The 144,179-nt window shown below is 44.8% G+C and overlaps 4 protein-coding genes, 1 long non-coding RNA gene and 1 other non-coding gene across 7 annotated transcripts; 4 read left to right on the forward strand and 2 right to left on the reverse strand.

Annotated features, from left to right (window-relative positions):
• Positions 1-19,061: 19,061 nt before the first annotated feature.
• LOC108928026 (uncharacterized) lies at positions 19,062-27,885 on the reverse strand. Of its 2 annotated transcripts, none has more exons than XR_003797824.1 (3): positions 26,011-27,885; positions 25,554-25,610; positions 19,062-19,324 (listed from the first exon to the last, which is right to left on the reverse strand). It is a non-coding gene; the product is annotated as an uncharacterized LOC108928026 (long non-coding RNA). The 2 variants fall into 2 exon arrangements; XR_001965647.1 differs by lacking the exon at positions 19,062-19,324 and adding an exon at positions 24,147-24,176.
• A 357-nt stretch (positions 27,886-28,242) lies between these two features.
• gars1 (glycyl-tRNA synthetase 1) lies at positions 28,243-40,567 on the forward strand. Its single transcript, XM_018741767.2, has 17 exons — positions 28,243-28,616; positions 30,210-30,311; positions 30,948-31,050; positions 31,252-31,393; positions 31,943-32,031; positions 32,963-33,039; positions 36,116-36,261; positions 36,551-36,700; positions 37,183-37,345; positions 37,658-37,822; positions 37,919-38,026; positions 38,237-38,382; positions 38,493-38,578; positions 38,810-38,919; positions 39,130-39,223; positions 39,891-40,081; positions 40,226-40,567. The coding sequence occupies exons 1-17, from the start codon at positions 28,323-28,325 to the stop codon at positions 40,349-40,351; spliced, it is 2,292 nt and encodes a 763-aa protein (XP_018597283.1). The 5' UTR covers positions 28,243-28,322; the 3' UTR covers positions 40,352-40,567.
• LOC114910995 (small nucleolar RNA SNORA84) lies at positions 31,591-31,725 on the forward strand. Its single transcript, XR_003797842.1, has one exon. It is a non-coding gene; the product is annotated as a small nucleolar RNA SNORA84 (small nucleolar RNA).
• Positions 40,568-43,268: 2,701 nt separating the features above from the next.
• Positions 43,269-59,676, forward strand: LOC108927979 (protein-cysteine N-palmitoyltransferase HHAT-like protein). The gene is made up of 12 exons (XM_018741696.2): positions 43,269-43,448; positions 48,265-48,402; positions 53,038-53,105; positions 53,682-53,795; positions 54,959-55,153; positions 55,527-55,736; positions 55,897-56,068; positions 56,268-56,412; positions 56,957-56,992; positions 57,248-57,449; positions 57,656-57,797; positions 58,830-59,676. The coding sequence occupies exons 2-12, from the start codon at positions 48,297-48,299 to the stop codon at positions 58,964-58,966; spliced, it is 1,527 nt and encodes a 508-aa protein (XP_018597212.2). The 5' UTR covers positions 43,269-43,448; positions 48,265-48,296; the 3' UTR covers positions 58,967-59,676.
• Positions 59,677-61,034: 1,358 nt separating this feature from the next.
• Positions 61,035-67,510, forward strand: klhl40a (kelch-like family member 40a). Its single transcript, XM_018741721.2, has 6 exons — positions 61,035-62,345; positions 62,703-62,863; positions 63,407-63,514; positions 63,679-63,864; positions 64,080-64,229; positions 65,542-67,510. Exons 1-6 carry the CDS (start codon positions 61,248-61,250, stop codon positions 65,651-65,653), a joined length of 1,815 nt encoding a protein of 604 aa, XP_018597237.2. The 5' UTR covers positions 61,035-61,247; the 3' UTR covers positions 65,654-67,510.
• A 7,878-nt stretch (positions 67,511-75,388) lies between these two features.
• Positions 75,389-116,620, reverse strand: zbtb47a (zinc finger and BTB domain containing 47a). The gene is made up of 6 exons (XM_029253328.1): positions 116,331-116,620; positions 82,648-84,006; positions 81,859-82,006; positions 78,573-78,688; positions 75,961-76,105; positions 75,389-75,822 (listed from the first exon to the last, which is right to left on the reverse strand). The coding sequence occupies exons 1-6, from the start codon at positions 116,331-116,333 to the stop codon at positions 75,389-75,391; spliced, it is 2,205 nt and encodes a 734-aa protein (XP_029109161.1). The 5' UTR covers positions 116,334-116,620.
• Positions 116,621-144,179: the final 27,559 nt, after the last annotated feature.

Here is a 144,179-nt window from a genome sequence, read left to right on the forward strand (position 1 = left end):
ATGGCATACGTTCTGAGAAATACCTCGTTAGGCGATTTCGCCGTTCTGCGAACATCATACAGTGTACTTATACACACTTAGATGGTATAGCTTCAGTGCAGTCAAGAGACACAGTAAACAAGAGATTTATGATGCCGCTGCTGGTGTAACACAGCATACTGTTTTGCAGTAAACTTTCTTTATAAGTAGAAAGAGTACACTCTAAAATAAGGATGGAAAGTACATTATAGTAAATACACAAACCAGTAACATAGGTGTCTATTAATATGATCAAGCATTATGTACTGTACATAACTGTATGTGCTGTACTTTTACGCGCAGAAGGTTTGTTTACAGCAGCACCACCATGAACACGTAACACGTTGCGCTTCGACATCACTTGTCGATCAGAATTTTTCAGATCCATTGTAATCTAATGGGACCACCGTCGTATCTGCGCTCGGTCGTTAAGCGAAACATCGTTAAGCGGCGCATGACTGTATGCCAACAACTCATGTATACAAGCGACTGAAAAGGTGAAAAGTTGACCCAGACTGAACGGATCCACGTCAGAGAGCTGTCCTCAGTTGTCCTTTGCCTGTACCTCTACACTAGAAAAGCAATGATGAGGTAACAGTGCCATGTGGTTTGGTGTAAAGGAACATTAAATGAACCAAAAAACACTCCGAATTGAAATCTAGGAATACCCTTCGGTCGGCTCGTGCCCCTGCCGACCCCCCGATCACATAAACCGAGCTGACGGAGTCAACGTGTTGTATAAGGAGCGCAGGGCCTGCCTTCTCCGAGAACCCCCCCCAGGCCTTTTCTCGCCATGTTCTTCTAAATGTGGCCTGGCTCCGTGCTGCGGCGGACGTCTTTCAACTCCAGCTATATTTACGGAAACAAACGTAACAGCAAATTTACTGTAGGTTGTTGGCCCTGGGTTTGTCATGTCAGATATGCCTGCTTAAGACCCGACCGCTACATCGACACTCACATCACGTATCCATCGTTCTCGATCCCATAATATTCATGAGTATGTCTCATTTCCCTCTTAAACCTGGGACTGTTTGAACCTGGTGTGTATAATGCTCTATCCTTTGGGCTATAAAAAGCTATTTAGTTCAATAATGCATTTGAATCTTCTGTGTCCCATCCTCTCTGATACTCTCTCTTGAAAAATCTATTACCGCACGGGCCCATATAACAAAAAAAAATCCATGTTCAGCCCACAGATGCATTGTAATGCGTTTCAAAGCGTAAGCCGGTGCAGTGATGACATCTGTGATGCACCACAGACAAAAAAGTGAGGGTAAGTCATAAAATCTCTGCAGTAACGTTTACAAAGAAGTTTCAACGTTATGTTGCAGACACTTTTTGACTTACCTTCATATGTATTTTCATTGTCGGGCTGCTATCCTCAATTTTTTTTATAATAGAGCAACGTAATCATGGAGTATATAATAATACTGTGAAGTTCATACTGAGTTTTTCAGACTGCTGCTATTAGTTCCATTCCCACTATACTTAGATAATCAACATTGACGTGACAGCTAATCAATACTGCAGAGAAACAATATCATATAACGGCATATAGAGTCACAATATGTACTAGAAATTCAACATCGGCTTCCTTGGACCCCAGTACCATTCAGCGATAAAAGTCGAATCCTTTTGAAATAGAGATGCCCTGGAGAATTCCAGAAGTGTTCAAACGAACATCAGTCAATATTATCAGTTGTGAGTATCATGTCTTACCATGCCAGGCACCTGAGAGTCGCCCTACAAAGAGTCCTGATGGCTCTTAGAGTGGATGATGTGACCTATGGTTTCTCTACTTGACATAGGGGTACCTTCACTCCCGAAGTGTTCCTTTTTCTCAGGGGCACCTCGTTCTTCCATCCATCCATCCATCCATCCATCCATCCTCCATCCGTCCATCAAAACTTTTCACGTGTCCCAAGTGAGGACATTGGCATGAAGTCAGAATGGACCACATTTTAGACCTCAGTCTGTTGCTGCTGAAACTGGTGGTTGGAGGGCAGGTAGTACCTCCCTCAGTGGCAATGCTAAGAGATGCTGGCAGACACCAGTGGTGAGAAAAGTTGTTAAGCTGAAGAAAGAGGCCTTCCAAACAGGGTAGACCCTAGACAGGACACCAGTCCACCACAAAGCATTCACACACTCATTCATTCAGTCATACAGAGACTACGGCAATTTAGAGTAACCGGCTTAACTGAAACATAGATCTTTGGATTGTGGGCGGTAACCCGAGCGCCCTGAGGAAATCCACACAGACATGGAAAGAACATGCAAGCTTCACACAATCTGAGCTTTATTCAGACTCACAGTCCAGCAGCTCTGAGGTGACCGCATTACCCCCTTGCAGCAGTGCACCACCCTCTAATCCTCTCGTTGCCAGCAAACGCACTAACCTCCATCCTGGATTTTCCTCTCTTTTAGCAAGTACCGCTGGTGCATGAACTGCCATAGCCTGTAGAGTTCCCTCTCATTTCCCCTCAGTGCTCTGAGTCCGTTTTGTAGTGTGGAGGTAGCGTCAGAAGGTTTTTGGCAACGCAGGAGCATCTAATGAGAGCACCTTGAGACGGTAATCACGTTTCTGAGCAATCTGCCAGTGGCTCGCGCTGAAATCATGACAAAATGCTATTGCTATTCAGTTGAATGCTATTGCTCATATCTGCCAATATTTATGAGTTACAATGAGAGATTAGAAGTTATTTTATCCTTTTGAAATAATTCCTCTTTGAGTTATTGTGCAGTGGTTTAATTAAAGTCCTGCCATGTAGGGGAAGTCATGGAAAAGAGCGTGGTATTTCATCACTCTGTGTTCCTGTTGGGGAGAGCAGGGGTGGATGAGCCCTCATTATGGCATAAGAACAGAGAAAAAGAGCTTGGAGTGATAACAGCTTGTGCATTTTAATTAGTCGTGTCTTTGTCCTGTTGCAGTCACCCGGTCCACTGCAAGGCGGGATGAAGTAGACATCTTCTCGGCCACCTCAGGAGCAGCTCAGAAAGTGACTCCGGGCATCTTGGAGAGACTGGGAGGAAGCTCTCTCAACCTCAGTGACGTAGGGATATTCACAAGGAGACCAAGACTGCTTACCTGATAGACTGGACTGCTGGATGATACCTGGTTTCTATGGTTTGTTGAAGCTCAGCAACAGTAACATGCTGCTCATGACTTCAGGTTGTGTACTTCTGCACACTCTGTGTTACCCCTTTGCAGCAGTCTCCAGGTTCTTCACTTCTTCACATTCACGTCTCCAGGTTCTTCACTTCTTCACATTCATGTCTCCAGGTTCTTCACTTCTTCACACTCGTGTCTCCAGGTTCTCCACTTCTTCACACTCGTGTCTCCAGGTTCTTCACTTCATCACATTCATGTCTCCAAGTTCTTCACTTCTTCACATTCATGTCTCCAGGTTCTCCACTTCTTCACACTCGTGTCTCCAGGTCCTTCACTTCTTCACATTCGTGTCTCCAGGTTCTCCACTTCTTCACATTCATGTCTCCAGGTTCTCCACTTCTTCACATTCATGTCTCCAGGTTCTTCACTTCTTCACACTCGTGTCTCCAGGTTCTCCACTTCTTCACACTCGTGTCTCCAGGTTCTTCACTTCATCACATTCATGTCTCCAAGTTCTTCACTTCTTCACATTCATGTCTCCAGGTTCTCCACTTCTTCACACTCGTGTCTCCAGGTCCTTCACTTCTTCACATTCGTGTCTCCAGGTTCTCCACTTCTTCACACTCGTGTCTCCAGGTTCTCCACTTCATCACATTCATGTCTCCAAGTTCTCCACTTCTTTATACTCATGTCTCCAGGTTCTTCACTTCTTCACATTCATGTCTCCAGGTCCTTCACTTCTTCACATTCATGTCTCCAAGTTCTCCACTTCTTCACACTCGTGTCTCCAGGTTCTCCACTTCTTCACATTCATGTCTCCAGGTTCTCCACTTCTTCACACTCGTGTCTCCAGGTTCTTCACTTCTTCATATTCATGTCTCCAGGTTCTCCACTTCTTCACACTCATGTCTCCAGGTTCTCCACTTCTTCACATTCATGTCTCCAGGTTCTCCACTTCTTCACATTCATGTCTCCAGGTTCTCCACTTCTGCACACTCATGTCTCCAGGTTCCCGACTCATTCATGTTTCCAAGTTCTCCAAGTCTGCTTGTTCTTATTTACACTTTCTGTAGCTCCATTTACATGGCTTTTTTACTTCTGAACTCCTATGTTCACAGGTTCTCAGTGGGGTTTCTGCAATACAAAACAGACTGCAATTATACAGGAACAATAGTAGGAATGTGTTCCTGTGACATTACATGTGTCATGCTTTACAGGAGGCTGAAAGTAATTTATGACATGTTTTCCTCTGATGTGTGTATACAATCCTAATAGCTATTAAAAAACAGAAGTACATGAAATATGTAAATCTGTTACTGTTATAATTAATTAGAATGTAGAGTAACCATCACTGCTATCTATCTATCTATCTATCTATCTATCTATCTATCTATCTATCCTGGTGCAAATAATCTGCTAAATAAATCTGGACAAATTTCTTTAAATTTGGTTATGTACATATCTTCACGGCTAGATTAAAGTGCACGTCAAATTTATGGATCGTTGACTGGTAAAATTGCCATTTCAAAGCAATTTCTTATGTAAAATATTATTTTTAGTTCTGAATCTTAATGCTATTTTAGGTACCGATGAAAACAAAAAGCAAACAAGAATATATTTCAGAGTTCAAAGGCAGAACGTGTCCATGCCTCATGACTGAAATATTTGAGCAGCTGACAGCACTAAAATCTCAGCAGCAAAGCGCTGGTTCTTTTAAGGTACAGTACGTGCCACGAACGCCGAGGAGCAAATGCTTTACAGCTTTACGTTTCCAGGATGCTTTTTCTGCATACCCCCCGCCAGCCTTTTCATCAGCCCTGCATGCCTCCATATGCAGACAAACAGTTTCATCACAATTTAAAAAAATCTTTTCAGGAAAATCAATCAATGAAACAAATGTGCTCAGCAGTTCTGCAGATGGATGCAGTGTGGATTGATAGTGGACCCTTCTGTTTTTACTGCACACTGGGACTCTTGGCTCCAGCTGAGCTTGCCCTATTAAGACACTCAGTGTGGTCAAGCACATGGTCTCTCCATAGCTTTGGACAACCCAATAAGCTGTTTTACTCATCCATACATCAGTAGAACACACACTATCTCGCTCTCTCTGTTACACACTATGGTTGAACCTGAACAGTATGTCTTTGGAGTGTGGGAGGAAACCAGAGCACCTGGAGGAAGCCCACACAGACACGGGGAGAACATGTAAACTCCACACAGACTGAGTGGGGATCAAACCCATGTTCTCTCACACCACCTGTGAGACAGCAGCACTACTCACTGTGTCACCATGCCACCCATACATGCCCCCCCTGGTTTTATGTTTGGCCCTAAACTGCTGTGGAACCATTGACAACCCAACTACTGTACTATGCAATACCACTTTTCACACGAAGTCCCAAGAACGGCTATTTAAATCTTCTAACAAGGTATTTTATTTATTATATATTTATCATTGGGGGGGCGTGGTGGTGGTAGCGGCGGCAGCGGTGCAGCGGGTTTGGCTGGGTTCTGTTTTCTGGTGGGGCTGGGGTTCGAGTACTGCGGGGGGTGCTTTGTGATGGACTGGTGCCCTGTCCTGGTGTGTCCCCTCCCCTCCCATTGTTTATTTAGCTGCCCTGCAATGGACTGGAGTCCTGCCCAGGGTGTTCCATACTTGGCCCGGTGCCCTGTGCTTCTGGAAGCTTTTATTCAATGTCACTTACAGTGTGAGTTTGACTAAGCTACATAGTATTATGAGAATAACTATTTGCCCATTAAAACAGCTTGACTGCATGAATTCATGGTGAGAACCTTACTCAAGAGAAGGGATCAAACCTGGGCGTGTTAATTGCAAGGGAATCTCTCACCTGTTGCCTTCACTGAACTGAAAGGATACTTGGTTGTATAAATGGGTCAAATTTATTTTGAGATTTTGTGGATGAAATAGTTTGGTAAACATTACCGGCAGTAATAACGGAAGACTCCAGTGCTTGAGGTCATTTTCATACAAAATACTTAAGCTCACGTAACGTAACATAAAAATGTGCACATGCCCATGTATATTTACATATGAAATTATATCTCCTAACTTTGTCCCTGCATCCATGCACGACTGCAGTTAAGAACCTCCCCTGAAATTCCTGAATTTCAAGTACTGCTAGAACTTTCTGAAAATGATATAATGAAATATAATTAAGGTGCAGCAGGTAGTGTAGTGGTAAAGACCTGTAACCTGATGGTTGCTGCTCAAGACCCGCTTCGTGCTACTGCTGTCGTACCCTTGAGCATGGTACTTAACTTGAATTAGTCCAATAAAACTCCCAGCTGTACAAATGTGTCAAATACTTTTGTCGTTTTGCGTAAGCAATGGATTATTACTATTACTACTATGAGACATATGAAATGATATGTATATTATTTTGTATGAAACAATATCTGAGTTTTCTTAAAATTTTAGGTAATGATTACAAGGTGGGGGGGGGGGGGGGGGGCGCGGTGGTGCAGCGGGGTTGGCTGGTGCCTTCTCTGTGTTGGGTCTGGGGTTCGAGTCCTGCTTGGGGTGCCTTGCAGTGGACTGGCATCCCGTCCAGAGCGTGTCCCCTCCCCCTCCAGCCCTGCGCCCTGCGATGCCAGGCTAGGCTCCGGCTCGCCGCGACCCTGCTTGGGGCAAGTGGTTGTAGACATTGTGTGTGTGATTACAAGGCGAGAAGACGGTGCTGTTTTCTTATGTTGGGCTCAATAAATAATCCGAATGGATACCAATATGTTCAAGTGTCACTCATAAATACAGGCAGTCCCCGAGTTACGAACGTCCGACTTACATACAACCCCTAGTTACAAACCACCACCCCCTAAAGCCCATTATATTAAAAATTTAAAGTTACACGCAATGGTTCGTAATAACAAATGGCGCTACTTTATGACGCTCATCAAAACATTGTTCGTCTACAGCGGTTCGTCGGCTCGTGATCCCGAGGTAGGACAAAGACTTGGTTCTTTTCAGTCGGACCACGTTGCTCTTAACAGTGTCTCGTGCGTTACTGTATTTGGCTTTAATTTTTTTTGTTTTTACCCTCCTAAGCATGGCACCAAAGCATAAATGTGATGCAAGTGATGGTGATGCATGAAAGAAAAGGAAAACGATCACGACTGAAACTAAAGTGTAAATAATAAAGCTTATCGGAAAAAGGCGAAACGCCAAAGAACACTGGAAAAGTGTTTGGCTACAGTCGGTCAACGATCGGAACAATTTTAAAGGACAAAGTGAAAATAATGGAGCACGTAGAAGGTTCTGTCCCGATGTCTCTCTCTCTCTCTCTCTCTCTCTATTATAAATACTGTAGTTGCATTTATATTATTATTATTATTATTATTATTATTATTATTACTATTATGTTAAAGATGTTTTCGTGTATCTGGAAGTGTTTGTTTAATGTTTTTTATGCATAGAAAGGTACACTATATACTATATACTAAGACAAACATTTGACTGACGTTAGATACAAACCATATTAAACCGCTCCGACTTACGTACAAATCCGACTTAAATTCAGTTCAATTTCAATTCAGTTTGTTTTTATAGAGCTCTTGTCACGAAGTGACACAGAACGCTTTAACACAGGCATAAGGGAAGAAAAACAAATATATCAGATAAAGAAATAAGGAAGATAGCTGACTATTGACTATCATAATATAATGGTTTTATATCAGTATGTCTACTGGTTAAGGAGGAAAGGAACAAAAACTCCCAACTGAAAATCAAGGGAGAAAAAACCTCTGGGGGTCCAAGGGCCAGTGGCTGCTACCCCCCACCCCCACCCCTGCTGAGACAGACTGAGGAACGGCACTCGTTCGTAATCCAGGGACTGCCTATATCTACTGTTGTATCGACAGTGACTGCACTACAGTTCCAAAAAATGCCAAAAAATTAAAAAAAAAAAGCTTCCTTTTATATTGATATAATTAACAAAGAACGATGTTTTTTTCAGAATACAGCCGACTGTGTACTACAGGGTTAGATAAGGAATAATATTTGTTAACACGCTTTAATTAGCGGAAGGACAGCTTTAGGCCTCTATTACGGGGATTTGCTATGAGAGGAAAAAGTGTTTGAGCAGTTATTACAGGGAACAACTATTTATGGAATATTAGCCTTCTCTAAGCTTTTATCCTTTCATTATTTCGCACTTTGTTTTGCTTGCCATGCAAAAAATTGAAATCTCTGCACCAGATCAAATAAAATTTGCGCGCATGATATTATATAATTATGCGGGTTACAGCAATTTAAATATAAGTCATTACAAAGAAAAGGGGAGTGTGGTGGCGCAGCGGGGTTGACCGGGTCCTGCCCTCCAGTGGGTCTGGGGTTCGAGTCCCGCTTGGGGTGCCTTGTGGTGGCCTGGTGTCCCATCCTGGGTGTGTCCCCTCCCCCTCGCGCCCTGTGTTGCCGGGTTAGGCTCCAGCTTACCGTGACCCTGCTTGGATCAATCAGTTTCGGACTGTGCGTGTCTTATTACAAAGAGTAATAATATTGCTTCATTCTGCAGATTTTTTAAAACAGTGGCTTCAGCAGTTAGAGTTATAGGAGTAATAGGAGTTTTATTACGCTGTTTGGTGACGTTTGTCGAGGAAGTAAAGCACATCTACTGCAAGCCTCTATGGAAGACAAACCACACACTTCACAAAAAGCCAGCAATGCAGGCGATTTGACTCAGGTAAATGAGTGGCAACGATTCCAACGCGACTGACACCGCAGAGGGAACAACAGTTTAAAAAATCAATTTGGTTTTTAATTTACACTTGGAAAGAAGGCAAATATTTGATCTTTGCAAAAAAAAAAAAAAAACATTCCCACGTTACTGTTTTGAGCGTGAAATGCGTTTATTGTAATTCGTTTGATCTGGGTGACGTACAGGGAATATAAGAGGGTGTTTGCGTCTGCCGAGGAGAGAGCCTGGGGGCACTAAGCAGGCTGGCTAGACGCACAGGTCTTGGAGGAAACAGGGTCCTTGGACCAAGAGCGCTATTTCCCTGTGCGCTGGTGTTCCAATGGAATGGACGAAACCAACGCTGTCCCTGCATCCTTCATCACCCCATCCAAACCCACAGCACTGCACCTTACAATTATATAGTTTTTTTCCTAATTGAGAGTAAGTACCTTGATTAAGAATACTACAGCTGGAGGTGGGAATTGAACCAACAACCTTTGGGCTAAAGGCTGCCGCAGTAACCAGTCCACTACCAGGTCTCCCTACTTCAGTTGCTGTTTTCTTGCATCAGTAATAAAAAGACCTCTTACAGCATCGCCACAAAGTTTCTGTGGAGCCGGGAATCCCAAAAGAACGGCTTGTTTCACACTCGTTGCTCCTCTCACATTTCTTTTCTCGAAAGGGCCGAGTTCTATTAGAATTGAATATAATCTGCAGCACATTTGAAGATGCGCACGTTGCTCGGAGGCATTTGCAAGAGGTTTGAATACCCTGCTGATGGGAGAGAAAAAAAAAAAAAAAAAAAACACTGATTTTTGGAGTGAGATTTAAAAGGAACGATCATAAGTTATGAATGAAGGCATGGGTTGCGTACAAAACCCTGAGATAACGGAGCTCGAGAGCACCTGCTCGCACGCGACAAACCGAAGCGGCGTCCTCAAGCGCGGAGGGTCAACATTTTTCACGGTCACCCGACACTGTTCTCCAAAGCAACTCGCAGTTGGGAGACTCCGCTGGAGCAATTGAGGGTAAGTACCATGCTCAGGGGTGTCATAGCTAGAGGTGGGATTTGAACCTCCGTCCTCTGGATTTAATGGCAGTAGCTCAAAATGTCACGCTTCCCGCTGCACCGCCGTACCTGATGTTAGCTAAGGAACGTACCACGAGGGGATGTTGGCTTGGCAAGGTGCAGCAGGTCAACCGCTGAGGACCAAGGAGACCCCATTGGCCAGAAACGGGGCGGTGGGGGGGGATAAGTAGGAAGGAGGCAGACTGCTACCCCGCTGCGTTAATCCCAACATCCTGCACGGGACAGCAGCCCTCTCTGTGGGAACAGACCGGCTGGCTGCGTGCAGGACCACTACAGATTTAAATTAACTAGAGCCTGCAGTTCAGAAGACCCACAATATGAGGTTTTCACAAGAACCGCATTTTGAAAATACTCGCTTTGACACTGTGACAAATAATACCTTGGGGTGATTACAGGGCCGAGCTTAAATTAAGCAGAACTGGACATTTACGGCACCTGCGGGAAGGGTTTTTAAAAGGCAGAATAAATTGCAGTTCTTTACTCGCTTTTTCATCCGGATACGTTGATTATGATTGCAAAAATTAATTGCATAACCAGCTTAATGGTTAATGAACCTGTTAACAGCAGTCCGGTGTTTTCAGTTTTTTAATTAACGCTCATACCGGTTGGACAAATTGCTGTCGCTGTTAGATTGTGATCGACATATGATTATTCATATTTGGATATGGTACCACAGCTGGCTCCCCTTTCTTTGTTTTGTGGAAAGCACAGTATAGTAAAGTGCAGTATGGTAAATACGTAAATACATAAACCAGTAACATAGGTGGGGGGTGCGGCCGAGTCCTGCTCTCCGGTGGGTCTGGGGTTCGAGTCCCGCTTGGGGTGCCTTGCGACGGACTGGTGTCCCGTCCTGCTTTCGTTATCATTATCAAGCATTATGTGCTGTACTTTTATACGACTGGCAGCGCAGCAGGTTTGTTGACAGCAGCACAACCACGGACACGCGAGTAACACGTTGCGCTATGATGTCACTAGTCGATCAGAATTTTTCAGCTCCATTATAACGTTATGGGTCCACCGTCATATATGCGCTCAGTCGTTAAGCGAAATGTCATTAAGGGGCACGTGACTGTATTGGCATCGCCAAGAAGCTTTGGTCGAGAGGTCATTGAAGGACAGGTCAACAGTACGGCTGAAAAGAAGATACGGTCAAGGAGACCACTTTGGAGCAGATCAAAGTCACTGTTAACAAGGAGAAGCAGTCAAGGTCATTGATCTAGAAAAGACCAGCAGCATCGTGAAGAAGAAGAGATAAGCTCTGGTGACCAGGCAGGTTCAGGTGAATGGAACTGCGAATAAGAGGCGTTCAAGACGACCTCTGTGGAACGGGTCAATACCGTGGTCAGTGTGAAGTTCCCACGTGCCTTGGAGAACTTTGCTTCGGTCTAAACACTCACGACATCTGCTTCAGCCCTACACCGATCCAATCCAGAGCTCCTACTTTAACCGAGCGAAATTATGTTCACAGACCCAGCAAACCATGACCATGGATTCCTGGGTCTGTGAACCTAATTTCAGTGAATTCATACACCTGCTGTATAATGGAGGAGATAAAACAGAAATTTATTTTTTCCAAATACAATTCCTATGCATCGTGCTGTATGATAGGCAGTGATTTTAGACAGGTTAGCGGACGTCCCTTTGTTAAAACATGACCGCTATTGTCTCATCCTCAGCTCCATGGGATACTGCTCTGCTTTCTTTCTTTCTCAGGGCCTTACAGGTCACCTTTATGAATTCACTCATTTAGCTGATTTACAGTGTTAAGCTACTTTACCATTATTTACCCATTTATACAGCTGGGTAATTTTATTGGAGCAACTGAGGGTAAGTACCTTACTCAAGGGTACTACAACTGGAGGTGGGATTCGAACCTGCAACCTTTGGGTCCAAAAACTGCAATCACTACGCTACCAGCTCTCCCAAAAAGGTCCAAAAACTGATTAAAATCCTAATACTTTCACGAGTGTGCCTCGGATTTCACCAACAATTAGTTATGAGAACACAGCAATGTTTCCACTTTAGTTCCTTTTCAGGCTGTGTTAATATGGTAAACCAGCTGTAAAAGGGGTAAATCGGCTGTCTATATTGACATAATAAAAGAAATATTTACATTTTGTTTTTAGAAGTACCAGAGACATTTCTGGCAGATTTTTGTCAAATCTCTGATTCCTGTTACCAGTTGTTGTATAAAGCAAAATGTTCGTATTAAGAATATTATGTCTTAACTTGACAAAGCAGAGTGCGCTTAAAGGAAGTGTTTCTAAACAGAACTCATTTTCTCGGCTGTGTTTTCAGCAAAATGACACAATCAAGCAGCTTTTCATTTTCCTCCGACACGCAAACCCTGGATTCATTCATACCGCAGCACGAGCTGACAGATTGTAAGAAACACTGATTACGTGTTCAGTTCTGCTCAAAAGGAAACGCGCTGATATTTAGACATCTGCATCCCTTCTATTTCCCATGTTGAGAGAATCAGCGGCGATGAAATAGCTTCTGCATTATTAAATTCATTTAGCAGATACTTTTCTCCAAAGTGAGTTTCAGTTATTTACCCATTTACATTTGTTAACTTAGCAGACACTTCTCTCCAAAGCAACTTCCACTGAACTCTATGCAGTGTTATCAACCCACACACCTTATTCACCACAGTGACTTACACTGCTAGATACACTACTTACACTGGGTCACTCATCCATACATCAGCGGAACACACACACACTCTCTGGGTGAATCTGAACAGCATGTGTTTGGAGTGTGGGAGGAAACCAGAGCACCCAGAGGAAAACCACACAGACACGGGGAGAACATGCAAACTCCACACAGACTGAGAGAGGATTGAACCCATGTCCTCTTGCACTACCCAAGAGCTGTGAGACAGCAGCGCTACTCGCTGTGCCACCATGGCACCCCTATTAAATCAATCAGTCATGATTCCAGGTTCATTTCAAATAGCACATTTGTACAAGGGGCGGACAGCATTGGTGCCCTGCAGCTCCAGAGGACTCAGGTGAGTGTAAACTGAGCGTTAGGCTTAGGGTTACCAGGGTCATACCCTGCCTCACACCCTTCCGGAATAGGCTCCTGACCACAGCGACCCAGGAGGACTGGACCAGCAGTAGCAGGTAATCTTCTGCAAACAGGCAGTCGCAAAGTGACGTAAAGACAATGTTTCAGGGAAGATGGAAAACAGAAATGAGAAAAAACTTAATTACAGTGGTCCCCCCTTATCCGTGGTTTTGCTTTCCGCGGTTTCAGTGACCCGCGGTCAGCCGCGGTCCAAAAATATGAAATGGAAAATTCCAGAAATTAACAATTCATAAGTATTAAATTGTACGCTTTTCTGAGTAGCATGATGAAATCAGTACAATGATAGTTTTAGAGAGAGAGAGAGAAAGCACATTCACATAACTTATTACAGTGTATTCTTATAATTGTTCTATTCTGTTATTAGTTATTGTTGTTAATCTCAGTTGCGCATAATTTATAAATTAAACTTTATCATAGGTATGTATGTATAGGAGAAAACATAGTATATATAGGGTTCGGTACTATCTGCGGTTTCAGGCATCCGCTGGGGGTCTTGGAACATATCCCCCGCGAATAAGAATATATAATTATATGAATAATTAAACTCATAACTAATGAGACAGTACGGCAAATGCCAAACAGAACCGCGGTGCGTGGTTCGTTGCTTTAGCCCTCAGGTTTGCCGCTCGGCGCTCATCCGGGAACCCCGAAGGAAGTCCGAGGGTTCGATCGGCCGAGCCCGGGAGTTCACCCTTCCGCCCGACCGAGTCCGATGCGGAGCTCAGAGAGCCAAGCTATTCCCAGATACGTCCATTATCCCCCCTTTTCCCTGTCTCTGCCCGTCTCTTCCGAAGTCTTCTTGGGTGAGATTAACGGCACGTCATTCTCCCCGGGAAACCCATCACACCTTCTGAGTTTCTGCAGGAAAATGCATTTAAGGCACATCTTAGGGCCATTCGAAGCAACGATTGCTTTTTCGTAAGCCCACGGGGCCAAAATCACTCCATCGTGTCTTTATTGTGTGAGGACAATCTTGACATGTAAATTTCTGAGATTATTGATTCTTATATCCCAGGACGATATCTTCGTTCATTGGGTGCGGGTTACCTTAAAGTACCTGTGATCAATAAGACCTCAGGAGGTCGTGCCTTTAGCTATAGAGCACCTAAACTGTGGAACAGTCTACCAGTTACTGTCAGAAATGCCCCGTCTGTCTCAGCCTTTAAATCCAGACTAAAGACTTACATGTTCACTCGGGCACATCACCACGAAATTTAATTCCACTTAGCTATGTTTCTGTTTTCCCACCTCTGTATCAAAACATCTTAAAATTATTTCTGTAAGTTATGAATTATTAACGATTGTCACGCCCACATCCTCGTGCCAAAGGCCCACATCTACCCCCGATCAGAGCTGTGGGGTACAAAGAAGCCACTCCTGCACACCTGGTTGCGGAACCTCATTGGGAAACCCTGCTTCTCCTGTGCTTTGGAAAGAACCTACGCCTACCGCCTCATCCTTTCCAGACCCTCTTCGTCCTCTTCATCAGGGTGGCATGGTGGCACGGTGGCACAGCAAGTAGCAGTGCTGTCTCACAGCGCCTGGGTGGTGTGAGAGGATGTGGGTTTGATCCCCACTCAGTCTGTGTAGTGTTTGTATGTTCTCCCCATGTCTGCTTGGGTTTCCTCCAGGTGCTCTGGTTTCCTCCCACCCTCCAAACACATGCTGTTCAGGTTTCCCCATTGTGTGTGTGTTCCACTGATATATAGATGGGTGACCCAGTGTAAGCAGTGTATCTAGCAGTGGAAGTCACTGCGGTGAATAAGGTGTGTGGGCTCATAACACTATGTAGAGTTCATTGGAAGTTGCTTTGGAGAGAAGTGTCTGTTAAATAAATCTTCCCTCTTCACCACAACTCCAGACCCTGGCTTCATTTAATCGACCTTGTCCCTCGAACAACGTTTGCTCCCTGATCGACCCGCGCCTCTCCCCGACAACGACTCCTGCCTGTTCCTCGTTATTTTTTTCAATAAACGGAAAAATAAACGGAACCTGCAAATGGGTCCACACCGATTCCTCGGTCTCACGTCCTCATCATTGACAACAGTTCTGGGAAATGATGCTACCATTACAGCAACAATGTCATTATTACCCGTAAAGTGATTTAGAAGCCTTATTTAACCTAGAATGTCCTGGAGGAGGGGCAGCCACTGGCACTTGGACCCAATGGATTGGATTGGATTTTTGGATTGGATTGGATTGGATTTTTTTTTCTCCCTCGACTTTCAGTCTGGAGATTTTTGTTCTTTTCCTCCGTGGCCAGTAGGCATACTTATAGCTTTATAAAAGCATTGATGATGTATTGCCCTCATCTGTAGTCAACTTTCTTCTTTGTTTCCTAGTCTGATGTATTTGTTTCTTCACTTTATCGCTGCGTTCAAGTGCCCTGTGTCGCTGCGTCAGAAGAGCGCTCTATGAAAATAAATTGAATCGAAAAGTTGAATGTAAGTGTTTCCGACACGACTCTTCTTCGTCTCGACCGGAACCAGAGACAACGTACCGGGTGCTGTTAAACGTGGGACGACGCGTCTTTAGGCCGGAGCGCACGGAGAAGCCCGGACGTCACGCCAATGACGTCACGGAAGGTTCGTGACGTGGAGCGTTGGCGGCCAAGCGCTCGTGACAGTAGACGGGAGATGACGAGCGACGCCGGTTGCAACGACACGTTTCTGAAACCGGTGCCGATGTCCCTCGTGCTGACGGAGAGCGAGCTCAACGTTCGGCTTTACACCCTCAAACATGATGTGTAGAACGGAGCACGCTGGCCTATAATTACACCCCAAATGGAAAAGGTTAATGCAGAATCGAGACTTTCAAGACTTAAACACATAAAATCCATTCACCTCTGCATGAAAATGTCAAAAGATCATTAATTAATGGTGCCATTAAAAAATCTCCTCATTATGCGATATTCCTCAGAGCTACGAGCTCTTCGTCTATGGAATGACGGAGTAGAAATGTAATTATAATCTATGGGTTTCAAATCATCTACTAACTGGTAATTTTCGACCCACAAAAGAACAGCAAAAAGTATGATTAATGATCTTGCAGACAGATATCTCTCTGTAGCTATCTATCAGAGGACACTGATACTCGTTTTATACAGGAGGTACCTTTACCTGGTAGTTTTCTCCAAAGTGACCTAGAATGTCAAACAAATTATGATTATTTACCCATTTACACAGCTGAGCAACTGAATGGGAGCAATTCGGAGTTAGTATCTTGCTCAAGTGCACTACAGCTGGGATTCGAACCTACATCCTTTGAGTCCAGAAGAAGCAGTGCTAGTAATCACATGACCAGCTTCCCACTTCAGTATTGTCCAGAGTTCGATCATGATTTTAGCACCTAAAATCTCACCCCACACACACCCACCCACCCCGACAAAGAGCCAGAAGCAGGAAATGTTTTTTCCTAACTAGTACAAGAGGACCAGTGTATGAACTCAGGCTCCTGATCAATAATCAGAGGCACAAAAACCAATAGGTAGCACATTATCTATTAGAATAAATGAGCATAGAGGTGAGTAGCGCTGCTGTCTCCGGGTGCTCTGGTTTCCTCCCACAGTCCAAAGACATGCTATTCAGGTTCCCCCATAGCGTGTGAGTGACAGAGAGAGTGTGTGTATTCCACTGATGTATAGATGAGTGACTCATTGTAAGTAGCGTAAGTCACCGCGGTGAATAAGGTGTGTGGGCTGATAACACTGCATAGAGTTCACTGGAAGTCACTTTGGAGAAAAGTGCTAAATAAATAAATGAAAATATAGAATAGTAATTGATTAGGTTGGATGGAGAACTGTCAGTCTCAATATAAATCAAAGTTCAATTTCATGAAAATTTATTGGAGGCAGGGGGCGCAGGGGTGGGTTGGCGCAGCAGACTTGGCAGGTCTGGAGTTCAAGTCCTGCTTGGGGTGCCTTGTGATGGACTGGCGTCCCGTCCTGGGTGTGTCCCCTCACCCTCCAGCCCTTTGCCCTGCGTTGCCTGATTAGGCTTCAGCTCGCCTTGGGACGAGAGGTTTTGCCCAGCGTGTGTATGTTACTGGACTCGGCGAGATTTTGGGGGCTGGTTTTAAAATGACGGAGATGTTTTGCGAAGCTGCCGCAGACGGTCGCATTACATGAATATGCACTCCTCGGGGTAACAAACCCGTTACACACCGCATATCCTGCGTAATTAGGTTACGTAAGAGAATTGTAACTGTAGACTCAGGGCTACCGTTTTGTTTTATAGTCCCAATTCTGCTCAGGATTGTGGGACATCCGTCAGTTTGATAAGCACTTCGTGAGCCACGCGCCGCCGGTCGCGGAAAGTTCCGGGCGAAAGCGGAACAGCTGCACCGCAGGTGCCCAGCTGTCCTGCTACCCAGGAGAGACATACCTTGAGCTGATGCGGAACGTCTCCTTGCGGCCCAGAGAGATCAATCCCCACCCCACCCCACCCCACCCCACCCCACCCCCTGGCAGGAGCGGACACCCTGGGAAGGCCGCCAGGAGGTGCGCGTGCGGGAGACGGCGACGCGCTTCGTATGCAGATGGGACTCTTATGTAACACGATGTGGGCAGAACCCGGGGCCTCCGCACTGCCGGCGAACGAGCGTAGCGGCAAGCTGCTGTGTCGACCTCCGGGGTTTGGTGGGGGGGGGTGAGCATCTCATTAGCGCGTGCTGCAGGAACACGGGGACGGAACCGTCCGGCGCGTCGGCGCTGCCCCCCTCCGCTGCGGGGTGGAGAGATGCGGAGCTGAATGTGGATTATTCCCCAGCCGGAAAGGACCGGAGGAGCGATACGGGCAGTGCCCGGCGCGCTCCGCGTCCACCGGCATCGACTCTTTACCCTCCCAGGAGCAGCGTCTCTGCGTGCCTGTCGGAAGGCCTGGAGATGTGCCGAGCAGAGCCGGCGGTCCTCGAGCCCGAAAGTCACGCAGTCGTAGAACAGGGTACCTCGGTCGTCCTTCGCCGCGCTCCTGTTACCGCACGGCAAACGCGCTCGTCTCTGGTCGCAGCTTTTGGCAGGAGAAGGTTCTGGCAGCTCAGCGATGGCGTGGGATGTGTTTTCCTGGAACTGCCAGGGCCCGCTCATCGCGCTCACACACACACACACACACACAGGGGCCTACGAGGGAAGTGCAAACTGTCGAGCTCCTTACAAATGCCGTGTGGCCGATTCCTGCCGACCTCCTGACCGACTGTATCCTGATGACCCATCGAGCCCCCGGTGAATTTTTCAGTGTTTCCTTTCTGCCTGGAATCAACACACACATCTGCAGCGAGACACTTCAGCTGGTGGGGGGGGGGCAGGTCGGTCAGGTCAGCAGTGATACACGGTCCAACCCCTTGTGTCCCTTGTTTTACCACAAAATGGGTATTTAATGAGAATCAGTGTTTCTTATGTGACATAATAGGTGTGTAATGACCAGTATGGTCCATATGTCACTTTAGAGGAAATCATTTGTGTGGTAGAAACACACAAGTAGTGAAAGTGTAAAAACAAGTGAAGTCCAAGTTGTGTTGGTTACACCAAGCAGGTAAGTAGTCAGGGGAATAAATCATAGTCTTTTTTAAATTATTCTTATTTTTCATCGTATTTATTCATTGTATAAGTTTAAGATTCAGATTTTTTATGACCTTATTATAATATTTTTTTACAATGACAGTGCCCATCTCTATAGGGTTCACATACTTTCAAGCAGCACTGTATAGGTTCTCGGTGTCCCAGTCTGCATGCGGACGAGTCAAGGTGAGTATTTCAGTTTAAAGAAACATTTTCGACGCCTGCAGAAGCAATAAATATTATTCGTCAGTAAGGAAACATGTAATTCAATCATCACAACTCATCTTCATTGTCATGGTCAGACCCCCTCTAGTCACTGCCCTTTAATTGCACGCACACACACACACACACACACACACGCACACACACACACGCACACACACACAATTTTACAGAATACTACAATCTACATAGAAATAGAGGCAAGCTCTAAATACAAAACGGAATTTTAATGCACATCCTTCCGATGAAAGAAATTAAATTTCCCAGCTCTTCCTTTGGGCAGGTTTGGATTTTTTTCTTATATAACAACTAATCATAAACGTCACACAGTTTAAATGTACAAATTGCCTGGATCCCTGGTTCTAAGCTGCTGTCTGGGCAGGACGATGTTCTTGCTGATGTTTGCTGTGATTCAAGTTTTATTCTTCTACAGGTCTGCTCTGTGCTGCTCTGGTTGTCACGATGAAACGGGACGAAAGGACCCAAGTGCGGGGTCGTTTGTCTGGATTCAGAGGATCAGGCAAGTTGTTCTCAGTATTGGGGACAGACTGAGGGTCGGTCGATCGGCGGTCGGAGTCAGAGTGGGAATCCGTGGGCGAGGTCAGGAGATGAAGCGAAGAGTCGGTCGAACGGCGATCGGAGTTGAAACGAAGATCCGTGGACGTGGTCGAGAAACAAAGCAAAGGGTCAACAACTGGAGAACGTGAAGTGAGAACTGGAGATGAGCAAGGAGTCATAAGGAAGGGCGGTTGTCTCTGATGAGATTCCGCAAAGGTATGGGAGCTGAGGAGGGTCTTTTAAAGGGTGAGCGGTTAATCTGGTGCTGGAGCAGAGTCAGGTGTTGTCATGTGAGATGCGGGCGTGGACGTGACACTGGTTGCATGACGTACCAGAGTAAACATCTCAGCGGGATGTTGTGTGATGTGCACAAGAAAAGGGCGGCACAGTAACATGGTGAGTAGCGCAGCTGTCTCGCAGCACCTGGGTGGTGCAAGAGGACATGGGTTTGATTCCCCACTCAGTCTGTGTAAAGTTTGCATGTTCTCCTCGTGTCTATGTGGGTTTCCTCCAGGTGCTCTGGTTTCCTCCCACACTCCAAAGACATGCTGTTCAGATTCACCCATAGTGTGAGAGTGACAGAGAGTGTGTGTGTTCCACTGATGTATGGATGAGTGACCCAGTGTAAGTAGTGTATCCAGCAGTGTAAGTCACCGCGGTGAATAAGGTGTGTGGGCTGATAACGCTACATAGAGTTCATTGGAAGTTGCTTTGGAGGAAAGTGTCTCCTGAATAAATAAATGTCAATGTGTTTCTGAACTGTCTGTCTACAAGGTCACTTGCATATTTTGTTGACAACTGGAGCATTCTGCTCCTAATATTTATTTATTCATCATCATGACAAAGGTATTTCGGTCTGGTTCCTGGTAATACATTTAGACACATTCCTCAGCGTTGCAGTTGTGGTGAAAAGATCATTTTTTATTTAAATAGTGTTATAGGCAACTTTTCAATGTGTTTATCGTGAGCTTTGCTTAACCCACTTTTCAGTGTATACATTGTTTAATAAAAACAGGTTAACAGTGGAAGGGAGTCATAAAAGCACAGTTTTTTGAAAAGGAGAGACAGCGTATAATTAAGTCAATCATTCGAGACATTATGTCACGGCAACTAACTGAAGTGTCGCTGTTATTCAACAGAGAACCTTTTCAGGAAGCTTTTTCTCAAAAACAGACAGAAAAGCGTCTGAAAGACATGAGCGCTCGAAAAAACTCGGCTCTTTCTGCCGGTTGAAAAAGTTTCCTTGCGGCGCTTTGTTTTAAAAAGGACAAAATGTGTAAAGTACTCAGTTTTCTCATGGGTTCGGGCCTTTTCTTTTTTAAATGTTTGAGACTGTTAAACGACACCTTTGTGTCATGATATTTCCGACACAGAGCATAATTAGAAGAGGTAAAGAAATTTCATTGGAGAAAGAGGTGCTGAAGTTCAAGCCATCCTGGGACGCGGTAAAAAATGTATTTCAATCCCATTGCTGGGATTTCTACACAGCTATTGCAGCCGCACCCACACGTGGTATTATTTAAAAGGATAAAAAGTCTTCCATAAAGTACATTGACACTCAGTATGTGTTTATGCAGCATCAGTGTGTAAAATGTGGTGGATATACTTACATACTTAGAAAATTCTTTTCTCCAAAGCGACTTCCAATGAACTCTATGCAGTGTTATCAACCCACACACCTTATTCACCGCGGTGACTTACACTGCTAGATACACTACTTCCACTGGGTCATTCATTCATACATCAGTGGAACATACACACACTCTGGGTGAACCTGTACAGCATGTCTTTGGAGTGTGGGAGGAAACCAGAGCATCCAGAGGAAACCCACATCCTCTTGCACCACCTAGGTGCTGTGAGACAGCAGCGCTACTTGCTGTGCCACACTGCTGCCCCATACACTTAAACACGTCTTCTACCGTGGACTAAAGGGACGGATGTGTCTTGGGAAGATGGCACAGAAACTTTATTTCGACCATGACAGAGGTGGTAAAACCCTGGAATAAACTACTATGTTATCCCTGCTTTTCCTCCCTGCTCATGTGAGAACAGTGGTAACAACTGTGTGGTGGTGATGATGATGATGATGATGGAGGTTTTTGCAGCCCGAGGCTCATGAGCACGACGCCTTTGTCTGCTTTCGAGATTGACATTGCAATTAAAGCGTAGCTCCTTAAACTCCCATCCTCAAGCTTACCAAGAGCGAACTGTCACTGCGCCTCATCACAACCGTGGAACAACTCTGATGTTTTCTTTTTTCCCCATTTAGAAGATCAAATTATAATTGACTGCACATCTCTGTGCTTTTTGACTATATTAGGCACACTGGATTCCTGTGCGGCATCTACTCAATCTGGTTTCAGATCCAATTTGGGTCTTTGAGTCAATCAGTGGAGGTTGGTGGTGGGGTGGGGTGGGGTGGGGTCAGTAAAAAGTGAGGTACAACACAGAGCAGAGTAAGCATCCGCTTTATTAGGGCCTCAAATTCCATATCCTGTGAAAGGAGAGGAAATTACAGCTGAATTTATTCTCATTAGTTTTATGACCAGTCCCATGGGAGTCATTTAATAATTATTATTTTGCATTGTTTCCTGCTCCTCTTCTTTTTTAAAAACAGATCTTTGCATTAAGAAGTGTCACCCCTATTTGTGCAGTTGCTGCAACTTACTGCTGTGACTACAGATGATTTCGTATGAAGTAAATGAACCTATTTCCACCTGAAAAGGGTATTGCAGAGGGGAAAAAATTTTTTTTTTTTCTGCGATTGTTACTTGGGAATCATATATATATATATATATATATAAAAAATCTCACACACACACACACACTTTCAGAACCGCTTGTCCCATACGGGGTCGCGGGGAACCAGAGCCTACCCGGTAACACAGGGCGTAAGGCCGGAGGGGGAGGGGACACACACAGGACGGGACGCCAGTCCGTCGCAAGGCACCCCAAGCGGGACTCGAACCCCAGACCCACCGAAGAGCAGGACTGTGGTCCAACCCACTGCGCCACAGCACCCCCCTATATATAATTAATTAGATAAAATAAATTGAATAAATAAATTTAATTACAAATAATATACATAACTTTATATGTAGTGTCGCGAATCAAGATTCTGCCGACTGCTTTGATTTTGGCAAATTTTCATTTTAATTACTACACTGCAGTTGCCGGCGTCCTATGGAAAAGGCTGCGTTTCCCTTTCGCTTTGACAATTAGACCGCAGGTGAAAGCGAACAGCCATAAATAGCGCTGTATTCGCACATTTACCCAAACATGGCAGTTTCGGCGCCAGAGCAGGCTGGCTCAAAGAGCCGGTGGGATGTCCGCCTTCGCCGGCTCCGCTGAGCTCCTGGTGGGCCGCGTCCACCGCGCTCTCCTTCTGGGTCACACGCTCCCTTATGCGAGTCTGAGGAGCTAAGCCACCAGACACAGCGGCAGATGGTTTTATCTGTCTGGCCCAGAGCTTCTGCCTTCTGCCCCCCCCCCCCTTTTTTTTTTTTCTTTTTTTAACGGGGGAAGGGTCACCAGTTATGATTCGTTATTGTTATTTACTCAATTTGTTGAAATTTATTAATTTCATTTTACCCACCCTGACCTACAATGTTAGGTTTTTAAACAATGTTTTACTGTGTCAGTTCAGGCTGTGTACCTTGATTTGGGCTACGACAGCAGCAGAAGGCACTCAGAAGCAGGTCTCTGGATTGCGGGGGCGGGGGGGCGTGGTGGCGGTGCAGCAGGGGATTTGGCCGGTGCCTACTGCGTGGCGGGTCCGGGGTTCGACTCCTGCTTGGAGGTGCCTTGCGATGGCCTGGCAGTCTGTCCAGGGTATTGGTAATTTCCCCTCCCCCTTTAGCCTTGTGCCCTGTGTTTCCAGGATGGGCTCCTGCTTGGGACAAGTGGTTGTTGATGTCGGTTGGTTGGTCGGTCTCTAGATTGCAAGGCGGCCTCTCAAACCACAGCACCCTCTGCTGCCAAATCACTGCTCACATCCACCGTTACTGCTGGGTCAGAAACACATTGTAATGACTGGGATCTCAGCAACGAAATCCATGCAGCAAGCAAATGAAAACAATAAACCGCACCCACTGCAGTGATATAAATATTATGCCTTCAAGACGTGTTTCCCTTCCTCACAAACCCACGTCCCCCTGTTTGCAGCACAAGCCAAGGACTTTAAGTCCATGTCAGCGTACAGTGTTTACACTGCCTATCGGTATGGATCCAATCAGCTCCATTCCGGTCGGAGTCGGAGGGGTCAGCGCGGTGCATCGTGTCAGAGGAGGGCGCGGGGGGGAGCGGGGGTAGTGTGAGCAGCAGGCCTGGAGCGCCAGTGCCCTCTGTAAAGCCTGCCAGACCGAATAGCTGGCACTCGCGCAGCGCCGAATTCTCAGAAACCGGGATGTTGAAAGCACGAGAGGCCAGATTAGAGGGTACACATATACTTGTGTTTGTTTTGTTGCTTGGGAATTGGCAAGGCCCACAACACCCTTTTCAGGGCAGCGTAGTGCCCCCTGCTGGTGGAAGTGTGCATGGCAACACACAATACATTCCAGCTAGTATTTACTGTGCTTAAAAATCAGTTTTTATATCTTGCTGTCTAAACATGCTGCATTGATTCTTCTATAACTGACAAGAATAATTACAAACATACAGTACAGCCTATAGGGGGGTGCAGTGGCACAGAAGGTTTGGTCAGGTCCTACTCTCTGGTGGGTCTGGGGTTCAAGTTCTGCTTACGGTGCCTTGTGGCGGACTGGAATCCCATCTTGGGTGCGTCCCCTCCCCCTCCAGCCTTGTGCCCTGTGTTGCCGCGTTAGGCTCCAGCTTGCTGTGACCCTGCTTGTGACAAGCAGTTATAAATATTGTGCGAGTACAGTGTGTATAGATATAACACACACACACACACACACACACACACACACACACACACACAGTATGTTCTCATATATGCGAGTGTGTGAAGCCTATTACAAGTATTTCTGATGGCGTAGTGGTTTGAGGTGCTGCCTTTGGACCCTAAGGGCACAGGTTTGAATCCCCCCTCCAGCTGTAATACCCTTAAGCAATGTACTAATTGCTCCAGTAAAACTATCCAGCTGTACAAATGCATAAATAATTGTAAGTTGCTTTGGAGAAAAGTGTCATAAATGAATAGATGTAAATACTTGTATGAAGCTTAATACTGTTAAGCTGTTCTGGCAAAAACTGTCAGTTAAATGTACATATTAAAACTGCATAATGTAAAAATGGCAGTTCCAAGCATTGCTCAGAAAGTTGTGAGAACATGTGCAGTCCATTGCAGATGAGAGGGAGACTGGACACAGTCACTGCTGGCAGGTAGAGAGCAAAAGGATGGGTTTTTTTTTTTTTTTTTTTTTTTATATTATAATTCATTTAGCTGATGCTTTTCTCCAAAGCAACTTACAATGTTAAGCTTACAATTATTACCCATTTATAGAGCTGGGTAATTTTTTTTTTTTTTTTCCCCCCCTCTTTTCCTTACAGGAGCAATTGAGGGTAAGTACCTTGCTCAAGGGTACTACCGCCAGAGGTGAGGCTCAAACCTTCAACCTTGGGGTCCAAAGGCAGTTGTTCTAACCACTAAGCAAATAGGGTGGTCCTGGCGGCAAAAGAGGGAATGAAACTTGGGTGGGTCTCCACCATCGTGGTGTGTGAAGGAAGGACTTGGTCAGTGGAAACACATGACTGTCTCCTTCAAGTGTGTACAACAGGCCAGAGAGGACTGGATTCCACCAAGACAGATCCTTGCGCTTTCTGCAAAGCAGCTTACAACCTTATGCTAATTAGAATAATTTATTGTACTATATAATTGGTTAATAATTACTAGAGAAATTTTAGGTAAGTACTACAGAAGGAACGTGGGACCTGGAAGTCCAAAGTCTGTGGTTTTAACCATTATGCCACCTGCTGCCTTGGTAGCTCACCGTCTTATAACTGATCTCTGTCTGTGTGGGTTTCCTCTGGGTGCTCTGGTTTCCTCCCGCAGTCCAAAGACCTGCTGTTCAGGTTCCCCCATAGTGTGTGTGTGTTCCACTGATATATGGATGAGTGACCCAGTGTAAGTAGTGTATCTAGCAGTGGAAGTCACTGTGGTGAATAAGGTGTGTGGGTTGATGACACTTCACTGAGTTCACTGGAAGTCACTTTGGAGAAAAGAATCTGCCAGCTGAACTAATGTAAAATAGTACTTACCGCTGAACTAATACACAACTTGTTTATTCTGGGATGTTTGCTTCAGTGCCTTGGCATCTGCAGAAAAGAGCTATTTACATTCTGATCGGGTATACTTAAGCAAGTTCAGATATCACAAAAAAAACAAAAGGGAACTTTAGCAATTAAATAAATCTAAAATAAAATTAAATCTGCATCCAAGTCTCTCTTGCTGTTGGTGTAATGCACTCATTGTAAGAATTGGAGAAAAGCATCTGCTAAAAGAACACACGGAAATAAAAAAAGTCAAAAAATATACACAGGAATGTGCTTATTTAAATACATCAGCCCACACTGCAGTTCCTTTTCAAATCAGTGATGCCTCTGCAGCATTTCAACAAGCCGTCATTATTGTCTCTGTTCATGACAATGCGTGTGTTTTTTTTTGGGGCAGCCTGGTGCCGCAGGCACGCCCAGGCGGTGCGGGTGGACAACATACCTGCGTGCAGCCAGGGAACGACATTCAGGTACAACAAGGTACAACCAGGTATGGCCCATCTGATGGAATTCCTGGCTCCGAAGGCGGCGAAGCAATATGACGGTGCCGATTCCTTTGCTTTAAAGGTATAACAGAGAGGGACCTTAGTTTGTTTTAATTTCACATTTCTTCTGTTGTGCTCACCTCTCTTATTTTGACAATGTGTTTGTTCTTTCTCTATAAATTGAACCGCTAACAGAAGCAGCCCTGACATTCCCCATTAATCATCACTCCCAAGCGGCACGGGCTGCCAGTCTGCTGCATAACTCTTGTAATATTAAGGAAAGATTAAATACGGTTTGCAGGGCTTTGCCAGCAATGCGCCATGAGAGGCAGGAAACAAGAGCCTGCCACGCCACCCTGGCCACCAGCGGTGACACGGGGCAGGGATCACAGAGCGGGTCCTTTTCCCTTGACTAGCAGGATGGCTGGGTTGTCTCCAAAGCGACGTACATCTCAGAGAGCAATACAATGAGTGCTTCACATCAACAGGAGGAGAGACTTGGATGAAGACACATAATTCTAAAGTTAATGACAATTTTTCAGATTCCACCATATGAACATTACATGAGTAGCTGCATATAGGCTTTGCCATCATTAAACAAACTGTGATTAAACATAAGCACAAAATTATCATGCACTTAAGAGATCAAGGTAGAAGCGAATCTGACTGAGGTGAGTTTTGAGGCCCTTCTTAATTGTAGAGAGGGATTCAGCAGTTCTGAGTGAGAGGGGGAGGTCATTCCACCACATCGGAAGCGGAACCAAAAACCTTTGAGCTTTTCATCTTGGACCGGTTGAGTGGGGGACCAAGCGGTGGACTCTTAGAGTGAAGCCTGAAGCCTGTAGGGAGAAGGGAAGCGAGCATCTCGACTCAGAGCTTCTTAACCTCTTTAGGCTACGTAGCCCTGTGAGAATCTGCCAAGAGCTGTGGGGTCGTCCCAGAAAAGTGTCTGCAGATACATTTGGAGAAAATACTGCACTCAATTTACTGCGCTGAAAACTGGTTAGCTTTACACAGAATTGTCATAGTTTGTAATATTTTTAATGTTTGTTTTTTGCCATTTTCAAAGCAGGCCTGCACTTCACAGTCCCCTCCCCCAAAAGCCAGAGGTATGTTTGTACAGAAGAGGCCTGTAATAATTACCATGTTTACTCCTTACCTGTATTCATTTAACAGATGCTTTTCTCCAAAGTGATGTAAATCTCATAGAAAATACAATGTGTTCGTTACATTAGCAGAAAGAGACACTTAGATCCAGACGTGTGATTCTTAAATGCAGTTTGTTTCTTTCCACCACATGAACCAATGCTCATCACATGAGTAGCTGTAAAAAAGACACTATTAGAATATCGACAATTCCTGATCACCTTCCTAGCAAATTTTTTTTGAGACACAAATAAACATGTATGTTACATTACAGGAGTAGATGTGTAGAGGTTTATCTGGACATCTTAAAGATCTGGTGCATGAACATTTACACCTTAGATGACCTTAAGAGATGATGAGTGCAGTGAATTTGGAAGAGGTGAGTTTAAAGACCCTTTTAAAATGTGGACAAAGATTCAGCAGTTGTGAGTGGGAGGGGGAGGTCGTTCCACCACAACGGAGCCACCAAGAACCTCCGTCCTTTACCTTTTCTGCATGGGACCACCTCCTTCCCCATAGGGCGACATGCATCAGGGTGGAAACCTAAGAATCACAATGAATTGTTTGTGATTTAATTTGGTCAAAAATGGCTCCACTGAAAAAACTGGACACAAATCATGTCACCCTGCAGGCTAACAGTCAGTGCATCTCATCCTTGTAACACTGCTACAGAAAACATGTCATCATGTTTAAATACTGTAAAAGTATCAATGTTTCACATATTTGTCCATTATAGTGTTTTAAATAGCTCGTACTATAAATTTAGATTAATAATTTATCTAGTGCTGGCTTTTTTCACTGCCACCTCTGGTTGCCTGTTCAAATCCCACTCTGCCGTCTCGCGACGCAACGGCAGAGAACCTGCGGAAAGAATTTAAACCCGAATTACTCCAGCAAGATTACTCAGGTATATAAACGTGTTGAGCGCTGTAAACCGTGTCGGAAAAACGCGAAATAAATTAGAGAGGCTCGGAGCGACCGCAGCGAAAGTGCGGAACTGAAATGGACGGTGGCGCGAAAGTGCGGGAGCGGATCATGTGATCGCTCGTTTTTTCCTCTCTGCCGGAGATTTCATCATCCGGCTCGTGTGGCTCGCCTCCGTGCGCGTGTCCGCCGTCGCTCCATGCTGCTGAGAGCCGCATCCGCCCTGCTGTCGAGACTCTCCTCCTCCTCCTCCTCCTCTTTCGCCGCCGCACTCCGCACGGCTCCAGCGCACTGTCCGCTCCCGGCCCGCCAGCTCTCCCTATCCGCTCCTCTGTGCCGCGAAAAGCTCCAGACGAAGAAGAAGAACAACAAGAAGACGAAGGAGGAGGAGGAGAAGCTCAGCCTCAGGTTGCTGCCGCCACAACAAGGAGGGAAGATGGACGGGAACGTGGAGGAGGTTCTGGCCCCTTTGAGGCTGGCCGTTAAAGAGCAGGTCGGTTACACAGTATCCACTGCGCGCTCCCGGGGCGACTTGCTTTTACATTCTAATTCCCCGGATGACTCTTTAATATATGAGGAAGTACCTCACCGGCGGTGGCTGGCAACCTGCCCGGCCGGTTTTTTTTCCACACAGCTCAGTGATTTAAATTACAGCTCAGTCCGGGGCCCTAAGGGTTAAATATAGTACATTTATCGTGTGTGCGCGGCGTGTCAACGACTTCCACGCGTCAGGTGGAGCAGGTTTGGAGATTTCTGTGCAGACCCCGAGCGCCACGACTCGGTGTCAGTCAGTGTTGGGGTGACGGAAGCCCTCGCGCTGCCTTTTCCGGGTTCACTGCCGCCTCTCTTCACTCCCGAGTCGAGTGCCACGTCCGAGCATCTCCGTGTTGCATCAGCGCCGCCCCAGATTCGGTCCGGTCCGGTGTGTGACAACGCGCTGCGCGCGAGGCGAAGCAAAAGTGCAGTAGAAATAACCAGGGGCTCAGTTCCACCCAGGACAGTCAGTCAATCAATCAATTAATTAATTAATTGGAACATCGATCTGTAAAAATGCCCCTTTTCTTGCACAGTGAGGTCGCACCGCTACGGGTCACTACATTTTTTCTTTTATCTCACACACTATGTCTATGTTACAATTATTTACCCATTTCTAGAGCAGCTGGGTAATTTTACCGGTGCACTTTAGTTTAAAAATGGTCTTAACACTCACCTCACTTCACTCACTTCAGTTCATGTCATGTGTAAATGTTCACCCTCTACTTTGAGATCATAACTGTTGAATAATGGATGAACCTTCACACAGCTGCTCCTGTCATGTAGATGTTTAAAAAGAAATTATCAGGAAGGTGACCGGGAATCGTCGATATTCGGATCAAGTTTTTTTTTTTTTTTTTTTTTACAGCTGCTCGTGTGATGAACACTGATTTATATGGTGGAAAGAAACAAACTGCGCTTAAGAATCACACGTCTGCATCTAAGTGTCTCTTCCTGCTCATGTAATGAACACTGTATTTTCTACGAGATGTTTGTCGCTTTGGAGAAAAGCGTCTGATAAATGAATCTGTGTAAATGTAAGCACTTTGCTGAAGGCTCCAGCACCTCCGACCACCTCGATACCAGCTACCCCCCCTCCCCACCACCGTGACTCCCATTTGCTGCTGTCAGAAACAGTGGTATTACCTGTCTTACTTTAAACATTTAGTGATGCTTTTCTCCAAAGTTACAATTCCTTCCAATTTTTCACCCATCTGTATAGCTGGGTAACTTTTCCTAGAGTAATTCAGGGTAAGTACCTTACTCAGGGGTACTACAGCAGGAGTTGGGATTTGAACCCAAGTCCTTCTGAGCCCAGTGGTGGCAGGTGTAATCGTTACGCCACCTGCTGCCCTACTGCTCCTTTACCCTGCTCTGCACTGGTGTCCCATCTAGGGTGTACCCTGCCTCATTGCCTGTGCTTCCAGGGTCTGGACCCCCCCCTGCACTGGAGGAATGGTTATTAGATTGATGGGAGGATGCATCTTTAGTACATTTTATTTTTTTTTTTTTTTGCATGTTTTCAGAATTTGATCGGATTCTTTCTTTTTAGGGTGACCTGGTGCGTCGACTGAAGGAGGAGAATGCCCCTGAGGTGGATGTTGGCAAAGCCGTCGCAGAACTGAAGGCTCGCAAGAGGATCCTCGAAGCCAAGGTGACACAAATGTGTATCTTTTACAGGAAACGCAGTACTAGTGAATTCGAACTGCTCACTTTTCAGGTGTCAAGCCTTTAACTCTGAATGCTGTGTACTTGGCTTTGAAATTCAGCTTGTTTTTCTGCCACACACACACACACACACACACATTTTCTGAACCTCTTGTCCCATACGGGGTCGCGGGGAACCGGAGCCTAACTCGGCAACTCAGGGGCATAAGGCTGGAGGGGGAGGGGACACACCCAGGATGGGACGCCAGTCCGTCGCAAGACACCCCAAGTGGGATTCGAATCCCAGACCCACCAGAGAGCAGGACCCGGTCCAACCCACTGCGCCACCACACCCCCCAGCTATTTTCTGCCACTCTTTAAAGATAAATAAATACACAGATTTTTTGGCTTGCAAACAACACAAATTTAAGGGAATGTGCATGAATGTGTCTTGTACATTTTTTTTTTTTCTTTTTCCTGACTCCAGGTATGATTTTAAACACTTCCGCTTTTTATTAACAGATTATATAATACCGCACCGTAATTCTGATGAACTTCGAGTGTCGCGTGAACGTAAGGAATGCAGGAGCCCTGTCAACTGGCAGGTATTGAGTGTTCATAATTCTTCCCATGTGCTCTGTAGGAACTGGCTCTGCAGCCCAAAGATGACATTATTGACAGAGCCAAGATGGAAGACACTCTAAAGAGGCGCTTTTTTTATGACCAGGCCTTTGCAATCTATGGCGGTAAGGGGGCAGCATTCAGGAAACTTCCGTCTTTTCTGTTTATGTCCACAGAATTACAATGATGGCAATAAGGGCAGGAACCACCCTGTAGGTACCACCCTGTCCCAAGTCCCAGTGCAGTTTAACATACCGGTTTGCCTTCAGTCTAAACATCCCCGTTCGGCATTTCCCGTGACTCGTGGGACTTGTGTTCTGCGCCAGGTGTCAGCGGACTCTATGATTTTGGTCCGGTCGGCTGTGCTCTGAAGAACAACATTCTCCAGGCCTGGAGGCAGCACTTCATCCAGGAGGAGCAAATTCTGGAGATCGACTGCACCATGCTGACCCCTGAACCTGTTCTGAAGTACGTTTCCGTCGGCAGCCCAACTCTGCACGTTACACCCGAATCGCCGACGCAGTTCAGAAAAGTATCGGCATGTTTGAATCCATACCCGTTGTGACTGTGTAGGACTGAAGCGTTGGATGGCAGCTAGAGGTGGGAATGCAACAGTAGGCACACTGACATTGGCAATATGGTTAATTGTTGGTTGTTTGGTGGTTGCCTGGTGGTTCCTGGACTCAGCTGCACTGTGCTGATATTTCTGGGTTTGAAAACAGGCACATATTAACTCTGATTTTTTTGCATGGGGGCTGTATTTCCAAGCAGCCACCATAGGCCCGGTTTCAGAGACAGTAGAGTCGTAGACTTGCATTTGTCTGCTACCGCAGTTATTTTGTAGTCCGGAAACGTTTACCTTGCCATTATCATTCTTTAGTTAGTCGATACTGTTGTCCATGACAACTCATAATTTCAGGATCGTTACAGTATGTTAGTGCTTCTTAGGGGTGCATGGTGGTTCTCAAATGATAATCTTAAATGAAGTACAGTGTCTGATCTGTTTGTCTCTCTTAGGACTTCGGGTCATGTGGATAAGTTTGCTGACTACATGGTGAAAGATGTCAAGAATGGAGAATGCTTCCGAGCCGACCACCTTCTGAAAGGTACGCCCAACGTGGCACTTAACAAGACTTGTTCAGACTCGCATCTTCCACCATAACTGCAGGTCAATTGGTGCTTTGTTTTAGTTGGAAAGTCAAATACCAGAAATGGGAATGTCGGTGTCGACATTTGCGTTCCGTTTCGAAGGATGGCACGAGTTGTCCAGGTCAACAGGCTGAACCCTCTCAGGCTTGCAGTGGTTCTTTCGCTCAAGAGCCTGCATGTAGGGGAGCGGAAGTGTCTGGATTTGTAGAAATCACAGCTGTGTGTGTAAAGGACTGCACCACTTGCACTGCTTTGCTTGTCAGCCCCTCATTTGGTCTGATGCCAGGTTTGAAGAATAGAGCAGTAATTTTTTTAAAATTGAAACTTAGGGCCAGTCGTATTCCAGTGCCATATTCTTCAGAGTACGTCAAGTTGCAGTACTGAATTTCTTGTACCTCTTAACTGCAGTGTACCAATTTTTTTCCTAACTTTACATTTATTTATTTAGCAGACACTTTTGTCCAAAGAGACTTCCAGTGAACTCTATGTAGTGTTATCAGCCCACACACCTTATTCACCACAGTGACTTACACTGCTAGATACACTCCTTACCCATCACTCATCCATACATCAGTGCAACACACTCTCTCTGTGTCACTCACACACTATGGGGGAACCTGAACAGCATGTCTTTGGAGTGTGGGAGGAAACCAGAGCACCTGGAGGAAACCCATGCAGACACAGGGAGAACATGCAAACTCCACACAGACTGAGCGGGGATCGAACCCACGGGCTCTCGCACCACAAAGGTGCTGTGAGACAGCAACGCCACACACTGTGCCGCTCTAGCAGGCAAGTCTACTCACAATTTAGTACAAGTGTTGAAGAAAACAATGTAGTAATATATATATATTTTTTTTTTTTTTTTTTTTTTTTTTAAAATTTAAGCTCACCTCCAGAAGTTGATGTCTGACAAGAAATGTTCTGCTGAGAAGAAAGCTGAAATGGATAATGTGATCACTCAGGTAATTTTCTTTATATCTCAACCGGGAACAAATATTTTTGACATGCAAAGGTATTGTTGCTCCAGGGAATAAAAAGGCTTAAAGCTACAATAGGTGGCCTTGAATTTTTTTTTATTTTTTTTTATTTAATTGCCTATGATGCAAAAATCAAATCAACACTGTAAAATAATTAAAAGAGAAAATGCCCTAGGAGTTAAAATACTAAGAAAGAAAACATCAGGTGGCTCAAATGGGATTGAAAAACATAACAAACATGTCAATTGTGAAATAAATATGACTGAATCTCTTTAAGCCCCTCCCAGTAAGGGTTGAATAGCTACATCTGCTCCTTGTTTCACTTTAGTGGGTCCCTCCCCAGGTGCAGCTGTCAGTCCACAAGATGGGGCTGTGGCCGAGGCCCTTTGCCTGCCGCAGAGTGTTTTAGAGCAGTCGATGCAAAGACTGTAACGCAGGTTTGCAGATGAGGCTGTTGCAGAGATTTCACTAATTGACCGTTCGTTTTTAAATACCTGTCAGTTTTCGATTAGTAAATCATTCGCTAATATTCACATTTGATGAGTTTGGAGAAACTTTTGCGAACAGTGAACGTTTTGGATGCTCTTTATTTTAATATAATTATCGTAGACACCCTGCCTTGCCTGCGCTGGTCTCCTTGAGACTTCCTTCTCACCCCCTGGGAGCTACAGTTATTCTTCAGTACCCTCACAGATGCAGAGCATGTCATTGTACATGTATAACTACGGTAATTGCATCATGGGCTGTAGGGCAGAAGACTCATGTCAGTTTCAGCAGCAAATTCAGAGAACTTGTATTTTCTGATATTAGTGAGCACTTATTTGTGGTAGGTTAAATTTCATGAAAGTTACATTACTTCATTTTGCAGATGCTTTTCTCCAAAGAAACATAGTGTTTGGATACTTACAATTATTACCCCATTTATATAGCTGGGTAGCTTTTACTGGAGCAATTTGTAGGATAAGTACCTTGCTCAAGGGTGTTACAGCTCGAGATGATACTCGAACCTGCAACCTTTGGGTCCAAAGGCCGAAGCTGTAACCGCTAAGTTTCCAGCTGCTCTGAGAATTGAAATGTAACTGTCACCACCAAATTCTTCACTGAGAAGATGGATTCAGACAGGTTTTAAAAAAGAAATTGGTTTCGTTATATTGCAGCATAGGGGCTTTATATAGTGGTTTTATATATATTGTTTCATATGAGATTTCATGTATTTTACGTGACCCCTCAAGACTAGCATTAGTGTGGAAGAAAGTGCCATCTTCACTGTGTGCTCTGGAGTCCGGCGAGAGTGTATATGCATACAAACTGGTTTGAACAAAGCAACAGTATCTGGACATCACAGCTCACCCACAGAAATAGAGACTTTCTCTCTTGTACATGTACACCAAAGAACAGGTCTTCCATTAACAGGAAAACAAAAGTACTAACAAGATAGCTGTAGGCCCTCAGAAACATTGCAGGGGATTCCAGGGAATTCCACTAGTGTTATGTGGATCCTCTTATCAACACCCCATTCTTTCTGTTAGTCCGTTATGCTTGTTGATATTAGCGTGTCCCGTTTTTGACTCTTGTCTCTCCCTATCAATAGCTTACAGTTGCACTTCTACACCAGATACAGTAAACCTCATTTTTCCCAGTTGCATGCTTGATGGGGTTCACGCTAAACCTTGCCTACCTCTCAACCTTTAGGATCATTTACATTTACATTTTTCACTTAGCGTACGCTTTTGTCCAAAGTGACTTACAACAAATACTATGTAGTGTTACTAGCCCACACACCTTATTCACCAAGGTGACTACATTGCTAGATACACTACTTACAAGGGGTTACTCATCCATGCATCAGTGAAACACACTCACTCCCTGACACTCACGCACTATAAAACTTATTTCATTTGCTTTTTCTGCAGCAGGTATACACAATGGGGAAGCACTGAAATAAATACTTCTGACTGGGGTACGTCTCCAGACAGAGTGGTCATTGCATTGCTTGCAAGTTCTATCTGTAGCCTGTATACAGTGTTCCTCTCAGTGACTCTGGGAAGCTGAATTTCCCTCTCTGAAGGAAACCAAGCCAGTGGAAGCTAGTTCTCACACACACACACACACACACACACACACACACACACACACAAAGTATTTGCTGTGATGCTGCCAGTCATGACTGCAGATGATAATGCCGTTTAGATAAGCTGCAAACTTTGTCAGTTGCTGGAATGTGGTCGGTGCCCCGTGAAGCCCAAACAGAAGTACGACAAATTGGTGTAACCCGAAAGGAGTCGAGACAGAATTTCGTTTCCTTGGACTGCTTGAACTTCCTTGGATGGATTCTTTCACTTTCGTGTAAGCAACACAGAATGAAACAGAGCCATCAGATTTACACACACACACACACACACACACCCCCTTTCTGAACCACTTGTCCCATACGAGGTCGCGGGGAGCCAGAGCCTAACCCAGCAAATTAGGGTGTAAGGTTGGAGGGGGAGGGGACGCACCCAGGATGGGACACACCAGTCCGTCACAAGGCACCCCAAGCAGGACTTGAACCCAAGACCCACCGGAGAGCAGGACCCGGTCCAACCCACTGCGCCACCTCGCCACCACGCCCCCCTCAGATTTAGAGAAAAACAAAATAGGATTATGCAGTTTTATTGTGGGTGTTTTTTTTTCTATTACTCCCATCTCCAGATTTAACAGATCGAGGTAATACAATTGTTATAACTTATCCTGGTCATATTTAGCAACCTCTCAATCTAATAGTATTGATACCAGGAATTTGCTTAAGCCAGACAGTTTCACGTCTTTGATGGTGATATCGTAGTTTATCTAATGGGTTTCGGCACCACTTGTCACACAGTTCTTGAGGGAGAATATGGGCCTGAGCACAGGTGTGTGCTGAAAAAAAAAGTTGGTTCATTCTGTAGTGGCACAGGGGCTTCTGTGGGCCACATTATATATTTCCTGTCTATAAAATGAATTACATTTTTACTGGGGAATTCTTGTAAGTGTGTTAAATAGAAAGAAGGACAAAAAGGCACCGATGTCGTTCTTTCAGATGGACAACTACAGTCAGGAGGAGTTGGCAGACCTCTTCGTGAAATACAACGTCAAGTCTCCCACCACAGGGAATGATCTCACCCCTCCCATCTCCTTTAACCTGATGTTCCAGACTTCTATTGGACCTGGGGGCAACATGCCAGGGTAGGAGGCAGCAACGGATATCTTATAAAGGGGATATTAAAAATACATTTAGGAATATCCATTGAGATTTATAAGTGATAAACAGAGAAATTAACCACCTTGTACTTATAGTCATAATGAGTGCATGTGACATTTTGCTGTGATATGAGCACAGATTATGAGTTTTATATTATTTGGATTAATTCATTATTAAATATTTATTCACTGCAGCCCATTGGCCGTAGTGCGCAGTCAGTCTTGCACTTGTCCACCTGAGTGTTTATGCTGCAGCTTGTTTGGATGTGTGCAGCTACCTGAGGCCCGAGACTGCTCAGGGAATCTTCCTCAACTTCAAGCGTCTGCTCGAGTTCAACCAGGGCAGATTGCCCTTCGCTGCCGCCCAGATTGGGAACTCATTCAGGAACGAGATCTCGCCCCGCTCCGGTCTCATCCGGGTCAGGTGAGTCCGTGGCATTCAGTTTGCGGAATGCCTTAAGGGCCCGAAATGATGTTGCCAAGGGTGTCGATTGTGTGGCCTCGAGACTAAGTGAAATGGAGAAGCTTAGTTAAAACAGAGCATGATGATATTTGTTTCTGCACATGCGTTTACAGCGCTTCTCAAAGTGAGATCGAGGCTTGTGCGACAAGCTGAACCAATGAGTCTTCATCAGTGTGGTTTCAGAACTAAGAACTCCTGTTTTTTGTTTGAAAACGTTGTATTTATTTATTTTATACATCAGAATGTCGCTGTTACATTTTTTCTTGTGTTACTGTTTAATACCTTTCTCATCTGTTTTAATAGCACTTGTATTTTATAATGAATTTTGATCTATGAGTTATGCTAAATGATAATCTAGAAACGAAAACCGTGACTGAAACAGGTAGTTCACTGCAGTGTGCTTGAAGGAAATTGCTGTAATCTCGTCCTTTTCCCACATGTAGAGAGTTCACCATGGCAGAGATTGAGCACTTTGTGGACCCCAATGAGAAGGTCCACCCCAAGTTTGAGAGTGTGGCAGACCTGGAGATCATGCTTTACTCCTCCAAAGCACAGACCAGTGGCCAGTCAGCCTGCGTGATGAAGCTGGGGGATGCGGTAGATCAGGTAGGAGAAGCAGGACCTGCAGTCCATGAAGGTCTGCACCTCAGGGAGCAGAAATTGGAGATTCACAGGAATGAAGGAGCCGTCTTCTGTCAATGTAGATGTGGATAAACAATTGTTAATGTTGTTTCTTGGTAGAGGCAAAGCAAAATGACGTAGAACTCCACTTGTTTTATTAATTTATTTGTTTCTTTTTTTGGATTCATGACTTAAAATTGTTAAACTTCCATATTGTGAAGAGACTGAGATACAGTGTGTCCCTCGAACTTTCTGGGAGTGTGACCATTGTAAGCCTTTGCCCTCTTTGTGTTTCAGGGGGTGATCAACAACTCCGTCCTGGGCTACTTTATCGGGAGAATCTACCTTTACCTGACCAAAGTGGGTGTGGCCAAGGACAAGCTGCGCTTCAGACAGCACATGGACAATGAGATGGCCCACTACGCGTGCGACTGTTGGGATGCTGAGACCAAAACTTCTTACGTAGGTCCACTTTTACGAGGTTCTTGACCACATGCTTTGTTAGGTTTTAGTTTTGGGGGTGGGTGATTTGAACATTCAGACTTTCTTCATCGGCAGGGCTGGATTGAGATTGTAGGGTGTGCTGACCGCTCCTGCTACGACTTGAAGTGTCACGCTCGTGCCACCAAGGTTCCTCTTGTTGCTGAGAAGCCTCTGAAAGAACCCATATCCTTTTGACCCTGAAACTCGCAGAGATGCACCATATGGCCACTGCGCATTTCCACAACCCTACGTAGTCTTCTTTCAGGAACAGCACTGGTGTCTGTAATCTTAACATCCCTTTTTAACTTTTTGATGTTGCGTCTCAACAGCTAACACCTTTTTGAGTATGTCCCTCTAGACACTCCTTCACCCCTGTCCTTAACTGCGCTGCACAAAACGGTAAACGTCGTCCAGTTTGAGCCAAGCAAGAGCGCTATTGGCAAGGCGTACAAGAAGGACGCCAAATTGGCGATGGAGTTCCTGGCTGTCTGCGATGAGTGCTACATCAGCGAGCAGGAGCAGCTCCTCACCGAGAACGGGTGAGGCTTGAGGCTGTCCGGTCAGTCTTTACAGCTGCGTATTGTGCTGTTCGGCCAGCAGGGTCATGCTCGTTAGGTGGCTGGTTAATATGTTTTGATCTTCTACGCAGGGAATTCACCTTCGAGACAGAAGGGAAGAGTTTCACGCTCACCAAGGACATGGTCAGCGTGAAGAGGTTCCAGAAGACCCTGCATGGTACGAACACCTTGCGTACAGTTGAACATTGAGATTACGGAACCAGGCAAGAGAATTTTGTTAGTTTTATCAGTCCCTCCTGTCCCGAATAGGAGGGAATGGAGGGAATGATGAAAGGGTGACCAGAATCCAGACCGAGACCTGCTGCTTTACATTATAACATCAGTTACTGAAGAACTAACTGGACCCCCAACCTATTTTCAACACTTTGTTTATAATGATTCTCTCCAGTGGAGGAGATTGTTCCCAACGTCATTGAGCCCTCCTTTGGCATTGGAAGAATTATGTACTCCATCTTTGAGCACACATTCCACATCAGAGAAGGTGATGAGCAAAGAACGGTAAGGAAGGGGACCGAAGGCAACGCTTTCACACTTTCTCAATGGTATTACATAGCAATAGTGGTTATTCCCTCACTAGTAAAACTTGAACTTTTTTTTGTCTGATTTTGAGAATAAAAGCAAATTTCAGCAAGTCTTGTACTGTATATTGTCACAAGAAAACATTGTCTTTCCCACGGTTTATCTCCCTCCCTCTCTCCTGTCTCGCAGTATTTCAGCTTCCCTGCCACCGTAGCGCCCTACAAGTGCTCCGTCCTCCCCCTTAGCCAGAACCAGGAGTTCATGCCTTTCGTCCGAGAGCTGTGTAGGTACACATCTGTCTTTTGACTGGGAGGGACATCTCCTGGATAGCAGTGCTGGGTGTAAGAACGTAATGTAAAGACGTACTATGTTTACCTTACACATAGAGCGGGACCCGGCCAAGCCTGCCGCGACCCCCTCGAGACAAGCGGTTGTTGGCGATGGATGGTTACTAAGCTTTGTAGGAAGTTTATTAGTTAAGAGCATTATTTTTGCAAGCATTTTCACTTTACATGTTTTTCCTCAACCAAGTGCCTAAAACTTTTGCACAGTACTATATTCATTAAGCCAACACTTTTCTCCAACGCGACTTTCAACTTTGAGCTACGTCCACATTTAACACAGAACATGTATATTGTATTTTTGCTGAGATTTACGTCGCTTTGGACAAAAGCGTCTGCTAAATGAATAAATGTAAATGTATACAGGATCATTATTTCAACTTTAAACTTAGAACTTCAAACTAGTGCATTGCTTTGTAGAACAAGTAATTTCTTAATAAAAAAAAAAAATTAATTTACCTGATTTCCTGAGAATAGCTGCTTTCACGTAGTATGTATAGTTACCGTGACGTGTGAGTGATTTGAGTGCAGTGCTACAGAAGTAGAGTAGAAAGCAGAGTGTGTAGAGAATAGTGTGTCTTACACCTTCATCATTCCCTCCTTCCACAGCTAACGCAATGACCAAAAACGGCGTGTCCCACAAGGTGGATGATTCCTCGGGGTCCATCGGCAAGCGCTACGCCCGCACCGACGAGATCGGTGTTGCGTTCGGCATCACTATCGACTTCGACACCGTGAACAAGACTCCTCATACGGCCACGCTGAGGGACCGTGACTCCATGCGCCAAATCAGGGCAGAGGTAGGACTCAAGATAAGTTTACTTAATGGTCAGGTGCCCGTAGTATTCATGGTAAACGGCTCTCTGGATTTTATGGATGATTTCATTGCTGTTCATGACATAGATGAGTGTCACCCAAGAATCCTGGTTGCCTTGTCACTGCAGATCTCTGAGCTGCCGGGCATCGTCCGAGACCTTGCCAACGGGGGCACCACATGGGCGGAGGTGGAGGGCAAGTACCCCATCTTTGAGGGCCAGGAGACGGGCAAAAAGGACACCACCGACGAGTAAATCACGAGAGCAACCAGCCCCCTTCCCAGCCACGAGCAACAGACTTTTGTACTGTCAACGGGAACAATTTCGTCCCGAATTTAACTTCCCAAACTGTGTGCACCAGTGAAAGTCCCACTGTCTTCACGGCTGCCACGACAACTGTAATAGAATAAAAATCCATCCTCGATATGTAATTATTGTGCTTTGTGTCTAATAAAGACTGCCTCCTGCCTGCTTGTGAATGTAATAGGTTCAGATTTTAAAGAGGTTTCTTCACTGTGAAACTATCACAGAAATACAGTGGATGCTAAAGATGATACTGGTAACTGGATCCACATTCTTTAAATACCATGAATGTACAGTTACTAATAAAGTCCATGTCGTTAGGAACATCTCCTCAATCCCTGTGCTCTGCTTGATGGAATTAAGATTGGTTTGACTTTGGTGCCCTGTCACCAAGCCGACTGCGTTGGAAATAGCGGAAATGGCGCATTTTCAGCAGTTTTAATCAGGAAAGTGTGCGTTAATAACATGTCCGAGCTTTTAAATTGCTTTTAATCACAGTCTCTCTCATTTTTATTGCCACTCAGACTGAAGGTGGAAATATTCTCTTGTCGGTTATGGCCTTTCCTCACATTAGTGGTAGATTGTACACCTTTTCGTGTCATCCCACTTTCAGTGGTTTAAAAAAGCCAAAGCACATGTTAATTGTGGAATACTTATTTTATCTGCACCATTATAGGGAACCAAGTGGGATAAAATTCTCTCCATCAGTTTCCTCTGTGGGTCATTTATTAATAGGGTGAACACTGCAGATCATCCATGGGAACTCTATAAATACCTACAAAAGGTTATGGACGACTTACATTTCACATTTGCTCGCTTTTACAAGAGTGCAACTATGATTGTTTCTGGGTTCTTTGGCCTTTTGCCTGGTGCATTTTCACAAACAGGAATTACATTTATAACGACTTCAGTTAATCATAAGTAACAGCTTGTATGTATTGAACATGGGTTAAAAATACTTACGATTCATCTTTCAGCAACAGAACATATAAAATGATCGTGTGCTGAATTATCATTGATGTTTTATATCTAAAGGCCGCACATTGAGACCTTAGATCTTAATTATAGGGAAATCAGTGCAAAATAACATGTTTCAATGCAGTCTTATTAGAAGTTTGCTTTCAGGTGTTTGCTGGTACAAATAGCATCGGTGCAGCACCGAGAGACAAAAAAAGCTCCATCGACCTAACTGAACTACCACATTCTTCCGACCGAGCTCTCTCGTGTTGCACAGATTGCAATTTTAAATGATTTTTTCTCTCTCACAAACACACCTACACACCAGTGTCATGGACAGCGAATATTCCTGAGGGGTAAATTACATAATGACTGAGAAGAAAATCTCATATATATGTGCAGAATGTAGCATTCATTTTTAGTCAAAATGACAATGCCTTCATATTTTTAAATGTTCGCTAATATCACTTTTTACACCATTCTCATTTGATAAATAAAGTATTATTTTACTTTCAATGGACTTACTCCTGGATCCTATAACATATTTTTCTGATGTCATGAATTCTAATAGGTTTTGATCTTTACATTTAGTCATTTATCTGCTGGTTTCCTCCTCAGCAATTTACAATGTTATTATTTCGCCATTTATGCAAATGGAAAATTTTACTGGAACAATTTAAAGCAAGTACCATGTTTAAGGGTACTATAGCCAGGATTTAAACTAGCAACCTTGGGGTCCAAAGGTGGGATTCGATCCTGTGACCTTGGGTGCAAAGGTTTTTGATAAAACTACAGATAAAGTATAAAACAGGAGTTAGAGCTGCCCCCTTTGGCTCCAAATGTTGCAGGTTTGATCCCCACCCTTGAGCAAGGTACACACACCCACACAGTCTGAAACCACTTGTCCCAAGCAGGGTCACAGCAAACCAGAGCCTAACACAGCAACACAGGGCATAAGGCCACAGGGGGAGGGGACACACAGCTGTTAATTTACCTGATGCTTTTCTCCAAAGCAACTTACAATGTTAAGCTACCTAGCATTATTCACCCCTTTATACAGCTCAGCAATTTGACTGGAACAATTTAGGGTAAGTACTTTGCTCAAGGGTGCTACAGCTAGAGGTGGGTATTGAACCTGCAACCTTCAGGTCTAAAGGCAGCAGGTCTTACCACTACAGTACTAGCTATCTCACACACCCCAGATGGGACGCCAGTCCATCATAAGGCACCCCCAGTGGGACTCGAACCCCAGACCCACCAGAGAGCAGGACCCAGCCAAACCCACTGCGCCACTGTGCCCCCTGCTTGAGCAAGGTCCTTACTCTAAATTGCTCCAGTAAAAGTTACCCAGTTGTATAAATGGGTTAGTAATTGTAAGTGGCTTAATATTGTAAGTTGCTTTAGAGAAAAAATGTCAGATAAATGTTTGATCTCTCTCTCAGGGGGTGTGGTGGTGGCACGGTGATGCAGTAGGTTGGACCTCATCTTGCTCTCCAGTGGGTCTGGGGTTCAAGTCCCGCTTGGGGTGCCTTGCGACAGACTGGCATCCTGTCCTGGGTGTGTCCCCTCCCCCTCCAGCCTTATGCCCTGTGTTGCCAGGGTAGACTCTGGCTCCCTGCAACCCCACATGGGATAAGTGGTTCAGAAAATGTGTGTGTGTGTGGAGAGATCGAGCACTGAAATAGCCTAGAGAGGAATAAAACAGCTATAGGATGTTTCATTATCGTTCGTAGGAGTGTCAGTGTTGTACAGTACAGTGTTTTTTTTTTTTTTACTCAGGACTGTCACGGTGCCCCTGTTTGACGGACAGGCTGCCCCCCCCATCACTGCGGAGCAGGTTGAATATATAAAAATACCCCCAGCAGCCCATCTCATTCCCCCCGCCATCCCGCACCGGGGCTGCGCAGCGCCGCCACCCATGAGCTAAACACACTGAGTCAGCGCAAGTCGCCCTTTTCTTTCCTCTCCTTTTCTTTTCTTTTCCTTCTTTTATCTCTTATTTATTTTTTACAAGTGGGGAAAGGGAGGGGGGGGTGCATATCTGAAACTGCTCTCCTGCAGGTCCGCCTGACATCTGCACTGCGGATTCAAGGTCAGTAAAGCCCGGCTAACTTTCACTTAAGTAATAATAATAATAATAATAATGATGATGATGATGATGGTGATGATGATGATGATGATGATGATGATGAAAGGAAAAGAGAAGACTGCGGCAATTTTTTCCTTCCATTTGCGTTCCGAACGAGCGCTGCTCTGTATGGATCCTGCATCAGCGGAGCTCCATTCATTGCTCTGTTGCTCACGGACAGCTTGCCAACACCGGGGGGGGGGGGGTCGTTCACTTGTTTTTTTTTTTTTAAAAACCCCCCTCACTCTTCTCTATTTACTGCCCAAAAGCTCGTGCATCACACGGAATGAACTGTGAAGAAATGCGCGAGTGAGCCCATTTTTAAGGTGGATTTAAGGTGGATTTAAGGTGGTTTTAAGGTGGATTTAAGGTGGATTAAGGGGGAGTGCCGTGACCCGGGATCGCACCGAGCGCCGCGCCAGCTGCACCCGAAGTCTAAAATAGGAAGCGGAGGGACTGCGCCGCTGACCTTGCTCTTTCTCGACTCCCTTTTAAGTAAACTTGCAAGTGCCTTGTCCCTCTTCTTTTTTGCTGGGATATTTTTGCGTGTTTTGACACATCCATGCAGCAAGAATTAATATGCGACCTTCTGTACTATTACTCCATCATCATGTGCACTATGTTATCATTAGACCTGAAATAACTAAGATAATAAAAAAATACTCAACAGTGTTTATAACACTGAGAACATTATCATTTTGGTTACCATTTATATAAATAATCCAATTTATTTTTACATAATACTTTTATATCTTTTCTAAAGTTTATCTCTATGCATGGTATCAGTTTCAGACAAGTCAGGTACAGGATGTACATTTATGAAGCAATAACATTTATTAATTTAGCCAGCGCTTCTCTCCAGAGTGACTTACAGTGTTAAGCTCCAGTGTTTCTCCATCTGGGTAACTTTTGCTGGAGCAGTTCAGGGTAAGTACCTTGCTCAAGGGTACCGTAGCAGTAGGTGAGATCTGAAGCGACAACCTTTGGACCTAAAGGCAGCGGCTTTGACCACTGTGTTTTCAGCTGCCCCGTTAAATCTGATTTTACATTGTCGAAAATGTATTCCGTCACTTTTGACGACTTTGTAGAGCAAAGTGTGGGTTATTCAACAGTATCCAGGCCTGGAGAGTCCATAAGAGTTCAATTAGAGGTTTAGAGGTGCAATGTGCTTGCTAAAAGTATCCAGTTGGGTCTGCTCTTTGTTAAGGTGAAATGGTGGAAAAATGATGCTTTTTTCGTTGCAGTATTGAAGTCTTCGGTATAAATTTATCTCGGCTGGCAAACGTGCAAACTTTACAGTTTGGAAGAGTAAAGCAGTACCCAAAGACAGAGCAGACCATTAGAGATATGATATATCTGTGCTGTGCAAATATTTCCATGGTGCTAGCTGGCAGTTTGCTTTCACAAGGTGGTCACACATGCATTCAGATAACATAGATATCCTTCTCTCAGGGAGGAAAAAAATCCATTAAGTTTAAAGGTTGTTAGGTTAAAAAGGCACTTACCAACCAACCTCAAAAAAAAACTACGTGCATCTTTGCTGTTGCTTTTTTGACGGAGCATTCTTCTCACACAGAATGCTGAACAAAGGATCAGAGGCATAATATAAATAAAAGGTTGGCCATACTTAAATCATTTCAATAACTATGTAATTATTAAATCTGTAGGTAAGTCCACGAGCCAGGAGGAAAGGAACAAGGAACAAAAAAATCTCCCAACCCAAAGGCAAGGGAGAGAAAAAAAAACCCACTGGGGGTCTAAGTGCCAGTGGCTGCCAAATTTCGCATTCTAGAATTAAACAAGTCAATTTACAGGTATCCATAACATAGTTGCCAAGTGGTAAAAACTTGATGTCCTAGTTCACATAGGGATGTCTTGTCCACTATAGCATGTAGTCATCAGCTTTTGTCAACATGGAGTTCTGGTATCACAGTCGGCCTCCTCAGGTCTCAACAAGAAAGGAAGAGTTTATAACTGAAGATACGGTGAGATTTATGCAGGATAAAAAACAACACAGGCAAACGGGAATTACATTGGTCATGGATACGCAACAGTGAACACATAAGTCTTAAGCCTGGATTTAAAGGCTGGGGCAAATGAGGCATTTCTGACAATAACTGGCAGACTATTCCAAAGCTTAGGTACTCTACAGCAACAGGCACGCCCTCCTACTGAGATCTTATTGATCTCAGGTACTTTAAGGTAACCCATATCCACTGAACAAAGACAATTTTGTGGAACATAAGAATCAATAATCTCACCTAGTTGTGCCGGAGCAACGCTATTCACTGCCTTATATGTCTAAAATAAGATTTTATAATTAACTCTGAACTAAACTGGAAGCCAATGCAGTGATTTACGTGCTAGTGTTACATGGTTTAACCTCCTAGTTCCTGTAACAATTGTGGGGGCAGCATTTTGTATGAACTGTAACCAGGATATAGTCTGGTATGAACAGCCTGATAACAGAGCATTACTGTAGTGTAACCTACTTAAAACGAAAGCATGTACCGATTTTTCAACATCCTGCCTACATAAAAATTGCCTTAATTCAGTTACACCAACCCTAGTGATGCCACTGATGATCGGAAATAATCTCGTTTAAAGGAATAATATTTACACTGTGAACATGTACACAATAAGTTATGACGATGGTTATAGGAATGAGCAGAATCGTTAACAAATCGAGTAAAAATTTAACAGACATAAAACTATTTGAGTATCCGACAACACAGCCATGTTAATATTAAAATGAGTCATCAAGATTACTTTGTCATGAGTGATGCTACATGAACCAAAAAGTTACCAGATTGGTCGAGAAAAGATCAGTATGGCCCAGGAGGACGGAATATAAACAATATAATTATCTTAATAAAGTTTACATTTCACGCCTAGACCTGGGACTTCAAAAGAGGGAAAGTTTTCTATTTCTGGGTGTTATTTGCAAGCCATTATCAAAAAAAGTATTATTATCAATAATAACTACTCAACAAATAAATTATAATAATTATAATGAACTATAGAATGAATAGTGAATAGTTTAAAATTGCAATTTTGGCTCTATAAAATGTCCATGGTTACAGATACATAGTGTATTATTAGATAGTTGTGTTTCTCAGAGGACCATGGTCTCATCTTACTGCTGAGACCATCATCCAAATGTATGTGGAAAACATTTGCAGTTGAGGACCATTAGGAAGGAAACGGTACTTGTGGTTTCACTCATGGCTCAGTCTTCAAAATCACAACAAGCATTTTATTGATAGGAACAATACTAAACATGCAGTATTAGCACGGTCAGCCTTCACTTCGGTTTTAGGTCATAGGTTCAGTTTCAACTTGCGCTGCCAGATTTACTTGAATGCATAAAGGTAAGAGAAAAATGCATTAAAACATAACATACTACCCATTATTACATGGCATCACACTGCATGGGGGGCGTGGCAGGTTTGGCCTGTGCCTGCTGTGTGGTGGGTCTGGGGTTCGAGCCCTGCTTGGGGTGGCTTGTGGCGGACTGGCGTCCCGTCCAGAGCGTGCTCCCTCCCCCTTCGGCCTTGTGCCCTGTGTTGCCGAGTTAGGTCCGGCTCACCGCAACCCCGCTCGGGACTAGTCGTTGTAGCATTCGTATATAAAAAAAAAATAAAAATCACAGTGCATATGAAAATCCTCAAGTAGAAAGAAAATACTGAACTAAAATACTGTGGCACGCAGCACTCTGGGTTTGAATGGAGTGAAGAAAGATGCACAGACAGCATTCATTTTGGACAATTATTAGAACACCAGCACACAGGGAAATAATGCTCTCAGTCCATTGCCTCAAGGACCTGGACCTCAAGCCAACCTTCCTGGCCTGCTTAGCACCCCTAGTATTTTATTATGAATGATGAATTATTTTATTAATAATTCTTATTATTATTATTTCTCTCACTGGCCAACACGGTCACCCCTTTATTTTGCCCGTAAGTCCCCGCAGTGGTTGCACACTTACTTTACTCATTTTTCCCACAGGGCAACTATTTACAATAAACGTCTTCCCACTTAAATTCGTGGTAACGCCGGCCATTACAATACTGACATAGTGTTGAAATACCCTGTAGTGCTTTTATGTAAAGGCAATGACTAAAGCAACATAATGAAACAATTTATTTCTTCAAATCAAATCACACAATGTCTACAACCGCTTGTCCCGAGTCGGGTCGCAGCAAACCGGAGCGAGGGTGCAAGGCTGGAGGGGAAATGGACTGGACTGGACTGGACGGGATGGGACGGGACGGGACACGTTCCAGATCCCCTGTAGAGCAGACCCTAGTCAAACCTGCTGTGCCAGCACACACCCAACCCAACCCAACCCAACCCAACCCAACCCAACCACTTTATTGTCACTTCACCAGCACCACAAGCATACAGGTGGTAAAATCTTTGGCGTGTTCTCCGCAGCTGTGCAGCATAAGTTGCAAGTATACAGACCACAAACATACACCTGTACAGTATGTACATTATTCACATAATACAAAACACATGTATGTAGGACTCAATGGACAGATAATATGCAATACACATGTAATATGTGATACACATTATACAGTACACAGCGTGCAAGGACTACAAAGTAAGAACAGAGTGACAGTAAAATACACAGTAAACATATACATTTACACATACGTAGTAGATTCTTAAGGATCTTGGTTGGATTTGTTTCTACGGTCAGGAAAAAAAGCTGGTAATAGTTTTATAACTGTTTGATATTCAAGCTTCGCATGTCTTTCTCTGAATTTCCCAGGTTCTTCTCGTGCGTGCTGCTGAAAATTCGCCATGGGGATCAAAGCTGCGCTCCCCAAGTACGAGCTGTACTTGTACACCCTGGTGTTGTCCGTGGCCGTGCTGTGGGCGGCCAGCTGGATCGTGGAGGCATCGACTGGTGAGCGAACATGGGCATCGTCTGGTGGAACTCATGGATCACAGGGATCTTTGGAGGGAGGGATTCAACTGGCAAAACACACAAAGTGGAATGAACTGTAGTTGGGGTGGGGGTGGGGGTGGGGCAGGGGACACACACATCCATGCCGGTGTTTAAGGAAGTGTGTTTTGTCCTCTGCAATATTTGCGTAGAACTCCTCAGCAAACACCCCTAATATTTTTGGCACCTCCGATACGAACCCTGGGAAGTTGTTATGCCCCTGGGAGGAATAACTCCGGCTGAATACTATATGATCAGCCTGATCATATATCATATATTCAGGGCAGAGTCCAGGAGTGTCTGACGTGCGATGTGAGGCCCGCATGTGGCCCGCTTCATTAACGCGGCCCGCGACAATGTAAGGAATTATTAGTCAAACACTACACCTATGATCAATTCCATATATTCTACTGAAGCACGTTATAACACAGTTAGGAATCATTTTTCAGTTTGAACATTTAAGCTTCGTGGCTTAAGTTTAAATTTAATCACTTAAGTTTAAATTTAAGTGCGGTGGAACGACCTCCCCCTGTCACTCAGAACTGCTGAATCTCTGTCCACATTTAAAAAGGGTCTGAAAACTCACCTCTTCCAGACTCACTTGGCCTATCATCTCTTAAATTCACGTAAGATCTAAATGTTCATGCACCATAACTTTAAGATGATGCCGGATAAACCTTTACACAGCTACTCCTTTAATGTAACGTAAATGTTTCTGTATCTCAAAAAAAATATTACTAAGAAGGTGATCAGGAATCGTGAATATTCTGATTAAGTTTGATGCAGCTTCTCGTGTGGTGAACGTTGGTTCATATGGCGGAAAGAAACAAACTGCACTTAAGAATCATACGTCTGCATCTATGTCTCTCTTTCTGCTAATGTAATGAACACATTGTATTTTCTGAGATGTTCGTTGCTTTGGAGAAAAACGTCTGATAAATGAATCCATGTAAATGTAAATGTAAGCTTCAGTATGTCACTTACTATGATTTTGACACACGTGGCCCTCAAACCATGCAGTTCATAATAATGATTGTGGCCCTTGGCCAAAAAAAGGTCGAACATCCTTGGGTGACACTGTCGCTGGAGGATGGAGAATGACCCCTCTGTATAACCGGTCAGTTTGTATTGTAAATACGCCGCAAGACGGGCTTTACTTAGCACATGACACAACCTCGTTCATTAATTCCCACCATACGCTCTTCTAACACTGGTATAAAGGCTGAACATCAAATAGAGTCCAGTTTAACTAAGAGCCTCAATAAGACGTTAAAAAAATGGGCGGTACGGGGGCACAGCAAGTAACGTTGCTGTCTCACAGCGCCTGGTTGGTACGAGAGGACATGAGTTCAATCCCCGCTCAGTCTGTGTGGAGTTCGCATGTTCTCCCGTGTCTGCTGAGGGTTTCCCCTGGGTACTCTGGTTTCCTCCCACACTCCAAAGACATGCCGTTCAGGATGACAAAGAGAGTGTGTTCCACTGATGTATGGATGAGTGACCCAGTGTAAGTAGTGTATCTAGCAGTGTAAGTCACCATGGTGAATAAGGTGTGTGCGCTGATAACACTACGTAGAATTCATTGGAAGGTGTTCTGGAGAAAAGCGTCTGATAAAGAAATGTAAAAGATGCATAAACAAAACAATCTTAAGGACTTGAGCATCAGTGTTCTGCAGAGAGCAAGAAACCAAAGCTGAACCACACCTACAGCAGCATCTTCAGGGCGTAGAGATCTTGAAAGTAATGGGACCGTTAAGGACGGACCAAGCAGTACTTGGTTTTCAAAGACCAGGATATCTTCTGGGATGAACAGAAAAACACCTGTCAAGCGTAGTTTATGGTGCCAAACGGTGTTTTGTTTCACGGTTCAGCTGCTTCTGAGACTCCTAGCTCAGCTACTCCCTGAGCGCTGAGCACCGGTGCAGAGCTGCTCTTTGTTTTTTGCTTCGTTTGAGATGTTGGGCCTTCGCGTTCGGAGATGTCAGACTGATGCCAGAACAAGAGCGTTGCCGAGATGCCCGTCAGCTGAAAAGCACTCGTCTGTCAAAATTTAGATCTCAGCACCGTGTTGAACACAGTGGTGCAATGTGGTAGAATTTACTGTGGTTCAGTGGCTAAGCCCTTGGTTGACGCCACTGCTGAGGACACAGCTTTTGGCCACGGTGCTTTTTTCCCCTGGGATCGTCCTCCGCCGGGTCCGGTGGATGTCCTGGCCGTTGGAATGGAGGCGCTCAACTCAGATTCCGCTCAATGCGCTGTGTTCCGGCACTTTGGCCCTGGCACGGTCGCAGGGCTTCAGCGGGGTCCACGGTTCGACCTTTAAAAGCCGACATGGAGGCGCGCGTCCATCCAGCAGGGCGATCGGTGAGCCCACCTCCTCCACAAAACCAAGGAAGGATCATCGCGCATGCGTTTGCAAACGAACAAGCTTCTTCTTAAATCCTCTCCGGAGTTTTCCCTCGCTCGGGGTTCGATGTCTACGGATATGGGCTGCAGCGAAAAAATTAATCCGATCCACAAAGAAGATTACGGCATTCGGGAGAGAATTATTTGGATGGAATTTAGTTGAATCGATGGCCACATGCTGCGGACCAGACAATATTGTCAGGCTTTGCAAGTTGCGTTTTCGCCGCCAACACCGAGATCCTCAGCTGTGCTCTGCTAGAGCTGCGAATGCAGCGGGACGGAAAACAGCGTTTCGTCAGATGCAAGAGGCGATCGCAACAATTGAGTGGAAAATTTATGGAAATTTCACTCGAAGCTGGGAAATCCCATTGGCTCTTTCGTACTTTGTCTTTTTTTAACTTGTAAAACTATGGTAATTTACCACAACTCTCACCAGGGACAGCTGTTTTAAGACTGAGAAACCGAACCAGGAAAAACTGGCCTACATAACAGAGAAAGAATACAGTAGAGATGTTTTTAGTTAGATATAGATGTATTATCATCTAATTTCCCAGCTGTATAAATGAGAAAATTATTGTAAGTACTTAGTGTAAGTCCCTTTGGAGAGAAGCATCAGCAAAATAAATACAAAAATTAATGTAAATGTAGGTCTAACCAGCAGTTCTGAAGTACTGCATTCATATTTTATTGGTTTGCTGAAGTCCTAGAGGAGGTTTCAGATTAATTTCTTAAGAGTTAAATGAAAGGCCACTATCAGTCTTTGGAGGACAAGTGTTGCCCATCTCTTTCTTTGAAGACAAAATGCACCGTGTTTTACGGTGTTTTACCGGCTGTCAGAGGGAGTAGCCGGTACGGTGTGTGTGCAACGGAAGAGGCATGCCGAAAATGCTGCCGAGATCAGGTGTCTGTATTAATAAACCAGTGAGCAGAGTGGGAGGGAAAAGACACACACACACACGCACACACACACACACACACACACACACACACACACACACAAAACACACATCTCTCTTATTGAAAATGTTCAGTTATACTAAATAAAGTGTTATCAGGCCAGCACTCAGTGGTAACTAATTATATATATAATTAAATATATTTATAGATGAAACTATATATAAAATGTATTTATTTGATATGAACACAAAAGTAATACATTTGCATAATAGGTGTGTGATGACCAATATGGTCCATATGTTACTTTAGAGGAAATCATGTGTGTGGTAGAAACACGCAGGTAGTGCAGGTGTAAAAATAAGTGACGGCCAAGCTGTGTTAGTTACATCAGGTAGGTAAGAAGAGTCAGATGTGTGAATCATCATAATTTATTCATGTTTTTATTTATTCATTGTATAAGTTTAAGATTCAGATTTTATGACCTTATTATAATATTTTTTTACAATGACAGTGCCCATCTCTATAGGGTTCACATACTTTCAAGCAGCACTGTATAGGTTCTCGGTGTCCCAGTCTGCATGCGGACGAGTCAAGGTGAGTATTTCAGTTTAAAGAAACATTTTCGACGCCTGCAGAAGCAATAAATATTATTCGTCAGTAAGGAAACACGTAATTCAATCATCACAACTCATCTTCATTGTCATGGTCAGACCCCCTCTAGTCACTGCCCTTTAATTGCACACACACACACACACACACAATTTTACAGAATACTACAATCTACATAGAAATAGAGGCAAGCTCTAAATACAAAACGGAATTTTAATGCACATCCTTCCGATGAAAGAAATTAAATTTCCCAGCTCTTCCTTTGGGCAGGTTTGGATTTTTTTTTTTTTAATTATATAACAAGTAATCATAAACGTCACACAGTTTAAATGTACAAATTGCCCGGATCCCTGGTTCTCTGGGCAGGACGGTGTTCTTACTGATGTTTGCTGTGATTCATGTATTTTTATGTACAAGTTTTTAAAATATTTTTTACAAGAATAATGAGCATCCCCATAGTGTTCATATACATTCTAGCAGCACTGTATGTATATTTATTATATATACAGTATTATATACATATTGTACATATATGTGTGTGTCTTGGTATGTATATGATACTTATTTTGGTTTTTTCTGCGGAATTCAGTACCGGTGTAGCAGTTTCAGTGTAACAGTTGGGCGCGTATTTAACTTTCCATTCCGTTATATTAAATAACCATGAACATTTCGTCTGTTACATTTCAGAAAATGTCAACAGAAAGTCCTTCAGGGAGAACATGAAGCCGGGATGGCACTACTTTGGCAGGAAAATGGTGAGTGGGACGAAGTGATTTTACAAAGCACTGCACTGGGGCCTCTTTACCGCGCTCCGCTGCCAAAATCCTGACCTCACACAAAACAGCGACCTCTAGTTATGGCTTTATCTAATTTTTTTTTTTTATTTTAAATGTAAATTTTCACAAGGACAAAACCAGTTTCAGATGTGATGTAGACCCTAAGTACGAAAAGTGAACGCTTAATCCCAGCACATACAGTGTACCGGTTTTAGTGGTATAACTGTCCGAGTGGGCATATAAATAACTGCACGTAGCTTGTCGAAATGCTATTTTAGGGTTAGTGTTACCTAATTGTCCCCAGGTTTGCACAGATCTCAGAAAAATATCACATTTTAAGCACTGGAAGACTTGCTGAATCCTGCATTCGGGAAAAAGGTGAATTGTGCAGAATGTGCAGTTAAGGTGTGCTACATATTAGACTTATTAGAATCTGTGTATTTGTTCTGACCTTTCCGAACCAGTGGCGGTCATTCTAAATTGAAGCTCTCGCTGAATTGAATTGTTTTTGTTCATAAATGTAATAACGTTCAATATCTATCTATCGATCTGCAGGACACAGCTGATTTCGAGTGGGTCATGTGGTTCACGAAGTTCCGCAACTACATTCTCTTTGCTTTGTCTGGTCACGTGATCTTTGCCAAGATCTGCTCCATGCTCTCCCCTAAGGTATGTTGAATCGTGGTAATGTGTGTCATGGATGGCTTTGGTGTGTTTCTTGGGCTATACCTCAGCGATTGCGTTCCCCCCCCCCGGTACTTTATAACAATACGGAGTTTGGTGGACAATCACAAAAGCAAAGTCCACCTGGCAGAATGCAAAAAAGACTGCATTTATTGAGAAATTTAATTAATTCTGAACAGTTACATGATTATTCGATTGTGTGTCACGTTTCGTAATTAAAACATATATTTCACAAAGCAGGTGCTAGAGGTTTTTGGCCGAGAAAATATTAACAAGTATTAAATAAGATAAATAATACAAAGAGCACCGCATAAAGTCTTTATTTATTTTTTTTTTATTTAAAATGTAACCTCTCGAAAATCTCCCACTGTAACACTGCAAACAAAACAACAGACTGTGGGATTAATGTTTGTTAAATATGCTCTTGTTTTTCTTGCCATCTTGCTGTCGATGGAGATTGGTATTGATGGATACAAGGTAAAGCCATTAGTCACATCTGTGTTCATCATAAGAAATAATATAATAAAAATAGTGCTCTTAACCATAATTTTAATTTTAGAGCAAGTCACAAAGTATATTTTCATATCAGCTGCAGTAATTCAGTTCTGAAGTTTCATATAAATACCTATATGTTATGTTGAGTTTATACAGAGTATCTCTGTTAATTATAGTCACACAGGAATTACAAATAAATCAAAGAAAGTTAGTTTTTTAAAGTTTTTACAGATGTGAACATAACAAAGCTGAGAGTGGCCAGAGGCTGATGAATACTGCACATTTTAAATTTGTTTTAATTTTAATGACGTTTGAAGTTAAATCATAACTGCTATAGAGTATTTCATTATTCTTATGGCTTCATCAGAGGTTTTAACCAGTGAATACATCATTTGCATCATACGCCGTTATTGATCGCGACTCAGCGGCAAAAATGACTGTTTATGAACAAATCGAAATGCAGACTTGCAGTCGCGATCCTCTTTATAGGTGAGGGGTCAGTGTGGCGACTCAAGTCATCACTTTAGAACTAAATTTCAGCCATCAGCAGAGCGCAGACAGTACGTACCACATGTAGATATCATAGTTTTAATGAAAAACACGGTGAAAGGTAGCATTACCCCCTGGACTGACTGTGTTGCCTCTACCCACAGCACAGGTCCCTAATTTACATGATCTACGGATTAAGCGCAGTGTTTGTCAGCATGGGCTGGACCTACATAACCCTGGTGTTGTCCCACTGCGTGGTGCTCTACACGGTCTCGCTGGTCAAGCGTAAGTGGCTCTGCTTTGTGGCTGGTCTCACCAGCCTGGCCACCTTCAAGATGGAGCCCATGGTCTCCTGGCAGGTAGGTCTTGGGCAGGGGGGCTGCGACCCATTGAGGGACTGAAGGTGCTTTAGTTACAGGAGGGCGAGTGGCCCTGAAAACCCCATGTTGCCTCTTGAAGTTCATGACCCATCAGAGAGTTGACTTGAAACCCGCATTATACAGAGAATACCGCAGTAATGTTCCTTTGCTAAGCGTGAAAACCAGTACTGAGTACGTACCCTTGTACTGAGATGGATTATGATCCATCATTTCATTTTTTACCCCAACAGGGACCCTCAGACGTGCACTACAGAATGCTATAAACACTATACTGATGCGTTGTATCGGATGTCATTCTGAAAGTGAAACTTTGTACCAAGCACCCTATTTTACTCTGTTTTCCACCCACCAGTCAGGGTTTGTAACTGGAACCTTTGATCTCTACGATGTCCTGTTCTACGGAGGTTGTGGGTTCAGCATCATGCGCTGTATGAGCTTCGCCCTGGAGAACTGCGAGAGGAAAGATGGGAACTACAGCTTCCTGGACCTGCTCAAATACAACTTCTACCTCCCCTTCTTCTACTTTGGACCTATTATGACTTTTGATAGATTCCATGTTCAGGTGAACGTCCATCATGAGGACTTACAGTAGATGCCTATTAATGCAATACCGTATTTATGTTTAATTATTGATCATTACTCTAGAAGTTAGCTCACCGTGGAATTGCATACATACTGCAAGCAATTTCTGCAGCGGTTCTGTTTGCATGTAAATCCTCCAGGCAAACAATCCTGACTTGACCCGTAAGCAGTGGGAGATGTGGAACATCACCGTCCACGCTTTGGTACACCTGGGAGCCATTGTGCTGGTGGACGTCTTCTTCCACTTCCTGTACATCTTGACCATACCCTCTGACATGAAGCTGGTGAGACAGTTGTCAGACTGGTCCCTAGGTCAGTAAGCATCATCTCTTAATTTCTGGCAACGTTTGCATTTTTTGACCATATTCACACAACGATGGAATTGCCTCGACTGGAAATCCAAGCACTGAACTGACAATTTTCTCACTACTGATGACAAAAATCTAATTGTCCTCAACACAGTTTCATAGAATTAACTGCTCTTCTTCTTCTCGCTTCTTTGAACATCTAGCTGGTTTGGCTTACTTTAACCTGGTGTATGACTGGGTGAAGTCTGCCGTGATGTTTGGCGTCATCAACACCGTTTCTAGACTCGATCATCTCGACCCTCCCCAGCCTCCCAAGTGTATCACGATGCTATATGTTTTTGCTGAAACGTAAGTAGGAAATTGCGTTTCTACCACAACTCTACCTGTAGATCAGGAAAACAGTGCAAAATATCAACAAATTACAACAAGATTACTTATGAATGTGAGGTACTGTATATATTAAAAATATATCGTATGTATTACGAAATACAAACGTACGCATACGTTTTACTTCATTTACTGTCATGTATCCACAGTTACCCTTGTGGCCTGAAGCATGAGAGAGTCACCTTCTTTGTTAGGGTTTAGGATTTTTTTTTTAGGTTTTTCATAAAAAACTAACAGTTAACACTCCAGACATTTGTTAGTGCACCTTGTAGTGTAGTGGTTAGAGCTGCTGCCCTTGGGGTTCAAAGGTTGTGGGTTCAAATCACACCTCCTACTCTAGTACCTTTGGGCAAGGTACCCTTAATTACTCCAGTAAAAAATTACCTAGCTCTATAAATGGGTTGTAAGGGTGTTAATGTTGGAGAAAAACATCAGTCGGATGAATTAAAGTATCCCTGGTGTAATATAACAGCCTAGAACATTTTTTTTTTTTTTGTATTTTCAGACACTTTGACAGAGGGATAAACGACTGGCTCTGCAAGTGAGTCCTTCGAATGAACGGCGCAGATATGGCTCCTTAAATCCAGAACTCAAAACATCTAAACCACTTAAAAATTTCAGACTGAAAGTAGATCCTGTGTGTGAACAGTTTTACCAGCTGTGTCACAGTAGCCACAATATACTTGTTATGATAGGCTAAATATCCACTGACCAGCGCTTAGAGGACAGAATATGCTACCTGGCTCAGCCATGAGCTACAGTGAGGAACATAATGTACCCAGCTATTCTGCTCCAGGTACGTTTATGACTATCTGGGAAAGAACCACGATGGGATCTTCAGAGAGCTGCTGGCAACCATCTGTACCTTCTCCATCACGACCATGTGGCTGGGGCCCTGTGAGATAGTCTACATCTGGGCCTTCTTCAACTGCTTTGGGCTGAACTTTGAGCTGTGGGTGGCCAAGTTCTTCTCGTTGAGACCCTTTTCCACCATAGAGGTTTGTGACTGATGTCCACAACATCACTGACAATCATTGATACTGTTGTTGAAAGTACTTTTCGATCATGACATAATATGGTTACAGGGGTAAACCCACCATTCGCTTATAATAAATAATACGTTTAACTTCTATGGAACTTTGAGATGAATATGAATCCACCATGATTCTTCTGTGGTGCTTTAACCATTTCCTTTTGCTCCCAGGGTGTCATGTCTGAATCCATGTCTCGCCGGATAAGGGGTGTCTTTAATGCAGCAAACTTCTGGGCCATCATTCTTTACAACGTCCTCGCCCTGAACAGCCTGGAATTTGCCAGGTTGGTGGCTACAAGGCTCACTGTCAGAGGTAAGATCACCGTGTGCAGTTCAGAGCTCAAGAAAACACAAACGTTGACAACACCACCGCTGAGTCTGGCAACATCTGAACCGAGTTTTAGATTCCTTACTCAATGCATGGACGTGGTTAATAAACGGACAAAGTAAAGAAGATTGGAGAAGCACACACTTAAGAGTTGCACCAAGACCCATGTGGCCATGTCTTTATGGCCTGAAATGTAGAAAAGTTTTTCAAAGTTTTTTTTGGCTCTGCAAGTGAGCGCCCAGGATAAGATCTGAATGTGTTACGCTGCACTAACAATTAGAAATGAAGATCGGTGCTAGAAGGTTAGGTTGGTTACTAGGTGCACATTGAGCTACCTTCTGCTTTCGAAGTAGTGAGGACTTCCAGAAGTTTACGTACAACTGTTTATTTGTGTACGTCGCTTAGCTCTGCTTGGACGGTAACCCCCGTTGACGCACGCATGCCGGTTGTCGATCGGACAGTACCGTCCAATCAGAGTTAAGGAATGCAAACAAGGGAATCTCCACAGGAAACGGTTTGAAGTGAAATCTACAGTGTCATTGATAACCGCCATGTGGACATCGATACAGCTTAGTATTCAAATAGAGGTTAGTAACAAAAGTAACTGCTTGGATCTGAACTTCTGGAAATCCTCATGACGTCAAAAGCAGAAAGACAAGGTCAGAGGTAAACTGATGCGTCAGTCACGACTATCTACATATCGAGGTCACCCGTAACCTTTCTAAGCACACCGGTCACACCTCATAACTTCGAAAGTGCCGAACACAGTACCTTGCGCGATTCCGAAATTTTCGCAATTAAGCCACCTTGTACCGAGATGAGGAGGGCATGCTCCACCGTTCATACTAGACACAACCAACGCACTAAAACGGGTCAGTCATCTGTCGCCTGAATATTTACTGAATTTATTGAATAATTTATAGGAATTCTTGAGTTTTTTTTTTTTTTTTTTTATACCAACACGAGCCTATCTGAGGAAGGACGACCCCTCACTCACCTCCTCCTTTCCTGTCCCAGGCTTCCCGTTGTCCACCCTTTCCGTACTGTTTGTCACATACTGCGGGATCCAGCTCATTAAAGAGCGCGAGAGGAAGTTGGCCCTGAAGGAGGAGGCGGCTGCGGCCGATGAGGCCGGAAAAGAGAAAGTGGAGTAGAAGTAACAGGGGGCCCAAGTCCTGCCCAGGCCCTTCCATGTGTGAACTTTCCTGGAAGACCATGCCTCCATCTCCATGACTTCTCCACCCATGTCTGTCTTCGCAGGAGACCTATCTTACAACACCCAACCATACTCAAGTGCACTTGCTGTACGTAAAAGCCACGGGTCCCTTCAACACACCAACATACCACTGGTGCATTTCACCGATTACTGTATTTTATTTAATTTTTTAAAAATGGATATACAAAGGAAAGATTGTGGTTGGCTTATATAACTACCAAATATATTATGTATAACATAATAAAGAGACTAATATATTAAAGACTTAAAAAGTCTGTGTGAAAATATGTATTATTTGCTTTTAAAATTGTACAGAAATCCACTAATGATGAGCTTTTTAGTCAGTCCTCCATGTAATCATAGGCTCAAATGTGTTTTTTATGTCTGCCTAAAAAAAATTACTGAAAATAAAAATTGACACAGCTGGCAAAATTCGAAATATGTTCTTATATATTTTTTAACGGTTCGGTAACTAGCAGCTGTTTTCCCACGACTTCGGAGACTGTTGACAATAGCCTGGTGGTACTGAGTGCTTAAAGGGTTTCTTACTCAACTGGTACCAGTGAGGTGTTACTCATCTCTTATTACTGTTTGGTGCAGTTCAGCCTTCAGAATAAAGACATCCATCTGAAAAAAAGGTGTGTAAGTGTGTGTGGGTGCGTCGCAAGATGATCAATGAAGACATTTACAGCGACATACTAATTCTCTCCATCATGTTCTTCTTGTACACACACGATATGTAGCCAGGCTGCTTTCATGCAGGCGTCCGCTTTAGATTTTGAAAGGTGACGGGCTTTGCCACAAATACAGTGTGAGCGAGCGCATTCGTACCCCCTGCTCTCATTGGCACTAGCGGAGCACTGAGCACATGAGGGATTTACATCGAGAACATCGAGTGCGGTCTTTCTTTTCACTAGGGTCATTCCTTTCTTGCTTGCCACCCTGTAATTTTGAGCACAGAACATTGAAAGCTGTGACAAAAATCAGCGAGTGTATTTTCAATGGCAAAGCCAATGCCGTGTTCAACTTAGTCAACAAATAGTGAGAAATGTCTGAGTTACATAATCAGAACAGCTTTCTTTTATATACACAATTCATTCATTTAGCTCAAGATTTTCTCCAAAGTAAATTGCAATACCAAGATACCGACAATTATATAGTAATTTTTACAGCTAGGTGACTTTAACAGAGTAATTTAGGGTAAGTACACTGCTCAAGGGTACTACAGTAGTAAGTGAGACTTAAACTGGCAACCTTTGGATCCAGAGGTAGGAGCTCTAACCAGTACGCCAACTACTGGAACCCTTACAAACTGCGACATTCTCAACCAACACGGCAAACAAAAAACTGAAAACTTACTCTAGGTAACCTTTTACTAACTTCTAGGTATTTCACCAAGCAGTGGGAAGCTGCGCAGAAATAAAAATCACCTAGACAGAGGAGAGTTACAGAAAAATAGACTACATACAGTATATATACAGACACTGTATACAAACACACAATAAACTCCAAAAAACTAGTAGTCCTTTTTGTTAAATAGTCCATGGAATTAATGCCATGTTCATATTTATGTTCAAAGTTGAAAATTCTGAATTTTATTAAACCTGTAATTGTCAGGGCTGTTTGTATGAAGTGTAAATTACGCTTTTGACCTTTTTTGTTATTTAAAAAGATGTTCTCCAATGTTACTTTTACACATTGTCACGTTATAAAGTATTTTTGACTTACTGGGCTTGTTGTGTAAATGGCGAAGACTCACACCCTTCATGGGAGGAAAATGATGTCATTGGAGAGATCTGGACACAGGTGGGATGGTGGGGGGGGGGAACGCCAGCATTAGACAGTGATATCAGAGAAGTGACTGTGACTTCTCAAGGGACCTCTCCCGGGTGAACGATGGTCTCTGTGGAGGTGGAACTCTGGGGTGGGGGGGCGAGGGCACAGCAGCTGGGTGGGTGTGGCGCGATGGTGTCCCATTTCACATGTGCCAGTTTGGGGGTCTTTTTCTCCCACAGCTTCTGTCTATTAATAAAAGCCCTGTGAGTATTTGAAGGGATGAAACAGCTGAGGAATCAGCATGACGGGGTTGTGGGAGCTCATTCCAGCTTGACTGAGCGTCCTTCTCCTTTCTGGACAGAGCTTTGCTCTACTCACTGCTCTGCAGTGGACAGAGCGCACGCATTCAGCACCTTTACCTTTTAACGCGGAGAAGTAAGAAGATGACACTAAACATAGATCCAATGGAAGAGCCAAGAATGTACCAGCAGAGCCTGCTGCAGGACGGACTGTGTGACCTCTTGGAGAATGAAAAGTTTGTGGACTGTGTGCTGAAGATCAAAGACAGAGAGTTCCCTTGTCACCGGCTCGTGCTGGCAGCTAGCAGCCCGTACTTCAAGGCCATGTTCTTGTCGGACCTGGAGGAGAAAAAGAAAAAGGAGATTGTCCTGGAAGAAGTGGAACCAGGCATCATGGGAACGATTCTCAGATACATTTACACGTCGGACATAAACCTCACGGAGAGCAATGTCCAGGATATCTTCACGGTGGCCAACATGTTCCAGATTCCCTCCCTCTTCACAGTTTGCATCTCCTTCCTCAAGCAGAGGCTGGGCCTTGGCAACTGCCTGGCTGTCTTCCGGCTGGGCCTCCTGCTGGACTGTCCTCAGCTTGCTATCGACGCCCGTAACTTCATCTGCGAGCGATACCAGTTGATAGTGCGCGATCAGGACTTCTACCAGCTGGGCCCAAGTGAGCTAGCTGCTATCATCACATGCGATACCCTCAACGTGGACAAGGAGGAGGTGGTCTTTGAGTCTCTTCTGAAGTGGGTTGCTCATGACAAGAAAGAGCGGCTTAAGGATCTCCCCGAGCTTATCGAGTGCGTTCGCTTCCTCTTGATGCCCGTTGACTACTTTGCGAACAAGGTGGAGAAGCACGAATGGATAAGGTCGAACCCGGAGATCGGCAAAAAGTTACTGCTGGTGAAGGACGCACAACAAGGAAAGCTTCCTGAAGTCAAGAGCTCCAGGAAGAAGACATCCAAGGGAGAGGATGAAAAGGAAGGCCTACTCCCAGGGATACTCAACAACAACCCCCGCTTTGGCATGTTCCTCAAGGATTTCATGCTGATGATCAGTGAAACAGGAGCCGTCGCCTACGAGCCGGTCGAGAACGAATGCTACGTTGCCTCTACATCTACAGAGGTACCGAAGAACCACTGCAGCCTGCTGACCAAGGAGAATCAGATCTTTGTGGTCGGTGGCCTTTTCTACAATGAAGAGAACAAGGAGGAGTCGCTCAATTCCTACTTCTTGCAGGTATAAAATCACTATTAAATTCAGCAAAATTCGACAATGGCAAGATGATCAATTTCTGCTGAATTGCTGAAGTCTTCAACTTTGAGTTAATAATAAATGTGATGATACAGAAAATACAAATGAACAATATTGAAAGAGGATAAAATGAATAAATTCTAATAACAAATGAAAATAAATTAACTATAAGAACTATGAAATCATCCAAAGATTTTGGTGCAAAGATGCCAATTGGTTTGTGTTCTTTCACACAGGAAACTGTAAAATATGGATTAGGGCAACGTACATGTCGATATCTGGCAGAAACGTCACTGTTGTTCTCTGGATGGAATGATGTGACCCATGCCTGTTTTACCACAGTTTGACCCTGTGAGTTCAGAATGGCTGGGTATGCCTCCACTCCCATCTCCGCGCTGCCTCTTCGGCCTGGCTGAGACAGAGAACTCCATCTTCGTTGTTGCCGGCAAAGAGCTGAAGGAGGGAGAGAAAGTCCTGGACTCAGTGATGATCTACGACAGGCAGTGAGTCCCAGTCTACTGCGCAGGCTGTCCATTTGGCACGTCAAAAGCTGGTGTCAAAATGATCATGTGGATCATATTAAACTTAATTCCTAAATGCTGCAACTGAGGGCATCCATTCATACACACACACACACACACACACACACACACAGTCTGAAGCTGCTTGTCCTGAGCAGGGTCGCGGTGACCCGGAGTGTAACCCAGCAACACAGGGCGCAAGGCTGGAGGAGGAGGGGACACATCCAGGATGGGACGCCAGTCCGTTGCAAGGCACCCCAAGCAGGACTCGAACCCCAGACTCCCCAGAAAACAGGACCTGGCCAAACCTGCCATGCCCCCTCCACCCATCTATATCCTAGAAAAATGGGGCACAAGTCAGGTTTCACCCGGAATGGGCGAGAGAGGTTCGAGCAAGCCTAGTAACATAGATCAATCAAGTCATCGCGAGAATAAGTTGCAGAGTATGATCCATGTTATTGCTGTCATCTCGTTGTCACACCATGATCCTTGCGGTTAACCTGCGCGTTTGTCTCGTCAACTTAGGTCTTTCAAATGGGGGGAGTCAGACCCCCTTCCCTACTCAGTGTATGGCCACGGGACAGTGTCTCACGATGGGCTCGTCTACGTCATCGGAGGGAAAGGAGAAGGCAGGTATGTCACCGCCGTTTTTATTCACACGAAAATGGGCTACCGCTCTAAGAAGGATGGGAAAATTCCGACTTTGGCCCCTGCAGAAGCAGTGACACATACTGATTGTGCTCAGATCCCCCCAGATCTCTGACTTGCTGACGACGACGTTAATGTCCGCTCTACAGGAAGTGCACAAAGAGGGTGTGTGTCTACAATCCGTTGAAGTTCGAGTGGAAGGACCTGGCCCCTCTGAAGATCGCCCGCTCCTTGTTTGGCGTGGCCGTCCACCAGGGAAAGATCTACGTGGCGGCAGGAGTGACGGACACAGGGCTCACGAGCACCGTGGAGGTCTATGACATCGCCGGCAACAAGTGAGCAGATGTCTCCAGCGATGTGGGGAGCGTCAAAAAAGTGCACGTTACTTTAGCCTGGAACAAATGAGTGTTTGTCGTAACGGGATCACAGCAACCGAACTCATGAGATTTGAGCCCAAAACCTTGGGTTTGATGTGTTGACACCGGTGGTATTGCAGGAGAGTACGAAGATCGCTGACAGAGCAAAGTGTGTGTGTGTGTGTTTGTCCCAGGTGGTCCGAGTTTACGGAGTTCCCGCAGGAGCGCAGCTCCCTGAACCTCATCTCCTTAAGCGGCTCCCTCTACGCAGTTGGGGGCTTCGCCATGATGCCGGACGAAACCAGCGAGGAGTCCAGACCTTCTGAGATGAACGACGTCTGGAAGTGAGTCACGTCACCTCTGACGCCTTGCGCTATTGCTTCGTTGCTTAGAGATCTCCCTACCTTCCAACCTCACTGTCCCGGAATCGCCGGCATCTCCACACACACCTCTGTGTAGGGCTGAACTTTGGTTAAACACTGAACGCCAACTGCGTGAACTAAAACTCAATGTGGGGGCAGCTGGTAGGGTAGCGGTTAGAGCTGCTGCCTCTAGAGCCAAAGGTCAAACATTTGAATCTCACCTCTGGCTGTAGTACCCCTGAGCAAAGTACTTACCCTAAATTGCTCCAGTAAAAAAAAAAAAAAGTTACCCAGCTGTACAAATGGGTAAATAATTGTAGGTATCTTGTACATTGTAAGGCTTTTTCAAAGAAAGCATCAGCTAAATTAATAAATGTAAATGTAATACACAACAGAGGGGTGCAGTGGTGCAGTAGGTTGGGCTGCAGTCCTGCTCTCTGGTGGGTCTGGGGTTCGAGTCCTGCTTGGGGTGCCTTGTGGCGGACTGGTGTCCTGTCCTGGGTGTGTCCCCTTCTGGCCTTACGCCCTGTGTTACCGGGTAGGCTCTGGTTCCCTGTGACCCCATATGGGACGGGTGGTTCTGGAAATGTGTGTGTGTGTGTGTGTGTGTGTAATGCACAACACAGAGCTTTAATTGAATTGCTATTAAAATTATATTGTTGCACAACATTTCCTCAAGGGCACAGTCCATCTCCTGGAAAAAAAGGGGGGAAAAAAAATCAAAAAGTGACCATTTGGCTTGCTATAAATAAATTTAAAAAAAAATCAAAATGTGTTACAATTCTATGTATTTTCCAGAAATGTGATCATATTCACACTACATTTATTCACCTACAATTATTTACCCATTTTTACAGCTGGGTTATTTTACTGGAGCAGCTCAGAGTAAGTACCTTGCTCAAGGGTACTACAGCCAGAGATCAAACCTGCCATCTTCGGGGCCAAAGGCAGTAGCTCTAACCACTATGCTACCAGCTGTCCCCCCCCCAACATTTGGTCTCATTTCATGAAATGAGAGACTCCCGGAGAAGTATTAAGACAGTTATATTAAGAATTTTGTATTCCATTTTTCAAAAGGTGTGAATTTTGATGAAAAAAAAACTGGTGTTGCAGACAATTCTGTAAAAACCATCACACTCTTGCGTAGCCAGATACCCAACAGTGTGCCTGAGGATAAATTGAGTTGTCATTCCATTTGTGGCGTAAACCCCTACTTGGACTAATCCATTCTGATTAATTTTTTTATAGTAAAGAATAGTTGGAATAGTGGTGACAGTAACCGTGTCCTCCTCAGGTACGAGGAGGATGAAAAGAGTTGGAATGGAGTCCTGAGGGAGATTCAGTACGCGTCAGGCTCAAGCATCCTGGGAGTCCGTCTCAACGCCCTGCGTCTCGTCAAGATGTAGCTCGGCGCAGCGCCTCCTGCTGGAGCCTCGAGGAAATGACAGCGGTGTTAAAATGAGGCAGTTACCGAGAGGAGGCGGCATCATTCCATCGAACACCATCCCCAGCACTCTGCCGGCAGCGGGGTCCGCCCTTAGGGTCTCTGCGGCGGGACGCCGGACTGTCTTGATGCTTCTCCAAGCCCGGCCACCTCCGATGGACTAATTTAGCGAACCGCACGGTCATTTCTCTCTTCTGGCCCTCGTCTGCAGTATGCGACGGACTTCCTGAGTTGCACGCAACAGACGAGGCTTTCTTAGCCTACGGAGACTTTGCTCTTGTGATTTTGTCTTCCTGAGCTGCACATCTACAGCATGTGTGGCGTTGGCATCAGGTGAGAAACTGTACTGAATTAACCAAGAGATTATGAGAGAAAATGTAGCGGTGACATAAGCACTGGCATTATTGGAGAAGCAGACACGTAAGTATGACGACCGCAATGAATGCTGCTGGATAAACATTATTATTATTTTACTGTGATATTTTCTCTCCAGTAGAATTTACATTTTCATCCCAGGCATATTTTCCACAAAATGAAATGAGGAGTCCCTGTAGAAACATTACAGCAATATTTTACCCCTCTTGCATTTGTGTGTCCTTTGCATCATGCAACACTATTGCACACGGAGACAGTTTTGTAATTATTACAATTACAAATGATTATTATTAGGCCGAGTGCAGAGAGGTGCAGTTCCCATAGTGCGACACTAGAGGCAGCACTGACCCGTCGCTGACGCTCCACCCTTCTGTACACGTGACGCCAACACCTCCATCTGACCTTGAATGCATCTCAACCTGAATTTCACTCTGGTTTAAAACCTCCCCCGAAACATCTCATTTTGTTCTTTGCCCACAACGTCCATATTCTATTGCATAAAATGCATTATTTTCAGAGTTAATGAGTTCAGCACCAGCAGTAAACAAGGTATTGACAAAAACAAACTATCAGGGGCATCGGAATGAAGAAATGGACGGGGACCTGGTAGGGACGATTTTGTCAAAACATTTATTTTCAGGCCAGCTGCTCAGCTTTTAGGGCTGAATTGTCATTACTACAAATTCGGTCGTTCCTTTCATCTCCGTGTCTGCGACATCATCGTCCGGACCGAAAGCTAAGGTTTCCGGAGCAGCGACGGGGCCTCCGGCCCGTTGCGGTGCTGCTGCTCTCAGCATTTACACCGTTCCCGGTACAAGTGGTCTCACCCCAGCTCTGCTTCCTTCCCCCATCGCTCCTCCAAACGTCGAAGGATACGAGACTGTTGAGGAACTCGGAATGTGATGAAGCAGCTCCTGGAGATGCAACGAGCGACCCTCGGCGGTCTCCTACGAGACGGGAGCCAATCACAGCGAGGGGTCGCTGCCCCGATATCCGGGACAATCTGATATCATGACTAAATAATGGCCGAGGGGTTCAGAGCATGTGCGAGAAGCGTGATAACAGAGGCGCTCTGTGTCGGAGGCCCACCAAGAACTGTGCGTTGATAGGTGTAGGTCCCCAGACTGGGGTGGAGCACACAGTTAAGCTCTACACACCTCTCAGGGGAGCTGCAAACAGGGCTCTGCTGACATCGGGACTCAAACCAACAACCTTCCGTGCAACGTCTCATTTCTCACCTGCTGCTTCATGGAGAGACCTGGACGCCGTGTGCGCGTGATAAGGTGACCCGGCATGGTGCCGCCGCCGTCCATTGAAAACACGGCGACCCTCTCCGTGTGACAATATTCAAACCTTTATGAACGGTACTGGAATCTGCATTAATTTCAGTTCAATAAAATGTTTTTCACAAGCTCTGCCATAAACAATATTAATAAGTTGTGTGGCGTGGATCAGCTCGATTTAGAGTCATCGCCTTGCTATAACAGGGATATAACAGGTTGTGGGTTTGAATCCCACCTCCTGCTGTAACATCCTGGATCAAGGAACTTAAACTACGGAGGTTAGTTTTTTTTTTTTTTTTTTTATAACCTAAGAGAGTAAAAACTGCCCTGCTGTGTAAATGGGAAGATCCTTAAGAAGCTCAGAACACAAAGCTGACACTATTAGTTTCTTTGGGGAGAAAATTTCCAATAAATAAATACTGTGCTGCTTGAAATTATGCACTCAGTGGTAACTACAGTATATATATATATATATATATATATATATATATAATATATAAACACACACATTCATCTTTCTTTTGGGTTCACATTAAATATAGTATACAAGTGCTGCTTTAAGTGTGTGAATCCCTTGCGTCCCTTACTTTTACCATAAAATGGTTATTTAATGAGAAGCATGTGACATAATAGGTGTGTAATGACCAATTTCATATGTTGCATGTATACGTAACTTTAAGATGTAACATTTAGATTTTATATATTTTATATACAAGTGTATATATTTTAAAGGGGGCGCGGTGGCACAGTGGGTTGGACAGGGTCCTGCTCTCCGGTGGGTCTGGGGTTCGAGTCCTGCTTGGGGTGCCTTGCGATGGACTGGCGTCCCGTCCTGGGTGTGTCCCCTCCCCCTCCGGCCTTACGCCCCGTGTTGCCGGGTAGGCTCCGTGACCCCGTATGGGACAAGCGGTTCGGAAAGTGTGTATGTGTATATATTTTAATATATTTTCTACACAATTATATATTTATTCGGATATTTTATACAGGAATAATGATCGCCCCTATAGGGTTCACATACTTTCAAACAACCCTGTAAATAGTGTTTTGCCTGTAATTAGGAGTCGCAGTTCTTTCGTGGCAAACGCACATTTTTCTGAGAGCCAGTTTCCCTTCAAACCCAAATATCATATTTAGTCACTCATTTTTACCCAGGAAGAAATGAGCACAAGACAAGTCCAGCTTGGAATAATATATATATATATACATATATATATATATATAATATATCTATATTGTTTAATATTGAAAGGATTCTCTTCTCTCTTTCCGTGTTACAGACAATATATACTAGCCAATACAAGAAATGACAAGGAATACAGACTAATATTATTAGCACCTCTAGACACAGTTGTCCTTGTATTGGTTTCAGCTTTCAGTTTACTGTATATAACCACAACAGTTACTGTCTACATGTAGACTATGTACAATAGCATTAACTAAGACATTGCGTTTACATAGTAAAATATAGAATCGGCAATACAGGAGACTCACACACATATGATTGGCTTAATAGATGCGGAGGGGAAAATAAAGAAAAAAAAAAAGAAAACATGGGAGAAGATCAGAAGTTAGTTTTGAAACCCCATTATTGCTACAAAAAGGGTTTTGCAGTTTGGAATAAAAATGAAAGGGGGAAGAAGAAGGGAGAGGGGAAAAAAAAAAAAAAAAAAATCGGAGAAAACGACAGGATTACAGGGGAACCTTTTCCTTCCCTACAGGAAGATTAAACACAGGAAATAAAGGAGGAAAAGCGTTCCAGCTCGTACAGTAGACAGTATAGCAGCCCACCAGCGGTGACCTCCTTCCAGGCCTCAGACCTCAGGGGTCAGCGATTCATTCATGACACCGAGAGACAAAAACAACACAAACACACCCTAATTTTACATTTCTTTTCACAACAAACAGTTACGTCGCTCGTACACCTACGCGACAGAGGGAGTTTGGTAACGACGACACGAATCTGTGCAAAGAAAGTCCATTTTATGGATTTTAAACTAGAAAATGTCTCAAATAAGCACATTTGGGTTTTCGGCTGGAAGCGGTAAAACACGGTAAATAACTTTGACTCGACCGGGGGTATTAGAGAGCCGACAGACTCAGCTTCTAGAGAAGAGGACGAGTTCCAAGAGCGTTGCTCATTGTTCTCACCCTGGAGAAGAACCAAGAGGACCCCCCCCCCCCCCCCCCCCCAACCCAACCCAACCCAACCCAACCCAACCCAACCCAACCCAACCCCCAGCCCTCTCTTTATTACAAAGTGTCAAAAAACAGTGTGGATATCTGCAGAGACACGTGCTTTTCGTAAAGTGCTCAGCGAATTACAATAGTGCTTTTGCTCAACGCTTTTGGTCTTGGTTTCGAACCGATGAGAACCAATCGCCAGATTGCGGAAGATCTTCTTGGACCGAAGAGGCGACGCGACGCGAAGGCCGGGCGCACGACTCGACGAAGAGGGCGCTTCCCGTACGAGCGGCGCCGCCCTTTCTCACACGGATCCCGGAACGATGGAGGCGCTTCCACGGCACAGGATCCCGCAGAGAAGGAAACAAATGAAAATTCCTCCCACAGATGAGCCACAAAGGGGGGCGGGCAAAAAAAAGAAAAAAAAAAGGGTTCAGCTGGAGCGCCGACGCACAGAAGAGCCTTCGCAGAGGCATCTAATGCAAGTCAATGAGTCACTCTAGTAACGGCTTCAACTCACATCAGCACCTGCAAGCCCCCCCCCTCCACCCCCACCCCAACCCCCCATGATATCGGCAGTCTAGTTCCGAAGATGAGCTCTATCTAAGCCCGTGGCACCAGTGACAGAACAGCCTGGAGCCACAGCAGTGAGGGAAACCCAAGTTGGACTAAAGTGCAATCTGTGCCAAGCGCGCACACACACACACACACACACACAGCGAAAGAAACCTCCAGCGCCACCCAGAGCCGGATCTCCAGCCCCGCAGCGAGATGCGACTCCCACCAAACAAACGTTCGGGGCCCCTCGTCCCACAGACGGCACCTTCCTCTCGATCGATCGACCCAGCCGAACAGAAACTTTACTTTCGCACGTGGGACGAAAACTTTGCCACCTGCTATCGTTTCTGTCCAACGGCCAGAAAACCCGGATTATGAAGTTAGCAAGCGCTCAATGTGACTGCGGTGAAATGGGCCGCTGCGGAAGAGGCAAAGAGCCCGGGATGGAAGTACGACAGCAAATCACACACTCACACTTCGAGTGGACAACATCAACCCATAACTCGGGTTACACAAAGGTGAAAGGTCGCACCCGACTCACTGAACATTCCCATTGCTCTTTGCTCGCAAAACATTCATTATCATCTTCGGACACGTTCGTCACTTGAGGCAAGCGTGTCGCCGACATTAATAGCACCACCTCGGAACAGTCTTTGTATGGAGAGAAAAAAAAAATCTCAGTTCATCCACAACCCCATTTGCACCCCGTAGCAAATTCATTTGACCATAAAACAAGCAGCACGGCAACCATAGCTGTCAAAGACATGATTGAAAACTTGGGAGAAAGGCTCACGCTCCTTATGCAGCCCGCCCCCCCTGCCCCACGTTCAAGTTGAACCCTGGACCGAACTGGGCCTTCCAACGTGACCACCTGCGCAGGTCCGCCGCACCTCATCCCGACCAATTACTTTTCCTCTCGGACTCTCGGCTTCATCCAAGGGCCTAAGAAAGGAAAAGTGCGGAAAAACTAAGAAAGACTAACTAAAGACAACGAGTACGAGTTAAAGATTCGTGTCGCGGCTGTGCGGGAAGAAGCGCGTCGGTAACGACGGACAATATTTGCAGAAGTGGGAGGGGCTACAGCGTCACCGGGGGGGAGTCTGCTGTGTTTGTCGTCCTCATCACCAGGGGGCGATGTGGCTCTATGAGTTCAAGTGCGAGGACCGGACTGCATCGTGGTGGAGCCCCCCCACTCACTCACCCACCCACCCACCCACGATCCAGGTGCGGATTACCACAGCAGTGGACTCGAACCCTGTCCGGCGCCCAGGCTGAAAAGCGTCCAAAACAGGCGGTTGAAACAAAGGTCGAGCGCGAAAAACAAACAAACAAACAAACGAAGGAATATTAAAAAGAGAAACATGAGATTTTGGTTAAAGTAAGTGCCGTCTCGCCCTTCCTTGCAACCAAAGCACAGTTCACACATGTCCTTCCCACCATCACTGAACGACTAATTTCTAGGGTATAATAATAAGGTGCTTCTGCATATTTTGTAACAGCTTATAAGGAATACGAAGCGAAGGCTTCTCCGTCTTTTCCCCCCATCATCATCATCATCATGATCTTAAACCGCTGGCGCTACGAAGCATCAGCGAAGGTAACATTCATAGTGCAGCGATTGCGAACGTAGCTGAGCGACGGCAAATAATCATTATATATAATGGTGGAGAAAAACCACAGTTTCTTCTTCACTGGCCTTCGTCACTACTGCGTCCCACGAAACGTGCGGGAATCTCGACTTGCGAGCGGCGGCCAAGTTGAACGTTTCAGCGCGACGTCCGAAATCGGATAAATCGGACAACGAAACCGACGTGTCGCGGGGATGTTGTAAAAGTGCCGAGTCCAGCGAAATAAGGAAATTGCACTTATTATTAGACTGGGAATTCCGCTCCCTTTTACACGTCGTGTACAGTAACGACTGAGTCTTTGACCTGCGAGACAGAAAACACACACACACACACACGCGCACAAAAAAATAAAAAACGCATTTCGGATATTAACCGTGTCGCGGCAGAGCTCAGAAAATTTTAGCGCAACTCCTGCGATGCTAGTGACGTGGTACGTTAGAAATAAACTGTACGGATCAGTGATATCATCTATTAGGCATAATAATGACATTTTTAGGCATGTGGTTTTGTCCCGTCCTCTTTCTTTAAAGATACCAAGTACCTCAAACACTTCGGTCAACATAAAAATCATATAAACATTAGAAAAGTGCACTTCATAATTAAGAAGATTATATATGAAATTCAGGACAAAGGAAACTGTCACATTTTATTAAAAAAAAAAAAAAAAAAAAAAAAAAAAAAAGTCTTAGTCACGTGGTAATATTTGCTTTTTGAATGCTTTAGCTAAAACACTACCTTTCGAGGCGGTACAACAGCAGGGCCCCTTCTGCTGGGAACCGAACTTCCGACGTTTTGGTCCCATGTCCTTAACCGCTCCAGTACCGGCTTCCTTTGACAGGTGCCACCATGGGACACGAACAAGAGGACGGCGATTACAGGAGGCGGAAATTATAAGAGAAAATCGCGCAAATTATGCGGCCCGCATCCACGATGAAGGATGGATGGGTACTAAGAAAACGTATGGATTTGGTCTTCGGTCATATTTCTCTTTTTTGTTCTGCCAACTATTTGAATCACAGGAGGAACAAAAAAAAAAGCAGCCATATCAATGCAGAACAAACGTATTGTATATACATATATATTATTATTAAAATTCTTGACGGATATTAGATGGGTACTTTGCGTCCTTCCCCCCGTGACCTTCAGAAATACCAGTTAGCATAAACCCGACTTCAACGAGAAACAAGGGACGCCTAAGACACCACGAGGCCTAAACTACCACTCCCGCACTGCAACTTTCAGGAAAACACCGGAAAGCACCTTGGGAATATTGCATGAGTCCAAAACAGCAGGGATGAAGAGAGTGATTAAAATAATGTCTTGCAAAAACCGCAAGATACAAAACACTAGTGAGACCTGCTAAAGAGATATAAACTTTCTTGGCATAGCAAACGAAGGATTATCAAATAAGAAGTTAATACTCATTATGCAAAAAACCTAATTGTTATTTGATCGTTTAAATGCATTTCATGTGAATTATAAAAATAGATTCAAAAGAAAGGCATGAATTTATACATTTAAAAAAAAAAAAAAAAAAATCCATAAAAAATTACTAGAAGATTTGTTCATTTGTTAACAGACTAAACTCTTCACAAGGACAAAACTCTTGAAATATGAATACCTGGTAAGAATGAGAGCCTTACATGCGGCATGTAGTTAGGACTAAGAGGTTCACACCATTCCTATTTTAGCATAAATCGTCTTATTACAAAGAAACTCGAAAATAATCTATAAACGTATAATATTTAAGAAAATAAGATTTTTCCCATTGTACCAAACACTTGTAATGTTCAGCCAAACATCAAGTTTCTCTCAGTATCAGGTGACTGAAGAATGAAACTGCATCAAAGTCCAAGTTGGAAGCTTAAACGTTGTAACAGAGGATCACGAAAATATGTTGCGTTAAAGTAAGAAGCAATAATTCCTTAGAGGCCTTAGCTTATAGTCATCTGTTGAGAATGTAACCCCCCCCCCCCGACCCCCAGCTCTCGAACCCGGTCGGAAACAGGACTCGTGTAGCTGGGTCGCATTTCACACAAATCAAGTACCACAAATCTCTAAACATACTTCCCTCCTGTAGAGGAGAGACAATAAAAGCATCCAACTCGATACATTCTAGATTTTTTTTCAAAACGACACATTTTGAAGCATCTTGGATGACTGTCCTCCATGTCCTGAATATGGAAGCGTTTGCGATTAGCGAAACTGAGAGCACTTCAGAACGAAAGCAGCTCAGCTGAGTTCAAGTGAGATTTTCAGACGCGACGTTAAATAAAATAAAATAAAATAAAAAAAAAAAAAAACGTTGAGAGTCGCAGTTTGGCCCTCACCGTTCTACTCGTGACACGGAATCCCTCACACTGAACTCACAGCTACACACAACAAGGGAGCGGGGGAAAAAAACAAAAAAATCAAAGTGCTGCATTTGTTCATTTTGAAAAATGCTTAACATAAGCAAAAAAAAAAAAAAGTATGTCTGACTGAGGAATAGAGCTCTTGACTAGTTCGAGAAACCAAAAGGTTCAGCCAACTCATATTTACGTCCTCTGTCCCGAGGACACGGTCACGAGGCTGCGTGTCCCATAGAGACCCCAGTCCCTTGTGCGACGACGGGTTGTCCTTCTCCTCATTCGCACCGCTCAGCCTTCTCAATCCTTTCATTACAAAACCTAAAACATGGCATTTTATGCCTACAAAAAAAAAAAAAAAAGAAAAAAAAACCAAAGTCATGGAATATATGAAACAAGAAGGTAGGAGGGCCTGTTCAATGGATTACAAACTTTTCCGCCCTGCCAAGCAAGCACACAAAATCTGGTTATTGCAATTCAGTATAAATACGCTCAAAGTTCTGTTTTTTTTTTTCTTTTTCATTTGTTCCATTCACTGAAGTAACAGGTCAGGAAATTTCTATGCTACATTTTCATTTAGGTAATGACACGAAAATAAATGTGCACTCGCTTGGAGAATCGACCCCTCTTTCGTGAAGGAACGACGAAAGGCCGACGAGACGCAGCTCGATCGCAGTCCGGCGAGCTTCGCTCAAGAGCGCTTCGTTGTCTTGAAGCGGGAGAGGCGTTTTCCGTACGCGCTTGAAACCGGATCTCGTATAAGAAGCGAAAAAATTAAAAATAAAAAAAAATCACATGGTGAGCAAAAGGAAAAAAAAAAAAAAGCATGAAGAAAACGGATGCTTCAAAAATTGGCAGGAAACACGTCTGTGTTTTCCCACTCAGGACCGTCTGCATTAAAATCATCGTTAGTAACTTGACCGGGTCACCCTTATATACCATGTTTGTAGTTTTTTTTTTAAAAAAAAGTTAGAATTATGAGTTGTGAACATCTTCAAGATGACCACAGTACCAGTGAGCAGCTTCCTTGTCGCTATGGAAACGGTGCGTAGGAATACGCCAAGAAAAGGTCTGATGTAAAACGCAAACAGCCGTTACGGTTGTTCGCTGCAGACGAATTCGATGGATATTTATAAAACGCGTGTCAGTTCGCACGGATGTATGATTCTTATACGTCGTACGTTCTCACAGCAGAGCTGGGCACCTGAAGGAGACAACTTCACGCGGAGATGATATGGAGTTTTGCCGGGTGACTCGTTCCGTCTTACCAGCCCCCTTTCTGATACAGGCACAGAGGAGGATGCACAAGCTGGGGGGGGAGTTGTTAATTGTCATTTGAGTTGATCCTACCGGCGGGAAACAAGGGCGGCAACGGGGGCAGGTGAGGAGGAGGGGGGTGGCCGACCACCGAGTGAAACGGCAGGGCGGAGTGCTGGGGCCCGTGGTGGGTGCGAGGAACCGCTACGTCCCCCGCCGCCATCGGCGCGATCACCGGAACCACCTGGTTGGTCGCCACGTCGGAGCCGAGGACCGGGGAGGCGGGGTCCAGGCCTAGCAGGCCACCCTCCGAGGTGGCCGGGTTGCTCACCCGGAAGCACTTCTCCTTGTGGGCCTTGAGCATGTTGGAGAAGCGGAAGCGCTGGCCGCACACGTCGCAGGGATACGGCTTCTCGCCCGTGTGCGTCCGCCGGTGCCGTTTCATGTTGGGCCGGCTGGTGAAGCTCTTCCCACAGATCTCGCAGATGTATGGCTTCTCTCCTGCAGGGGGAGCAGTAGGAAGAAAAAAAAAAAAAAAAAAAAAGACAAAACGGTCACGCAACACAAAATGCTAAGCTAATGCTAAGCTAATGCTAAGCTAATGCCAAGCTAATGCTCAGCGTGACACAGCGCTCCTACCCGTGTGGGTCTTCATGTGCTCGTCAAAGTACTGCTTCATGTTGAAGTCCTTCCCGCACCACTGGCACATGAACTGCTTGTGGCCGATGTGGATGCTCATGTGGGAGCGCAGCTGGTACTTGTACTGGAAGCGCTCGCTGCAGTTCTGCGCAATCACAAAGAGGAAAACGCAAACGTCCACATCACGAGCTGGTCCATAAAGCCTGACGGCCGCCTCACTTTTCTCCTGCTCGCTCACCCATTCTCACAGCTTTCAGCATTTGGAGTCACCGCAATACAGAGCCGCTGTTGGAAAACGGGTGGCACGGTGCAACAGCGAGCAGTGCTGCTGTCTCACGGTGCCTGGATGGTGTGAGAGGATGTGGGTTTGATCCCCGCTTGGTCTCTGGAGTTTGCATGTTCTCCCTGTGTCTATGTGGGTTTCCTGAGGGTGCTCTGGTTTCCTCCCACACTCCAAAGACATGCTGTTCAGGTTCTCCATAGTGTGTGAGTGACAGAGAGTGTGTGTTCGTTTGGTGTATGGATGAGTGACCCAGTGTAAATAGTGTATCTAGCACTGTAAGTCACTGCAGTGAGTAAGGTGTGTGGACTCATAACACTACATAGAGTTCACTGGGAGTTGCTTTTGAGAAAAGCATGTGCTAAATAAATAAATGTAGAAACAGAGGCCAGGCGATGGCGTTGCATGTGATGCTACTTTCTAAGAGGCCACAAAGACACGAGGTTCCTTGCAAAACAGCACTTTTAGAATGAAGATGATGAGCAGCATGTGTTTGGACTGTGAGGAAAATCAAGGAGAACAAGCCAACTCCCAAGTCCACAGGCTGAACTCGAACCCTCACTAACCTGCTCACCAACTGAATTACAGCAAGTTTCATGTGTTAATTTCCCGGCTCTTCACGCTTCAAACAGTTCAGCTGGGCATTTTCAGACAGACAAACTTTTAAATTTTTATTTTTTAACATTTATTCATTTAGTTAACAGTTCAATATACAATTATTTAGTCATTTGCACACCTCGATAACTTTCAGCAGGGTAATTTAGGGTAAGTACTTTGCTCCGGGAGGGGTGCAGGGGCACGGCAGGTTTGGCCAGGTCCCCTGCGGGTCTGAGGTTCGAGTCCCGCTCGGTGTGCCTTGTGACAGACTGGCGTCCCGTCCTGGGTGCGTCCCCTCCCCCTCCAGCCTTACGCCCTGTGTTGCCGAGTGACCCTGTGTCTGTGTCTGTACTTTGCTCCAGGGCACGACAGCCGGAGGTGGGATTCAAACATGCAACCTTTACATCCCAAGCTGCAGCTCTAACCACTACGCTACCAGGTGCTCTTTTTAATTTATCGTTATTTTGTTCACTGTTCATCAGTTGGGTTTGTGGGGAGGGAAGGTTAGTGGGCGTTTATATGCATTTTTCATGATTGACAGCTTGGCGTGGACAGGGATTTCGTCTAACACAGCTCTCCGAAAAACTTAAAAGGTGTGGAACGAAATCAAACTGCGTTTACCGTGTTTACACCCAGCCGAGAGATAGTAAGACACACTCAGAATAGAACTGTTGCTTCGCAACGTAACTGAAAGCGAAAAAATGAAGTCACACAAGATCTTGCAAAGCATTTTTAATTTTTTATAGCTGTAGATAAGATTTTATTAAAAAAAAAGAAAGAACAAATTGTGCAGATTTTAATATTAAGCACGAACGGACTGTGACTTTGGTAAAAGTGATTTTGTAGTTAGGAACTGTCTTCCGGTCAGAATTATGTTACATTCATAATTTGCAGAGCCAGTGTTTTATTTATTTTAGTGCATCAGCGGCTCCCAGTCGTGGTTCTCATGCATGAAGGTTACTGGATAACATCCTACGCTCTCTTACCACTGTAGAAATACCCAGGTGCACAAATCTAAGTCGCTTAAAACATAAAGTCACACAAAAGTGTCGGCTGAGCAAGAAATATTAATGAGTTCAGTCGACAATATTCACGCGAGCTCACATAAGGCTCTAAGATGAATGGCTTCCAGCACATAATCACAGGAGTTTATTCCTGGCTGATTTTTAAAAATGTGTAAAACATCTTGTTGGGCCTTTTTATTTTTAATATGGACACTGTGGAGGATGGGGAAAAAAAGAAAAAATAAATGAAAAAATATAAGGGTCCGAAAACCCACCTTTTCCGGACTCGCTCTGCCCATGATCTCTCAAGCTCATGTATGGCGTAAACGTTCATGCACCGTGACTTTACGATCATGCCCAGATAAACCTTTAGGAAGCCGCTACTCCTGTATTGTATGTGAATGTTTGTCTACCTTTTGGAAAAAAAAATTAAAAAAAAGATTTTTTAAAAATTGTAGGAAGGTGATCGGGATTAGTCTGTCCTGAGTTTTATGCACCGACTCGAGCGACGAACATCAGTGCATCAAGTGGAGGTAACAAACTAGGTTTAAGAATCACATGTCTGCAACTATGTCTCTTTCTCCTAATGTAATGAACACATTGTATTTTCGCTGAGATGTATGTCGCTTTGGAGGAAAGCGTCTGCTAAATGAATGAATAAATGTAAATGTTTTTTAAAAAAAAAACACAATATGAGAGATTGAAATCTGGGATCCGTGGGGGGTCCTCACCTCGCATTTGAAGGGCTTCTCCCCCGAGTGCTGCAGCGAGTGCACTTTCAGGGACATGCTGCGCTTGAAGGACTTCCCGCAGGTCTCGCAGGTGAATGGCATGTCCTTGGTGTGAGCTGGGGACACAGGAGGGACACAGGAGGGACACAGGAGGGACAGGTGAAACAAACCCTCAAGTTCCACGTCAGGGAAGCAGCACCATCACAGTCCTGCTTTGCTCTGCAGCACAAACTGGATCAAATCAGATCGAACGGCATTTATTTCTTACATATTTACTGTATTTCAATGTTTCATTCATAAGAGAAATTGGTATTTTCTCTATTAAAGAAAATTTTTTAAACACTTTTTTTTTTTTCCCTCCTAGTTGACTTTTAATAACGATATATCGCCAATAAATGTGATGGTGGGGGCAGGGGAGTCGGGGGTCGTCTCGACAGACGGTTTGTGCTCTGGAATCGCGCGTCTGCATCCAAATCTCTCCTTCTGTTAGCGTGATGCACTTTTTGTATCGTTCTTGAAGCTGTGCATCGCTTTGGAGAAGTTCTCAAATTAGCCACGTAGGAGATACAGTATAAGTTGGAAATTCTTTTTCAAAATATCTGTCTTTGAGAAACAAAATACAAAAGCCAGACAGAGGGAGAACCTGTAATATTTTTATTATAGTATATAAGGCTTATTTAAAATAATAAAAAAAAAAAAAGAAAAAAAAATCAGTAAAGCAGCACAAACAAACCAATTATCTCACGCTGTACCAGGAGGTTTCCTCACAAAGGCTCTTTCCAAACAAGCTGTCAGTATTTCCACTAATTAAATTTATTCATGCAAGTTGAACTAAGACACAGGAAGGTGGGGGTGGGAGGGAAAGAGTAGGAAGAAAATTCCAGTTAAACGAAGAACGTGACTGGTGCCAGTTTAATTCCCCACTAAATCTGGAATGCACATTAATATCTCTGTGTCAGAGAGCAGAAATAATAGATTATTCCTAACCAACCGAACCCATTTGTGGCTACAGGCGGCTCCTTCTGCACCGGTTGAGGATATTTAATTACCATATTAATGTCAAAGCCACTGCAGAGATCATAAGAAGAAATGGGTTATTAGGCCTGAAGGGGAACCGACTGGTAGAGAGGAACTGATGGTGAAGGTAGTTTGACGAATGTACAAACACACGAGCCGGACGGACTCGAATGATCTCAGCAAGTAGTGGTAATAAGTATAAAAGCATTCAATAATAATTTAAAAACAAAATGCATTCACATTTATTTATCTATCAGACGTTTTTCTCCTAAGCGACTTCCAATGAACTCTATGTAGTGTTATGAGCCCACACACCTTATTCACCATGGTGACTTACACTGCTAGATACACTACTTACACTGGGTCACTCATCCATACATCAGTGGAACACACACTCTCTCTCTCTGTCACTCACACACTATGGGGGAACCTGAACAGCATGTCTTTGGACTGTGGGAGGAAACCAGAGCACCCGGAGGAAACCCACACAGACACAGGGAGAACATGTAAACTCCACACAGACCGAATGGGGATTGAACCCCCGTCCTCTCGCACCACCCAGTGAGACAGCAGAGCTACTTGCTGTTCCCCCATGCCACCAAAAAAAAATTAACTATAAAATAGTTGACTATAAAAAAAATAGTTTTTATTTTATTATGAAATCATGTTAAAATAATTTAAAAATGCAATTTTTAAAAATACCTTGTTAAAAACAAGAGCATTATTTTAAAAAAAAAAAAGAATTTTAAGTCCATGGGAAATCTCTGATTTTCACTAGCCAAGTACATGGCTACAGGTGCGGAACCCTCAGCAGGGTCGTAACAGACATCTCGACCGCCACTTGAACCCGCAGCCCTGTGATCTTAGCCACGGCTTAAACCCTTTGCCCTCCGGCTGCTCAGACAGCGTTAGAGCAGGTCTTCATACCTCTAAGCTGCCGTGTGTGCGCGAGGGTCCGGTCGCCATCCCCCAGAGGACCGTGGCGACACCAGCTCTGGTAGCACACAGTCTGAGCCCAGAAGGGGACAATACAGGACAAACCCAGAGGAACGAATAATTACGGACACGATGCACAATAGTCTCGTTCCGTTTACAAGCGTTTCCCTGCCAACGGCAGAATCCCCAAACTCCTCTCACTGGCGCCAGGATGCTCTGTACAGCATGTCTCAGTCTGATTAGCTTTCCTTTAGTGCCCTTATTTCTGATTGTGCCCCTTCTGCTGCTCAACTACAAATCTGTGATTAATTAAATCATTTAAATTTATAATGAGTGCGTAAGCTTCGAACAAAGCTATGTGTCGCCCCCCCCCCCGCCCGGCAGGGAAGTGCGGGTGGGGGCAACGGCGTAAAGCTAAGAAAGCAGCGGAGAAAGTGATGAGCGAGTGACCCCCACGCACTAGGAGATCATCCAGAACCCCCCCAACCCCAACAAGGAACTCGTGCTTAGCTGTACTGTAAAAACGTTTAGTCGGAGGATGGAACGCCAGCGCCCCCACCCCCCTCCGAAGACGTTTGTTTTCTCCGGACGTTTGGAAGCTTCCGCAGCGGGAGTATTAATTTTCCGTAACCTATTTCTGTCACCGGCGTCGGTTTGCAGGCGATCCCCTCTGCACGATGAGCTGGCTTTTGGGCTCCGGTTAACAATCTACAACATTATTACTGTACATTTGCTTGCAAACATGACCTGATTTATGAAGGGGGAAAAAAAATAAGCAGACAAACAAAAATGAAGGTAAAAACCTGAAATATAACGGAGGATCTCGTTGTTAATAAAACACAGACCTTATAAAGACTGCAGTGGGTGCAGTTTATGACCGTCTTGTTTCATCAGCAACAAGGCGAAGCGCTCGAGAACTTTGAATAATCTTTATACTAAACATGAAAGCAGATTCGATTAAAAAAATAATAATAATTTAAAGCTGATGTGATGCTGTCTGAGGCACATGTGTTGCCTTTGAAATCATTTGGTTATTTATAACACCTCAAAGTGTTGGACTTATTCTACTGTGGACTTACTACTCTTAGGCAAAGGGTGCAGTCATTACCCAGGGGATTTACTGTATACGATAACATTTCACGTGGAAGCGCCTTAAAAATACGCCGATAAAAACGTTTCTTTCATTTAAAGACATTTCCAGCAAGCGCGATGCTGTAACTACTGGTTAAGCAGCTTTAACCAGTTCAAAACTCATCCTAAAAGAGTGGTTCCCAACGGGCTCCCTCCGCTTAAGAGGAAGCCCTGGGAGCACTTGTTCATTAGCCATACTCACCAACCATGTGCTTCCTGACATGGGCCATGGTGTAGAACTTCTTCTCACAGATCTCGCAGGAGAACTTCTTCTCCGCATAGCTGTGGACAATCTTGTTATGCTCGTGGAGGGACCACAGCTTCTTGAAGGCCTTGCCACAGGTGCCGCACTGAAAGAGGCGAGGAAACAACGATGAGCGCGGCGCCACCGAGACGAACGGCACACCTCAACGGCGGCAAAGCAGAGTTCCAGGGTTGCGGGATCTCATCTTTGCAAAACATCTCTTCCCTCCACATCAACAAGGGCACGTCGGCTTTGCATGCCATTACGCTTAATGCAATCAAAGCAACAACGGAAGGTGCGCGGGGAGCCGAGACCTCGAGAGCTGTCTAATTGGAGCTCTTCCACGGAGCGTGACAAATTGGCACCTTTTTCCGTTTCAACTTTCGGTAGAGCTCGGGGTGCAAGCAAAAGAAAACGAGATTCCACACGCAACGGTAACGCGTTTCAAAGCACATCCCGAACTTTGATGGTTTAAGGCAACGTTCCCTTTCATAACACCTGATTTTCACTGCAAATCCATTTCTTACCGACTCATCGCCACGACTCAGGACACTTGACACCGGCCCGCGCCGTCTCCAAACATCTCTCCCGAATGAAATGCGGCCGTTGCCTTCACTCTCGCCCGACGACACGAGGCTAAATGGGCTCAGTAGCGACGTTTGAGCCAGGCCGATCTTTGATGCGTCGAGAATCGGCGCCCCCCCCACCACGCCCCCCCACCACACCCCACCCCACGGCGAGCCATACCTGTATGCTCTTCTCGCAGTCGGTCTGATGGTGCAGCAGCAGTTCGCTCTCCAGCAGGAAGCGTTTGCCGCACTTGTCGCAGATCTGCATGCGGTTGTGGGTGACGTTCATGTGCTTCTCCAGATACCAGTGGTTGTTGAAGACGCGAGGGCACTTCATGCAGGGGAAGTGCTGCTTCTCCTCCAGCCTCACCTTCTGGCCAAGGCTCTCTTGATCCGCCTTCCTTTTGCGGCCTCGGCCCCTGTTGGCTCTCGTCGCGGCGCTCAGGCCCTGCCGCGAGGAGACCGTGCCTCCGGAAGCCCTGGTGTGGCGCCGCGGCCGCTCCGCTTTCGCTTCTGGAATGTCACGGCTGTCCTCGTCCGCCCCTCCATCATCCTCCTCCGTGGTGTTTCCCAGCTCCTCTTCCTCACTCGGATCATCCGGATCCTCTTCCTCCTCGAGGTCAGCATCTTCATCGACTTCATCGTTCTCTTCCTCCTCGTGGTCTTCCTCTTCCTCCCCTTCCTCTTCCTCCTCCACGTCCTGCTCCTTGCCGTGACCGTGCCCCAGAACAGCGGCGGTCTCTTTGGACGAGGACTTGCCCTCGGTGCCCTTGGACACGTTCAAGGTCTGGTTGTTGAGGTTCACCTCAACGATGATCTGCTCCCGGTTGAAGGAAGGGTGGCTGTCCGACTCCTCCAAACCCTGCGCAACTCCCTCGATCTTGCAAAGGTGTCCGGCGCCACCTTCTGCAGCCTCTTCCTTCTTGAAGTACGGTTTAGCCTGGACACCCGCGTGGTGCTGTTTCCCCGTACGGTCCTCCACACGGACCGAGTAGGGGCTGTCGCTCTCTCGAGCGTACAGCTTCGAGAGGGGCTGATCCACCTCCTGCTTGATCTCCCGATAGAACTGGGAACCGCCACGCCCATCCTGGTCGGTCATATCTACGCTGAGGACCAGGGAGCGACTGCTGATGAGCTCTTGGCAGGAGTTGGCAATTTCACTCATCTGGAGCACGGCGGCGGCGTTGAGCACGTCTTGCACGTTGCGGCCGTTGACTAGCAGCTTGGAGGTGTAGATGAAGTTGAGGATCTGCTGCAGGCCCTGCGAGGTGAGCGCCTCCAGCGACAGCTCCACGCGTTGGAGCTGCTTGTTCTGGGTGAAGAGCGAGTGGAAGAACTGGCTGTAGGCCGCCAGCACGCCCTTGTGGGCCGGGAAGGTGTTCTTATGGCGCACCAGCACTATGTCCACATCACACAGGTCTGGCTGAAAGAGGCGCTGCTCGTTCAGTCTGTCCATCAAACAAGTGAAGTGGAGGGCGACATCCTCCACCAGCGAGAACTCCGTGGAAGGGTAGTCAGTCGTCTTCTCCACTATCAGCTGCAAGAGGTGGGAGGAAGTCGTTAGAAAGTCATTCTGATGGTCCCTAAAACAGCAAAGCTAAATCCCATATCGCATGCGGGTTTATGACCCAACGGACTACTTTCTCCAAAATACACGACGACAGACACGGACGGCAGATGGAATCCGGAGCTGCGGCTCCAACAAAAAAAACACAAAGGTCCCAGGTTCAAATACCAGCTCTTGCTGTAGTGCCCCTGAGCGCTGTACTTACCTCAAATTGCTCCAGGAAAAGTTAGAAATAGACCAGCTGTATAAATGGCTAAATAACCAAGTTGCTAAATACTGTAATTCTTTTCGGATAAAGGTGTGAGCTAAACAAACAACTGACTCGATTGTCCATCACACCTATGACACATCCCAACAATTAAAGCTCAAGCACTAATTCTGCTGATAGTATATAGAATTATAGCATAAACATCTAATATTGCTGTAGGATAATCCATCCATCATCAATAAACAGTTGTGGATCCAGAGGAAATCCCAGCATAAGGTGTGTGACAGGGTGGACCCTGGATGGGAAGATAGTTCATCACAGGGCAGTGTCTTTCTCACACACAAAGGGCAATTCAGAGTCACCAATTCACCTCAAATGCGTGCCTTTGGACTGTGGGAGGAAACCAGAGCACCCGGAGGAAATCACTGGCACCGGGAGAACGTGGAATGTCCATATGACCGAGCTGATCATATCATAATCCTTTTTCACGAGCTCAGCCCAGAATTCTTTCTCACCGGACTGTCGAAAAATTAATATAAAGCTCTAAATATCAAAGTCCAGACTAAACAAATAACGCAGTTGAGAACAGTATTAAAAAAAAGCTTACAAAACCAAACACGCAAAGGAGAAACAATCCACAGTACACGTTGTGAATAACTGTAAGCAGCAGTACTGACGAAATCTCGTAGAGAAACAAAACAATTAGGCAAGTTAAGGAATTTTGATTGAATCTAATGACGGAACTTTAATTCAAAAACATACTTCCAGTGTCAATAACCTCCTCCTCCTCACTTTTTAATATCCTCAAATAATTCATAAGCACGAGGCCAAACCACATCACTGTCCTTCATGAATACAAAGAGTCTAAGGACTTCAGAGCCGCCTGACATCAGTCACCCCGAGAAAAACTCGCTATGTACCTTCAGGCTGCAGATTAATTATGCAATTCATTGTTGAGGTCTCTGCAGGTCTCCTGGCCAGCGTTGCAGGTTTGCCACAGCGAGAGCTTCACGCAAACGTGCCGCATTTTTCTATTATTTAAAAAGGGACGAACCCAGGAGGAAAACACTAAAATATATGAGAGAAAAGCGAAGGAAAACAGATCCGGTAACCAAGGAAACGAAACAAAGCGTGCATAACATTTGGAATCGTAATGACAAATTTGATTTTCGTGACCATTTCCCTATCTGCATGTAAATGTCAGAACTGGCGCCCGTTTGGAACGGCAAGACTGTCGAAAACCACGACGCTTTCTACTCAGTCAGGACCGCGTGCATTCATTATTTATAACAAAGGCAGTGAAAACAGGCAGTCTGGAGATGAAATGATATAGCAATAATAAATAGTGCCATTAAAACAAACCCGGGGGAAAAAGAAAAAAAAAGAAAAAAAAAAAAAAACCCCAAAATGCAATTCTCCAAAGATTTGAGGGTTGTAATCTTGTAATTTCTATAACCCTGCACAAAAATCTGTTCAAAATGTTAACGCTGCTCTTTCGGGCAATACATTTGTATAACAAAAACAAAGTGATAATATTTACTTGTACAGAAAATCGGATTAATTACATACTCAGTAGGGTACCGAGGTGGACAGAGCTGCTGCCCATGGAACGACCAGGGTAAATAAGCAAAAGGTTAGGCCAACCGACATCCATAAAGCAGTTTAGACCATTTAAATGTCAGTGGAGTGTCATTAATTCTCACTATACTCCCCTCATATGCAGACATACTAAAATAATGAATAATAAAATAAAAAAATTAAACAAAATAAAAGGTCCCACCTTGCACTCTGGGTTCGAATCCCTATCCCCTGTTGTAATACCCTCGGGCAAGGAACTTACCCTGAATTGCTCCGGCCAAAACTACCCAGCTAAATAAATGGGCAAATTGTTGTAACTAACTTAGACATTAACTAACATTGCAAGTCACCTTAGAAAAAGGTATTTTAATAATTATTATTTAATGTAATAAATACTGTCAAATATGTACTAAAAAAATTAAAATAAGAAAACAGTTTGTTTTCGTTATACAATAAAATAAATATTAAATTGGATTATTGGATAAAAAGAATGTGTTACACTTGTATATTATTCTTCTTGTCCAGCGCTACTGGTCACGGAGACCATTATACAACATAACAGCAATAACTCAAAGAAAAGAAATAAATAACCGTCGTCATCTGAACCGCTCGTCCCATACGGGGTCGCAGGGAGCCGGAGCCTAACCCAGCAAGGCAAGGCATAAGGCTGGAGGGGAAGGGGACACACCCAGGACGGGACGCCAGTCCATTGCAAGGCACCCCAAGCAGGACGCGAACCCCAGACCCACCGGAGAGCAGGACCCGGTCCAACCCACTGCACTACCACGCCCCCCATAGAAATAAATAACCTTTAAATGCAATTCATTCTATTAATCGACAAAAAATCGAAGACGCGGAGATCCTCGGAGTCACTCGGCCATGTGGGTACACCTCCAGATTAGACTTTTGGCCACAGGAATGCGAACGAAATCCTGAAATCTGCTCGAAGGGGACCAGCGGAACGGTCCGCTGCACCCAAAGACCTTCAAGGCCTCTGCCCGAGTTAGATCACGTCCGACGCACCTTCGCGCGCTCTCTCTTCGAGGCGCCGACCTCCATCGCGTCAGCCTCCACGTGACGAGCGTACCACCCGGCAAACGCAAACATCAGGGTCTCCTCAACTCTTCTGCATTCCCAGCATCTTCCGAACACAGTCCACGTGCCGATAGAATTCCACCTCGCCGAGAAAACGCACACGTATAAAACGCACGTGCATTTGCACAGAAAGTTCTGCCTCGACTCCTTTTGCGGAAGACCGAGACGATGCAAACCGTTTCGGAAGAGGCTCTAAATTAACCGGTCCTTCCTCCTTTGTTTTGCGTTTTTCTTTCTTCCATGGCAACGACTGATAAAACAGATGGCAGTATCCTTCGCATCAACACTCCGAGTCTCCGGTGACATTAAACCTTCTGCTCAGCCAGAACGACAAGCCTCACATCTGGATCATCTTAAGATGCTCTTCAAAGACAGCGAGCCAAACTCCTATCAGTGATCGCAATATATAAAAGACGAGTGACTGATTTAACATTCGCTGTCACACGCTGCACCGGGAGTTGAAAGAGTGAAAGGAAAGAGTGCGTCAGCTCAGCGAGAGGGACATAGCAGTCATGGACACGGTCATGGACTCGTAACCCGAAGGCTGTCTGTCGGTTCAATTCCGAAGTACAGCCGCAGTTCTCTTGAGCAACTTACAGTGGCGTTCGCTTTGGAACGTTTTGAATCATGCAGAAATTTTTATGTTCTTGAAAGAATTGATACTTTTTTTAATTAAGGTACCCTTATGTTGATCTACAAATACAGCCAGGACACCATAACTAACGTTGCAAATAGCTATCACTGCCTGAAATGACTGATTTATAATTTATTATTCACATATGACCGCAAAACCCCATCTTCTATGGCCATTACTCCAGTGTCCTAAAGGTAAAATCCAAATAGTAACGGTCCTAAATAGAGTAATCTCTGTAATCGTGTTAGCGCAGCTGAAACCCACGACTCTGTTCAGGAAAGTAAGTCAATTGTCTTTCCTTGGGTTGCAAAGTACAGATGCTCCTCGACTAATGATGGGGTTACGTTCCGATAAACCCATCGTAAGTGGAAAAATCGTAGGTGGAAAAAGAATACAGTAGCGCTCCTACTGAACATCATAGCCTAGACTAGCCTACCTTGACCGTGCTCAGAACACTTACCATAGTCTACAGTTGGGCAAATTTAAGCAGGAGACACACATGGGTGTTCAGTAGACATGATGGGATGCAAAAACACAAAATAAAAAAAAAAATGCTTTCAACACGGTATCGGTTGTTTACACTCGCTGTGATCACTACAGATACAGTGAGTGTGGTTGAGCGGATGCTGCGGCTCACTGCCATCGCCCAGCATCGTCCATCGGGGAGAGTATCGAACCGCATATCGCGAGCGCGGGAACGGATCGAAATTCAAAATTCGAAGTACGGATTCTACCGAATGCGTATCGCTATCTACCATCGTAACTCTGAAAAATCAAAAGTCGAACCATCGTAAGTAGAGGAGAATCTATACCGGCATTCCTAAAGCTCATTTCTGGGTTCAAAAACAGCCAGAACGAAAACACATCTATCTGTTGCCGTCTTGAAAAATTGAGGTTATCCCAACTCTCAGGAGACATGAAGGAGATGGGACACACTTGGAGACAACTCGAAAGACTGGCTCAGGACCGGGATGCCTGGAGAACTCTCGTTGGCGACCTATGCCCCAGGCAGGGCCAAAGGAGATGATGATGATGATGATGATGATGATGATGATGCCGCCAAGTCTCAGATTGGCAAGAAACTGAAGATTTCATACAAAGGTGTCCACTGCTGTCTTGAGAGACGAGGGCAAACTGGATCTAACCAGGAGGAAAAAAGAATCGAAAGGCCTAGATGCACAACCGTACAGGAGGATCAGTAAATCAGGGTCTGTAGTTTGACAAATAGATGCCTTATAGGTCCTCAGTTGGCTGCTTCCTTAAATAGCACACGCCAAATACCAGTGTCATCTGCAGCGAAAAGACGACTTCGGGATGCTAGCCTTAGAGGCAGAGTTTCAAAGAAAAAGCCATATTGGAAACTGGCAAATAAAGAGAAAAGGTTAAAATGGGCAAAAGAACACAGACGCTGGGTGGCGGATGACTGCGAAAAGTATTATTGAGAGTGGAGTCCAAGTCTTCAGTCTTGCACATGACATTGGTATTTGGCCTTTGCAGTCATTCGTGAATAATAAATAAGTTTCAAACAGTAATAGCCACCTGCAACATTAGTAATGATGTTTTGGCTATATTTTTACATCAATTTAAAAAGAAAATAAATCGAAAAAAAGGGAAATTTTTGGGTGATTCCGATCTTTTGAACGCTAGTGTAGATAACATTAAAGTGCTCCAGTAGGATGCCCAACTATATAAAAAGGCAACATTTTGATGGGTAAAGAAGTGGGTAAGGAAAACTTTCTACAACAGAAGAAATAATAATAATAATAATAGTGGTAATACCAGTGGTTAGAACTACCACCTTTGGACCCAAAGGTCACAGGTTTGATTCCCACCTCTGGCTGTAGCACCCTTTGAACAAGGTACTTACCCTGAACTGCTCCAGTAACATTACCCAGATGTATAAATAGGTAAATAATTGTAACCTTAACATTGTAAGTTACTGTGGAAAAAAGTATCAGCTAAATGAATAAATGTAAATCCCTGTTCCTTTGACAAATGTTGCATAAGCTATACAGAGACATGCATCTTTTAACTAAGGGGGTACATTCTGAAAAATGTGTCATTGGGCAACTGTTGTTCTGCAAACGTCATAGAGCGTATTTACACAAACCTAGATGGTATAGCCTCGATCATAGAGTGTACTTTTACACACCTAGATGGTATAGCCTTGATCGTAGAGCGTACTTATACACAATACACACCTAGATGGTATAGCCTCGATCATAGAGTTTACTTACACACAATAAGTGTACTTATGTACAAACAACAACAACAGCAGCAGCACATTTACTGCAATCTTTTTTTATACACAGAAGTCTGTTCAAAGGAGCTCTGAACTACCATACCTGTTTGTACAATGAGATATATGTGGTAGCACCATGTTTTTACTAAGGAACTTTTGAGGGTGTCCCCCTGTGCGAATCACTCCCAACTATTATATATGGCAGCAAACTTTACTCAGCAGCATACTTTTCAGGTGTTGGAATCTCAGAAGCACAAAACTATAAGCTAGAAGCAAGTTTCCCCTGCTTTACCCTGTTTTGTACAGCCAAGTGAGCGAGAGAGTGAGGAAAGGCTGCCGATGTGCAGGAGACAAAGAATTCTCCAGTTCCCGGCAAATAGGGGTTTGAAGAATTACCACAAGCTTCACACTCTTTCCCTGCTGCTCAAAACCACACGGAGACGCTACGATACTGCGTTATACCTTTCATTTCGTTACTTAGCTGAAATCTTTGAGTCAAAGGCGACCCAATTTCCCCATTACAGTAACACAACTATAACAGCATAGAATCTGCGAGGGAGAGGAAGTTCTTCCAACAAGAGAGCGCGCCAACTTCTTAAACATCTCTCACACTCACGCACGCACGCACAACTCAAGACACAATGCATATACATACACTTTGTGGAGGGTAGCAATGAAAGACACATTTCTTAAAACATTTGGCACAATAACCCTGAAGTCCAGCAAATCAGAAAGATGAAAGCAGTCAAGTGCTAAGAGTTGGAATCCAAAAAACTTCAATTGGGCACTTAACCAGATCTAGGCATTACTCTTGGCTTAAAGTATAATAATGAGCCTCTTTTTTTTTTTTTTTTTTTTTTTTTTTTTTTTTTTAACTCCTGTTAGAATAAAGTAGAACAAGTGTCACATTACAACCTTTTAACTGTGTAGGTTAAATTTTTTTTTTAACTGAATAGCTGTCGATTGTCTCCCATCAGTCTCCCCCAGATATCCTCCTTATTGTTTATTTATTATAACATTGCACATTAAATATAATATTTATAAGAAGTATAGAACACTCAAAAACTGTATTTCAAAAGGTAGAAACTATATTTCAGTGGTGGCGCAGTGGGTTGGACCGCAGTCCTGCTCTCCGGTGGGTCTGGGGTTCGAGTCCTGCTTGGGGTGCCTTGCGACGGACTGGCGTCCCGTCCTGGGTGTGTCCCCTCCCCCTCCGGCCTTACGCCCTGTGTTGCCGGGTAGGCTCCGGTTCCCCCGTGACCCCGTATGGGACAAGCGGTTCTGAAAGTGTGTGTGTGTGTATTTCAGTGTTGACACAAGCTACCCACGAGTTTGGTACTAGTGACCGGGGAAAGGAAACCATTACGTTCGCCACCTAAAATCAGAACTCTACCAATGTAACTATTCTGAGCAACATAAAATAAGTGTAAAAAGGGTAAGAGCAGCTAACTGAATAACAGCAGCAAGAGAGGTCTGTGTTAAAACAAACAAACAAACCTCTTACGGTCTTAAATTATGTTTATTAAGGTCTACTTCAGTCCACTAGAAAAGAACATCAGCTGGGAGCAGCAGGTAGTGCAGTGGTTAGAACTGCTGCCTTTAGACCCAAAGGTTGTAGGTTCAGATCTTGCTTACCCTTGAGCAAGGTACTTACCCTAAATGGCTCCAATAAAATAACCCTGCTGTACAAATTGCTTTAGAACCATCCATCTGGAATCAGTGGGGAGTGTGAAAGATCAAACCTGTGGGTTAATTATTGGTGGTGGTGGTGGTTCCTCTGACAGAAACATGAAGAGTGTGGTTCAGAGCTTATTTCACATGTCAGTCTGGAACCCACTCTGGGCTGGTAAGGACCACAAGCAGTACTGCCAGGACCACGTGCACAGCCTGTACAACTATATACTGTATGTAACAGCATGGCATAAATAATTACCATGGACAATATGGCTAGTGTAGTGGTAAGAGCTCATGCCTTAGAGATTGCAGGTTCAAATCCCACCCACCCCAAGCTGTACATTTAGCAGATGCTTTTTTTGTCCAAGCGACGTACATCTCAGCAAAAGTACAATTTATGCATTACAGTAAGAGGAGACATAGCTGCAGACATGAAAGTCTCAAGCAAACCTAGTTCGCGACCTGCCACTTGCTGCACCGAGGTTCATCGATCGAGTAGATGCTGTAGTACTCTTGAACAAGGTACTTACCCTAAATTGCTCCCGTAAAAAATTACCAAGCTGTACACAGACACATTGACTGAAACCGCTTGTCCCAGTGGGTAAATAATTGTAAGCTTATAATTATAACCTTAACACTGTAAGATGCTTTGGAGAAAAGCGTCAGCTAAACGAATACAGGTGGTCCCCGATTTACGACGAGGTTCCGTTCCTCGAAACCCATCACAGGTTGAACATGCATTAATACACCTAATATACACCTCTGTGTGACCGACTGGGAGATGTGGATCGCTGTTGCTGCCCAGCATCACAAGAGTGTATCACTTGCCCGGGGGGATCGAAATTCGAAGTATGGTTTCTACCGAATGTCTATCGCCAGCTCGCCAACGTAAAGTCGAAAAAAATCGTAATTCGAACCATCGTAAGTCGGGGACCACCTGTAAATGTAATGTAAATATACAGAAAAATCTAAGTCTTCAGATGCGGTTTGAACTATGTTGTTCTGCACACTAAACACGAAGCAAGCAGGTTTTTACGGGGAGGGGTTAGGGTCATCACCAGTAATGCCCCCTAAAGACTAGCGCTTGTCTTCCTGCCATCATTTCAACACTCTGCCCTGCTCTTTCTCTGCAGTTCGAACCCTTGGAAGACAACAGCAAACCTGCCGCCTTGTCGCTCGCATCGATGACCAGCTCAGGGCTGAAGGAATTTCGGCAGAAAACATTTATAACGCGTTAAACCAATCACAACTTGAGCGCGCCCAGGGTAGCGAACCCTCCCTTTCCTGCATGTCACAAGTATGAGTTATGGGTCGGGACCTTGAACGCTGACAGACCAATGTTTCTTCAGGAAGGACGCAAAGTTCTGGGAATGTCAAAGGAGGAAATTTACCACGTTAAACTGACCGTAAAGATGTACTCAGTATTTTCTTTTTCTTCTTCTGTATGCCTGTCCATGCATTTAGGAAAACATTAAAAAACACTAAATAAAAATGATCAAAAGTCATGTTTCCAAGGTATTTAAAGGGAGATATTTACTATCCTTAGTCCCAACACTGTAGCCCAAAATATTTAGAATATTAATATTTGCTAGCATAACAATAATCAACAATGGGCTGATTATGCCAGGTAAAATTATAGCCTTTATGATTTTTTTCTTTTAATAGTTCACACATGCTCATTTGTCCACGTGTTGCTGTCTCCCAGAGCCAATTTATAAATATATATATATTTATTCATTTATGTGACACACTTAAGCCACTAAGAATTATTTACCCATTTATACAGCTGGGCAATTTAGGGTAAGTACCTTACTCAAGGGTATTACAACTGGAGGAGGGATTTGAACCTACAACCTCTGAATCCAAAGGCAGTAAGTAACTGCTACACAATGAGAGCAAGAAGATCCCTTCGTCACATGAAGAAATAGTCAGCACCTGTTTAAGGATTTCCGGACCACGGTCCTTAAAGCTCACTTTAGCGACCGAACGCATGGATTCGAATTCGATAACGGTCACGTCTACGAACGAGCTCTGTGCCACCAGCATCCATTAACGGTGTTCAATTAAAGAGCGAAAAGGTACGTTATAATGCTAGAATTCATTTGAAACAAGGGAGGATCTCGGCCCGCTATGCTGCTGCCGTAGGGGTTCAAAACCTGGGACTGAATATAAACAAAATGCCGCCAGGATTTTGAGTTGCTGAGATTTTGAGTTCAACCTTCTGTGTTAACGCAGGTGTTATTTCACTTCCTGGCGCTGCGTTACACTGTATTCGTGTAAAACGTGTTATTTTCCACATTTTATTAGACATGCGTTCATTATGTATTGAAAGAATGTTGGCTGCAGCCTTCAGTTACTGTTTTCTATGCGAAAAACTGTAAAAAATGTGATTTTTAACAAGCTGCTGCCAAACGAAATTGCCCAGAAGGGATGATGCATTATTTAACCGAATTGAACAGAACTATATTGAATTTTCTATTATATGAATAGCCAAAACTGTGACTGGAAGAAGAGAAAAAAAAGGTGTTGATAGCTGCACAATCCTGCATTTCTTTAATACACCATTCAGACAATCGGCACCTTTTCTAGAGCTTCATAGCAGCGAGGGGGGCGGGCGTTGCTCAATGCACACTGTTCCGTTCATCATAGCAAAGATACAGCTTCAGATGGTTTAAAATTTAAAAAAAAAAAAAAAACCCCATGAGTCACTGACATAACTGCTGTGCCTCTGGAGGGTACCCAAAAAAAAAAAAAAAAAAAAAAAAGCAGCTGGATGATGTTAAAAATGATAAAATGAAATGCTCCGCAGACTTACTGCGCTGCAAAACAACCGCCGCTCCACACCAGGGCCTTATTTATGGGACCGTTGGGCTGCCAGAGTGAAGCAGCTAATAATTACACCCTGCAAGGGCGCTGCCACAACTTTACAGCGTGGCGTGTAAGAGCCGTATGACAGCATGTGCTCCAACCTCAAGAACGACGACCACAGGCAGCGCTGCTCTCTTCGTGCGTCGAAGACCGGGGGCGGCAAGGATGCAGGCTCGTATCACATTTATTCATTTAGCTGATGATTTTCTCCAGAGCAACTGACAATTATTGACACAGCTGGTTAATTTTACTGGAGTAGTTTAGGGTAAGTTCCTTGTTCACAGGGACTAGAGCTACAGGTGGGACTCAAAGCTGTGACCTTTGGGCTCAAAGGCAGCAGCTCTAACCGCTACGCTACCGGCCACGGGTAGTGCCCTCTGACGCTTTTCCCACCGAACTCCCTTTAAGGAGGACATTTCCGCATTAGCGTGAGCCATTTACACATATTCACACAGACGCTTCTCTCCGGTGACGGACAAGTCGAGGTCCACAGAAACCCATTGCACAAAGAATGAAGAGCATTAGGCACAGACACAGGATTACGAAAATACGGTTTGATCAATACCGCTATCGCGCATCACTCGAGTAGCTGTAAATCGTTGCAAATGGCAGCGCATCAAATCAGGGTTAAGTACCCTGAGGTCAGGAGAAAAGCGGGATGAGAAGAAATGGGTTAGGAGACCATTTTTGAACGATGGAAGGATTCAGCAGTTCTGAGGGAGAGAGGAAGTTCATCCTACCACAGCACAGCCGAAACTGAGAACATTGTGACTGTGTACACCCCCCCCCAGGAGGTCAGAGGTAGAGGAATATACCACCTGTAAGAGAGAAGACCTGTAAGCAGTGGTACTTTGACAGGATCACATTTTACACCACATATAGTTTGCTTACATGGAGAATGTCATGTGACAATGACATTATTCTCCAAGGAAACATGAGCGGCACAGTGAGTAGCGCTGCTGTCTCACAGCGCCTGGGTGGTGCAAGAGGACATGGGATTGATCCCCGCTCAGTCTGTGTGGAGTGTGCATGTTCTCCCTGTGTCTGCATGGGTTTCCTCTAGGTACTCTGGTTTCCTCCCACACTCCAAAGACATGCTATTCAGGCTCACCCATAGTGTGTGTGTGGGAGTGACAGAGGGAGTGTGTTCCGCTGCTGTATGGATGAGTGACCCAGTGTAAGTAGTGTATCTAGCAGTGTAAGTCACCGCGGTGAATAAGGTGTGTTCATTGGAAGTCACTTTGGAGAAAAGTGTTAAATATATATATATAAGACTATTTTACACAAGCAAAAACATGCCTTTGTTGGGGGGGTGGGTCCCGTGGGATGAAAAACAAAACATTCTAAACACACCCCAACAAAAATTGAAGACACACTTTTACTTTCTTTACATGAGTCAGCAAATTTTAAGAAAGTCCTGCTGGGCACATTACCAAGAGGTACATATTTCCCTGGATTTACTGTCCTTGCTAGTACATTTTTGAGGGTCAGAGCGTATAAACATACCAGCACAGTACAGCAACACAAACACAATTTTATGGTCTGTTTTTTTTTCCCGCACCATTTCTGAGAGCACAAAGACAAATTTCTCTGCTGCGAGCGGAGAACGTGAGAAACGTGCAGCGTGTAACAGGTCCGTTGAACCGCAAAGGGGGAGGTCTGACAGTTTGGGGCAGGGGGGAGAAGGTGGATGCGGACAGACAAAAGAAGGAGAGACCGGCGACAAACAGAATGAACATCATTTTCACTTTAATTGCCCTAAATTTTAGATCATATTATATGTATTTTTTTTTTTTAAAAAAAAAAAAAATTGAAAGCTGTCTACAGGGAATAAAATATTTCAAAATGGCATAAAATCCATTTTTCTTGAATCTTAAATGATTTGTGTCCTTTAGAGTCCGCTGTAGATTTCTGCAGGTTCCTGTTCGGGGGGGGGGGAATTTAAGAGCCTCACAATTTCCTTTTCCTTCAGCTGTTAAGATAGAGACAGGATGGGGAGGGGAAGGGAGGGGAGGAAAAAAAAAAAAAAAAAAAAAAACAAACCCATCAAAGAGAGAAAGGGGGGGGGGGGGGGGGATCCCAAAGGGAAACTGCCGAGAGATTCCCCAGAAATTCATTACATCAGCAACTGTATTTTTACTGTTCTCTTTACGTTTTATATTTCGGGGCCAGAGCATATTTTAAAAATGAGGAGTCAAAGTCAAAATAAAATTCAGCTTTACTGGCATCACACATGCATTTCATTTGTTTTCTCACTGCAGAGCGCTTATTATATAAGGAATAAATATATTATACATAGCACTTATCATTCAGAGGGGGGAGCGGTGGGTTGGACCGGGTCCTGCTCTCCGGTGGGTCTGGGGTTCAAGTCCCGCTTGGGGTGCCTTGTGATGGACTGGCGTCCCGTCCTGGGCGTCCCCCCTCCCCCTCCGGCCTTGCCGGGTTGGGTTAAGCTCCGGTTCGACGGGACCCCGCTCGGGACAAGCGGCTTCTGCGTGTGTCTGTATGTGTCCGCATGTCATTTCTGGGACTGCTCCCAGGTCCAGCTTTCACAATATTACTCCACTTTGTCAAAACATGGTAATATTGCATAGTAACCTGCTGTAAACAAACATTTCACATAAACGTTTTACCACCGAAAAGACGACATCCGACGCAAACGCAGTCATTTTTACAGTCGCGCGACTCCTTCTGACGCGCGGAGCCCAGCGGGAGCAGGGCGGCCCGGATCACAACTCAGAATTGTTTGCCTCCGGGGCTCACTTGACGTTATTGCCTTCGACGAAACATCGGGCCGCGATTCTGGAATCGTGATGGATTTTGAAGGGTCCGACCCAAAATAAGGCCTTGATCAAGTCAGTTCCCAATTCCCAAAAATAAAACGGAAAGAATTCTTTTGGAAACTTCATCTGTCCATAAAAATAATGGAGATAATAGACCGAGAAAGAACACAGGACCATAGAGTCCTGCGGTTCCAAACTCGAAAGCAAAGTGCTGACAATGCGCTCGTGCTTTCGACCAAGCGCTAGGAGCATTTAAGGACAGCCCCGACATCCAGCAAGAAAATGTGCACAGATTACAGCTTCTCTCGACTCGCTCTGGAAGCCAATGCAATAAATCCTCAAGAAAAAAGCAAAAATGCGCCAAGTGGATATAAAACCCTGGAGTAATTTAGTAGCCGCCCAACATTACAAAACACGTTCACTCCAATAGCACTACAAACACTCAATAATTGGAAAATTATATGTATAATAATTTACATTTATTTAATTAGTAGACATTTTTCTCCAAAGTGACTTCCAATAAACTCAATGTAGTGTTACCAGCCCACACACCTTATTCACCATGGTGACTTACACTGCTAGATACACTACTTACACTGGGTCACTCATCCATACATCAGTGGAACACATACACTATGGGCAAACCTGAACAGCATGTCTTTGGAGTGTGAGAGGAAACCAGAGCACCCCAGAGGAAATCCACGCAGTGTTTTATTTCCCCATAAGTCTTAACTGGCAGTTGCTGCAATTCGGTAGCTACACAATGAAGTCTCACCATTCGGGCTGCCTTTTTCCCCATCTATTAATGATGAGCAAAGAGGGCGGCAATCGCCAGGTGCTCGATGCAGCCGAAACCACAGTACCTGGCGCTATTCTCCATCGCAGCGGAAAAGCCTCTGACAAACACCCCTCCCCAGCCTCTGAACACACACCTAGTGTAATACATGAATACACTGTACACGTCATAAAAATTCTGCCACCTCTAAGCAGACTTCTCTCTACATGAAAATCCTTTTCAAATGTTCGCACTCTGAAAACCCTTAAAATGTATTATAGAAACGTCCCGCATAACCCAGTTTCATTTATCTCACACTTTTCCCCAAACTCGCCTACAATTATCTATTTATACAGCCGGGCAATTTTTTCTGGAGCGATTTAAGCTAAGTACCTTGCTTAAAGGTACTGCAACGACTCGCGTTACCGGTTTAGGAGGGAGAACCTGGGGGCGCTAGGCATGCTGGGAAGGCTGGCTGTAGGCGCAGGTCCTAGGGGAACCGGGGTCCTCGGACCAAGAGCATCATTTCCCTCCCTGGCGCTGGTGTTCAAATAAATCGTTCGTAATGAGCGCTGCCTCCGAGTCCTTCTTCGCCCCATCCGAACCCACGGCGCTGCGCGCCGCAGTACTACAGCCAGAGGTGGGATTTGAATCTGCAACCTTTCGGTCCAACGGCAGCAGCTGCAACCACTACACTACCGGCTGCCGAGTTAAACGGCACCAAAAGCCTGAACTACACGCTGCAAAATTCATTTATATGTAATTAACACTATCTTCTCTGCAGGGAGACGAACGGTTCGAACCCATTCATGTGGACTGAGCTATGAGATGGAAAAGACAGAGAGAATGAGGACACGTCCCGCTATCCTGAAAAGGTACGCGAGTCACATCGGGTCTAGCGATAAAGGATGGACTGGGTAACTGGACGAGGGACGAACCCTCAGCCGGGGCAGCGATTGCTTTTGTCCCCCATCCAGAGGACTGGAGATGTGTGGGAGGCGGAGGGGGGGGGGACTCTTAAAATAATCTACTGGATGGGGTTTAAATATTTTCATTTAAATGTTAATTTGGCCAGGTGACCGTCTCTTAAGGGGCACAGAGGCAGGAGTCGTTAATGAATGTAAATACATTCATTTAAGGCTTTATCTCGCGGTTTAAACTATTAAGTCTCCAAACAATGTCAAACAGTCGCAGCGACTCGCAGGAGCCGAGGAAACGCACACTCGGCAGCTTTTCGCACCGAGAATTTGCATCATTTTTTATTAAACGCAAAACTTTTAACGGCAGAATTTTGCATTTATCGCGGGAAGAATATAAAGCCCTACAGCCGCACGTATTCTCTCAACGGTCGGTCTAGAATTCAAAATAATACTTGAAAACGTGACTCGGGAGATATCTTACGTATGCACAGTTATATTCATACATCCTACATTTTATACAAAATGATGTTGTTGGGGAGTGGGCCACCAGGGGGTGGAGCATTTAAGGAGCTGGGCTGACTGGCGGGTTCAAGTTTGAGGAGCAGCTCGTATCACGCTGTGAAAGTTAAGAAATGCGTAACCTTCGGAGAAAATGCAAACAAAGTTAATGTAAAAATGTTCACTTTGTCAACAAGAAATTGGTCCCGAACAAACCTTCGCATAAAATTACTATTATTCATTTACCTAACGCTTTTCTCCAAAGCAACTTACAATGTTAAGGTTACAGTTATTACCTCCTTACCATTATTTACCCCTTTACACAGCTGGGTAATTTTACTGGAGAAATTTAGGAGAAGCATTTCACTCAAGGGTTCTACAGCCAGAGGTGAGGATCGAACCTGCAACCTTTAGCTCTAGAGGCAGTAGCTCTAACCACTACGCTACCAGCTGTCCCCTTCCCCGGCACCGTAATTTTTTTAAGTGATTTTTCAATGATTCACCCATTTATACAGCAGGGTATGATTACCATATCAACTTAGGGTGGGCTCCTTGACCAAGGGTACTACAGCAGGAGGTGGGATTTAAACCAGCAACCTTCTGAGTAAAAATGCCACATCCTTACATTGCCACCAGCCATCCAGTAAAAAAAAAAAGCACACGGAAAATGCCCAGCAGTACATGTGGCGTTACAGAGTAAAGGCCTAGAATCACAGTCACCGGTTGCGTGTTACACAATGAACGAACTCACAGTATCATATATCGTCCTGCTGAGTGGTCAGTTAAGTTACAACGTGGCTGTAAAACACATTCGGGTGAGAAAATTAACTGCTTAATGCTGAATATTGCCATACGGTGGAGACCAGGTCACCGAGCAGGCAGATTTGAGAAATGTACAAAGAAAGCAGACATGTTCAGGGCATTAAGAACCATGCGGAGTACAAGCGTTTGAGTAATTTATGGCGAGAAGTTTGGGACACCGCAGTGATTTTTCAGAAAAAGTAAGGACCTTCTCGACAAATAAGGAGCCCGATTAAAATTTGATCATCTCACACCTGCTCTGAGCTAAATAATGAACCAGGCAGGTCGAACCTTTCACACGGCGAGCGCTGCCAGGACCGCGGCGGAGCAGAACCGCCCCCGGCATTGGCACCGCGGCCCACGTCCAGATTGTATTACCGCCATTACGGCCCAACCTGGCAGCTCAGGTTTCCCCCGTCGCAAAGCCTTCCCAAGATGTCTTTTTTTTTTTTTCCCCCCCAACACAGCACACAAAAACACTGCGCTCTGGAACGGCGCCACTGTAAACGATGCAACGGGCGTTTCGTGCAAAGCGGTTGGCGGGAAGGGTCTTCGCGACCGAGACGACGCCAAAGCCGCGACCTCGCTTTCGTTTTTCGCTCCGGCGAGTCCCGTGCCATTCGGAGGGCTGATCGAAACGTGCGGCCGACGCGAGCGGGGGCACGTCTAGAACGGGTGGCGCCCAAACCCCCCCCCTGCAGCAATATGCGAAGGTGAACTCCAGATAACAGCAACAGCAGTGGACGATGTAGCCTCCCGACGGCGGAAGGCTGCCGAAGCCTCGATCGCCCTCGTAAAGTCGATCCTCGCGGGTATAACAGCTTCAAAGGCTCCCAAGAGTTATAATACTACGTGGCTACTCAGCTTAGCTAACGTAACTCCGGCAGACTTCCCGTGCCCCCGACCGGTTCTCGGCCCCCCCGCGCCACCTCATTTTGGAGAAGAAAGGGAAAAAATCCCGGAATCGGGCCCGGATGCGAGGCGGTCCGTCCGCCGGATCGAGCGGTGACACGAGGAGGTTAAGGAGAAGCGGTCGCCGCCGCTAAGGAGCGCAACGCTACGCAAACGGAGTGAAAAGCGCCTGGAATTTCTCTGACCGAAGCACAAATGCAGCCTAAACCAATAAAGGCCCCGGCGGCCTCTGGCGCGCGGTGCAGAGTCTGCGATGACTAAAAATTTCTCGGGTCCAGCTGAATCCAGGGAGTGGCTGTTCTGGAGAGCCGAAAGGAGAGCGTGGGAGGGAAGGCGACCCATAACGCAAAAAAGAAAAAACCAACAGCTTCCGCTGCACACGAAGAGCTGAAATGCTGAAGGGAAAACGATTTAGTCTGAAATACATTTCAAGTGTTTAGCATCTGCAGAAACTCCATGCAACAGTAAAAAAGGAATAAAAAAAAAAAAAAATCTCAAGTGTTAGCTTGAAAAAAAAAGGGGAAGGAAAAAAAAAAGAAAAGCCCTTCCATAAGGCCATAAAAGTACTTCATATCAAAGGAAAAGTACTCAAGTTGTTTTACCCTCATTTCACCTTTCAAATATATAGCAGTAAAATTACAGTGAACATTTTCAATCATCAACTTGCAACATTTGTTCATAACAAAGTAGTGAATTAATGATTTGGCAATAGTTACATTTTTGGAGGGAACCCAGAGTAGGTTACATCCATTTATTGACACATTAAAGAGCCAAAACGGAAGCTTTTTCCTTCTTACGAAGAAGAGGAAATCAAGGTAAACCGAACCGGAATCCGGTACAGGCACCTCCAAGCCGAGCAAAGCATCCTGTGAAGTTTGATGCCAGGAGGACATATCCGGGGTTTCGTTCGACATCTTCTCCAAACGACAACGTGCTCAAGTTATACATGATTATAGAGCGCGATACCCCAGCCCGTAACTGCGCAGGAAATACGAAAATGAAGAACTCATCAACATCTCTCGCTCTGGGGGCTACATGCGAGCTAAGCAAGCCAGAAAGGACCCTACGGATGCATCGCATTTTCACGGTAAATAAGCCCATGGAATCACGGTAAGACACAGATGACCTCCTAGACACCTCCCGGGGGTTAAAGCTGCGCCCGGCACCTGGACCCTCAGAGGTTAAAAACTTCTCTCCTTCGAGAAGCGAGCCGAATTCGGCCGGCTGCTCCTCGGCCTTGATCCTGACATCAAGTCCGCCACAAGCATGCCAGAAGATTGCGTAGGAGGCCCGGAGGAGCTCGGCGTACAGTGGGATCCTTTGTTTGGCGCCCCTCCTGTTCCACCGCTCAGCACGCGAAGCGGCTCTGCTGGGACGCATCTCCACAGCCTGCGCGTCGAACCCTCGGGAAGCACGGTTAGGTCACGAGACGCGGGGCGAGGCGGGCCGAACCGCGACGTTCGCGGCCATCGGCGCCGATCCGGACGAAAGACACCGCGAACGACCTCACGTCCGGCCGTCGCCGTTTTTCCAAGCAGACGAGCGCTACGGCGCCGTAGATTCCGGAAGAGAACTTCAACGATTCGAACCTTCGATCTCGGACAATTTTTATAAGCGTTCGCCCGACCGAAGCGTCCCACCTCGGCCGTACCAGCATCGTAAATCAAGGCGATGCGATATACGGTTGACCCTCCCGCATCGCAGCTTCGATTTTTCGCGGGTCGGCAGCGAACGATTAAACGAGAATTTTTCGGGAGCTTCGCGGCCTTGTACGGGAAACCGCGTGGCACTGCGGACGACACGCTCAGAAGACGAAAAAAAAAAAACGGGAAAAGTTTAGTAAATCATAAATGCACAAAATACATGTGTAATAATGATTTTATTGTTTAATACCATGAATACACAGCTTTTTTTAAATTTTAAAAAAATTTAGTTCAAGATTACTGTATAGGAAAGTCTTCAATAGAGTTATTTCAATCATGTCGAGTACCCATACAACAATTTTTTTATTATTATTAAGGTAGGCTAGCCAATATTAGGTACGTCTCGATTCGATGTAGACTAGCATAGCTACAGTACTATAGATTGTTAATTACAGGTATTCTGACAAACTGTACTTTTAATGTTTGTGACATTTTTTTCCCCCACCCCTTTTTAAAAAAAAAAAAAAAAAAAAAAAAACATAGCACGGCCCTTAATATATGACCAAATACTCATCCCAAATAACCTTAGAAACATCCTAGATCAAGTCAAATCTCAAAAATGTGCACCCCCAGCTACAGGTGCTCACTTTGCTCGCCTAGAGGCGCTGAGCCCCTAACTCCCACAATGTATGAGGGTGAACTGTATAATACAATTTAATATTTTTTCATAAATATCCATATCCACCCAAATAATGCACGATTTACCACCAAGCAAGGAAACTTCCATGGGAATTGCTACTTTTAGGTCCCGATGAGTTGCTTTTTTTTTTTTTTTTTTTTCTCTCAACTGGCCAAGTTTACCACGTTCTGGTGAAAATGAAACATCTCTTACATCTTATGCTTCTCCTAGACCTTCAGGATGCCACAAATTCTGCTGGAAGCCCCAGGTTCGACAGGAACGCCACACTGCAATTTCCATAAAGCTGTCATTTAAGAAACCTTGAAGGAAATGTGATGCGGCTTCGCCTCGTCACTGAAGCGTACACTCTGCCTGCACTAAACCTGACCAAACCTGAGACTGGACTTGAACCCCTCCAGCGCTCAAAATTTTTTGTCTGGTTACATCATAACAAAACATCCCCCCCTTACAGGACTGTAAATTGCAAAACAATTGAACCTGGGACTATTATTATTGGGCTATAATATTATAGGGTTTGAATTCCAAGGCTGCTGGTTTGAATCTCACCTAATGCTCTAGTACCCTTGAGAAAGATATCCCTTATTGTCCTGATGTATAAATGGTTGAATAGTTGTAGGTAGTTTAATACTGTAAGGCGCTTTTTGGGGGGTGGGGGAAATCGATGAAAATGCACATCCCAAGCATTCCATTGTTATTAACTATTATTAATATGCCAGTGGCACAGTGGCACACCGAGTAGCGCTGCCGTCTCACAGGGCCTGGGTGGTGCAAGAGGACGTGGGTCTGCATGTTCACCCTGTGTGGGTTTCCTCCAGGGTGCTCTGGTTTCCTCCCACACTCCAAACACATGCTGTTCAGGTTTGCCCATAGTGTGTGAATGACAGAGAGAGAGAGTGTGTGTGTGTGTGTGTGTGTGTGTTCCACTGATGTATGGATGAGTGACCCAGTGTAAGTAGTGTATCCAGCAGTGTAAGTCACCGCAGTGAATAAGGTGTGTGGGCTCATAACACTACACAGAGTTCATTGGAAGTCGCTTCGGAGGAAAGCATCTGCTAAATAAATAACCCTAAATGTATGCTCCAGTTCAGATGAGATTTATCCAAAACATCTCTCACATAGCTGAATATTTTAACCCAGGAGTTGAGTACCTAATGCAAAGATATTACGGCAGCGGTGCGAAGTGGGACTTGAACCAACAGTCTTCTGACGACAAGTCCGAGTCCTTAACCGATGTGCTTCCAGCTGCCCCTTCATCACCCTCTCACCCCGTAGACCACAGACAGTTCAGGCTTGGATCTATTAAGCGTTTCGGGTACAACGTTAACATGTGGCCAGATATTAGAGGGATCACGGACGAGGAAAAGGCACACGGTTCTAACGAGATGCATCACCGTTCCCCGGAGGGTCCGCGAGAGAAGATCCGCAGCAGGGATTTCCGACAACGCAATTAAGGCTGGAACACGAACAGAGCTGAACGACCGATGCCGCTCCGAGATGCTCATGAGGCTATACATTCGTTCCTTCATTCATTCATTCATTCATTCATTCACACAAAAACAGTTCTTATGATCAGTCTTGAGCCTTTTAATTAAAAATATGAAAAACTGCTAATCGTTCGCACCACAATTCTCCAAACAGTTGTACTCTGCTGTTTAATGCACAACTGAGCCAAAATATTGTCTTCTGTTATTCTGGTCAGTTTTTAGCGAAACCAGAGTTATAAACCAGAGCAGAAATATGGAGAAGAGTGGCTTCCAATGAAAGGTTGGAATTTAGCATAAATATTGCTCAGTGATCCAGTCGCGCGTCCATAGGCTTCTCCTCTAATATTCGGTTCAAACGAAATGTCCGTCACACACAAGCAAATATAGATCATTGTTCAGTTTCCCATTAACTCTCGCGTACTCCGCTTCTGTAATGACCCAAACGTTCAATTCCAAGCAAGACTTTCCCCTAAAACTGATTCCAATGCCTTAAAGGGTCTGAAGTGGCAACCACCGATTATATCAGCCGTAGAGCGTGGGTTCTTACCCCGGGGTCCATAGAACCGTACATTTTAGGGTGTCTGTGAACGTGAATGGGGGAAAAGTTTCACACATCTCCATTATTAACCACCAACTGTAATTTACCATTTCCTTCAAATATGAACGTAATTCATTTCTCTTCTTAAACATGACCATGAAAATCACCCCAGTTTAATGTTCTTATTCAACCAAAGCAACAATAGTCTTCACACGTCTTTAAAAAATTAAATTTTATTTTAACTTGCCCATCATTAAAATGCAGTTGTGTTTTCATGTGTTAAATATTACAATATCCCTAATTTGTTTTGTTTTTTTTTTTTTTTTAAATATTAACTGTAATGATAACTGCATTTCAGTGCAACTGGTTGCTCTTGTAATCCTATGCATTTTTAGATATTAAAATAAACTATTCTGAGAAGCCGTCCATAGGCTTCTCCAGACTGCAAAAAGGGTCCATGGCCAAAAGAAAACATTAATAATCCTGCTATGGACAGAGACCGGCTAATTGCTAGTTTAATGGCACAGAAATAGAGCTACGATCTACATGCACACAGATGCTTGAACATATGTGAACTTTATAGGGACAGTCATTACTCGTGTATAAAACATTAAATAAAATCTGAATGATATACATTACATTTACACCGATCAGCCGAAACATTAAAACCACCGACAGATAAAGTGAATAACACTGATTATCTCGGTACAATGGCACCTGTCAAGGGGTGGGATATATTTGGCAGCAAGCGAACGGTCAGGTCTTGAATTTTACGTGTTGAAGCAGGGAAAACGGCCAGGTGTCGGGATCCGAGCGACTTCTACGAGGTTCAAACTGCGATGACTAGACGACTGGGTCGGAGCGTCTCCAAAACGGAACGTCTTGTGGGCTGTTCTCCCAGCACCTACCGAAAGCGGTCCCAGGAAGGACAACCGGACAGGGTCACCGGTGCCCAAGGCTCACCGATTCCCGTGGGGAGCGAAGGCCAGCCCGTCTGTGCTACGGGAGCTCTTCTACGGGATCGGACCAAACTGCCGAAAACCTCAACGCCGGCCACGACAGAAAGGTGTCGGAACACAGAAATCGAATCTGTGGGACGTGCTGGAGAAACAAGTCCGATCCACGGAGGGCCCACCTCCCAATTACAGGACTTGAAGGGTCTGCTGCTAACGTCTTGGTGCCAGACACCATAGGGCATCTTCAGAGGTCTTGCGGGGTCGACGCCTCGACGGGTCAGAGCCGTTTCGGCGACAGGAGGGGGGCCTACGTGATATCAGCCGGGTGGTTTTAATGTTGCGGCTGATCGTTGCATTCGTCTGTCAGACGCTTTTCTCCAAAGCGGCGAATCTCAAATCTCAAGGAAAATACAATGTGTTCGTTACATTAGTAGAAGAGACGTGTGATTCTTAAGTGCAGTTCGTTTCTTTCCACCATACGCACCAACGTTCATCACACGAATAGCTGCATAATCAGAATATCCTGATCACCTTCCTAGAAACTTTTTTTTTTCAGATGCATATAAACATTTATGTTACATTACAAGAGTAGCTGCGTTGAGATTTATCCGGGAATATCATCACATTAAACTGATAATGAACAAATACTAGGATTTATACCCCTCACTACTTACCTACTTGGTGTAACCGATGCAACTTAGGGTTCACTTATTTCTACACCTGCACCACTTGTGTGTTTCTAGCACACACGTGATTTCCTCTAAAGTAACATATGGACCATACTGGTCATTACACACCTATCACGTCCCATGAGAAACACCGACTCCCATTAAATACCCGTTTTGCGGTAAAACTAAGGGACACGAGGGGATCGCGCACCTTCGAGAAGCGCCGTATTTTCCTGCAGCGACGCAGGTGTTCGGGAATCGGTCCGCCCGTTCGGATTCGGACGACTCGCCACGGCTGTCGTTAGGAAAACGCGTAGGAAGAACATCAACGCTCACGACAACATGCCAGGTGGGAGAGGAGCCACCCTACAGGATTCGCTCTTCCGCTTCACACGAGCCTCCCGTCGACGGGACTCAAACGGCGCACAGACCTCATTAACTATTCTGTTCCAGCAATTTCATTTAATGGTGTTTGTCATTCATAAATCCAAAGCAAACGCTGGCCACGGGTGATGTTGATTCGAGGGTAAAATACAGATCGACTCAGTCGGACCCTTTTATTTCCCTCTTGAGGCCTGTAACACCACCCGCTACAGACAGGCAGCTTCTCACACACACACACACACACACACACACACACACACACACACACACACACACACACACACACACACACACACACACACGGTTCGCTTTCGGACGTTACGAAAAAGGGATAGAAACACGCGATGCGGAAGATTAAGGCAGAAGGGGAGCTATGGTCCCAGGAAACCCCTGAAGGATCTCAGGACATGTGCAGCCCACTAAAGACGTACCGTACACACCCAGCGGTGTCACTAGGGTTGGTTTTACCACGAAATGGGTATTTCATGAGAATCAGTCTTTCTAATGTGACAAAACAGGTGTGCAATACAACCAGTATGGTCCATATGTTACTTTAGAGGCACTCAGCCCAAAACATTATTCACCGCGGTGACTTACACTGCTAGATACACTACTTATACTGGGTCACTCATCCATACATCAGTGGAACACACACACTCTCTGTCACTCACACACTATGGGGGCACCTGAACAGCATGTGTCTGGAGTGTGGGAGGAAACCAGAGCACCCGGAGGAAACCCACACGGACATGGGAAGAACACGCAAACTCCACACAGACTGTGCGGGGCTTGAACCCATGTCCTCTCGCACGACCCAGGCGCTGTGAGATTTTATTAATCTTCGGGGCGGAACACGAAGGCAGCTTTCGCTACAAGTCCGTAGAAACGACAGCTAAGCCTGAATGTCAGCAGTGGGCTCAGCGCCCTGGATATGTGGTTATATAAAACCCAAAGTTGCTCCAACTGCCCTCTTCAGCCAGCAGTGACACATGGGGCCGTAAAACTACGGCATCCGCAGCACACAAAACTATTGTTTAAACGGCCTTATATATGTAAATTTTTCCTTTACGGGCTCTTTTGTTTTTTTCCTTTGTATCGTACAAGTAAACAGAAGAATCATGTAACACTAATTTAAAAATAACTGAAAGGAAAATCCGACGGGCCGAAACAGATGATACCAATCACACCAGAAACACAAGAAAATACGAGAGCAAAATCAAGAAATATTCACAACAATGATGCTGCGCTGATACTTTTGGACTTGCGCTCAGGTCTGCAGAAATTACACCCAACGCCACCGAACAGCCACTGACCTATGAAATGCAACACAATGAGCTTATAATGTTCATTATGCAGACTGCCCATTTTCTTTATAGTATATTCTTATAATTAGCCTTTATAATATACTACATAGTGCACACTTCCTTTTTTTTTCCCCCCCTCCAAAAAGAGTCCCGGAATTTTTCTGCTCTCTTCCCTGGCTTTACACGCCGATTTATTCGGCAGATGGTTCCTCCACAGCAGTGGACAACTCGGGTATACGGATGTGCCTTTCACAACAGCCACGCAGCTATCCGAGCGTCGCGGACGATCGCGACGCGCGCGATGCCAGCTTACGCTCCCGAGACGCAAAAGGGTCCGAAAGAGATGGGTTTCGGGGTCCTTTCCCGAGCCCCCTCAAAGAGATCCAGCAGTTCCGGAGGGGAGAAGTCGTCAATTCCACCACTTCGGCACTCAAACCACGAACCTGCAACCTTGCGGTTTCGGACCCCCTACCGAGCGGGACCACCGAGAGGCCAGAGGAACATAGTGCTGTTGCTGGGTTTTGGGTATCGATCAGGTTCTGCAGGTATCGGGGTGCTGATCCTTTGACCTTCCTGTCGGTCACAACAAAGGAGTGTGGAATTCGATACGTCTTATTAATGCGGATTAGAGGATCGGGGTCGCAGGAAGCCCCCCCCGGGGTCACGCTCAGTGCGTACAGTGCCACGCGAACTGTAAATCATGGATTCCGATGAGTTACCGAGCACACAGGAATAGTTGTCTTTTTCCTCGAAGGGAAACTCGAAACGAGAGGAAGATCCGGGCCGAGCAGCACCGCCAGCAGGCGCCCAGGAGCCCGTCATTCAGCGCCGCTGCCGGGGATCCTTCGCTAAAGGTGTGCCAAGATTCTGAGTCATAACCAGAGCGAAACCTGCTGTGGAACTTTAATTACTCCGGGCACATAGTGCTGGCCAGCGAGGACCGAGACCTTTACGGAGACTCAAGTACTTTAGAACAACTGTGCAGTTTACAAATGTGAACAAAACGTGCGAAGGGTTCGTTCAAACTGTTCTTCCTCATCCGATTGCGTTGCATTTATTTATCTATCAGATACTTCCCTCCAAAGCAACTCCCAATGAAGTCTATGTAGCGTTATGAGCCCACACACCTTATTCACCGCGGTGACTTACACTGGGTCACTCATCCATACATCAGTGCAACACACACTCTCTCTCTCTCTCTCTGTCACTCGCACACTATGGGGGAACCTGAACAGCGTGTCTTTGGAGTGTGGGAGGAAACCAGAGCACCCGGAGGAAACCCACACAGACGCGGGGAGAACATGCGAACTCCACACAGACTGAGCGGGGATCGAACCCACGTCCTCTCACACCACCTAGGTGTTGAGAGAGAGCAGCGCTACTCGCTGTGCCACCGTCCCGCCGTGTTAAATGTAGCACATTCATAGAGGCTTAAAAACAGACGTGATGACAATACACTTAGCTGTGAACGTAAACTATTTTCTGTTGTCATTATGTCGCCTCCCTGGTAGCGCAACAATGCTTGACATAGCGCGTTATTTTTTGATAAAAGATTTAAAATTAAAAGGAAGAAAAATTCTGCAGGAAAACCAGCCACTGTTCAGAACTTCACAAACATCTGCAAGTTCCCTTCAGGTTTGAGTAAGAAAACTGTGATTTAGCAGATGCGGTTTAAATTGAGGCTGGCTTCAAAGTCAAAGGAGCCACAAGGTGAAGAAAGAAATTCCTTGTAGCACATTTCAAAATTAAAAAAAATTAAGAAGGGAAGAGGAAGAAAAAAAAAAAAAAAAAAAAAAAAAAAAAAAAAAAAAACCACACACACTCCCTTTAATGACAGAGCAATGCAGCCGGAATTTAAGCAACAGAGGCATCACATGAGACTCTTCCCCGTGTACCGGGGGAACCCATGTGACTGTAAAATGAAGAAACAGCAGTGTATTATGCCTCCTCTTTCTCCTTCCTGTAGTGACTTCATTACTTTCTTGTGTTCCAGGGAAACGGGTAGCAGACAGACCACACCCTCAAGGGTCCCGGGTGCAAACGAGCCATGTGACCCACGGCGAGACTGGGAAGAACGAGAGGTCATCGCCAGCTACTGCATCAAGTCCTCATTCACGCATCTACTGGACATTTATTCTTTTCGCTGACACTTGTCTCCAAAGCAACTTACAATGTTAAGCTACTTACTTATACAGCTGGGTAATTTTACTGGAGTAATTTAGGGTAAGTACCTTGCTCAAGGGTACCACAGTCAGAGACGGGATTCAAACCTGTGACCTTTATGTCCAAAGTCAGCAGCGTTAACCACTACGCTACCAGCTGCCCCACATTCATGTGTTTAATTGTCATCGAGATGCTTTACAAATTGACCGCAACATGTGCGTTTCCATGACAACGGAAGCCCTTTTCTTCCCTCGCCAATCCTGCGGCCTGTATCGGTCCGTCCACCCGGCGAACCACATCATTTGCAGTAAAGCGCTAAACAATGGCACGTTTCTCAACCACTAAAGGTACACCTGTCCCCCAGTACCCAACCTCATCAGATCTTGAAAATCCATCCCGGCAGGCAGTGGTTCAGACACCATTATTTGTTATGGAAAAATTTGAATGTATTCCCAGACAAACAACTCGCTCAGAAACAAGTCAAAATGTGTAGCGTACTTACTATAAATATTATTTCGAGGTTACCGTTCTCATATCGTTCCATCATAAAGAAGGTCCTTCTCATGACAGCGGTTGGCACCATTTCCAAGTTTCATGAGGTGCTGCTACTATCAATACGGTGTAATTTCACGTGGATCAAGTGGCGTGTTTTGAATATTCTAGTGGCGGATCGCAAGCTTCACGTCGGTTTTTCACCGTTACATAGAAACGGAGCGAGACAAATTTTTAAACGGTGCATTTCTGAGCTGCGTAAGGAACGCGTGTGCGTGCAGCACATGCCGGACTTTGCCTATGATGTCACGCATGTTGCGGGGGGGGGTAAAAATGGAGGGAAACTGGTTGTGCGGCACTTTGTACGGTACGCCGTCATTGTCGAACCTTTGTCTCGACACCCTCTATAGGTTTTGGGAGTGATAATGAAGACATGTGCGGAAGAACACAGAGCAGGGCAGGGCGCATCCCCCCCCCAGCCTGTACGCACCGCAGTGCGTTCACACCAACGGTAGTTGGCCATCTCAGCAGGCGGGTCGATCGCTTCTTACCGTCGTAGAAGCCAAGAAATCCAGATTGGAGATGGACAACTTGAACTGTGGGGTGAGGGGGAGAAATTCTTCAAGTCCAGATATGTGAAAATCCACACGAGCGAGAGTCCAAATAGTGGGGGTATGGATGTAGTTAAGGAACCGGCTCCTTGCATTATAATAAGAACCATTATGGAGTATTGAAACGAGCGTGTCCTCGTCTAGATCACCAGGAGGAAGTTTAGTATATTTTGGTTAAGTAAACAGACATGGTGAATTCTGGGCGACACTGAACCGCGTTATAATTTTTCACATTTACATTAAAGATGATTTGGGATTTTAGGAGAATTAAGCCGATGGCTCAATTCTGTTCTGGAAATCTTACATGACGTCGCCAGGATTCGTAGCTCATCGATGACAGGAGGAGAGTGTCATTTTAGCCGTACGACCAAGAGGCAGGATGAGGGTCACCTGTGGGGGTGAGACAGCCCACCCACGCAAATTTCGGCTATGGCATTTAATAAAAGACGATTAGAATATTGAGTCAAGTTGAGCCTTGAGCGACGCGGGGGTTAGGGGCGTTGACCCCCCGCGCGGTCGAAAATCCACATATACCTTCTGACTCCTCAAAAAGTTAAAAAAAGTTAACTACTAATGGCCTACTGTTGACCGATAAACAGTCGATTAACCCATTTTGTATGTTATATATGCTGTTTTCTTACAATAAGGTAAACTAGAGAAAAAATGCTGTTAAGAAAATACAGACAGTACCGTATTTATCGATACCGCAAGTTTGATGTCCGTTTACAAGATGAATCGTCCGTCTGTCAGTACCTACATCAATATTGCCTTATATGACACAAAACACTGCAGATGTTATACGTATTACGTGTATATTTTATGGTAGTAAATGATAAAACAGACTAGTACGTGCATCTATTTTATGCATATCTAACTTTTTCTCATTTTTTTTCGATATTTCCAGGCAATGTGGTTTGTTTGCAAGTTTATTCAAAGTGTCACAAATCTCCAAAAAAAACTGTTCCAATACATTTATTGAAGGGGGGGGGGGGGGGGGGAAAGAAAAAATCTGTCTGGACCCGCGCAGCTCAAACCCGTGTTGTTCAAGGGTCAACTGTGCTATAAACACAATATACACAGGAGGAATGAATGAGTCTTTAATCGGAAACGAAGCCACATTCGCACCAAAGCGGGGTCCAGATACAAGCTCACTCTAAAATAAATTTTAAAATTAAACAGTACTAAAATAGCAGCACCGCCACATCTCACGTAACGCAACGCGAGCGGCCGAACCGAAAAACGGCAGAGGGCCCAAGCTAAACCGCGACCACCAGGCTCGCTCCGCTTCCGGACTGACCCACATATTAACCGAGGGCTCCAGATGCGGAGGAGATGGCGGATTATTCCAGCACCCAGCTGCAAACTCTTTTTAATGAGGTGTCCCGGCGCGACCTCGTCGCCCATCTCCCTCCGTCCGCAGACCGAGGATCAGGGCTTTAAATGGGGCTCATTAAAACATATTAGCAAATTATCCCACTTCCAGACGAGCGCGTTCGCCTCGACAGGGATTTCCAGCCAGTTCCACCACGAAAGGGATCAATAATGAAAGATAAAAACAGCAAACTGATTCTTCCTCATTTTCGGAGCCGCACGCATGGAACACTGCCCTCTTTGATGAGGGAGTCTCGGTATAAATTGGTTTTGGCAAACGGAGCGTCGTCTGATTAGAATCCCAAATTAGGCACTCGAAAACGCTTCACTTCGGCATTCTGGTAGAGGGATTGGCGCTCGGTGGCACTTTGCCACGTGTTTTCCTCCTCAAGGCCCGGCTCTAAAAATTCTGCGCCCTCTTCGAAGTTCGAAGGCGAGGTGAAATAAGGCAAAATAGAGGGAGCAAAAGATCGTTTTACCTTTTCTTACAGTGGCGTCTTTATTTATGTGATGCTTTTCTCCGAACGACTTTGAAGTCTTACAGCATACGTGTATTTATTAGTTACATGGGATATTTTAATATAATTTGCCCAGGAAAAAAAAAAAAATGCTAATTTCTAGATCAATGCATTTATTCATATAACTGACTTTTCACCAAAGTGACTTAAAAAAAAAGTAGGTAACTTAACATTGTGTTTTTTAACCCATTCACACAACTGGGTAATTTTTACCGGGCCAATTTAGGGTAAATACCTTTCTCAAGGGTATGATAGCTGAAGGTGGGATTCGAACCTATAGACCTTTGGATCTATAGGCAGCAGTTCCAACCACTGTGCTGCCAGCTTCCCGATGTCCATGCTTATCTCATAAGAAAACACGCATGACTTATGAACTACTGTGATTTTCTAACAAATCCCTGCGATCCCAGCATAATACGTTTTATGACATTGTCATACTGGGGTTTCATGTAGTGCAGTACAGTTCAGTACAATAAACTCAATATAACCACATAACTGGCATAATAACGCTTCCGGAGAGAAAACTCCATGGCACCACCAGTATTACAAATTATAATTAGCAGTGGATCAATGATTGCAGTTGATGAAATATCTAATTGATAGGATGCAGCAGGGAGAAGTTTGCAACCTCCTTCCAGCCCCAACCGCTCCTGTTTCCAAATCACTCCTTGTTACTGTTCAAAGTGTACAGTAGGAAAAATGCACAGTATTTATGATACATTAAACTAATAACTAATTTCTAAAATTAGGTGGTCAGGTGTGAGTCCAAAGAGGGGCATAAAATCCAATTTCCAGGGCAGTGTGGGAAGGAGGTAGCACAATACTTGCTGCCACCACCTTAGACTCAAAGGTCCCGGGTTCGAATCTCACCTCTCATTGCAGTAGCCCTGAGCATGGTATCTAAACCAGAACAACTTATCCAGTCATACAAATGAGTAAATCATGGTAAGTTAGGTCAGAGAAAAAGCATCTGAGAAATAAAGATTTACGTTTTATACTTTAGATACTGTCCACTACTTTAAACATGCAAAAAAAAAAAAAAATCACTCACTGTGGTGCTTTTATGCAGCCCTGCAATTCCACACTGACTCCATACGGAAAACAGCCTTCAAACCCAAATGTGATCAACCCAGATGTTTGAGGATGCGTCATTTCGGAACACACACTCCGCCGGATGCTTGATGTATCCCGAGCACCGGCGAAGGTGAAATCCCTTCGAATCCATCAGGTTATCCCAGTAACGAAGGACAAAAAACCCAACATACACCACGGTATCCCAGGTCCTGCTTGGGCTATGCTGACACATCACACATACATGAACGGACGGGATAAGAGCATCACGTTAGAACGACTAACCCTACAACAGTCCGGGGATAAGAGGTCAGAGAGGCAGAGGCAGGACTAAGACCAGTCAAATGCCCCAAGTGGACTGGGAATAAACCAAAAACCAGCTGTTAAAAGTTAAAGCATTGTGCAGAATCACTGACAACCTGACACCAGCCCAACAAACCTCAACATGGGGAAGAGCTCAGCTGCTGGGATTGGAACAAAGTTCATGAGCACACAGTAAAAAGCAGAAAAATCACTGTCCAGCATGACCTTTAGCAGAGTCCTTCTCAAACATGATGCCTGATAAAAATACATCATCTTTTTGGAGGGAGGGGAAAAAAAAAAGATCTAAATGCATGCAATTTTTACTGTACTTTTTCCTTTTTTTTTTTTTTTTTAAAAAAATTGCCTTGATGTTCAGATGCGCTCAGTCCTTCTCCGGAGCTCTAATTCCTCACATTTTGGACCCTAAAGCCATCGATCAATACCTTCGCGCGCATTAAAGTGTGCATACAGTATTTTTATTAAAAATAAGGGGGGGGGGGGGGGGGGGGGGCGGACTGCGAAGCTACGTGGCACCTAAGTTTATCCCCTTCACTTTTTTGTTTTGAACCCGTCGAGATGAGGAGGATCGCTCGGGTTCCGTTGGGAGAGGAACGAAAAGCGCGTCAGCGAGTTCGCGTCGGAAACGAACGCGCGTCGGCGAACAAACGCGCAGGTCGCGACCTCATCGCCGCCGCCGCCGCCGCACGGAGGAATTTTAACTCCTTGCGGTGAGCGGCCGGGGGCGCGCCGGGCTCGCACTTTCGCCTCGCCCCCCTGCCCCCACACGCACGCGCGCGCGCACACACACACACCTTCCTCGTCGACGTCGCTCCGCGGTTTTTTTTTCCTCCCTCCCTCGCGTCGCGTCCGCGCAACTTGCAAAGTTGTCTGCGCGCAAACACACACACACAGCAGGCAGCTGTCACGCCGAGGCGAGGGAGGCGGACACACCGCCGCAGGTAAGTTCAGCTGCCGAGGCCCCGATCCGCCCCCCTCCCTCGAGCGCGCAGAAAAAGCAGCGAAAGAGAGAGGAGAAGGAAAGAAGGAAGGAAGGAAGGAAGGCAGGCACATGATCATGATCATCTCTCTCTATGATCTACCATTTTGGTCGGAGGTGTCGCGGAGCGAAGGAGCGCCGATTGCCCTTCCGGTGGCCGCGCGGCTCCTCTCCATGAAAACAAAATCGTAGTCTAAGGGCGCATGTTGGCATTCCTCGCGTCCCTCATGATCCCGGCGTCGCCCTCCTCTTCCTCACGCCAGTGCCCTTTTCGCCATGTTAGCGTTTGGGAAAGAGACAAAAAATGCAGAGGCTGCCGACCGTGCGGGAGGACCTGGTGATTGGAGCGCGCCGATCATATGGGCGTTTTGTCGGAGCCTTTAAAGGGACAGGAGCACGGCGCGCGCGCGCCAGCGGCCGCGCGACCGGAGCCCCGCGCTGGGCCCTCGCTTCGGTCACGCGGCAGCCTGATGAAACGCGCTGCACTACAAAAGGGATCGGGAAAGAGCGAAGGAAATGACTCTAAGGTCCAATTCCGGTGTCAAAACACCCGTGATGTTGCACGCACGCACGCACGCACGCACGCACGCACGCACGCACGCACGCACGCACGCACGCAGTCTATAAACACTTGTCTCGAGAGGGTCCCAGCAAACGAGTCCAACCTGGGTGCGGGGCTGAAGGGACACGCTCAGGACGGGACACTGGTCTGCCACAAGGCACCCCAAGCAGGACTCGAACCCCAGACCCATCACAGGTCAGACCCCCCGGCAAACCTGCTGCGCCACCGTATCTATACACACACTATATAATCGTGTGTGCGTGTGCGTGCGTTTGCTTCTATATGTGTGTGTGTACTGTACTTCTGGTTCCCGCTATCTGGTAGGTTGGGGGTTCGAGTCCCGCTTGGGGTGCCTTGCGATGGACTGGTGTCCCGTCCTGCGTGTGTCCCCTCCCCCTCCAGCCTTGTGCCCTGTGTTGCCGAGTTGAGCTGCAGCTCCCTGCAACCCCATACAGGACAAGCGGTTTCAGACAATGTTTGTGTGTGTGTGTGTGTGTGTGTAATGTACTGGTCTGACATCTCCGAAAATGCCATCAAAAACTGATGTTATTCTTCCAAAAAACAAGGGGCACTTTTTTTATTCGCAGTAAAAACACCCATTTCTTTCTGACAGCCGCGTCATTTTATCACAGCCGCTGCAAAAATTTGAATATCGTTCGCTTTAAAACACTCATTTAATTATACTGCTAATTTGTGTAGTGAGTCCTTGTTCTGGCATCCGGCGGTGAGTCGTTGCTCACCTTTGATGATGATGATGATGTCAGCAGTAGTACTACTAGTCGGAGTAATCGTACTATTAAATGACAGTTGTTCTTGGGTGACTAGAAGATGTTTTCCTGAAGGGTTTTGTCACTACTTCTATCTATGGGTATAATCAATTCGGGGTACAAAGTGATTTTAATTGATTGAATCCTTATATACCTTATATATACCTTGGTAATATACCCTATATAAATGCGATGGACTGACGTCCCCTCCAGGGTGTACCTGGACTTGACCAGCGTCTACTGTGACTCCTACCTGGGTATCCAGTTACCGGTAGTAAGTGAGCGAGACAATGAGTCCTTATAAACCCTCTCGACTGGGGTCCAACCGCCCTCCCGGTGTTCAGGTAAGCCAAAAAGTAGCCCCCCTCCCCCACCGTACTTGTACATTTCTATCTGTGTATCGTTGAGATCTATTGCTAATATTTGTGGTCTAGAGCGCTAGAAAAGATGTTGCCCCCCACCTTGTGCTCAGTGGCTCCAGTTCTAAACGAGCAAAAGTAAAAACATCTTAAGTGAAAATGAGTTCATTCACCCTGATTCATTCCACACTTTTGATGAAACTGTTGCTGCTGAAAGTGGGATAAAAACCAGAGCATCCAACACCCAGGTGGGACAAAGTAAAGGTGAACAAATGAATAAATTAATCCCTGCGAACAAATGCCACCTTTATGGAATGTCACGGCATAAATCCCCGCTCCTCAGTCGACCGTTAGCGTTCGGCTGACCCGTCCACAACGACGGTGTCGTCTTTGTCGTCGACACCTGTTACTCCACGTACTCATCTTAAACATGTCACGTTCCGGTGTGCTGGTCCTACCGATCTACTCTGGACCAGTGTTTCATTTCGGCCTTATGGTCTATTATCATATGATGAACACAAATTCCGCAGCTGGACGTATGGTAATCATTGCTTCGCAGTTCGTTTCATTTACAGCGGATCCGAGAACCCATTACTCGGCCGTGATTAAAACAGAAGAAAGGAACGGGTGTGTTTATTAAGCTACGCTTTAATAGTTACCACGTTATTGGTTATGTTTTATCGTTTTACTTTCACTGCTACATCAAACCTCCGGCCTGTGGCATCACAGATGAAGTCTGGTATGATTGAGTATATTGCCAGTTTTGCTCTGCATTTACATTTATTCATTTATCAGACGCTTTTCTCCAAAGCGGCATTTTTTTTTGAGATACATATAAACATTTACGTTACATTACAGGAGTAGCTGTGTAAAGGTTTATCCAGGCATCATGTTAAAGTTATGGTGCATGAACATCTACACCTTACATGAACTTTTGAGATGATGGACAAAGAGGGTCTGGAAGAGGTGAGTTTTAAGACCCTTTTTAAATGTGGACAGAGATTCAGCAGTTCTGAGTGACAGGGGGAGGTCGTTCCGCCACAACGGAGCCGGAACTGAGAACCTCCGTCCTTTACCTTTAGTGCGTGGGACCACCAAGCTGACATTTACCCATTTAGAAACAGCTGGGTAATTTTACTGGAGCAATTCAGGGTAAGTACAATAAGTGGCGTCCAGTACATGCGATATGTACATGGTAATGTGAAACTTACATTACACTCACTATTTTGTGTCTTGTGTATGTATTTTCTCCAAATATATTACATAAAGCCTTTTGCCTTGCGTCTGAATTACTCCCGCCTCTTCTAGATCCTAGAAAGGTTCATCGGTCCAGTTCCTTAACCACTGCCCCGTGTCCCATACACGTTCGGGTCACTGAGTACAAAGAATACCAGCACAGTGTCAACATGTCCAGCGTGAAACTGACATTCCGAAGAAAAGTTCAGCCAGTAAGCGATCGGGAGAGGATATAAAGCCCCGAGGACTCTGCTCCAAATGAATCAATTATGGAACACAGCTACCGAGTGAATTCCACACAGACGAAAGGCTTTAAGTCGTCAGTGCAACACCAGAGTTTATGTAAATATTACCAGACTGACGCTAAAAATTAAATTAGTTTGGATAATTATTAATTATTCAATTCCTTTGTTTCCTCTCATGTTGAAGAAGTAAATCTTTAGGGATAGTTATTAGTAACTCATGCATTATTCTCTTTGTCCCAACTTTGCACGCGTTAACCTAGAAAAGGAGTGTTGCTCCTTTCAGATATGTGCATTCATTTATATTTATTGAGCAGTTGCTTTTCTCCAAAGCGACTTCCAGTGAACTCTATGTAGTGTTATCAGCCCACACACCTTATTCACCGCGGTGACTTACACTGCTAGATACACTACTTGCACTGGGTCACTCATCCATACATCAGTGGAACACACACACTCTCTGTCACTCACACACTGGGTGAACCTGAACAGCATGTCTTTGGAGTGTGGGAGGAAACCAGAGCACCCAGCGGAAACCCACACAGACATGGGGAGAACATGCAAACTCCACACAGACTGAGTGGGGATCGAACCCACACCCTCTTGCACCACCCAAGTGCTGTGTAACTGTGCCGCCCCGAACATGTATCTGTTCTTGGCCCTACTTTTATTCAGAAGAGTTCTGTTTCTATTCCATTACTCGGATACACCTTTGCTGTGTCGCAAGATAGCGGAACATTTTCTGAGACTGTGTGTGTGTAGCCTAGCAATCAAACGCACATTCAATTCGGCGTAATCTGTTTTTAATACCGAAGCACTTTGAAGTGTGGGATAATTTTCTGTGTCTGTAATTACACATGATGTACATTTAACGCTCAGTTAGAGTCAATGGGACATAATTTAATAGCAATAAAATGTACGTCGCGTTTGTTTATAAGAACATCCAAATTGAGGGTATGGGATTTAGGTGGGCCGTTTGGAACGATGTTTAACGGAACCGTTGAGCGGAAAATGACAGCTGGAGAGTCCTTGAGCGTGAGCGCCGCGCGCTCGATTCCTCGTTTCGTGCGTTTGTGAACGTTGCTCTGCAGCAGCGGAACCAATACGTCCGAACACGTGCGGCTGTGAAGTAAGATCGAGGTAAGTTGTACCGCGGCGTCGCTGCTGAGTCAGGCTTGACGCTGCCTCTCGTCTAACGAGATCAAAGTCCACGACCACTGTTCTCACTCGGGCCAACAGTGCAGTTTGGAGTAAATGAAGATACATCTTTGCTGAGTCATGTTGGATGGAGGGTCCTGTTACACAGCTTCTTATAACAGCTGAAGCCGTCTGATTAAAGCCCCTTAGCAGCACTGAACAAGTATTATTTTTCATACAGGTACCTGCTGGATCTGTTCACTAATATGCCAGAGGCACATTATTCTTATTACACATTTATCAGACACTTCTCTCCAAAGCAACTTCCAATGAACTCTATGTAGTGTTATCAGCCTACACACCTTATTCATCGCAGTGACTTACACTGTTAGATACACTACTTACACTGGGTCACTCATCCATACATCGGTGGAACACACACACTCTTTCTGTCACTCACACACTATGGGGGAACCTGAACAGCATACCTTTGGAGTGTGGGAGGAAACCAGAGCACCTAGAGGAAACCCACGCAGACACGGGGGAACATGCAAACTCCACACGCTGAGCGGGGATCGAACCCATGTCCTCTCGCACCACCGAGGTGCTGTAAGACAGCAGCGCTACTCACTCTGTTACTGTGCCGCCACTTTATTATCATTACAGTATTATTTAAAACTTATGTATTATTATTATTATTATTATTATTATTATTATTATTATAATGGGGGCACATTAGCATGGTGGACTTGGCCGGGTCCCGCTCTCTGGCGTGTCTGGGGTTCAAGTCCTGCTTGGGGTGCGTTGTGACTGACTGGCATTCCGTCCTGGGTGTGTCCCCTCCCCCTCCAGCCTTGCACCCTGTGTTGCCAGGTTAGGCTCTGGTTCACCACGACCCCGCTTGGGATTAGCGGTTTCAGACTGTGTGTGTGTGTGTATTTATTATTATAGACTACTATTATTATACTTAAGGGGTGCGGTGGCGCAGTGGGTTGGACCACGGTCCTGCTGTCCGGTGGGTCTGGGGTTTGAGTCCTGCTTGGGGTGCCTTGCGACGGACTGGCGTCCCGTCCTGGGTATGTCCCCTCCCCCTCCGGCCTTATGCCCTGTGTTGCCGGGTAGGCTCTGGCTCCCCGTGACCCCGTATGGGACAAGCCCTTCTGAAAATGTGTGTGTGTGTGTGTGTGTGTGTGTGTGTGTGTGTGTGTGTGTGTGTTATTATACTTACCACGAATTGCCCTCGTAAAAACGACCGAGCTGTTTAAAGAAACGGCTACGCCATTTAGAGTTTATTTCTTTATACAGCTCGGTCGTTTTTACTGGGGAAATTTGTGGTATGTACTTTGCTCCAGGGTCTGACAGCAGGAGCAGGATGCAAACCTGGGTCCTTTGAGTGGAAGGGATTGGCTGTAACCTTTACGCTGCCTGATGGGGTATGGGAAACCTTGCAAGAGCTGAAAATGAAACCTGTCTTGGTTTCCTTGCAGTCAGCCAGGTAAAAGGAATGTGGTAAGTTGATACAGAACGAGTCGCTTTTGACCTGCCGAAGAGTTCCCATGTACCCCCCCCCCCCCATCTCTCCACATTGGCTTCCTACAGCTGCCCTGATCAAGTTTGATACTCTGGTTGTGTCCTAGAAAACCATCAACGGATCTGCTGCCCAGGGTCTACAAGACCTGATCGCCCGCTCGGTACACCCAAACCAGACTGCTACGGTCCTCCTCCTTTGCCCGCTGGGTGGTCCTACACACAAGAGGCCTAAAGTCAAAAGCACAAAGGTTTTCGGTCCAATGTGTTGGAATGACCTCCCCTCTCACTCAGAACTGCTGAATCCCTCCCAACATTTTAGAAAGGTCTCAAAGCTCGACTCTTTCAGACTCACTTCTCCCCCGAAGTTGTAAGTGCATAATAAATGTGTGTTTATGTTGAATAATTTTTAAATAATGAATAAGCCTACAACACGCCCACTCATGTAACATACACTGGTTTATATGGTGCAATGTGACAAATTATCTGTATGCAAGAATCACGTCTGCATCCAAATCCCTCTTTCCGATCATGTGATGCACTGTTTGCGTTGTTCTCTGAGAAGTACGACGCTTTGGAGAAAAGCCTCTGCTAAATGAATATATGTTCATGCAAATATAGTAGAATGTTCTCACAGGTTTGGATTTTATTTGCACACATCACTGTAATGCAGCCAAGCCCTGGTTTCCTATTCTTACAGCAAAAAAACTACTGACAGGCCGAAGACTCAGTCAGTGCCGCTGCAAATAATGCAACACACACACGGCTAAAGCCGCTTGTCCCAGGCAAGGTCACGGCGAGCTGGAGCCAAACACAGCAACACAGGGCGCAAGGCTGGAGGGGGAGGGGTCACACCCAGGACAGGACGCCAGCCCATCACAAGGCACTCCAAGCGGGACTCGAACCCCAAACCCGCTGCACCACCGTGCCCCCTGCGATATAATCGATCCTTAATCAATCTCAGAGCCACATTTACATTTACACGTATTCATTTGTCAGACGGTTTTCTCCAAAGCGACGTACATCTCATGGAAAATAGATGTGTACATTACATTAGCAGGAAGAGACACTTAGATGCAGACGTGTGATTATAAAGTGCAGTTTGTTTGTTTCTTTCCACCATATGAACCAATGTTCATCACACGAGTAGCTGCATAAAACTCAGGATATCGATGATTCCTGATCACCTTCCTAGTACTATGGTTTTTTTTTTTTTTTTGAGATACATATAAACATTTACGTTTCATTACAGGAGTAGCTGTGTAAAGGTTTATCCGGCATCATCTTAAAGTTATAGAGCATGAACATTTACACCTTACATGAACTTAAGAGATGATGGGCAAAGCGAGTCTGAAGAGATGAGTTTTCAGCCCCTTTTTAAATGTGGACAGAGATTCAGCAGTTCTGAGTGACAGGGGGAGGTCGTTCCACCACAGCGGAGTCAGAGCTGAGACATATGTGCCAAAGTAAATAACAAACATTATACATGCTGCCGACATTAGATCGGTGCCGGTAGAAACTGGTCTACACTTGCAATACATTTTAAAGATAAAGTATGTAAATAACACTAAACATAATTAACTGCTTTAAGTACCTGTCTTGGCAATTTCATGCTTCATCGTGCCTCACTTACCCACGGCTTGTCCCTGGTGGATCCATCGGAGGTTTTCCACTGAAAGTCTGAGAAAGGAAAGAGCGGCAGAGCAGTAGGAAGCAGAACCAGAACGTGTGAAAGGTGCACTGAGGGTTGGCCCGTTCACGAGCAGTGGTGCATTTTTCGTTTGCATAAAGAAGCGATGAATAAAAATTAAACCTGGACTAATGGTGAGCAAACACTGTTTAATTTGTCACTATTAAAGCTCGCTTTTCTCTCGAGGGATGAGACTCATTAACCACCCAAAACTGTCGACTCACATGGCTGTCACACGGCACCAATAATGTGTTCGCAGGAGGCCCGGGAATTCTTCTCTAGTCTGTGCCATCCTTCATCCAGAAATCAGTGTGTAATTTAAAAAAATATGCACGTCTGTGGACATCTGCCGATCCCATAAATATTTGCTGTCGCACCGAATGCCTAATATTCGCTGTCTATCTTATGTTTTCCACATGGAAGCGTATCTGTATCTGCAAATAAATCTCAGCAGTTACATTAATCAGCAGCAATATGGGACTGCGGGCATCATGATTTCTTTTTTTAAATGCAACGAAGTGTATACGGTGCAAAATTTGAAGAACACAGCAATAATAATAATAATAATAATAACAATAATAATAATTCATCCATCCATTGTCAATAACCGCTTGTCCCAAGTGGAGTCGTGGAGAGCTAGAGCCTTACCCAGGAACACGGGGCGCAGGGCCAGAGGGGACACACCCAGGACGGGACAAATAATAATACTAATACTAATACTACTACTAATAATAATAATAATAATAATAAAATAAGACAGCACTTTGAGTGGGGCAGCTGATGGTCTAGTGGCTAGAACTGCTGCTTTTAGAGCCAGCGGTTGATGGTTTGAATCTCACCTGGTGCTGTAGTACTTGAGGAAGGTATTTACCCTGATTTGCTCCTGTGAAAAATTACCCCGCCGTATAAACGGGTTAATAACCGTAGGCACCTTGACATCCCATGTCACTTTGGAGAAAGGCGTGAGATAAATGAATACGTATAAATGCGAGTGCCTTAATGCCAGGACTTACCTCCATTCGGAGGTAAAGGGAAGCAGAAAATCACAGAGTCCCCACAGACAGTCAGCGCCACCCCTCCCTAAATGCTCTCTTGTGTGTAATTTAGAGATTATTTCTAACTGGATGATGACCTGTCTCAAGGACACATGATAACAAGAGTGATGGCATTGCTTCCTACCCTTGGCGTTTACCATGGGCCTGGTTATTATGCCAAGAGGTGTCCAGATGAGAGAAATCCAGATGTGCTGTGTGTGTGCCCATGGAGGGTCAGTGGTGCGCTAAGGTAAGGTAAGATAAGGTAAGGCAGTGCTGGCATCACGGTGACAGATGGCAAGGAGTGCCGTCCGAAAACGTTACAGCCGCTCGGACGTGTTTCCGCTCACGATGGCCTGTGTCGCCATGGGTCACAGTATAAGGAGCTCGGCGCGATTTGCTGAGGAATTATCCCGCATTTACTGCTCTCGTGCGTTTCAGCTGTCAGAAAGTGTGGCTTTGCACTCGTCTGCGTTCGTTTCACCGCGAAGACGTCACTTTCACATCCAGCCCCCCCCCCCCCCCCCCCCCAAAAAAAAAGACAGCATCAGCAACATCTCCACAACTGCTATTTCCATATCTGCTCATGTTTTATATTTTATACGTACATATAATGTCTAGTGACTATTTTTTGTATATTCTGTACTTTATATTTTTATATATTTTTCATCCTTCATTCACATATTCTGTCTTCTCATCTGTCTTGTCACTGTCATTCTGTCTGTGCCGTGGAAGTTTCTGTCACCAAGACAAATTCCTTGTATGTGTGAACATACTTGGCAATAACGCTCGTTCTGATTCTGATTCTGATTATTATATGAATGCTGCCCCTATGGGACAGATGGTAGTGTAGTGGTAAGTGCTGTTTCCTTCTGACCCATAGGTTGTAGGTTCAAGTTTCACCTCCAGCTGTAGTGCTCCTGAACAAGGTACTTATCCTAAATTGCTTCACTGAAATTACCCAGCTGTATCAAAGGGCAAATAATTGTTACCTTAACATTGTAAGTTGCTATGGAAACAAGCATCAGCTGAATGTAAACATTACACATGCAGTTTGTGAAGTCTGTTCTGCCCTTTAATACTGTAATGATTGTTAGTATGATCCAGTGATGGGTTTCACATGGGATGCCAGTGAACATCATTTGCAGGTGTTCTTGTTTTAATTATCCTCCCATGCCTGCTTCTCTTTAGTTCTGCATTGCTGTTATTATATCATATCAATAATGCAGCAAATCAAACGCAACTTCTTCACACATTCAGGGATTTTTTTTTTTCTTTTTGTTCTGTCGCTACACACTTGTTCGTTCAGGTCGCATCCCCCAAATGCCTAGAGGCAGGCTGGAGCCATGTAGACATTGCGTTGTTACAGAACTGCTAGCCCGGTGATGGCAGCGCGCCGTCACATAACGGGCGACGGAACGAGCCACTTTATGGCGTTCATTCTGCTGGACACTGCTGTCAAAGAGAAAGGAGTTAATTCTGTTGTCCCCATAGTCCTGGAAAAAAAGGTCTGTTTGGTCCATAGAAGGACTAATGACAGTTACTTTTCATACTGTGCATATTATATGGTAACAGGACAGCATGGTGGCACAGCGAGTAGCGCTGCTGTGTCACAGTGCCTGGGTGGTGCAAGAGGACATGGGTTTGATCCCTGCTCCGTCTGTATGGAGTTTGCTTGTTCTCCCAGTGTCTATATGGGTTTCCTCTGGGTGCTCTGGTTTCCTCCCACACTCCAAAGACATGCTGTTCGGGTTCATCGATAGTGTGTGTGTGTGTGAGAGAGAGAGAGAGAGAGAGAGAGAGAGAGTGTGTTCCACTGATGTATGGATGAGTGACCCAGTGTAAGTAGTGTATCTAGCAGTGTAAGTCACCGTGGTGAATAAAGTGTGTGGCCTGATAACACTACGCAGAGTTCATTGGAAGTCACTTTGGAGGAAAGTGTCTGCTAAATAAATAAAAAGTAATAGACACATTGTTACGGTGCCATTAGTAAAGGTTCTTTAAAAGTTCATGCATTTCTTTGTTCAAGAGTTTACTCACTATATGTCACACTTGCCCACTTGAGCTCTCCTAAAGTGGTCGCTCAAAAAACGGATGTGGCAAAACGCCGATATAATAGTGGCGCACAAAATCCATGATTTCTACAGCTGACTTTGTAAATGTCTGAGTTTTGATACTGTACACAACTGTAAAAATGCATTTTCCCTGCATATCATATGATATTATCATATATTCTAAATAAAGACACCTTTTTCCAAGAACACTTGCAGTTTTTGCCAGGATTTGTGTACTGTGTTACTTGAAAATTTTCCCCTTTTACACAGTAGGGTTTTTATACTCTATCAAATCAGTGTAAGTACCTTCATCAAGGGTACTACCAGCAGGTTGGCATTTCGAACCAGGAACGTTGAGTTTAAGGGAACAGCTGCAACCAATACACTTTCTAATCAAACTTTTTTCACCGTGCCACTATAAATAAGCAAATTTGAAACGGATTATTATTACAAAGTCACCATTATGTCAATTGCTGAGGATTAAGCGTGAGATTATCCAGGCTTCCCTCACTCACTATAACACATTGTGCTGTGTGACATGTGCAGATGCGCAAGTGAGAAACTGCGCCCTCTAGCGGACACACGGCTCATTTACACTGTCCTCCACCAGCAGGGGAATAAAACATCAAACTGACCCTGGAGCTTCAACACCAGCTCTGCTGGGAAAAAAAAAAAAAAAAAACAAACACATGTTTAGATCTTTCAGTTCATACAAAAATTGTGAGCACATTTAAATTCTTATTTCTAACAAAGTGATCATATCTGTAGGTAGGGACCAAGGACAGCTGGCAGCGTAGTGGTTAGATCTGTTTCTTGAAGATCCAACAGTTACAGGTTTGATCCCCACTTCTGACTGTAGTAGCCTTGAGCAAAGTACTTACCCTAAAGTGCTCCAGTAAAATTACCCAGCTGTGTAAGTGAGTAAGTAGCTACAATAGCTTCTAATAACAGCAACCTTAACATCATAAGTTCCTTTAGAGAAAAGCTGAATGAATATATATTTTTTAAGAGAAAACTGATTGCACCTAGATAACTGGTCAGATCATTATTGTTAATATTACTAAAAGTAACAACAATAATAAGAAGAAAAATCATAGTAGTAAGAAGTAGTAAAAAGTAAGGTAGTACTAAACTTGTAGGTCTTCAGCCTAGAATTAAATTATTTCTAAGAAGGGGAATCTCTGATATTATCTGACATGTAGAGAGTCCAAGTGTCAAAGAGACTAATGGAAGGTTGGTGATGTTCACAGGTGTTAAGGCATGTGATACTTTACAGGTAAGTGCGAGGATTCTGAAATTAACTAGAAACTGTACAGGATGTCAGCGCAGGGATTCTAAAATAGGTGTGATGTGGTTTCTAACACGGGATCTGGCCACGGCTACTACAGCCACTCTGTTCAGGCCGCGCGATGATCACTGTCCGGGAAGTTCCGGAAGGTTGTCCAGACATTCAGTAATTCCATCAAATTGTCACGCACAACAAATATTGATTTTTTTAGCAGCAGAAAGTGAAACACTTTGGGTATTTACAGGAGGAACTTGAGGTTTAGACCATAGCAATATGTTTACAGTACATTCATTCATTTAGAAAATACACCTCCCTGCCAACTTAGTTAGAACAATGAGCCTCTGTTCCACAACTTCATCAAAAAAAGAATTTGGGTTGCAGCTCAGCAAGAACATAGAGAGACAAGTCAGAATTTTTGCTAAAGATATTTTTTTTTGAATGAGTGAACAGCGCTCCAGTGAACGGTGACGCCCCCTAGCTGTCGAATCCTAAACACCCCGGAGCTTGGTGACGAGGCTCTCATGACCTTGGCGAGAGGAGTACAGCAGAGTCAAGTACAGTACATTACTGAAGTCAGTCCTTGAGAAGATGAATGCAGTGACTAGCTGTTTGGCAGCTGAACGTGGTAATAGGGGACGCAGCCCCTCGATGCTGTGAAAAGCAAGGTTTTCACAATGCTCTGCACATGTGGATGAAAACGAGTCCGTTCCTAGTAGTACTCGACCTTAATGTAGACTGAAACTGAAATACATGCCACCCATGCATGTCGATCCCGCCTTTCCTTTGCATGTGTGAAGACCTCGGTCTTGTCACTGTTAAGATGTGCAAAAGTTTTGAGTGATCCAGGATTTCAAAAAAGAAATTTATGAGAAAGCCAGTAGCACTGCTGCCTCACAGCACCTGGGTGGTGCGAGAGGACATGGGTTCAATTCCCCACTCAGTCTGTGTGGAGTTTGTACATTCTCCCTGTGTCTGTGTGGGTTTCCTGAGGGTGCTCTGGTTTCCTCCCACACTCCAAAGACATGTTGTTTGGGTTTCCCCCTAGTGTGTGTGTGTGTGTGTGTTCCACTGATGTATGGATGAGTGACCTAGTGTAAGTAGTGTATCTAGCAGTGTAAGTCACCGTGGTGAATAAGGTGTGTGGGCTGTTAACACCATAGAGTTCATTGGAAGTTGCTTTGGAGGGAAGTGTCTGATAAATAAATGATCGTAAGGAACTTGCTCATAATCTGGGGACTGCCTGTAGTAAGAATACATCATGAGAATCAATTTGGTTCCTTGGGATATAAAGAAACTGCTTACCGGTCCTTCTGTAAAAGAGAATGGAGACAATGTAGCTCATTTCTCATAGTGTTTGTTTGTTTGTGAGCTTTGCTGGTCTTAGGAAGAAAGCACCCAAACCACAAAGCAATTATGACTGTAATAATAACAACGTGAACATCAGCTGTGTTACTTATTAAAAATAAGTGCACCCTAACCCCTGAGCTGGCTGAACAGTGAAGAAGGAAGTGGACGGAGCCAAAAAGCAACAAAAGAAGGATACAGCGTTTCCACGTTCAGAAGGTAACTGTTTTCACATTAAGTTTTTTTAGACAGCGTCACAAATTATAACTGCTGTATAAAATGTTGTCTCCAGATCTTCGTAATTATTATCGAAGAACTTTTGCCATACTTGCGAGCCAGAACCCGCAGAGGTCTTCTATGTCCTAGAGAATCGTAATTAAACATGTAAATGGGCAGCTAATAGCTTCGGCTGGAAGAATCCCTTTTGGTATAAAGGCTCATTTTCTTGCAGGTATGTTCATTTTTTGACTTTTCAACTGAATATTTGGCACAGAATTGATATCCCATTTAGTCATTTGCACCAAACAATATCTATCCCTCCTCCCTTGGTGAAAGGGGAGGTTGCCACAGTGCGGCTCTGTCAGTTCGACTGGAGAAAAATCCGGAACAGCTGCTGCTCAAATTTATTTAATTATGCTTGTAAGCTTCTTAACCATGCCTCCACATGTGAGATATATCAAAGCTTCCCTGGGTATCTTGCAATGAAAGAGTCTCTATTAAAACTGTGGCGTAATGTCAACATGTTCATTTCTCGCTTATTTTTCTGGGAAAAAAAACTTTGGTTTGCACTTTAACAACAAAAAAAAGTGTTTTTGCAACATTTTGACATTGAACTATGTGCAATCTTTTCTTGTCTGTTCTACTAGAACATGGATGGAGACTGAGAGAGAAGAAAGGGAAGCCAGTACTGCATTTATGAACGAGGGTGAGCCGGAAAGTATCCGCAGTGTATTTGTGGATACTTCAAAACATTATTGCGGATACTTTTGGACTTTTCCTCGTAAGTTCGTTGGCGTGGCAGATAAAGAAATGTATAATAGTAGGTATGGGAAAAGTGTCACTTCAGAGTCAAAAATTGGTCTCATCACCTTTAGCTGCAATGACTGCAACTAAAGCATTCCTGTAGCTGCTGAAAATGAGAAGTTGCTTGGCACTTTTGCTTTGTTTGTGGAACAGGATACATCAAGAGAGCTGGTAGTGTAGTGGTTACAGCTGCTACCTTTGGCCCCAAAGGTCACAGATTCAAATCTGAACTCCAGCTGTAGTACTCCCAAGTAAGGTACTTATTCTAAATGACATTAGTAAATATTACCCAGCTGTAGAAATGGGTAAATAATTGTAAAGTAGCTTAACAATGTTAGTTGCTGTGGAGAAAAGTATCAGCTAAATTAATAAATGTAAATCTCTCTTCCTTTGACAAATGTTGTATAAGCCTTACACAGATGTGTGTGTTTTACTACGGGGAACTGTTCTGAAAAATACGTTCTTGGGCAAATTTGTTGTTGTGCAAACATCATAGAGTGTATTTATACACACCTACTGTAGATGGTATAGCCTCGATCATAGAGCGTACATATACACACCTAGATGATATAGCCTCAATCATAGAGCGTACATATACACACCTAGATGGTATAGCCTTGATCGTAGAGCGTACATATACACACCTAGATGGTATAGCCTTGATTGTAGAGCGTACATACACACACCTAGATGGTATAGCCTCGATGCAGTCAAAAGAGCAGGAAACATAAGATTCATGACTCTGCTGCTGGTGTAACACAGCAAATAGTTTTACAGCAAACTTTTTTATAAGTAAAAAGAGTACACTCTGAAAAACAATAAAAAGTATAGTATAGTAAATACATTAAACAGTAACATAGGTGTTTATCATTATCAAGTGTTATGTACTGTGCATAATCGTATGTGCTATACTTTTATACGACTGGCAGTGCAGTAGGTTTGTTTACAGCAACACCACCATGAACACGTGAGGAACACGCTGTGCTACGACGTCACTAATTGATAAGAATTTTTCAGCTCCATTATAATCTTATGGGACCACAGTCGTATATGTGCTCAGTCGTTAAGCGGTGCATGACTTTACTCACTTAGCTCACCTTGCTGTCCTGTGCCTTGATCCCGCCCTGCGGCCACTTCCAGCACACACCCGGCCACTCAAACCCAGACTTATTCCTCGCTGAGAGCAAAACTGGGCATACAGTGAATAACCTACAGTTCACACACAATGGAAAAAACATTTCACAGCTATGAGAAATGCCATTTACTAAATCATTATTATTAATCATTTTGAGAAGGTTAATATAATATAATGCATTGTATTATGTTCACATTATAATTAATCATACATGATATTTATATAATAATATAAAAATATTGTATAATTTTTAATAATTGGCATATTAGTATAATTAGTAATTGTTATACTACTTAATAATTATTATAGAGTTATTAATTTGTGGTTTTTGATAACTGATATTGATATTCTGCATGTAAACATCCCTGTGTCACGAGGCCAAAGCCACAGGTGTTACCCCCCCGCTGAAATTTTGGCATGGCATCAGTACCCCCCAGTTTGATTTACCACGACACTTTGATGGAGCAAAGACAACTGGTAATGTAGCAGCTAGAGGTGTTGCCTTTGCACTCGAAGGTCATATGTTCAAATCCCCCTATCAGCTATGAAAAAGTATTAACTCTAAAATGCTCCAGTAAAATTTCCCATCTGTATGAATGGGTAAATAACTTTAAGCTGCTTTGCTGAGATAAATGTGAGAAACATTTGTGATCTGAACAGTGTTTGTGTACATCTGCAGCACCTCAGTTGCGTCAAATGATTGATGAGGTACATGGATGCAGCGCTGCTTTCCTTTTCAAGGGAATCCGCTCCCGGATGGACCGTTTCCAAGCTGAACTGCCGTGCGCCGTCATTGTCGGAGAGCCACAAACGGCGCCAATCAAGAGCGCATTTCTCCAGAGACGGCTCTGTGTTTGATTTGGACCCCAACACAAGTGTTCCTCCGTTGCTTCATAGGCAAAGTTATTGTTTGCATTTATCAAAAAGCCACATCACCACACTGCATCTGTTCAAACAAAACAAAAAGCAGAAAAAAAACTGTACCGCTGCCAAAAAACATTCAGTTTTTTTTTATTTTTTTGCTTTAATTCCAAATATACGAAAACTGGAAAGTGCTGCTCATTTAAATATTGCCCTTCACAAATATCAGTGCAGGATTCCATTGCAAAATTATCGTATTTTTTTAGGTTATTATTTTAATTTAATCAGAACTCACTCTGCAAGCAAAGGGTTTAGGTGTGAGACAAGCGACGTCCCCAGACATTGGACTGAATGATGTATGGATGAGTGACCCAGTGTAAGTAGTGTATCTAGCAGTGTAAGTCACCACGGTGAATAAGGTGTTTGGGCTGATAACACTACGTAGAGTTCATTGAAAGTCGCTTTGGAGAAAAGTGTGTGATAAATAAATAAATGTAAAATGATTCACACATTCAGGTCCTTTAGCCGTAACACGGTGATAAGTGCAGAAAAACACAGTAGAATGAAAGCTAGAAGGTTAGTTTTACTTATTGGACATGGTATCACACTGAACATAGTAACTCAGAAACTTCAGTGGATTTTTACTATTAATTTCTCTGATTAAATCGATCTTGAACATCCCTAACTTTTTAGAACGCATTAAGGAAACCGTAAGATGAGGAGGACCAGCAGGTGGCGTAATGTTTAAGGCTTTGGATTTACAATCTGAAGGTCATGTGTCCGAATAACTGCTCCTGCTGCAGAATCCATGACCACTGAATTGTACAGTAAGGTTTCCCTGCTCTCTAAGTGGGCAAATTAAAATTAAGTTAATTATCTAAAACTGGAAAAAGGGAGGGGGGTGCAGAAGCACAGTGGCACAACAGGCTTGGCCAGGTCCTGCTTTCTGGTGGGGCTGGGGTTCGAGTCCTGTTTAGGGTGCCTTGTGGCAGACTGGCGTCCCATCGTGGGTGAGTCTCCTTATGTCCTGTGTTGCCGGGTTAGGCTACGGTTCGCCTCAACCGTGTGTGGAAAAAGGCGTAAGTACACACACACACACACACACACCTTCCAAAACCGCTTGTCCCATACAGGGTCACGGCAAGCCAGAGCCTAACCGCCAACAAAAGGCACAAGGCTGGAGGGGGAGGGGACACACCCAGGACAGGATGCCAGTCCATCACAAGGCACCCCAAGCAGGACTCAAACCCTAGACCCACCGGAGAGCAGGACCTGGTCCAACCCACTGTGCCACTGCACCCCCCTACAAGGCATAAGTAAAGATTAGTAATTTATGTTACACTGGAAAAATGCAGCAGAATTTTTTTTTAAATTACGTAAATGGGCATTAGTTCTAGCTAAAAATCATAGTATTTATTCACCACATTTTGAACGCATGTTTCACTCCAGTAATCGTGTGAAACACAGGATTTTATTCGGACACAATTTCTCAGCGGTTGGTGTCGAGTTTCGGTTTGGCCACCAGGGGCCGCCAAAGACCACTGAGGTACAATATCTCATATGCGCATTGGCTCTGCTTTTATAAATGCGTTACACTAAGTGCAGGGATTTATTTTTTAACTCTGTCAACTTCACAGGAATGAAGCCAAAGAGAGCAGGGGGAGGAGGGAGCATGGGTACTGGTTATAATTTCACTTTCTTACTATGTTAAAAATATTGTATGTGGTGCTGAGATTAATATTTGCCCTCCTCTTGTACCCAGGAAGGATGTCCCACCCCAGAGGTGTCTCAGCAGAGTCAGACAAACCCTGGCAGGAAGGACTGGGAAGGTTTCAGAGAATGGGCTATGAGAACATTCCCTTTTATCATTCAGAGCCACCGAGTGATAAGGGACGGCTCACGGACTGGAACCAGAAGAGGCCACTTCCAGTAGAGAAGCGATGGCAGTATTTTACCTGTCGTCATCAGCACCTTCTGCTGGCAACGGAGTGTTAAGATGCATTAGAGGCATCACCTCAGCTGTGAAGTTTTGTCCTGTCCATCTTCTGAGGACTTTTCCTTTTGTTTCTCTCTGATGACATCACCCTTTGCCCTTTTTTTCTTTCAGAAATTAAATCCAAATAAATTATAAATCACATAATATGCGATACATTCCATTCCATCATTAAAAGGCACATTTGATTTCATTCCATTTTCAATACAGGTGAAACACAGCACAAAGATTGAATTATAGTGCTGGAATCTTTCTATTTTTTCTATGTTTACAATCTTGGTTGAATTTGATCACCAATATATGAAAGTTTTCAGTAACGTGTTTGGATTTACAGTTTACAGATTGCAGTGATTTGCTTGGGATCCTGGTTTTTAGTTTATTTTTGCCCCCATGATTTCTCTTGAAACATGAAGTATGGGAGTTAAATCTGGTCCACTGGCCAGCGCACACATTAAGCGGAGTCTACAGTTATGGATCTATGCAAAATGACAAAATTACGTTTTGTGTGTGTGAAATGACCCGTATGCATCAGACGAAAGTGTGTCGCCCTCTGGAAGCGAGCTTTGGACACGGCACCGCCAGCGGCGCACTGACTGGGGAAGTCGGGTCGGCTCTCAGATCTCATTTAATCTTCCTCTTCGAAAAGTCAGGTCTCCAGTCCAGACTCACATACCACGTCACATTAAACTCTCATTTTCCTACCCTGGTGTCTGGCAATTGTATAAACTGTCTGCTCACTGCTATATTTATGTGTTTGTGTTGCTCTGGAGAGTTACGGTGTACATTGCTGAATATTGATGACTCCACCAGTGGTCTCATTTCAACCTCTGAATAAGGAATGCAGAGGTGTATGATGTATAAATCCCACAACCATATTTCTGCATATAAATATGTGGCACAGGAGCAAAGTTCAAAATACGGTGCAGAGAAGCAGGTTGAACTACGGTATCCCCAGGAAAACCCAGCACCACCATGTACATACCTGAAGCATTATTATTAAAAATAATAAGAACAATTTATTGAGCAGATGCTTTTTCTCAAAGCAACTCCCGATGAACTCTATTTAACTCTATGTTCTCAGCCCACACATCTTATTCACCGCGGTGACTTACACTGCTAGGTGACATTTTTCATTTGTATGCAATTTTCACTGTGATAGGAATATGGAATGGCATATGCAACGGTCACTCATCCATACATCAGTGGAACACACTCTCGCTCTCTGTCACTCACACACTATGGGGGAACCTGAACAGCATGTCTTTGGAGTGTGGGAGGAAACCAGAGCACCCACAGAAAATCCCACACAGACACAGGGAGAACATGCAAATCCCAGACAGACCGAGCAGGGATCCAACCCACATCCTCTCCCACCACCCAGGCGCTGTGAGATAGCAGCACTACTCGCTGTGCCATTGTGCCACCTAAACAATAATAAATTTAAATTTCTATTCTTATTTTATTTATGACTTTATTATTTTATGTCGTGTATATTATTTTTGTGATTTAAAACATAATATCATGCTAATTTCACATACTACCGAGTGACATTTTTCATTTGTATGCAATTTTCACTGTGATAGGAATATGGAATGGCATTGGGTTGACTCAGTGTAATTTACCTTTTCCGGTTAGCAGTATACAGACGGTCCGGGAGAACTATATTTGCCCGAGATGCTGGACGACGAGCCCGGCGAGCGACAGTCCGGACACATTTCGCACTCCTGTGTGACCAGTCAGGTGCTGCGCTTTATTGCCGCACTAAGTGAAGCATAAAGCACAATAAACTGGTAACAAAGGGAGTAAAAAGGGCACAAAGCACACCTGAGTTCACACATCTGTCATGCTGAAAGGGTGTTGCTTTCACCTTTTCACTTTTACCTTTCTGCTGTGGGGGGTGGGGTGGGGTGGGGTGGGGGGGCACTGACATTCACCACAATGATTTATTATGGGGTTTTGCCGTTGTTAGCCACTTCGGGCTCTTTCTGTCTTCTCTCTCATGGGAAAATTGATCAAGAGGACGGCACTATAATCTACCGGGTACGAGTGTTACACGCACACTGTGTCAAACACGGTAAGCGTCCCGCTCATTGGCATGTGCAGGCACGACGATTCAGCCGCATCGATTCGAGTCGAAGCCAATCGTGCCGATTCCGCCTTCAGTTGTTACTGTTCTGGTCTCATTCTGATTTGGACTCTAATTCAATGTGCCGCTAATAAATATCACATTTATCCCCGACGGTGATACCAAGGCTCATTTGTCAGCCGCAAATAAATGACACGGAAAGGGAAGATTCCGTGTGAAATTATGGACAGAAAGAGTCCAGAAAATCACCTTCCCGGTTACTGTGCCTGAGGGGGGTGCAGCCTGTGAGGGGAGCAGCGCCATGGCAACGGCGTGATGCTGTATGGCCAACCTGAGGTTGTGTTCCTCAGCTCTCCACGCGGAAGGTGTTTCACAGAACACCCCCACCCCCTTCCCCACTACTCTACCAAGAGGTCAAAGTCCCCTGGTAGATCCAGCAAGACTTCCCTCCACCACTGCTTCTCAAGTGCTGCTCCAGGTCCTCAACTATCCCTTGACAACATGTATTTGGAACATCATCGATGGTCATTCCGGTCCATTAAATGGGAGCTTGGCTCAGAGGTTCTGCTGCGGCGAGGTGAGCTTTCATCCCGAATTTGATAAACGGCCGCAGCTACAGCAGCTCCTCTATCTTGGACGGCTTCTGCAGGATTACCTCATACAAAACGTGGGCATTAGCCGAACATCCGAAATGAACCATTAGCCCTCCAGCAACATACTTTCCTTAGAACAAATTATGAAAGGGGCAAAAAAGAAAGTCAAGGTTACGTGTATTAATAATGTATTAATAAGCTGTTTTAAATGTTCCTGTCCTTGATCGGGGTCTCCGATATAATTGGTACGTTGGCTTGGGATCAAAACGGCACAAGATGATAAGGATCTAAAGTAGAAATCTTCCCAAATTGCAGAGTGTTTTCCCCAATCAATGAAGGCCATCATCTATTCTCCAGAACGACTTACAATGTTAAACTACTTACAATTATTTACCCATTTATACAACCGGGTAATTTTACTGGAGCAATTCTGGGGTAAGTACCTTGTTCATGGGTGCAACAGCCAGAGGTGGGGATCAAGCCAGTGACCCAAGGGCAGCAGCTCTAATCACTACATTACCAGCTGCCCCACATTTTACATGTTTATTACCTATATTAATTTCTATAAATGTGGCAACACGGGGGGGGAGGGTGTGGTGGGTTTCACCGGGTCCTGCTCTCCGGTGGGTCTGGGGCTCGGGTGCCTTGCAATGGACTGGCATGCCGTCCTGGGTGTGTCCCCACCCCTCCAGTCCTGCGCCCTGTGTTCCCGGGTTCGGCTCCAGTTTGCCACAACCCCACTCGGGCCAAGTGGTTTCAGTCAATGTGTGTGTGTGTGTGTGTGACAACACAGGGCAGAAATGCTTTCCTCCCACACACTTCACGGTCGTCAAGAATTCCAGTTTGCAACAGTCATCTGTCTTATAATAAAAGCCTTCTACGTTATCTTTAGCCCGTGGAATGTGACATTCTGGATAATTTCCCATTTGAAGATGCTGGAAGTTCTCCGGAGTCCTTGGAAACACTTTTAAGATGGTCGAGTGATGATATTACCGCTCTAGAACGAGTGCTCAAGTGTAACTTTTTTATTCCAATCTTGTCTAATCTTTCAGGGGATGAACTCTTAGTGCCTGTGTCTCTCCATCGTGACCGTGACATTGGTCACGTCAACAGTGAAGATAGTTCAATGTGGTACAGTTCAGGCGAGGTGGAATTCTCTCAGGCTTGCTTGAACCTGGACAGTATGGTGGCACAGCAAGTAGCGCTGCTGTCTCACAGCGTCTGGGTGGTGGAAGAGGATGTGGGTTTGATCCCTGCTCAGTCTCTATGGCCTTTGCATGTTCTCCTTGTATCTGCACGGGTTTCCCCTGGGTGCTCTGGTTTCCTCCCACACTCCAAAGACATGCAGTTTAGGTTAGTGGTGTGTAAGTGACAAAGAGAGTGTGTGTGTTCCACTGATGTATAGATGAGTGAGCCAGTGTAAGTAGTGTACCTAGCAGTGTAAGTTAGCCTGGTGAATAAGGTGTGTGGGCTGATAACACTACACAGAGTTCATTGGAAGTTGCTTTGGAGAAAAGCATCCGCTAAATAAATATCTGGAAATGATTGAAGGGTGATCTCTCCGAACTTGGAATGACAGCTCATTAAAGTAGAGCGTGGCTCTTCAAGCAGATGCCACGTATGTGAGTTTTTGTCTGAACACTATGAAGAACCCCAGGTTTCCCATCAACACATCAATGAACCCAAATGCAGATCATGGGTCTTGGAAGTAATGCCTGTTTGAATTTCCTAAAAGGAAGAATCGTAATGATGAAAGAGCAGAAGAAATACATTCCAGGCGCTGCGTCCCGTGAACCGCGAGAGCCGCTGCCAAATGTACTCCGTTCCTGCCGTTATTTGCTCCTGTGGCACTAAGTGAATTGGCTAAATTGTTTACATCCTCTAAATCATCAGCCTGTCTGCTGAATCTTGTTCCCTCAAAGGCACCGAAGGACGCTGCCTGCAATCGCCAAACACGAGGTAGACTTTATCTCCTCTGAGCTCCCTTCACGACGTGCGACCGAGCCTTCGAAAAGTGGCCGTAATTCAACAGAGTCGAAATCCAGACTAAAATCCAGAGGTGTCACAACCGCGGACCCACAGCAAACGTTCCCTCCCCGCAAAAGGTTTTCCATCGACACGTTTCCGAGCACCTTCCCGTATCGGTCTGGTTACAGATCGCGGTACATCCCCGAGACGGCGCTTGTCGGCGTGATAAATGACCCCCAGCGGCTCTTTGCTTCGCTTATGATGCCTCTATCTCTATATTTATGCTCTTAAACTTAAGTGCCGTCTTTCACACTATCAAGCGACGTGTTCCCCTTGACAGAATGAAGCCCTCGTCGGCCTCTGCGGACTTATGTTTACCCAGCTCGGCTCTTATCGGTCGGATGGATATCAGTTTGGGAGGCAAACAACCTGTTAAAACGAGACACGTCTGCCTGCTGGGTCCATTATAGTTATAATTTTCTATTGCCGACCTGCTTTCCAGAGCATTGCACAAATTTTACTGACGAGAACTCGAACGTTAGTAAATACGGACACGTGGGACGGAGGACTCATTGTGTGAACAGGGACAGCCGGTAGCGCGGTAGCTACTGCCTTTGGATCCAAAGGTCACGGGTTTGATCCTCACCTCTGGCTGTAGTAGCCTTAAACAAGGTACTTACCCTAAATTGCTTCTGTAAAATTGCCCAGCTGTATAAATGGGTAAATAACTGTAAGCTTGTAATAATTGTGACCTTAACATTGTAAGTTGCTTTGGAGAAAAGTGTCAGGTAACTGTAGGAGAGCGTGTGACCATTTCTGCAGAATAGAACCAGGTGTTTTGGACCGAACTGGGGAAACACCTACAGCTTTTCTCGGAACGGTGACTCACCCGGAGCCGCGGCGCTAATGTACGCCTTTCTATCCGCACCTCATTTTTGTTTCCTGACCGCTCTGGTAACACCTACTCCATTTTTACTCTTAATTTTCTCAGCTTTTATTACTTGGCTTGAAAAAAAAGAAATTAAGAGCTATTAACAATAATTAGTGATTTAATCTATTTTGAAATTGTATTCTCCCATCCATCCATCCATTTTCATGCCTGCTTGTCCTTTTAGGGTCCTGGTGGCAAGAGGGAGAGCAGAGAGGCCCAGACGTCCCTGTCCCTCGCAACTTCTTCCGGCTCAACCCGGGGGATCCAGCCATTCCCAGGCCAATTGGGAGATATAATCCTCAGGGCCTCGACCCAGTTGGCCGTGCCTGGTATACCTCCAAAGGGAGGCGCCCAGGGGGCATCCGTACCAGATGCCCGAACCACCTCAGCTGGCTCCTCTTAATGTGGAGGAGTAGCAGCTCTACTCTGAGTTCCTCCCGGATGTCCAAACTTCTCACCCTATAGCTGCAGAAACTGGTTATATTCTCCCAAATATATTCTGTTTATGTACTTATTATACAAGTATAAGTAGCGTATTATAGTAAATGTGATACTGCAAGCTTGAGCAAAATGGATAAAAACTGTAACTTAGTGTACAGTAACTATGCATTGTTCATATTGTTGCACATGTTGTTGATACACAATTTCACATCCGGAAACTGTATTTATACCAGAAATTTCTGCCACAAATGAGAAACCGAAGTTCCGTAAATATTAATGCAATAATGCACTGAGATTTCAACACTGTCAGACGGAGGTCTGCGACGGGGAAAAAAAACGATGATGTCGGACATCCCGAGGAACAGATTCGTCAAGTCCCAGCGCGCAACTCTGACAGCTCCAAGGGAAACATAGTGAAGTTTTGGCTCAGACTCTGTTTGCTCAGAGCAAATTTCTGCGCTCGCTTCAGATGGCTGTTGAAGGCCGTCCTAAAATGTTCACGAGGAGTCAAGTTAAGATTGAACTAGTTGTTTCTTGTACCGAAGGCGGCATCTATCAGCTTCATGACAGTGAACAGGCCACCGCTGTCCCGTGTGGGTCGGGGTTTCAGGGACCCAGGAATACGGAGTAAAGCCGAATGATGGAGAGGAGACCTCGAACCCGGTTCCATCCAACATTCATCCTAACGTCTGGCAGACCGTGAGGGCTTTTGGTTCCAAACCATGGATCATTTGATACTAATCAGGCATTATCTGCACTTCTGGCAAAAAATATATCGACATTAATGTTTTCTTTGGATCGGATTCTCCAAGCACATGCAGCCGTACTGCACTTCTGCCTCTAGTTGATGCCACATAACTTCTCCAGATCCCCTCTACCCCATTCTGATAGGTATTTATCATGACATCCAGCTTCAGATTTCAGTGCCAGTTCACACATTTGCATTACAGAGCCTGACACGTTCAATGAGTGCCGATCAAATCCAGTCCTCCCCTAATTTCCAGATGCCTGCAAGTCCTTTTTGCACAGCGTTACATATATAGTACACTGCACTGTTAGGATGTATGGATGAATTTATCCATCCATTCATGCAATTTTAAGAACTGCCCATCCTGATCAGGGCCACTGTGAACTGGAGCCCATCCCAGAGGCACTGGGCTCAAGACTGCACGGGGGATGTACACCTTGGACAGAACACCAGTCCATTGCAGGGTAGCCACATATACCCAGTCACTTACCCATATACACACTACAGGCAACTTAGGGTCACCAGTCTAGTCCATGTGAATAGCATGTCTGTAGACTGTGGGAGGAAACCAGAGCAGCCGGGGGGGAAAAAACACATGGACACAGGGAAAAGATGTAAGCTCCACTCGGACAGTAGTCGAACCTACGTCCTCTCACACCACCCAGGTGCTGTGAGGAAGCTACTTGCTGCAACACTTGGATGTTTATGCAGAGATGCAAAGAAAATAAAAAAAATAAATACAAAGTTCTCAGATCTCTTGATTAGGAGCATCCTGCAGTATTTGCAGTTTACAAATTTTGTTAGACTTGTGGTAATATTATATTCTTAAAACAGCCATTGGCTCATCGTTATATTTTTAAACGGGATTCCTTGGGGAAACCCTGTACCGTCATAAAGAGAGGTTACGGATATGATTGATTTCACTCTCAGGCTTCAGAAAAGGTGGGACCCTGAAGGACTGACTGCACCATAAATTCTCAAAACCAGTTTAATTCCGCAGAGGACGACACACACACACACACACACACACACACACACACACACACACACACACACACACACACACACACAAATGAGTTGTTTGCTATCTGCAGCAAAATACATATATTTGTATTTAGAAGAGGAAATACAAATTAATGCCCTTCAACCTCTCTAATATGTCAAAATGGAATGACTTTAGTGGTACTTATAGTTTAGGCCTTAAAAATTAACAATGTCAATAGTTTTGTTAATTCTACACTGAATTCCCATTTTGTGCACATGTGTCACATATTTGAAAGCTCCCTGAAACTTGAGATTTTGTACGATGCAGTGTCTAGTGAAAATAAATAAATAAATAAATAGGAAAGAAAAGCTACTTTAAAGGAACCTTCTTTATTTCGAATGAGTCAAACACTGTTATGACACCTTTATACCAGGAATGTGAGTTCCTGCAAAGGGGAGCACAAAATAAATCTGCGCCGGACTTCAGAAAACACATTTTACTGAGCGTTACGGACGCGGACTCCCTCACAGGCTGCACAAAGACCACGAACGTGTGCTGTCAGCTCTCTTTTCGGTACTGTCAGCAGCGCTTGGAAGAAAGACACCCCGCTCTTAGCCGAGAGGGTCGGCGACACGATTTCTCCACTTTGAACTGCTCAAATTATCATAGTTTCCCAGTAATTAATAGAAATACATTTTAAAAATTTAAATGAAAAAAATTCCCTACCTTCAAAAAGACCTCTTCTTGTGCGTGTCCCTTCTTGCTAGGGCATCTTCTGTCCCTCATAATCAATAGAAAAAAGTATGTCTAAGTGCAGGATGCAATTTAGTTGATAATCTCTCAAAGTGCAAATGACTGGGAGTGAAAAGGCAGAGCATCTCAACGGCGTTTCATAATCTGAACCCTGCACATCTATTCATTTATCTGACACTTTTCTCCAAAGCAACTTACAACGATAAGCTACTTACAGTTATTTACCCATTTATACAGTTGGGAAATTTTACTGGAGGGGTAAAATAGGTAAGCACCTTGCTCAAGGGTACTAAAGAAGTGGATGAGACTTGAACCAGCAAGCTTCAGATTCCAAGCCATCCGAGCGAAACCTCACGCTCTCAACGACACAAAGTAGGAGATACACTTCATTACCAATGAGACTGACCTTTCGAAAGAAAAAAAGTGGTTGAAATTAACGACAGGTTACAACTGAGTACAATTACCACTTTACCGCCCACTACTATAATAAGCAAAAATGCCACAGATTGAAATAAATAGAGTGTCAGAATTCAACGGCGAACAGCTGAATGTCATCATATCATGGAAAGTCATGTGTGTTCTGTGAATAATTTGTGTTCTATGAGTAATTCGGAGAGAATATCCCCTGCAAACAAGAGCATAACATACATATTGGCCCGCTCAGCTGGTCGGATCTGAAGCCTAAAGTTCTCTGCAACTATAGAATTAATTTGAGAAACTTTCACAGCTACCAGAAAAATCCTCTTCCGTCACCAAGTCATTCCAATTTTTTTTTTTCATTTTTCACAGTTTAGTGTAGATCTTTTTTTTTTTTTTTTTTTAAGTTTTACTTTTGAGGATGGAAAACACAAGAGACCCCTCGCAGACTTTGTAAATGTACATAAACAATAGTGGAAGTGAGTGATGGATTTCCCATCCAAAGCCCAAAGGCTTGCTGGTGCCTAAGCCCAGCAGCAGGTCTTCAATATGATCGTAACACCTGGATAAGGTTCTGAGAGCCCCAGGGCACAGAGTGGAAACTCAACAGGAGCTCGAGAGCCTGGGAATAAGCCCGAGGGAACGGGCTCTTATTATCCAGGTGGACTTCTGAACCTGATATCATAACATTACAAGTCACTGCAAATTGCTTTTCCTAAACTTATGCCACATGGAGACTCCTCTAGAGTGAGAGTAAAATAAACAACGGCTGAAACGC

Source organism: Scleropages formosus, chromosome 7 (genome assembly GCF_900964775.1).
Source record: "Scleropages formosus chromosome 7, fSclFor1.1, whole genome shotgun sequence".
NCBI classification, from domain to species: Eukaryota; Metazoa; Chordata; class Actinopteri; order Osteoglossiformes; family Osteoglossidae; genus Scleropages; species Scleropages formosus.

What these genes read in the sequence shown, in the direction of transcription:
- gars1 (XM_018741767.2), top strand. Translation starts at nt 28,323, where the DNA reads ATGCTGCTGAGAGCCGCATCCGCCCTGCTGTCGAGACTCTCCTCCTCC. An exon ending in AGAGGATCCTCGAAGCCAAG is followed by an intron (nt 30,312 to 30,947) that starts GTGACACAAATG and finishes TGTGCTCTGTAG; the next exon opens with GAACTGGCTCTGCAGCCCAA. An exon ending in GTTCCAGAAGACCCTGCATG is followed by an intron (nt 38,579 to 38,809) that starts GTACGAACACCT and finishes GATTCTCTCCAG; the next exon opens with TGGAGGAGATTGTTCCCAAC.
- LOC108927979 (XM_018741696.2), top strand. Translation starts at nt 48,297, where the DNA reads ATGGGGATCAAAGCTGCGCTCCCCAAGTACGAGCTGTACTTGTACACC. An exon ending in TTGATAGATTCCATGTTCAG is followed by an intron (nt 55,737 to 55,896) that starts GTGAACGTCCAT and finishes TAAATCCTCCAG; the next exon opens with GCAAACAATCCTGACTTGAC. An exon ending in GACCCTTTTCCACCATAGAG is followed by an intron (nt 57,450 to 57,655) that starts GTTTGTGACTGA and finishes TTTTGCTCCCAG; the next exon opens with GGTGTCATGTCTGAATCCAT.
- klhl40a (XM_018741721.2), top strand. Translation starts at nt 61,248, where the DNA reads ATGACACTAAACATAGATCCAATGGAAGAGCCAAGAATGTACCAGCAG. An exon ending in GTGATGATCTACGACAGGCA is followed by an intron (nt 62,864 to 63,406) that starts GTGAGTCCCAGT and finishes TCGTCAACTTAG; the next exon opens with GTCTTTCAAATGGGGGGAGT. An exon ending in GGAGGGAAAGGAGAAGGCAG is followed by an intron (nt 63,515 to 63,678) that starts GTATGTCACCGC and finishes TCCGCTCTACAG; the next exon opens with GAAGTGCACAAAGAGGGTGT.
- zbtb47a (XM_029253328.1), bottom strand. An exon ending in ACTGCGAGAAGAGCATACAG is followed by an intron (nt 82,007 to 82,647) that starts GTATGGCTCGCC and finishes CGCCTCTTTCAG; the next exon opens with TGCGGCACCTGTGGCAAGGC. An exon ending in GCACATGAAGACCCACACGG is followed by an intron (nt 75,823 to 75,960) that starts GTAGGAGCGCTG and finishes CTCCCCCTGCAG; the next exon opens with GAGAGAAGCCATACATCTGC.